The sequence below is a fragment of the Haliotis rubra genome, unplaced genomic scaffold (genome assembly GCF_003918875.1).
Source record: "Haliotis rubra isolate DU_JTF1 unplaced genomic scaffold, ASM391887v1 Scf112, whole genome shotgun sequence".
NCBI classification, from domain to species: Eukaryota; Metazoa; Mollusca; class Gastropoda; order Lepetellida; family Haliotidae; genus Haliotis; species Haliotis rubra.
This window is the reverse complement of record NW_025765026.1, coordinates 1473798-1600777: the sequence shown is the minus strand read 5'-3', so window position 1 is coordinate 1600777 and position 126980 is coordinate 1473798. Positions and strand designations below refer to the sequence as shown.

Here is a 126980-nt window from a genome sequence, read left to right as displayed (position 1 = left end):
GTCTGATTTTGCTGAAGTGGATCTCTTGTCCTTGCTTCAAAAGCAAGATACTTGTAGTGACGTCACAATGGCCGTGCGCGTGCACTTTTAACCCGAATCTAATGACTAATCTATTTATGACTGAAACACTTACATGTCAGTGTATATTCTTGCTTGCGTGAAACCAATTAGTCAGCCAATCCTCCCAATCTTGTATCAATAATGTGAAGAAGACGCTTAAAGAAAAACTGTGGCCATCGTGTTTGGGTTTAAATGATGGGTTTTGTGGACAGTAACATATTGCTATTGTGACGGTACAAGGGTTTCGTGGACAGTCAGAAAGGTCTTGATACAGCAACCTGTGGCCATCGTGTTTGGATTTAAATGATTGGTTTTGTGGACAGCAACATATTGCTATTGTGACGGTACAAGGGTTTAGTGGACAGTCAGAAAGGTTTTGATACAGCCACCTGAGGCCATCGTGTTTGGATTTAAATGATTGGTTTTGTGGACAGCAACATATTGCTATTGTGACGGTACAAGGGTTCAGTGGACAGTCAGAAAGGTTTTGATACAGCAACTACAGCAGCAAGAGCAGATACAGCTGTAAAGGAAAGGGCGGATGAGTTTTGTGATGAAATTAGCAATGAACTCGCATGTACCAGATCATTTATGAAGGTTGAAACAACTGGGTCTAATTTGTGGTGTACATTTTAAATTATTTTTCCAAAAAACAGGATTGAGTGCAATTAGTCTTTGTTTGTTTGTTTGTTTGTTGATACTCAGCATATTCCCAGTTATATGACGGCTGTCGATGCTGTTATGGGGTATGTCTAGCATAGGAAGCCATGACAAGGTCTCGATACTTCATAATAGCCGATACGTCGTTGTATAATCTACCCACTAACAGAAAACAGAACCTAAACCACAATAACCATCATCATAATAAAAAGCAAGCATGTACAAACATATCTGACCACGCTGCATCTCCAGAGTGATTGCTGTCATCTCCATGAGAGGTTGTTTGCCACGAAGGAAACTTGGTTGATCAGCTTGGAACAAAAGTGAAATACATGTAGAGTAAAAGAAAATTGATGACATGTGAATAAATGAATTTAATTTCTTTATTAAAAACAATCCACATCGAAGGGAAATCGATGCAGCCTGGTCCTGGAACCGTACCACGGGAGATTACTCCAGTTCAGTCCTCGTCTCAAACTCAAGAACACCATGCCTATCTGTAGCATTTTGGAACGACGAGGAAGCAAGCACCGCCACACTTACCACCGTCATGAATACAACATCACATCGTCTTACCAATCACCTAACACCCTTGCATAAACAGTATTTTTTATTATTTCTCATTTCCTTTCCCCACCATTAAGTACAGGCTTATTCATAAGGCTTATCATGAAATCGGTCTACTCTTGGAGAAGTTGTAATGAATTTGCAGGTTTTAGAATTATCTCTCCACCATATGGGAATTCTGTTTTTCAAACGTGTCTAATTCCAGCACATGCTGATGTGGCTTTCAAGGCTATCCTATAACACGTACACGTGGAGCTTCTGCAGGTGGTACAACTTGCTGCTCTACTGCATATATGCAATGAAGGCATACGTGCCGCATACCTTCCTGACAAGCAATATCTACTATTCCGTTGGATGTAAATAGATAATGTACTAAAATCTGTAACTGATAAACAAAAATCAGATTCATATCTGTACGAACAACGAAAATAACCAAATCTTTTATTGATAAATGAACCTGCGCTAATACCAGTAGACTTATTACTTAAGTCATAATTATCGTAATTATAACAAATAACGTATTATCGTACTGCTATTAACATTGCCATGTATCCATGATGCATAGTAGTGGATACAAGACGTCAGGAAAGTACAAATAACAAACACTATCATTTCAACAATATAGGCGAATGAATTAATCTTGTAGCTACATGAAGTTAGGTTTTAAGGTAGCCTAGATGTCGTCAACTGGAAAGGCCGGGTTCGATTCCTCACATGGTAAACTCCATCATAATGCTGGAATATTGCATCACGTGGGATTCACAGTGTAGTTGTTGTTTTTTACAGTGTAATTATAGTTAATAAAATTCATTTAATACTCTTTACACAATTAATACATTTCACACACATTTTACACATTCTCGAAATAATCTCTCGTATTGTAGGCTAGCGTTCGTATATATGTTCACAATATCTGTAATTATCAAATAGGAAGGACAACCAAGATCTGTAAACCTATCGATTCGAATACCTTCACAGATGAGACAGTGTAATGAATATGCAACACTCGGGTCGTTGCGAATCTGCGTTTGTGGGGGATGTTCATCCGGATCTCGGCACCTGATGCTATGGGTATCAATGTTGAGTCTGCTCCGGTATCTGGTTAATTCACAAATACGTGTAAGACAGTGTCACATTAACATGTATTACAGTGTCTGACACTGACACGCAGGAGTCAAGACATTAGACTAGTTTCCACGACAGGAGTTCAAGCACAAGCCGGAATAATATTGATATATTTGTTTGGCCATTTATCAATATGCTGGTCAGTAGTGGGTTTACTGTAGGATTATTCAATGCACTTAGTGAATTCTGCAGACACTACAAGCCAACAGCGAGTGTAATTTAGGCAACAGACAGGGTATGTTTACCTCGTCTGAACAGAAATATTTGAGACAGTCTCAAGAAGACATGTTTCTTAGTCGAGGGTCCCACTGACAGAGAAAATCGAAGTATCAGTCCACGATGGAACTCACAGGAAGGAATGGGCAGTCTGTGTATGCTGTAACTTGGACGCAGGAACATGACGTTTTAATGAGTGGTGAGTGAGTTTACGGGCGTCACACTTGTACATTGCTTTGTGGGGTATCGAACCGCTGGCGTAAGGAGCGAGCAGGAGGATACCTGGTTTTGAGAAGGTATATCTGAGGGCATGAGAGGGGTGGGGAAGTTTACATGAATAGCTCGCCCCTCCGGGATCAATTATCTACTTTGAAGCAAATTCTTTGTGTCCCTACTTGTAATATTGGTAACATATTTAAACAAGTGATGTTCAGCCTCCCTATCATTGTGATAATTCCACAAACTGTAAAGAAGAACAATAATACCTTAGCTCAGACATACACGTACCACTGTCACAGAACCCACTAAACAGCCAATGTTATACCTACAAAATATAACCGTGTTTTTCAACGCAATCTAGTCCCTTAATCCCCACTAACAGAGCAACAGGCTTCAATTCTAGTAACATTAGATCCTCATTTCATGTACGCATTAGCATAGTTTGTGCTTATACATCAAACTCAAAACATCACCAAACATATAGCATTACATCATAAATAGTTAATAGTTATGTCCCTTTAACTATTTTGTATTTAGAACAAATCGACAGCACAGTCATAAAGTTTCAAAGAGGTCCTATTTCTATGTAATGTCTACAATGATAATCCTGATTAACGAAATGGTTTTAAATACACAGAAAGGAAAATAACATATTAAAGAAGCACATGGAAACAAATATTTTAAATGTTTTCATATAACATTAGATGGCAAGAACAATATAGCATGATGCTAGTAAACACTACCAAAATGACATACACTATAAGAGACGTACGTGTAAGTTAACCATGAACCTCTTATCGGTGCCCGTTAAATATGTGTTACTCCCAGGATTCTTTTTTCGCAATATTCAACCAGAACCTCGTCTGCAATGAAGCGAGGAACATAATTACAAAATATTAATGTATCAGTTTTAATTTATGGTGTCCATTGCAACAAGCCAGACCCTTGAACACCGCGCCTTTGAAATCCTTCATCTGTCTATAAGCATCCCAATGCCTGATGACTACATCTAGAGTATGTTTTACCACTAAATGAGCATTTCATCTGTCCCGTTTCACACATTAAGCATTACGAGATACACATCAGTACAGCCCATACAGATAACAGGAGGAACTGTATCATGTCTCATATATTAACATTTCAAAATGCCTTAGTTTAAAAGAGGGAAAAAATTTAAAACGCATTTTGACATTTAAACGCAGGTGTCTAATTCATGAATAATTCATTAGAAGTATCTATGTCGCAAGCTGTAAGCTAAAATACAGCTCCACACCTGTACAAGGTGTCAGGTTGTATTCCTTTAACACATGTGTGCAGATATATGCATGGTGATATCATTTTAATTCCATGAAAAGTGAATGCAGAATTTGAATCAAATACAGTCAATATTTCCCTGACACGATCTTTAAGATAGCCATCTGAATTATGAAAATAACGAAAATGTAACATTGATTATACTTATGATGTTAGAATGATCAGAAAACCATTCAAATGAAGATCAATGTCCACCAAATGGAAAGCACGTGTTTTGCTTTACTGCACCCGTGCACAGTCCCTTCGAGACATTTATGATGGACCAAAAGAACATCATTAGTAGTGCCCTCTGGTTGCAGCAGGCACTGAGAGTTACATCCTACAATTATCGCCATGAGTAAAACAGAGTAAACGAGCTGCAGGAACATCACAGAGATTTTTTTCCTGTTCTTCTGTCGGTGTGTAGACAGATCGATGTTGCTCCCTCCACACAGCTGTTTTCCTGCCCCGAATATCTATAACACGACTGTCAATCAAACCTCAAACGAAATAGCACAAGGGGTAGCACCATGTTGTCGCTATGACAACGGTGGGGATTCCCAGAATACCACAATTCCACGAGTTTGTCCTGACAACTGAGATACGACCCAGCTGGTCCGGCAACAGCCCGTAGTGCTCTTTTCTGTGTGAGGACTGCGCGTGTGTTGTCCAAGTGATCCTCCACAACCAACTTCTCAAAAAGGAATGTTGTGGCAAGGTGAACGTGCCCGCCATTCAAACCTCATCAAAACTCATTTGGCAGGATACATGATTGCAGCAGCAGAATGTGCACCGTGTGCACTGTGGTCTTTCTTATTGTAAACAAGAATGTCCTAAACTTAATGGCAAGTCTGTAAGGTACAGTAATAAGACTACAACGCAGTAACAACACCCTTAGATTACAACACACTCACAGAACTATGTATTTGTATTTATCGCTTTTGATCACCAAATGAAAAGTATGAGACCCTTTATTTTGCATCTCACATGAAACGTTATATTCTTATTTTACCAATATTTTACTTATTCCAAATGGATTCTTGTAGTGAAACCTCGATATTCCGGACAGTGGTGTTACGACCAAAAGCCTGGAGTCACATTTCCGGATAACAGTTGGAAAAACAGTTACATTCCTTTTAATCTTATATACACGGACAACCATATAGAGGTGTGTTTTTTTCGATTTTCGAATTAACGAGATCCAGATGCATGGGATTTACTTTTAAGTCAACTGTATGAAATGATTCAAATTCGCTTCACTACCGTTATCGCAGAATCACAAAAGTACACATAAAATGGGCGTGCCTGTCTGAACCCGCACTTCACACATAGTTCTCTACCCAAGCTGTTGTTACGTTGTCACGTTGTGCGTGACGTAGTGTCACTGCTATGAATAGCCAGACTATACCAGAGCACATGCATGTTCACTAATTCATAAGGGCAACTAACATCTGGTGTGCTTGATATTCACGTGAGACAGCCGTATACACAATGTCATCTTATGCAGATAAGTAGTAGGCCATATGTGTTGAAATAATGTATAACTGTTTATATATATTAGTGTTTTCTCCAGGTGAAACCATTAAATATATATAAATTCCAGGCCAGATAACTGTGCTTCTTTGACAGACTCCAAATACATGTGTGCGTGTGTGTGTGTGTGTGTGTCTCTCTCTCTCTCTCTCTCTCTCTCTCTCTCTCTCTCTCTCTCTCTCTCTCTCTCTCTCTCTCTCTCTCTCTCTCTCTCTCTCTCTCTCTCTCTCTCTCTCTCTCTCTCTCTCTCTCTCTCTCTCTCTCTTCAATATTGTACCTGTTTTGTTTGGGGTTCTTGTTTGTTTTGTTTTCGTTTTGGGGTTGGGGTGGGGTTTTGGTGGGGCTTATCTATTTTAGTTATTTTTTTGGGTAATAATAATTTGATTAAATCAATACTTATAATAATGTATCCCAAGATATATTATGACTAATTCATACCAGTATTGGTTATCAAAGACTCGGTTGCGTAGATCGATGCTCATGCTGTTGATCACTGGAATGTCTGGTCCGGATTCGATTATTTACAGACCGTATAGCTGGAAAATTGCTGAGTGCGGCGTTAAACAACAAACCAACACATAACGATAATACAGTCACAACATTTATGTTCTTACAACATTAGTAACTTATATCAATGACATCATAGCGTTCTTTCATTACTGTTCATATACTTCTCTTGCTAGTCTAATCAGTTATACAAGGCATATGTACACAATGTGTTTCGTATGTACAGATACAGAATGCTATGAAGTAATAACCAGGTATAGTAATGTCTGGCCGAAGAGTGTGTTGTGGGTACGGGAATGTGTACTTTCAAAGGTATGCGGATCTAATCTTCTATATTGCTCATTACATCCCGCTAGAACAGTGTGATGAGGTGCATCCCTCCCCCTCCCGGCCCTGATGCCGTGTTGTCCCTGCCCCAGCGACTGTAAACCGTCCTGACACGTGATTACCGCCTGCACTTGTCACTACAGCTGACAATTATCCTGACAAATCGTCCGCTTAACTAACGCGGGCCAAATTATCCCAGCAAGGTCTGCAGTCGGACTCGTAACCTGTCACAAACTTTGCTAATTTATCTGGATTTTAGCAACGTATCATTTTCGGACAATACCACTGTGTGTCTGCTTCCTTCATGTACCTGTCAGACCTGGAAAGTCCTGTACTCTATTAGCTTAAGTACCTAGAAAATGTCGAAGGTTTATATATTCAAAGGTCTTTTTAAGGCCTTTAAACATTGGATATATATATTTACTAATGTATGTATGTATGTATGTATGTATGTATGCTTTGTCTGCTACCTCATATGTCATGTATGTATGCATGCATGTTTTATGCATGCATGCATGTATGCATGTATGTATGTATGTGTGTGTATGTATGTGTGTGTTTTACATGTATGTATGTATGTTTATGTATGTATGTATGTATGTATGTATGTATGTATGTATGTGTATGTGTGTATGTATGCATATGTATGTATGTATGTATGTATGTATGTGTATGTATGTATGTATGTATGTATGTATGTATATATATGTATGTATGTATGTATGTATGTGTGTGTATGTATGTATGTATGTATGTATGTGTATGTATGTATGTATGTATGTATGTATGTGTGTGTATGTTTGTATGTATGTATGTATGTATGTATGTATGTATGTATGTATGTATGTATGTATGTATGTATGTGTATGTGTTATGTATGTATGTGTATGTATGTATGTATGTATGTATGTGTGTGTATGTATGTGTGTGTGTGTGTATGTATGTGTGTGTGTATGTGGTGTGTATGTGTATGTATGTATGTATGTATGTATGTATGTATGTGTGTATGTATGTATGTATGTATGTATGTATGTGTATGTATGTGTGTGTATGTATGCATGTGTATGTATGTATGTATGTATGTATGTATGTATGTATGTATGTATGTATGTATGTATGTATGTATGTATGTATGTGTGTGTGTATGTATGTATGTATGTATGTATGTGTGTGTTTATGTATGTATGTATGTATGTGTGTTTATGTATGTATGTATGTATGTATGTATGTATGTATGTATGTATGTATGTATGTATGTATGTATGTATGTATGTATGTATGTGACTTATGTATACAAGTACATGTATGTACGTACATGTAGCATAATCCTCCAGCAAAAGACACGTTCAGTCAGAATGTTTACAAGACACGTTCAGTCATAATGTGTACAAGACACGTTCAGTCATAATGTTTACAAGACACGTTCAGTCATACTGTTTACTGAGTGATTGTATAACAGGGAGACTAGGAACAGTATTTCAGTCTGCTTCCGAAATGACGCAAAACTATAAACATGTCATTTTTTAGCAATATTCATGAGCACGATGCTGAGAAATCAGGACTTAAATATTGGGATTCGAATTCACGATCACCGGATTATCGGCTCCACGATTCACGCATTGTGATGAAAAAGTTAAAGCTTTTATAAGTATATACAAGTTTCCAACTATTAAATGTGCAGGAATACCAAACAAAGGATTTTTATTTTGTTTATATGAGTCATCCATGGAAATAGGGTTTCCAGACCTTTCCGGAAAAAACTACGTGAAATGCAATCGCCATAATATAGCAAGAATGAGAGCTGCTTCATGCTTTATAAATGCTATAATATACTGCAACTGACGTTATGTCTCAGTAAGCACCCAAGTGTGATTATATGGAATGAATGATGTACCTAGGAACCATTCAGGAAACTTGTCGTGATAAGTGTGGTGTAATATACTATTATGCCACGTAAAGAGCCATAACACATCAGATAGAAGTGCAGCTGTTTAGGTACACAGCTTCAGCTGTACGACGGTGCCAGATCGAGATGGTCTGAAAGGTGTTGTTAAAGGCAGGCGAGCTATATTGATAGATGAATGAAAGACAAAGGGTGGTGGTGTTGTCTAGTGATGAAAACGTTCGCTGGTCACACGTGTGGGTTCGATTTCCCACATGGTCTGTCTCACCGTCACTGAACCATAGTCTCGGAATATATATAATTTTGATAGTATCAATCAAACCCATTTAAATTGAAAAGGAGCCCCAGGGAGACCAGATATTAAGAAGGAAATCTAGACTTGCTTCATTTAGGGCTTTAGCATTGCAGGGAGTGCTAGACAGTAAGGGAATAATGTGGTTCGGGGACTGTGAGACAGACTTCTTCGTGAGCAGCGGCACACTTTGAACTTAGGCACTTGTCAGGAGGACACAACCTGTTTCGGCACCTGTCAGGAGGACACAACCTGTTTCGGCACTTGTGTTTCGGCACTTGTCAGGAGGACACAACCTGTTTCGGCACTTGTCAGGAGGACACAACCTGTTTCGGCGCTTGTGTTTCGGCACTTGTCAGGAGGACACAACCTGTTTCGGCACCTGTGTTTCGGGCGTATGTACGAGTAGCGGCCATACAATTTCAGAATCCCCAGTTGGGATGCGAACCACGGGAATTCTGATCCGAAGTCGGACTCTTTGTCCACATGACCAAAGAGGTTAACCCCGTCAGCAAGATGACTCCACGCCATGCTATACGTAAATGTACTCCTGTTGTAACCATCTGGTCACCACATAAGGAGAATATGTGCAGTCCATTGTTTGCTTTACCTGTGATTCCAACGTGAGTACAACATGTGAACCCCTTTCTGGTGTTCCCTGTCCCTTCCTAATTCCTCTCCATGTACTGATATGGCAGGATTAATGCAGTATAAAGGAGTGAGTGAGTGAGTGAGTTGAGTTTCACGCCGATTTTAGCAATATTCCAGCAATATCACGGCGGGGGACACCAGAAATTTGCTTCACACATTGTACCCATGTGGGGAATCGAACCCGGACCTTCGGCGTGACCAGCGACCGCTTTAACCACTAGGCTACCCCACCGCCCCGCAGTATAAAGGACCTTTCACTCACCAACCCAAAACACTCCCAACCAGCTACACCCTGCATGTAACATAAAACATCCGCCCGCAAAACACACCCTTAATTTGGCCTTCATAATTAACCTGTAATTTATATCAATCAATCGATCGATCAAGAAATTAATCAATTAATCAATCGATCATTGAACTTCACATCAATGGCAGACATGATGTCATTCATTAGACACACAACTGTGGAATACATCAGTACGAATGTGTTGAAATTGTAAATTGCATCATGTAGTTGTTGTTTAAGGAGTGGTTGAAAATTAAATGTGATTTACTCGACCAGTACTTGAATTGGTAATTACATCTTAAATTGTTTTTCAAACTCTTAAATCTATGGGGAAATAAATCTATAAATCCCCTCTGTCTATTAAGTGGGCTTTGGCGTGACTATTGACAGTGTAACTTGAATTTAATGGACAATAAAACAATTCCGAGTTAGGTTAACTGTTCCTCAGAATTTCCTCGTCTCCGAGAGAAGTGAAGGGATTTTGGACTTTGAGCAATTTCTTTAAATTCTGCAATTTATATGCAGAGATTCTGCTTGATTTGGTCCCTGATTTGAGGTTACTCAGTTAAGGTCGGTGGTTGAATTGAACAGAATGATGCTTCAAACGAATGCAGAAAAAGTACTTTTGTTTGAGCGCAGACCAAGTACTCATGATGTGATTTGTTGTCTTGCTTTCTGTTTAGATACGGATTGAGCATCATGATTGATTTTTTACAATCAAAATACGAGCCTTATTGATGAAAAGGATTGATATGACTGTGATGTTTCATAGAACATGCGTGTTCTTCTTATTCAATATTGAAGGTGCACGGAAAGAAATATAGTTCATTAGCCCTGAGGTTCACAGCGACATTTGTAACTGTCTCCATAGCCATAACAACATCCAATAAGGTTCTCTCGATTCACACTGCGGTACAAAATTTCATTCATTATACCCACCTTTCATAAAAAGCCGGGAGGCGAGAAATTGGGCGAGATTCCACGAGACTTTAGGGCTCATAGTATTTAGAAGATTTGACGGGTAACAATAAAGTGCATCGCGAGACGCATAAATCTGTGAGAATGAGGGTGCGATTGACCCCAGCCTATTGAAATTTATTGAACCTTAAAATATGATATTGAGAGCCTGTGTCCTCGAATTCGTCCTGTGGGATACGGGGTAATCGAATCCCAGCGGCGAGCTAGTCCCGGTTTTCTGTTTAACTTTGTGTGCTGAGCCAGCGGAGAATCAATAAGGACGTGGTGAGCCAATACTCGGACAGGCACCTTGCAATGCCTCCAACATGTAATTTGAGGAAATTAAATACTTTTGGTGGAAAACGTGCAATTTAAGTTTTTAATCTTTTCCTGGAGGAAGAAAGGACATGACTATTTGATTCAGTTGCGAGGGTATTTAGTGTCGAGTAGCGGCTGGCCACACTAGCAGAAGATGAAGCTCACATCAAATTGTAACACCTCAAATAATCTTCTCCTTTCTCGCTTGTTCAAATTTACGGGCCGCCTCTCTTACATTCCTGTACACAATGGCGGGAGGCTAAATGATGCAGAAGGAGCTGGAATCTTGTCACGATTGGGTAACGCCATGTCAAACCTGATGAAGTTCCCAATATGGAACATATATCTGTAAGAAGAACGAACCATCAGTACTGTTACATTCGATGAAATGTTTCGAGATGGTGCCCTCAACACATTATTTTGATCGTGAAAAATGTCGAGGTGTCTCTTTTGATATCATCTTTAGTCATGAAGTTGTCGATGTGTATTCTCTTACATAGTAGTTTTGGAGAGACCTGTGCACATTTGTGGTCAATGAATATGTTACATTTCTCGTTGTCTGCTTGATGTCATCAGTATTGGTAGTAATGAAATTCTTTCGGTCCTAAACTCGCTTTCGGCTGTTTTGAAGATTTACAAATCAATCATGAAATTATAATTGATAAAAAAAAGTCTTTTAAATTTCTACATGTCTTCGCTTTGTTCAAACATCAAACATTCTGGTCAATTAATTTTGTTTTTTCAGTAGCTAGGTTGTACGTTAATTAATTAATACTGATACCATCATAGGTAGTCCTTGGTGAAAATTCTTTTGAAAAGTATGGGATAAAAACATATAGTCAACAAAAACTCTAATGCAGTTGCGTATTGTCATCATACAGTCTTAGATTATGCCAAGCAAGAGGTTATTAAGTGAAGGCAGATTTAGGGGATTTATATTAGGTCTTGTTGTAAGGAATTCTACCCCATGGAGTGTGTCTGCGTGGCTTTCAGTTACAATATATAGTATACCTCTCTTGATTGATTACACATGAAACACGTGTACTGGTCGCCCGCAGAGAGAGGAAGCCTTGCGAGTAATATTCACACTATACTGCTTCTTACAGTTCGTTGGTATTGGCTTGAGGATCTTAGGGCTGTCTCCACGGATATCAGAGAACAAACATCAGCATGTAAAAGTGTTTTTGCAGTAGTATTAGATTTGTATAGGCATGTGTCGTTATTTTGATGTAGAAAATGTTCAAATATCGTTTAGTAAGGGGAACACTGTATGAGACAAACGCTGGAACTGGGAACAGTATGTATAAGGATACATGGACAGAGTGAGTTTAGTTTTACGCCGCCTTTAGCAACATTCCAGCAATATCACGGCTGGGGACACCAGAAATGGGCTTCACACATTGTACCCATATGGAAATCGAACCCGTGTCTTCGGCGTGACGAGTGAAAGCTTTAACCATTGGGCCCCCACAGCCCCGATACATGGAGCTCGAAATTCAGTATCCTTCATGCAGTCTGGCCCCTGAATAAATTTGCATTAAAATTGTCTATATGTTTATTAGACGCGAAATTCATTAGTTTTGGAATCATGAAGCAAAATATTACAAGTGTACATTTTATTTCATGATGTATTAAATACATACCAAATAAAGAACATTCAGGATGTACATAAATATGTCATAAGTATTGTTGTACTTCTTATATTTTAGCTATATACTACAGAGGAAGCAGTGAATGACTTGAAGTTGGACATTACTAAGAGATTACAAATATATTCAACCTCTAAAAGTCATTCCATGAAATAGATTTACTTACAAAATATTTCAATATATCTATACCCATAACAACTGTTTGAACATTACAAATGGACTTCAGTGAAAAAGAAAGAAAATAGAATTTAAATTTTTAGATTTCTTCGATTTGGTTACAGCTATTTTGGGTGTTCTATAACAGATAGCAATTTATAATGGAGTACCGCTTAGCATAATGTAAACTGTTTTCCTGGACACTAGTTTAGCATAAAGGATAAAAGCAACGTCCGCTGTGCTGTCAAGAACTGGGAAACGTGCATTAAGAATTTATGGTTCCGCGTAACGCCACTGTCTTGTGAGTTTGCACAGCACCTCCTGGCGCACCGCCACTTCATTGAGGAGTCTACAGTCATGGGAGTGGATTGAGGGGGGAGGTTATATCTTCAAAATGTGTGGATCTATCAGAGTTATTGATTGGATAAAAGCTCTCAGACAGATGTAAGAGAAATATTGATTGGTTCTGTGATATCTTTTAGTCTACACCTCCGCGCTAGTCCGCTCTCTAAGCGCCTGTGTATCTTCTCTGAGATCAGTGGAGAAATCGGTGTAGGCTTGAAGAAGTTTCAAACTCAAATATTCTCCTTTGAGAAACACCTGCAATACGTTGAAACAAAAACATAACTAGTTGTCTGGAGTCTGTTACAACACATGTAGCTAAATTTACATACCAAGATACATATATACTTGTGTGGGGGCGATTTTGTCGATTTTCCAACTAAAGTCATCATAGGCAGAGGCATATCAATCTCAATGAACTCCAGTGGGGCATAAATTACATTAAACACGTCATTCATTCTTAAATTTATATTTTGAAAAAGTTAAGGAACAACACCGAATCTCTCAACAGATATACTCATCATCCGGCTCTTAATTACCCAACTGTCTACATTAAACTTATCTTTAACTCTTTCGTTTCTTAAACTGAACTCAGTGAAGCCTTCTGTAAGATATGTTGAGTGTATGCCAAATAATAAGGTTTTACTATAACAACTATTACCTACGTCGCTTCCTGTACCGGCTCGGGTGGTTTTAACCTCGAGTCTCATATTGGCTTGAAATGATTGATTCATATATTCATGAAAAGAAGCGTCACATTAACGTAAGACTTGTTACCATGCAGCAGCTCCTCGATTCAGCAAGGATGCATGTCATATGGAAAACATTATCCTTGAAGGCTGCTTAAAAAGTCGGCCCGGCACGCGAATGAAAGCAACTTGATCCGTTTGTAGGCGATGTAAGCGGAATATTTACATGAGGTGGTGCCTCGTGTCTGCAATCAAAGTTTCATCAATGTTTGCCCCAGCTAAACCCACAACACAAAGAGGTTAGTGTGTTATACAATATGCCATGGCTGAGATTATTACTACCATATGACTTGGCCTAAAAATAACAGATATGCTCAGAAAAATATTGTCCATTAAGACCTTTAAAAGAACCGGAAGACAAAACTAGAATTTAGATATGCCGAATATGAATAAGAATAAAATGTAAAATATATGATATGCACTTTCACAAAATTTCACAGTAAGTTATATGCAGTATCATCAAAACATTCACAAATTCTATATCAGTTGCACATATGAATAGGTTCGGAATATCTATCAAATGTGTTTGTAGTTTACATGTGGGTAGGAAACCCGCACCGTATTTCAAAGACTGCGGCAGCAATCCTTCAGATCCAAGAACGAATACCAGTCCATCAGCAACGCGTAGAAAGGTCATAAACTGGGCTTATCACACTTAAATGTCCTCCTAATCTCTGATTTAGCCCGAATCAGTATTTAAGTAAAATACCACTAGGGTTTTATCTCCAGGTAATCCGCGCCTGGTCCATGGAAGGTTTGGAGCCGAGAGTTGGGCACGAGCTTCACGTGCAAGCGCTTCTTCTCAGTGTGGGACCCGTGATTGCTGTGAGAGATCACATCGTGTCCGGCCGGATCATATCTCTACTTAGGAGTTTAATTGAACGAGAGGAATGGCCAGTCGCATGAGCAGGCTAATATCACAGCTCACACTGGGCCAAGGGGGCCCCGTAGCCCCTGCCCGATCAGTGTTGAAATGGAGGGATCAAAAAGATTAACACTTGAAGAGATAGCGTATTTCTATGGACAATTAAAGATAATATCGATTTGCGATCACGTGGTACTGATTTATTATTATTGATTGACGTGAACGTGAATGGAGGCATTAGATGGAGAGATTCCATCTCACTGTATTTAAGTCAAGAATTCTCATGTTTATCCTTTCTGTTAATAAGCCTTGTTCCTAAGTAAATGTAATTTAAATATGATATGAAGAATTAAAAGGGTTTAATATATTTACATTCCTTTGATGGCTAAACTAGTTGGTAAAGCTAGTCTTATTGTTTGTTTGGGTTTTTGTTATATTTTTATTTGTTTTTTTATCTTGGTTTTTTTTGTGCTTCAACAAATCTATTCTCTTTGATCACGTTATCTTGTTTGTGATACCGATACTAAATTAGACATCGAGGTTGAAATTGATTTCCCACATTGCTTTTTTAGCTCCATACAAAACGCAAAATGATCTCTACAAAACAAATTAAAACAACGTGAGTCCAGTAATTCCTGTGAATTAAAATGAAATGCAATAATCGAAACCAACATGTGAGCGACTGATGTTATCGTTTTACGTGTCGTTGTCTGCAACACAGGACACCGCTATATCCAATGAACCATTCAACAATCGGTTCAATCCAGCCACTCAGTCCGTTTTAATGTCACTGCCAAGAAATCATATCCACGGTACACAAGATGGCGGGAAGGTAATAAAATATGTGGAGCCAACTTCTTCTATTCTCGTACCACAGAGAGAGCATGACCTATGATCATCGTCAATATGTTCATCTGTTTTACCGTTTCCATATCCGTTGCAATAGATAGAAAAAAATGAGGTTGTCGCTATTGCTCAGACCCGTTTGCAGCATTAACGACATGCGGAAAATGAGTCTGAATTGACATGCTGAAAAACGACTCGACATTTGGTTTGATGAAAATCTTTAATTAGAGCTTTCCCGGTGTCCCTTGGTAGTATGGATCGCTGTTCCTGCCACAGGTTTTTTCAGCTGATTCTAAATACTTCACGCACGTTCTGTCAGGTCCAATTGGGCTTTTTATTCAACGGCTCTAATATATTGGCTTCGTTTTAGAAGGTATCTGACGATTTAATTAGCCATTCAAATCGCATAGTCTCTTTTAATTTAGGAGCGTTACATTTGAGGTCACTGTAATTTTCATTCATTTTCGTCATTAGCATCTTAAATTCGTTGAAATCATTGTAAACCATTAGTTTAAAAACTTGATTTGGACTTTGACGACAACTATAATTATTGAGTTATATTTATGTCATTCTACAAAAATAATGCTGAATAATATGTAAGCCAGATCAGACCCTCAAAATGAAGGTAAATCCCTTTTACTTTTACAGCTAAAATTGCTGACGTGGCGTAAAAGCAATCATTTTCTCATTCACTCAATATTTTGGAACGGTTATATCGAACCCAAATGAGGGTAAGCTCTACTTACTTTACAATGTTAAAGTACGATCAGTACCAGATTGACAACCACAGCCAGATGTTGTATGTATTACACCCTATATTACGCCCCACTTTAAAAGGAAATGTTTAAATCAGTTCGAGTTAAATGTAATTATATATGGTGAGCTTATAAAGAGAAATGATTACTGCTGTTGGTTTTGAGTCCGTCCCTTGGCAGAAGCAGGATCCAATGATCGTAAAGATGAATACAATTCACTTCCCTCTGAGTACCAAGGCTTCTATATTTCAACCCACAGTCCATAAAGTGCTCTGTTTATCTCGTATGATTGCGTCTTTGTAAATCGCCAGTAGAACGTACACTGTCCTGCAAATAATTCTTTTTTGGCGGAAACAGGTTTCCATAGAAAGGTTCACGCGGTTCAAGTAGCCAGTATTCAAGATGGTGTCCTCAGTGTGCGTTTGATTGCGGATCGAGGGAGATCTTCCAGCTACAATGGTTGTTTCATGCATATGCAAGAGGGAGCCACAGCATACATTCCAGCAGCTTCGTCCGAACATCACAAGATGGCCCGATATTCCGGATGTTTCTAGTCCAGTTTGATTAATGACGGATTAATGAACCTTGTGATGGCTGAAGGAATCCTATAATGCTTGCCCTAATTGCTAGCATAGCGGAACATGGCAAGCTATTGTTTTAGACGAGACAAGTCATGAGAGGTCAATTACATTGTTGTCGACCAATCAGTTTACTGCAGTTCCCAAGCTGGTGGAGATGTGCTATGTGAGCCAAGGCAATATTGGCTACTTCATTGTCCAGAAAGGACGTTTGTTTGATCTGGGAATATATAGTCATGTGTTTTCTTGTCATTTGGATTGATGACCCCATTTGGGTCAATACCTTCCTCAGAGAAACATGGCAGTCAATACATTCATTAAAACATCTACGGTTTAGCAGCACTGTTGGTATTTCCAGTTAGGTTTCAACTATAATACCCAATACGCATCAAAGAACAACCATTTCTACAATAATTACATACGATATTAGTATCGCTAATTATCATATATAAACATATTTCACTTATACGGACATCAATATTTACCATGTCAACTGCATGATCACAGCAAGACTATTGTATAATCACGGCATGACCACGGTACGACCGTGATGGTACCACTTAATCATGATGGTATGACCATGATGGGGCCACTTAATGATCATGATATGACCATGATGGGGCCACCTAATGATGACGGTATAACCATGATGGTACCACTTAATCATGATGGTATGACCATGATGGGGCCACTTAATGACCACGGTACGACCGTGATGGTACCACTTAATCATGATGGTATGACCATGATGGGGCCACTTAATGATCATGGTATGACCATGATGGGGCCACTTAATGATGATGGTATGACCATGATGGGTACCACTTAATGACCACGGTATGACAATGATGGTACCACTTAATCATGATGGTATGACCATGATGGGGCCACTTAATGATCATGGTATGACCATGATGGGGCCACTTAATGATGATGGTATGACCATGATGGGGCCACTTAATGATGACGGTATAACCATGATGGTACCACTTAATCATGATGGTATGACCATGATGGGGCCACTTAATGATGACGGTATAACCATGATGGTACCACTTAATCATGATGGTATGACCATGATGGTACCACTTAATCATGATGGTATGACCATAATGGGGCCACTTAATGATGATGGTATGACCATGATGGTACCACTTAATGATCACGGTATGACAATGATGGTACCACTTAATGATCACGGTATGACCATGATGGGGACACTTAATGATGATGGTATGACCATGATGGGGCCACTTAATGATCACGGTATGACCATGATGGGGCCACATTAATGATCACGGTATGACCATGATGGGGTACCACATAATGATGACGGTATGACCATGATGGTACCACTTAATGATGGCGGTATGACCATGATGGGGCCACTTAATGATCATGGTATGACAATGATGGTACCACTTAATGATCACGGTATGACCATGATGGTACCACTTAATGATCACGGTATGACCATGATGGGCCACTTAATGATGACGGTATGGCCATGATGGTACCACTTAATGACCACGGTATAACCATGATGGGGCCACTTAATGATCACGGTATGACCATGATGGGGCCACTTAATGATGACGGTATAACCATGATGGTACCACTTAATGATTATGGTATAACCATAATGGTACCACTTAATGATCACGGTATGACAATGATGGTACCTGTTAATGATGACGGTATGACAATGATGGGGCCACTTAATGATGACTGTGTGACCATGATGGGGCCACTTAATGATTATGGTATGACCATGATGGGGACACTTAATTATCATGGTATGACCATGATGGTACCACTTAATGATCACGGTATGACCATGATGGTACCACTTAATGATCATGGTATGACCATGATGGGGCCACTTAATGATAACGGTATGGCCATGATGGTACCACTTAATGATCACGGTATGACCATGATGGTACCACTTAATGATCACGGTATGACCATGAAGGGCCACTTAATCATCACGGTATGACCATGATGGGGCCACTTAATGATCATGGTATGACCATGATGGTACCACTTAATCATCACTGTATGACCATGAAGGGGCCACTTAACGACCACGGTATAACCATGATGGGGACACTTAATGAGAACGGTATGACCGTGATGGTACCACTTAATGATCACGGTATGACCATGATGGGGCCACTTAATGATCACGGTATGACCGTGATGGGGCCACTTAATGATCACGGTATGACCATCATGGGGGCCACTTAATGATCACGGTATGCCCACTATATGATTGCAGTATAGGCACGGAATGACCACTATATACCCAATACCCTATTGCATGATTCTGTATATGTATTGTAAAGTGTTTACTTGGTAACATTTTGACAACATAAGTGCAACTGCGTCACATCAATACCATCCGTGATATAGATCATTATCTAATTAAGGCCTCGCACAGGGCTAAATCAATAATATCATTAGAATATAATTACCGTTTTCTTTGGATAATAACTTTGGGATCACCGTGATATAATGCCGGCATGGCCGCTGTATTGACATTAAAACGAAGGCACCACTATGGTATACCTTTCTGTTAACATTATGTTAACTCGGGATTGACCATTGTATAACGCTCATGGTATAACAGTGGCATCTACATTGTATAACGCTCATGGTATAACAGTGGCATCTACATTGTATAACTAGGGCACCAGCAAAGGTATAACTTCGCATGAGCATAATGTTGTAGCGGCATCACATATGTATAACTAGGACATCACTTTGGTTTTACCACTACACCAACATAACATGTCTTCGCCCTAACTAGGGTATTATGATGAAACTACAGCGTCCATAGGTTTGGTGTTATGATTGAAGTTCTCATATTGTTTATGACGAGTGAAGATCCAGGATCTTCGGCGGATCCAGGATTTTGGAGAAGGGGGCAATGCACATATATCATGAAGTCCAAAGGTTAGGTGAAATACTCTTCAGGGAAAATGTTTTCGGGGGAGAAAGGGGTGCGCACCTCCGCGCCCCAAACCACCCCACACTCCACTGGATCCGCCCCTGTGATCTTCAGTGATCCATGCTTGTCGTAAGAGGCGACTATCGGCGTCTTGGTTGACACATGTCATTGTATCCCAGTTGCGTAGATCAATGCTCATGCTGTTGATCACTGGATTGTCTGGTCCAGACTCGATAATTTACAGACCGCCGCCATATAGCTGGAAGATTGCTGCGTGCGGTGTTAAACTAAACTCACTCACTCACTCACTCACTCAAATTGTTAATGCCAGCGCGTCTGGTACAGCAGGACACGTTCAATCGTTTTTGATAATATCTGTAGCGATCTCTGATTTTCACTGATCCATTAATTGCATTTTCATATCACTTTACCATTTTACCCTTTATGCACCAAGGATTTAATTCGGAAGATTGTGTAGACTGATTAATCTTTGACACTAACGTGCTTACGTTAATTGTCTTTTAACCTTTTAAAAAGATGTCTTGACTAGGCATTTCTTACAATGCTTGGCTCTCATCTGTTGGATATCATTGGTCAGAAAACACAGTCCCTGTTGTCTTTGAGGCCAGAATAGACTGTCTTTAATCAGCTGGACTATAGGATGTAATGTCTTCGCTTGATATGGAGTAGGTGGAGGGGGATCACGGGATAACTTATATAACCGTAGCCTCAAAAAGGCCTGTATTTCTGATTGCCTTGTTTGTGTATAGTTCAAACAAAGGCCAAACTTAGAGGTCAGCCGGATTAATTGTCCTTGACCGAGAACACGTGTGCTTCCTTCATTCGTAATGTCACATTCGATCAAATAACATGATTATATACGTGACATAGGTTAACTGATGAAGCATTACATAAATCCTTCGATCAAATAACATTATATACGTCACATAGGTTAACCGATGAAGATAACTGCCCACAGCATGCATCAGTACCATCAACTTAAGACCTGACTCTAATACTAGGAAACATGCCCATACCCATTTGTACTGGATTCCAAAGCTCCATAAAAGAAATACAAAGACCATGATGGGGCCACTTAAAGATCACGGTATAACCATGATGGTACCACTTAATGATGATGGTATGACCATGATGGTACCACTTAATGATGATGGTATGACCATGATGGGGCCACTTAATGACCACGGTATAACCATGATGGTACCACTTAATGATGATGGTATGACCATGATGGTACCACTTAATGATGATGGTATGACCATGATGGGGCCACTTAATGACCACGGTATTACCATGATGGTACCACTTAATGATGATGGAATGACCACGGTATGACCATGATGGTACCATTTAATGATCACGGTTTGACCATGATGGTACCACTTAATGATGGCGGTATGACCATGATGGGGCCACTTAATGATCATGGTATGGATTCCAAAGCTCAATAAAAGAATTACAAAGAGAGGCATACCATTCCTGCTACGAGAAATGTTGATCAAGGTCACGACGTTCAAGGCCTCGGTAACAAAGTGCATGATAGGTATGTGGATGACATTTCAGAAGCTGACACATCAGTGACACAAATGATGTCCGATGAAACTCCCTATATTTGTACAGTATGTTCCCGTTTTTGTTTTCAGGTGAACAGAAGGCTTGCCGTTGAATATTTTTGTGTCGAGTGCTCACATTTAGCGAACACCTCGTGCTATCACCATAGTAATTCATAAACGCATGCTCAAATTATTTACCGACGGAAGTGAATATGGAAAGGGTTTTGATACAATTTATGTGATGATTGTAGGGTGTGATTTGTGTTGTACATGCATATTTGATAAAGGTTTGTTTTACTAACGATGCTGTTGTTGACAGCTCGTGATGTTACATTATTGGGGAACTCGTCACAGTGACAAATGTATGGTTCAGCAGCATAGAAGTAAAAATGACAAAAGTTTAAAAAAACAATACAGGGGTAATTTCAAAATATCGACTACTGCCCCAATAACGTTACAACTGTGATGGTTTCATTTTTTTCGTGTCATTATTATTATTGTTATACAGGTTATTGTTAACATTAAACATTATAAATTGCGGATAATACAAAGGTAACATTCGTGTGTGAGTTATTGTGTGAGTGGACATGTGTGTGTTCTTTGTATATGTGTGAGTGTAAGCCGTCACGCCGAAGACCCGGGTTCGAATCCCCACATGGGTACAATATGTGAAGCCCATTTCTTGTGTCCCCCGCCGTGATGTTGCTGGAATATTGCTAAAAGCGGCGTAAAACCAAACTCAGTCAGTCAGTGAGTGTAAGCGCATGTTTGCGTGTGCGTGTATATATTTGACTAAATGTGTATGCAGTGGGTGTGTGTGTGTGTGTATCGTTGTAGTGTGTGTGGGCTCGTGTTACCCTTATGACGCCATGTCGAAACCCGAGCATCCTTTGCATCCATTAAATTTGCCAAAACCTTTAATACTCATGGGTTCGAATCCGAGATTTGACCCATTATGTGTGTTGGTTTTTCAGCCCCATATGTATATAGGGCTCATCGTTTTCACAAATTTCAAAACGCCTTACACCTACATCGCTTAGTTCTTTCCTCCATGTTCATAATGACAATTTCTGATATAAGTGACTGTCCAATGACAAAGTGAACTAAAATGGTCTTGGCTACCTTTGTCCGGAAACAGTTTTGTAAGATCAGGATAATACCTACGTTTATGTCTTATTTCATGTACTAAAGGCATTCACCGTCTATGTTGGATTACGTAGATTATCCCAGCTAGTATATAATTCCTATGAATACGTTCAACACGCTAAGACATATTCCTATAGAATGTGTAATATAGAATGACAAACTCATATTGAATACAGGTTCCGAAATTAAATCATCCAAGGACATGAATGACAAGTGTTCCATGGCAACAGATTATGGAGCTTTTGGTGAAAACTTACGGTACAAGTCAAAACCGGATGTTTGAAGTTCGGAAATGTCCCCAAAATGTTTACCTTAAATCTGGACCATGAATAAAAGCCATAAACCTTTCCATAACCATAGGAACTCTGAGCTACACACCATTTGGGCAAAACGCTCAATATACACCTTCGTGGAAAGAACATGTTTGATTGTACCTCATTGCACACAAGAGATTGTAGCTGCATGAATATTCCTCGACATAACAGCAAAGTGGACTATTGGAGTGTTGGAGTTATCCCCCTGGTCATATAGTCTTTTGCTTACAATTTTGTCACTCTGAATCGTTATGCAAATATGGAACAAAGGTGTAGCGTAAAAATATTTTAATTAGCACTGATTTTTTTGTGATCCATTCATACAGTTTTAATCACTGTCTTGGCTTTTACGCTGAATGGAATCCGTTTCGGCAGATCTTCGAGACTGGTTGTTCTCTGGCGCTGGGAATGTATTTATTATACCAATACTGGTATTTTATCTTAATGTACAACGACAACGCCAGTTGCGAGTATATGCCTCAACATATATGGATTTGGTGAAAAATGCGAAAACAGTGAGATGAGAAAACGCATTCACTTTTCTTTCAATATTGTGAAAGTAGTATAACCAAGGTTGTCAACGCAAACAAAAGAAAATACATTGTTTTCAAAGGTTCGGGTTTCCGTCAACAACGAAGTATACTGAGTGAGTGAGTGAGTTGGGTTTTACGCCGCTTTTAGCAATATTCCAGCAATATCACGGCGGGGGACACCAGAAATGGGCTTCACACATTGTGCCCATGTTGGGAATCGAACCCGGGCGTTGGGTGTGAAGAGCAAACGGTTTAACTACGTTACTACCCCACCGCTGACTTCAGTCTGAGCACGAATGCTTAGTACATGTGGGTGTAGAAGGACGCTTTACACGAACACACATAGACTAACACTTAGTGTCGGAAAATAGCATGGACACAAGAACTTGAAAAGGAGGAGGATTCAGCCAGAACCTGATATAAATCTAGACTTGCTACAGTAAGAGCTGAGTGAAAAGGAAAATAATATGAAATCTTCCAGTTGAATTTAGATGTGATACACATAACGAGTGAAAATGTATGGATATCAAATTCTGAAATGTGAGGGGCACGATGTTTCGGAGTATATTTTTACTCCTGCATCAGAATTTACTCCAAAACGTCGTGTGCCTTACATTACAGAAGTTGATATGTATAAATGTTCACCCTGTATGAATCCGTGGGAATGAATCCGGGTTAGAATTAATATTGGTCTTCAGTAATCCATGCTTGTCTAAGAGGCGACTAACGGGATCGGGTGGTCAGGCCCGCTGACTTGGTTGATACATGTCATCGTATCTCAATTGCGTAGATCGATGCCGATGGTGTTGATCACTGGATTGTCTGGTCCAGACTCGATTATTTACAGACCGCCGCCATATAGCTGTATTTTGCTGAGTGCGGCGTTAAACAACAAACCAACCAATCACCCTTTTTGAAAATATTATGGTTTAAGGACTGTGAGACAGTCTTGGAACACACATTACGACATCTTTATATGGAGGTACTTATGGATTATTTTAAGTATAACGTGTAAATGAATCCGTCATAATAACTTCAATAATAACAATCATGTTCGTAGTTATAATATATTCAGCAAGTCATGTATCTGAATGAATGTGGGCGGTGGGGTAGCCTAATGGTTAAAGCGACAGCCCGTCACGCTAAAGACCAGGGTTCGATTCCCCTAATGGGTACAATGTGTGAAGCCCGTTTCTGGTCTCCTCCGCCGTGATATTACTTGAATATATTGCATATATTGTATTAAAGACATTTGGGGCATTATCGGCTGTGTTGTGAAGCTACTAGGTTTAAATGTCACTTTTCAAGTGTCCAGACATCAGACAGAAGACACCAAGAATATTCTTCATATACTGCACGTCTGAACATTCTGGAAAATCGAACCCAGCATTAGGCGTGACAAACAAACTTTACTAACTCGGCTCCTCTACCACTACATTGATATCACATGTTTATTAATTTTAATAATGTTTCCACTGACTGAGTACCGCCGTATCCTTTACATATTGTGAGTATTGTATGTACCACAACGAAGACATCTGTGACCACTTAATCCCATAAACCTATGAAATCAATATAGCAGTGTAACATATTATAGCTGAAATATCAGCCAACTTTGTATCTGCAGTAAACATCTCCTTATTCCTTGTAGACACATCAAAAGCGACCACGCTCGTGCCCGACATTGTAGACACAGTATGTTAACCGAACCGATTTCAATACAACATGACCCCTCTCTTCTGGAATCATGTCTGCCAGCCAAACCAGTTGACTGGAACCACCATACAACTAATTACAGCCCTTCATGAAGATGTTTTGTACTGGAGCAAGGCATTAAGAATATTCCTTATTCTGCCGGATGAAATGCCAATCCCGGACCAGGAAATCATGGACTTTTCCTATGGACCACGTCGGGTTTACGATCAATTTCTGCTGAGTCGGAACACGGTGCAGAATTTGACTATTTACGACCGGTTCCCTAGATTTCATCCGAGTAATGTTCTTACTGGTTGACTGTTTTCGTTACTTAGATTACAATTAGCCGTATTTCTTCTTTATTTTATGTGTTAGTGCATGATACAGTCGTATCACATTTACTTACAGTCATTTACATTGCATTATATCCGATACATATTTGGCAGGCGACGAGTTGGCAGAACACGAAGACAACCCCAGATGAATGGCGAAGGTCAAGAATAAACAATAAATAAGCTGATATCCGTATATATTTATGACTTTATCTCCTCCCTCATTTATTATAACAATAAAACTCCTTTTTCATTTCTCATCAAAGCTATATTTATTTTTCGTGCAAGTATATCAGTTTTGTTAGATAACACACATCCGCCTTCATGTATGTGTTTTGATATATGGAAGGTATAGTGTATGTTTGCAGCGATAAGAAGTCATTAAAATAAGTAGGACGCTCATAATGTTTAAGTGGTTCTAGAAACATAAGGTAAACCTTTAACATAAGAAGTAAGAATAATTTACTTCATGATGTAACAGGGATTAAAAGACATGGATTGTTCGTGTGGAATATGCCCGAACACATTGTGTGACTGTCAATCCGATAGACTTGCAAATTAGCGCTATTGTGGTAATGATTAAGATGTTTATTAGAGCTATATTTAGCTTTCTTGTTACACTAATGACACATTATAACCCACTTAGCTCCATGCCATGTCGTTCATTAACATTGACACGTTAAGTAATACACTCTACAACAGAACACCGTCTTGATCTTGGTTCATGTATGACATACTGACTGACTGACTGACTGAGTTTAGTTTTACGCCGCTTTTAGCAATATTCCAGCAATATCACGGCGGGGGACACCAGAAATGGGCTTAACACATTGTGCCCATGTGGGGAATCGAACCCGGATCCTCGGCGTGACGAGCCAACGTTTTTACCACTAGGCTACCCCACCGCCCCTGTATGACATACAGCATAAAAGCGACATGATTCAATTTCAGAAACGTGAACCGTGATTCGGTTTCTTTTGATTTTTAACAATCACAAATACTGCGAATATGTTATATTAAATTGACATCTGTGTTAGTCAGCTGGCGGTATTGATTTCAGCGTGCATGGCAAGGCTGACACAACTAAACTGTGTTTATAATGAACTCATTGTTGTCCCGATTCGTTAGACGGTCACACATATCAGGCTATTTACAATTGAATGTAATGAATGTATGTATTACTATTTACTCATACCAGTATCCAGGGGCGGTGTTGTAGCCTAGTGGTTAAAGCGTTCGCTCATCACACTGAAGACCCGGGTTCGATTCTCCACATGGGTACAATGTGTGAAGCCCATTTCTGGTGTCCTACGTCGTGATATTGCTGGAATATTGCTAAAAGTGGTGTAAAACTGAACATACTCACTCACTCACTCACTCACTCAATTGCGTATCCCAATTGCGTAGATCGATGCTCATGCTGCTGATCACTGGATTGTCTGGTCCAGACTCGATTATTTACAGACCGCCGCCATATAGCTGGAAGATTGCTGCGTGCGGTGTAAAACTAACCTCACGCACTCACTCACTCACTCACCAGTATCCTGATTCCACAGTTTAATCAACGTGTGTATTCAGGTGAATATTGACGGTTGTTGGTGAAAAAGAGTTTAAGGTTATATTTTACAGGCTAATAACCACTAATAACACAAGACACTGCCAATCAAAGTCAATTGAAAGTTTGTTATGTTTCACAATATCTGTATTGAGGGCATGCGCGGGGAGGGGGTCGGTTGGTTTGAGATGCTTTGTATTGCAAGCTAGAGGAATGCGTGGTAGTATGTTGCTCAGCCTTGGGTATTTGGATTGAGAAAAAATATGCACATTATTTTTTTATAAATTTTAATGTAAACTTCAGCCTTATTGGTATTCACATACCAACTAACGTCTCATTCAAGATAGTAATGACACCGGGTGTTCCCAACAATGGCATCTCCTACGCTACCGGTAGTGGGCGTTGTAATTCAATTTAACAGGATTGTGAATTATTATGCTTGTCAATTCACCTGATGGAGGGGAATGAAGCATGTAGTGGTTTCCGTATTGTCAAGAAGTTGTTCTATGTACTGCAAAGACGTTATTTGATAGTGTTGTGAATGGCTTTATTTACCTGATGAAGAAGAAAAAGATAACCCTGAAACTTTGAGCATGTACAATGAAGTCGTTTTCAACAACGTTCCTTGTGATCTAGCTTTCAAATGCCCATTTAAAGATTCTGTCTATATGATGGTATTTGTTTTGTCTTGCATTTTGTTTGGGTTTTAGTTTTTGCTGGTTTTGTATTTGTTTTGTTTTTTTGGGGGGTTTTTTTTTTGTCTTTTTGTTGTTGTTTTGTTTTGTTTTGTTTTTGTTTGTGTGTGTGTGTGTTGTTGTTGTTGGGGTGTCAATGTCAGCTTTGCTTAGGCAACGACGTTATAACTGTAAAATAGTCCTGAAAGCTAAATATTCATGCTCCCAGAATATATTTGGGTTATTCTGTAGGTAACCAATATTTATTAGTTTGTCGGATGTTCGGGTTTAATGTTCGGTACATGTGCCACTCTGTCACTTTCAATCCAGCTGTTATTTGATTTAGTTTTTTTCTATTCTAACACAAAGGCTTCGCAAACACGTGTGTCCTCACGATCTGTACTTCACGTGATTTATTGAATTCAGCGATGATCAAATAACAATTGGGGGATTTTCTCTAAAAATTGGGAATCAACAAAGGCTTGTTTCACACAGATTGTAGGGTGTTTGTATTTTCTTTATTTCATAATCAATACTGAAAATCAATTGGTCGACACAACTATGACTGTTCTTGGATAAATTTGCATAATGTTAGTAAAACATAACACGTGTAAACATCTAGCTTTATTCACTGTTATTCGGTTTAGGTTTCGTTAAGGATTAAAAACAACATGTCGGTGTAATTTAGAATGAAGTATTAAACAATATAGTTCTATCATTTCACAAATATTTCATTTACAACATGGAATAGATGATATAGTTTCAGATCTAGTGTGGGTGATCGTCGTCGTTGATATTCACGTTAACGTACCCTTCACTCATGGAAAACGTCATGTTCTTATATAGCGGATTATGATCACGAAACTGGTGGAACCAGAGCTTTATGTATGTATATAAATCTTCATTCGTTATGCAAAACATCACAAATTTCTGATGTTTATCTGAGATGAGAAGTATTCTACTATAAGTTGGAGAAACAAACTGGCGCAGCACGTGAGTCTAAATATAGACTATTCAGCTGTCGCGCATGCAGAGGATGTGGACGGCTTGCTAGTAGTGAGTATCAGCGCTACCTCCCTCTGCATTCTAGTCGTCTCCAAAAGCTCCACTTTCTCGCAAATCGATCGCGCGGAGGCCGAAACGTGAAGTATTATTTCGGCTCTTCTTGAATCTAATCTGTGTTGTGTGTAAGAGGAAACGGCGATGTCAGTCACAACGCTGGTAGCTCAAGTGTGACGCCCTCCTCCTCCTTCCCTCCTTCTTCTCTCACACCTACCTAACGCGCACTTATTATCCACAAGGGGAACCATATTTCTCGAGGAGAGCAATTTTCTCTACCTGTGTAGAAATACCTACAACTCATTCATCAACTTTTTGTGTGTGCCGAGACCTGCATTCTGACGCTGTGGCGGGTTGTGAAGGGAGCTTGGTCTATATCCGTGCTAATCCTCAAGCCTCGAAATAATCTGCCGTGACAAGACGCGTGTCGATCTGTTGCTAGAGAAACAGCGGTGCTTGGACCAAGCTGTGCGCCCTCAGATAATTGGAGTATTAAGTTTGTTTGTGTGATAACCTCTTTCTGCAGCTCAGAGCTGATACCACGCTTCAATTCGACAAAGTGCCCCCACCCCTGTATGCATTCCTATTGGAGAAAACCCATTTCGTTAATTCGACCAGGAGGTGCTTTCCGGAAAAATCGAAATTATACTTTTGGATACTGCCTGTTCCCGGCTTGTAATTGTGGCTTTGCAAACTCAGTCAGAAGTGATTAAAATGCGTTTAGCTTATTGTTATTTTCACCAAACAGGATTGTTGTGATCAGCAAGTGTCGGTCGTGCTCTATCGGCAGTGGTAGCATCTGGGGCGAGCACAATACTTCCGCTTGCCTGACTCGCGTCTGATCAGGAATCGAATGTTGTTGAGAAGTGGACACCTTCACCATGAAACTACAGAATATAGCGCTGTTGGCGCTGTCCACGGTGGCGTGTGTCGTTTGCGAGCCGCGAATAGAACCACAAGCCAAAAAATTATATTTTGATTTGATGACATACAAAAATTACAACCCGCTCATCAAACCTTCTGGCGATGCAGATGGAAAGCTGACTGTGAAGTTAGGAATGCGGCTGTCCCAGTTACTGGACGTGGTGAGTGAATTTTGATCATTAGATATATGTGTAGTTTGTCTAATTATGCAACTGCTTGATAATTTCATGCATTTATATACCATACAAGAATGTGATAACAATAATAACAATGGTATATAGACACATGTTATTGTTTATAACTGCCATGTATCAATTTTTCACTACGGAGTGTGCTAGTGGGAAGCCATGTGGTGCATTTGGTGATATCATTATTGCTTTTATTCGAGTTGAATATTACTTAAAGGGCACAATATTTTCAGAAGCTTTAATTATGTATCAGATGGTGTAAACAGCATATATCTATCTCAAGCGCCACCTGGAAGATGTATCAAAGTAAATTGATATTGAAAATGTCTTGAGACATAACTTTTCGTTATGAATGAAACGCCTGCAAAGGTTGAAGACCTGTGAGATCTATGTAGCTGTGATTGACGCTTACTTCCTTTTGTACTTAACATCGGTGATCTCTCATCCCTGTTATCCGTCATCCAAATGTCATCAGACCTTACCTACAGCTGCAGTCACGTGCCAGTTAAAGAAATACCAATTATTGACCTCTTTAATATTCTGAAATACTTATGCATATGAATATTAATATTATTCATGTGATTTAATGCGTTTGAGAATTGTGCAATGATTTTTGTAATAGCAAGGGTAGTGTTTGTCAAATCACAGTTTGAAGATATATTTTTCTGATCCAATCGTCGTATTTAATGATGTTACAGATAATTTTAGCAGACCTAATGAAAACGTTATGATATGAAGTTACCAATGTTACCAATAATTACCCTGGCACTGTTACTTCCTAATTTAATTAGAAATATCAGTGCAATCCCTGATGAGGCTAATGTTGTTAGGTGGGTTTACACTGCTTCCGCAACACATCAATACTGTCATAAAAATAAATGGTTACAGAAAGCACCGAACACATTTGAAGTGAATGATACTGAAATTGTTTCAAATCTTAGCCAGAATCGTGCATCCATAATTCTTGCACCCTTGGAGCTTTTATTTGTATTTTAAACTCTTCACTTGACGAGGTTTAAAGGGAGACCAGTTATAAACAATGAACGATCTCCCCTGAACAAATAAACTTGAGGTTTATGGAACCAGGTGCGCATGCGTTTGAGGGTATTTTGAAAACACGCTGGAGATAACTCTCAACCTTGCTATTAACCTCCCAACGTTTATTGAGTTTAACAGGGAATTGAAACGAGATTGTACGAGACTTTTACAAGAAGAAGAGAGATTGCATGTTCCATGCTGACGTGCATGGTAATTCACGTTAATGAGCACCAGGAGATGTATTTGCAATTGGAAACTTTGGAACACAAATTATCAAATAACAGGAATGATGATTAACAAGATGCAGGATGCACCAGGATGCACATGCACCATCGTGTCCCAGAAACAACTTAATAGATGTGAAACTGATTACATTAAAATTTCAGCTGATGGTGTTACCGTTATGGCATTATCTGATATATATACAAGGGTACCATAATTATGTTACGTAAAGTAGATAAGTGATAACAGGAATCTCTCTCTCTCTCTCTCTCTCTCTCTCTCTCTCTCTCTCTCTCTCTCTCTCTCTCTCTCTCTCTCTCTCTCTCTCTCTCTCTCTCTCTCTCTCTCTCTCTCTCTCTCTCTCATAACTTAATAAGCTATAGCTAAGTTTAAAAGTAATCTTGTGTCCCCAGTAGATAGATCACCGGATAGATAGATAGACAGATCACCAGATAGATAGATAGATCACCAGAGAGATAGTATGTTTCTTAAGCGTCAGTGTGTGTATGTCAGTGTAATAATTTCAACATTTATATGAAGGGTTTTGCTTCCCACACATGTTATCCTTCTGCAAAAAGCCTCCTCTGCTGGTGGGGAGGCTGTTACTCCATCCATTAGTACAAACCCGCACATCACATTCCAGGGTAATATCCCCTCATGGTGCCTGTTCCCTATTGTTCCTCAATAAATACCGTTAACCCCATAACACAAGGTACACATTCGAAAGCAATTGTCAATACAAGACCATTTCTGAGCCATAAGAGTGATATTTGTATTTGTTTTGGCCATCTTGGGTATACAACAAGAGCTGTGACAGCTGTTTTAAACACATGCACTGTTGCAGCATATTAAACAGCACAGGTAGAGCTGTTGACTGTTGCCCGTCCATTTCTCTTTCTTCTTGCTCTCCGAAGGCCCGCTGCCACAGATGGTGTTTTTCTTGAACTGTAGCTATAAATAGTTCAACCGGGCGCGTTATGTAGGCAACACACTGTCTGCTCTTTAATTACTCATCACATAAAATACATCATGTGTAATATAACGTCACTGACAGAAGCCGTGACATTTAACGTAATTGCCAATGTTCAAGGATAAAACAACATATCCCACTCGGTTTTAATAATTACGTTCCTTTAACCTTATACTTTGATTGCATAAGTCAAGACGTAGAAACATCATGCAGAAAAAGGTTTGAGATGCTGACTGTAGTGCATGCAGAGGGAACTTGAACCGCTGTAATTCCATGCAATTATTACGCTTTATTGAGACGTCTCTGCTTGATTACCTGTGCCGGTCTTTTCTTTGTCGTGGGATATGTTCTGTGATAATATTGATTACAAGGAAGTGGCATATGTCTTATCTTGTTTTCTGTATCACGCCGTACATTTGTGAAGAGTTGCCTCCCTTAGGCGTAACCGAATCCTACAGTGGGTTCGAATCTATTGTAATCATAAGGGACTTCCAGGTTTCTCATCACCAGACCTGTGGGCGTGTTTTTAAATGCATCATTTCCAGTTTTACACGTACATGACATGTAAGATTAAAATGAAAATGAAATAAAATATGTTTAACTGTATCAGTGTTTTTCCTGTAACACAGGACCTACTTGTCTACGTGATATTAAATCCACCAGTGAGATATTTCAACTTGATGAATAGGTTAAACATATTGATTTACCCCACTGGTATCACCACAATATCTCATAGGAGGACATCGACCGTAGCCACACCATGGATTCGAACCCCCGTCTTCAACGTGAAGGCTTCAACCACAAGGCTATCCAGTTCCAAACTTATGTTAGTGCTTATTTACATGTTTCATTGAAAATCTTTATCGGAAGCCATGTTCAACGGAGGGATTCCTGAGCCATCTGTGCATACGCATCTGTGCATACTAGTACATGTTGGCACCGAGATATGGGACACTTGTACACGTGGCATGACATCGGATCCCTTGTCATTACAGTGACTCAATCTGACTTAAATAATCTACCGGTACCTTTAATCAATAGTGTATGTACTAAAGAAGGTATCGGCTTAAAAATTCACTATACACTGTATACATAGTGATTGTTACACGAGCAGGTGTGTCATACGACTTATACGAAACGAATGTGAAATTTTGTATTGCCCGAGCGAGGGCGAGGGCAATACACAATTTTGCACGAGTTTCGTATAAGTCGTGTGGCACACTTGCGGGTGTAATAATTTCTTTATTATCCATTTTATTCATGAACATTTGTGCAGTAAAATACGGTAAGCAAGTGTGACCGCCCTGTTCATTGACGTCACGTTCAATTGTTTAAGTGACGTCACAGACAACGAAATAGAGAAACAATGGTTGCTAGGCAAAAGTGATATGTGCACATGTGCACATATGATATATATGACACTGATTATGTTTCACCATATGGATAATAATAATAGCAAATACCGACCTCAGCATCCGTTTGTTGAGACGTAATGTTTACGACGGTTGTTGTGATATCCTTGTAATATCGCAATATCAAATCAAACAGATCATCAATGATGAGTTCTTGTCGCTTTATATTTGTCCACCATTAGACATGGGTACACTCATTCCTTTACCACCCGTGAAGGTCCGGGTTAGAATGAACCTTCAGTAACCCATGCTTGTCGTAAGAGGCGACTAACGGGATCGGGTGGTCAGGCTCGCTGACTTGGTTGACACATGTCATCGGTTCCCAATTGCGCAGGTCGATGCTCATGTTGTTGATCACTGGATTGTCTGGTCCAGACTCGATTATTTACAGACCGCCGCCATATAGCTGGAATATTGCTGAGTGCGGCGTAAAACTAAACTCACTCACTCACTCACTCATTCCTTTACCCAAGGACAATGTCAATATTTCTTCTGTAAAGTTGCACACATATTTACTTTTCGGGGTCACATATTTCTCTTATAACAATTATAAATAATGTTCACCTTATAAAACATGTCAATTCAATATATGTCGACCTGACTGTAGATTCAATTAACGGGTAGAGCGTGTCCAACAACAAGCAGCTGTTACCGTGGCGGATATCACAGCCTGAACACATATCTGTTAGGTGGTGACACAATGGAAAATATTGACTTGGTATTAAAATATATGTCCACACAAATAAAGTGTTGATAGAGTATTATTAACGTGTGCGTTAGTTGGATCCTATTTTACCTTAACATATTTGGATTGCATGCACAATGGGATAAGCATCATAACAATTAAGGGATGTTTTGTATTTTTTTTTACCCGATATTCAACGGATGTGTTGTTTTATTTACTTAGTAACAGCTGTTAGCAATGTACATACACTCCCGGACAAAAGAAAGTACACGATGAAACCAAAATTTGACCAAAACATAAAATGTTATCCAAACGTTACCAGGCTCAGTACAAACCTTGGTCTCAAACACAAGTCTAATGTAATACCCGCATCAGATACAACATTGATAAATTACCTGTATCCTTTTTCAGACACCATCAAACAAGATGGTAGACTTTTGTTCGTTCGTAAGTTTTCTAAAAGAAATTTATTCTGCTGATAAGCATCTGACTTATTTTGTTAAATTGATGAGTTTCAATAAATACCTGAAATATTATGTTTCATTAACTGAATATATATTGTCTATATAAAATAATAACCAGTCTTTATTATCTTCAGAAACAGATTTTTTACTGTAAAAATCTAACAATTATATGAATTGATCACTGAAAATCGGTAAAGAAGTTAAATACATTTTACAAACTTTACATACATTATACAGTTACATTATTTTAGAATCATGAATGCAGCGATTTGGAGTTGTCATACAGAAAAGTGTGTTCCCACACATGGGAATAATACCAGTCGTTATGTATTGTAATACAGAAAAGTGTGTTCCCAGACATGGGAACAATAGCAGTCGTTACAAGTATATACCTTGACTATTGTTCTGTCAGGAGAATATTAAGTTTTGAACCTGCTTTGGCCTCTGGTTATGTGTAATCCCTCAATAGCCTACTGTGTCACCACCAGGGGATTAGGGCTTACAAACTCGCCCTTTACTGACAGCATTGACCTGGGTACAATAATGCGTCTGTTCTAAAAGGCCAGCACCAGTGTACGATTTCTGTTCACATTGATGGGACAAGGGGGCTTTCTCAGATGTTGTGGCCTATATAGTCGCCCAAGTCTGTTCATCTTTTGCCATACATATATACAACAATGTCTCTGTTTGTGTGTGTGTGTCTTCAATGTGCCGAATTTGGTGTTGACCAGCGCTGTCACCATGGTAACTGTGATTGCAGGAGACTTACCAAACATCGACGTTACCCGTTACAGCCGTTTGTATTCTGCTGCCATCTTAATTCGTTTCTATAGACGTCATAATTAATGCTTTTGGAAAAATGGAAGAATACATTACATGAATTAACGTCAGATTGACTGGAACCATCTCTTCATTTGTTGCACTATCACTGTGTCTCCGATAACCTGTAGATCGGAGGAGGCATCGTCTTGTATCTCAGGAGGACAAAATAAAAATACGTATGTAAATAATGTTGCATATAAAGGCTAGTATTCAGTGGTATCCAAGCTGCACGGCAAACTTACATATGCGGTCACAAGAAGAAATTTCATTTCACAATGAGTGTAGCGAAGACATCTTTGAATATTCCCTTTGTCTGGTCCCGTTTTTGTTGTTTTGATGTGTTGGGATAAAAACTGTGAATATTTTCCTTTTGCATTTCTATTTACTTCGCTCAGACTTAACAGGTATCGGAAATTCCGTTTTTCAATCTGAAGTTATAGATGAAAAATATTCATTAACGTTTTGTTGACGTCCTGTTGACTTACACAAGGCATATACATAGTGACTGTATCACTGATTCTAACACATGGAAGCAGGAGTAGGCGTCCTGTTGAATAGTGTCTTTATGTTATATTTATCAGATTCTATATGCATATCTACATGGCCAGCTAGAAGTTACTTGTATTTCCCGAATGAAAGTCAATACCTCTGAGCCAGTAACGCTATGCGACCTGTTGAATCCACAGCTATCAATATGTGCTCCTCACTCGCTTCAACTGCTTAATTCTATCGATCGCCGGTCTACCAACAAAAGGACCGCCCAGTAGATTGGAGTCCTGTCTTGTCATAGAGCATGTTCCTTCAGGAAACTGTATATTGAATTAATAAGTTCGTAAGCCCATTTGTCCATGTGTTATATTTTAATTCAGATCATCCTTAAGCCTGTGGAAATTCTACGGGTGTCGCACACAGGCGCTCAAGTCACTCATGTGTCGTACGGTTTGTTTGATAAACCGGTTATTGCTGTTTAATCAGCTTACGTTATTATATTTGGAGCGTATGAAGACATGTTTCCACTTTAAGTGTCAGTTTGGAATGTTTTTAGTCTGTTACCAGATGACTAAGAGGGATAATGTGTAACAAAAACGTGCATGTTCCTCTTTATTGATTCAGCTTTGGGCTCCAGATTGACAGATGGAGAAGTATTGCAACACCTATGGCCTTACCTCGACTGGGAAGTCTGCTAGCAATATAAACACAGATCCCGACTTAATTTATCAGATAACATGTTGCTGTGTAACATGGGTCCCAGTTTATTATACTGACCCATAGACAACCATGGTTTATACCGTTAATGCCACGTGGCTGGCCGGATCATAACTTTGGGTATAATTAAGACTCCCAGGGTGATCTTACAATTTACCTACCACTCTCCGGACAGATTCTGTGGCCACTCGACCACAGTAACAGTATATAGGATAAAATAAGACTGTATTATCCCCAAGGAAATTCATATTGCCCAGTTAATTAGCACTAAAATAGGAAAAAGGAAAAGTTGTTACTTTAAAATATTAACATGACGAAATAAGATAATAATATAACCACAGTTAAAAACATGACGACAGTTGAACATTATCACAGTGGCAACAACGAATGGTATGTAAAAGTAATGATGTATAATGTACTTTAAGTCAGGTAAAAATACTTTCCACGACTCTAGTATCCAGACTTCTGTAAACTCCAGCAACTTCACTGACAATGCTAGCACTTTAACTCTATCAATAATATGAGATATGTAAGTAAATAAGATGTTTATCCATCATTGAGAAAATAGGACGTTTCAAGTGTATGTAACGGATTCCACCGGTAGGGCAGGATATGGATACTTTTCGCGAACACCTGGTACCACCACTAATTCATATGCTATTTACCGTAACAGCTCATATACTAATAGTTGTACAACGGACTCTAATTTCAGAAGAGAGTTTTCATGATAATGACAATGAATTTGTTACTTTCATTTACAATATTACATGCATTGCTCTATTCACAGAATGACAAAACAAATCAGGAGATCCTTAAATTAATTTCCATGACAAAGTGTTTAGCTCGAGGCGAAGCTATTACAGAGAGAGCATTCTATGACATGAAAGAGTTCATTTACGCAGTCTGCCATCTGCATAGTGTAACTAGCCCGGAACTTCAAAGTAGCAACATTGCTGCAGGAAAATGCCTAGTGTGCTCCTACAATGGTGTCGCATACCAATTTGGATATTCTCATTAAGGACGGTTAGGATGACACAAAACATGTATCAGCTTTTCATATCTTTAGGTACTTTTCATAAAGAGGATAAGTCTTAGTGAGTGAATTTGGCTCCAAAGTTGCTTTGAATTGAATTTCACTGATGTCCGATGTATCATCTTCATATAGAGGGCAAGCCCGAAATGATGCAGATCTAACAAACCTGGAAGCGTCACCAGGGCGAATCATGGATTAGAAGCCACATATATGATAGTTTGCTTTATATAAGTATTTTGTATATATAATATCTGTGCGTAGACACATAAAATCTGCATTGCACTCTTGTCTATATTATGCTGTTGCCGTGAATATGACCCACTTGTTTGTAATTATTCAAAACACACCAATTTGAACTTGTTTTTCAACTGACACGAATACATGTACCGTCATTGTACAACGCATTTACATTTATGTAAATGTTTTCACTTCTTATGAATCCATAGGAAAAGAAACCCAGACATACGCAGCTATTATGTTTGTAACTTTGGCCTACTTGTTGGTCGGCAGCCATCTTGAATAGAGCGTTTGTAGGTCGGTGGTTTGAATCCCTGACCCATATCAAAAGACGTTAAACGAGTACACTTGTTGTTACCTTGCCTGGTTTTGGGATGCTGTCTTTTAACACAAGGAATGATGGGTCGGTGTCTGGGTATATCTGTGAAACTGTCGAAGGTATGTCAGTGGGCCGCCGCTTTTAGCCCTCGTAATTTCGTGCCAGAACAAGCACCTATACATACATTCACATCAAAATATAACTCCACTCATTTTAAAACGCTTTTATCTCATATCACCATATATATTTAAAATCCTACAGCAAGTTGTGGTACCCTTCCTGCAGAATCAACCCGGGGTGTACTCTACAACATGACAACGCGAGACCTCACACTGCCAGAGAGACTCGCTACTTTCTGCAACAGAACAATGTTGAAGTCCTGCCCTGGCCAGCGTGCTCACCGGATATGAACCCGATCGAGCACCTCTGGGATCATCTGGACAAGAAGATCAGAGGTCGGCAACAAGTTCCACAGAACAGGCAACAGCTAGAGCAAGCACTCAGAGAGGAATGGAACCGCATTCCCAATGACGTCATTCGACGTTTGACGACGTCAATGAGGAGACGTGTGAGGGCATGCATTGACGCAGCAGGGGGTCACACACGATACTGATGTGCACAAGATCCTGTATTCAAGGAATGCCCCTGCTACTGACTCATAAACTCAGATTGTGATAATCGATTTATGCAAAATTCCACCCCTTGCGTGTTTACTTGACAGCGGCTCACAAACTCCTTTGAATGAAATTGTTGTATATATTTAAAACATCAACAACAGAGACCAGTTTGTTTCCAATATCGCCCAAACGATATTCAAGTGAGCGGTAATAACAAAATGGTGATGAAAATTATTGTATTACACAGTTTTTTCCTGGAAGTTCCGGAGCAAATGTAAAGTAAAACGTGTCAGTGTTATTAATAAAGTCATATATTTATATCCATGTTATCTCTTTGTTTACAAGATCGAAAACCTGAATTAGGTTTTTGTACAAATATTCACGTAAATAAATTTGTGAAAGATACGGTTTGTACCAATATTCACGTAAATAGTTTTGTTAAAGATACGCATACAACTGTAGTCTACCCATCAACACAGATGAACACTGTAATCTACTTGTGAATACGTCTTTGCGTGACTACACGCGTATCTACCCTGGTGTGAAATGCAATCATTGCTTCATTTAATAAACAAGGCTCTCCTTACAAAAACGCACAGGAATATTCCTCATATTAATAACGCTATCAAATTATGTATTTATAAAATATCCAAGCAGAGCGGCCCTTGCTAATAGTCCATCCTTTCACTGATGTAGAACTTCCGATCTTACCGGAACGCTATGTGTTTCCTTTCTGTTTTGATCGACTTTTATGAGGGCAACATCTGCATCAGAATTGATTTCGACGAGTTAATATGAAATTGATCCATGTATTTATGCACGACTTCACTGCTGTTGTCAATTATGTCGTATGACTTGTTGCACAGCCATACGTACCTCGTTATAAGGATGTTTTTCTCAAAGTGAGATTGTGTTTTAAAGATGCTGTCCACATCGTATGTATTTCTTCATAATGAATTGTGTTTTGTAGATCGCTGTTATAGCTGTGATCGTATCGAAATATATAATAATTATGTCTCAGAAGGTACAAATTTCTATATTTGTGATCAAGGTGTGATTAGTTAATTGTAACTATATAACGAAAGCATTCATCCTTGTTTGAAAATGAACAAACAAGAATTTATTCAGTGGTGATGCATTTCATAGTTGTCACAGTTGTGTTATTTTGGGGCATTAAGTTTACCGTGTTTCGGCGAATGTTTTAGCCAAATACGGTTTTCATAACGTTTGTAATTTTCAATAAGATCCTATTTCCAATGTCTATATTTGCCCGTCAGTGTATAAGCCCGTTTGTTTCAAAAACTACCACCAGTGGGCGACTAATTTGGATCACTTGGACAGGGTCGGTGACGTAGATCGTCGTACCCGATGTCGTATGACGCGTTGTTTATGTTTTCAGTCACATGTTTGCATTTTCCAGACTCGATTATTTACAGGCTGATGTTATACAGCAGGAATATTGCTGGAGGCGTCTTTAAACACTCGTACTTCACTGACTCGCAGCACTTGTTAAACCTTCTCAAGGTCAAGAACAAAGTTTCAGATTCACATTGCTGACATAGAACGCTTATTCGCTTTTTACACATAAGAACATTATACTGCACAGGAATGGATGACGCTCTTTGTATCAAAACAAATTTTACCTTGAACTTTACCATATAAGAGCTTCAATGCTATCAGCTTCTGAGTCCAGACACAGTGGTTTGGATGTAATGACAGCAACGATATGCGATGCAAATAGGTCGATAAAATCTGACTTATTGTGAGCTCTCACGGGATGAAACCATTTCCTTCACTTCTACCTGATCAGGTTTCGCCCGTTTCGATACCCAAAGCTCATAGTTCACTTCATGGTTGTCGTCCAAGCATTAAACGTCCGCAAATCAGAATTGAAATGACAAAAGTTTAGGTTTAATAAAAGTAATTGTTCATTCCTCTATGTTGATTTGAAGTGATTATGTCCATATCTCTGTGGATGAAGGTCGTCCTTGGATTGAGACAGAACGTTATACATCAAACAGAGGTAACATGGCATTTTACAGGCATCGCGAATTCAGTTCTATTATACAACATGCCAAGGTCGATAATTTTAATTTCATCTGTTTCGTGAATACGTGGTTAGGTTATTGTCATTCTGTCACTTGGGTTGCAATGGCACAGTACGAATCCAGAGACGGTAGTATTAAATGCCGCATTTAATTAAATAATTTATCCACACATATGTGGCTCCCTTATATATACTGTAAATGTGAGGCACATTTGATGTATGTGAGTTAAGAAACACGTCGAACGCTATTTGCAGCTCAATTGTACGATCAATTCAGCTTCCCAAACATAGATAGGACAAACATTTTTCCAAGATCCATGACTTCGGAAGTCGACTGATGTTTGCCAACTGACGCCGCGCAAGTAGCTCAACATTTAAAGTCAAAACGAAGGAAATGTTCGATCGTGAAATAATCGTTCCCTTCTTACGCAAATGGCGCTGTTTTATTAGCACAACAGAGGGCAAAAGTAACGCTATCCCATTATGTTTGTGTAAACAAAGTGGAGCCTTTGTACTGGTCTCGTAACAAGTTGAGTCTTGGGTCTGGATGCTTGCTTTGATGGAAATGGATGAGGTGAAGAACATCTGAGGCTAGTCATTGTAAGGTCCGTGAGTTTTATTGATAGGAGATTGTGACACTGCATTTCACTTTTCGTTTCTCGATGAGCACAATTTAGCCGTGGACATTATGACCAGCCATATAACATTACATTCCGTTCTTTGCTGTCTGATCTCAAATGTTCTACCTTCCTATGGCCGCTGATTGTAATGGCCGGAAATGCTAATGTCAGTATCCCAGAACCGGAAGTTGAAATGTCACATGATGTCCTGTGTGACTTTCCCAGACAGAGTTGAAAGAACATAGATCTCCTACACCATTAACATGGTTCTGCTTTGACGTGGAATTCGTGCCAAGTTTTGACGACGTCGACTTAATCGGTTTCATTCGTAAGGTTAAGTCAAACGTGGCTCCATAGAATTGAGCCATCTGTTTCCTTTGTTGGCCGCCACACAAAGGATTGTATGTAGAATATTGATGTTCGAGGAATTATGATTATAGTACAAACATGTAGCAGAACCGGATTACTTTGATGAAAAACATTTGTGTTTGAAGTCACTATGTTGAAATAGTTAACAATGTATGTTTAATATATTCATATGAAAATTAGACACGAGTCGCATATGATGCAGATTACCTCAATGGATTAAGCATGAGCAATCACAATCCTTCTCTTGACACATATTCCACGCAAGAAACCGTGATGCTTATTTAAAGATTATTACTGTGAAAGTTGAGAGTTTTCTAAGACTCGTATCATATTTTTTTTAGGAATTCCAGACATGTAATATACCAGATGCATTTCGTCACACGATCTTTATCACAGCTAGACATTTTATGGTGCATTATAAGATAAAACGCAGCAAGATGTTCATACAGCTTTGAAACTCATTGTGTTTCTGAAATAGAATAAAACTCAACGTTTCATTACTGTTCCTCATACTATCGAGTATAACTGATGGTCAATGTAAAAGAAACTGAAGCATCAGTTTGTCCATGACGTTATTACTTAGCTATTAAGTCGTTTTCAAGGAAGAGTATCCGTAATCTGAGAGGGAGATGTGCGTGATTTCTCTTCCCTATGAACATCACACTGATGCGTTTGAGTATTAGCTCGAACTACCTGCATGTACACGAATTCCAAGCCCAGATGTTTGTTCACTTGCTCTAAAAACGCAAATATCTATCTGCTCCTCTTGCCAGTCTGGAATGCCCATTATCGGTTATTTGGGGGGCGGGTGTCATACCATCGTCTCGAGCGGAAGTTCACTTCATTTCGTCTTAATGTCTTCAGAGGGCAAGAAGGGGTAGCTTACTAATTGCACTCGTTGTACTATGTGGAATGCAAAGCCCTTTATCAGTAATCGTATAATCACAAAACAGTAGCATGACTCCTCGGTACATTATGCAAGTTATGAGACCTCTTAGGCTGGCTTCCACCTATTGTCCTTGGCAGGACACAACAACATCATTCAGGTAACATGTTGGAATTAACAGAGCCTAAGAGTAATAGTGAACAGAATGGGAATACTTTGGCTGAACCGTGCCAAATCAGTGTTTTTATAATCAGTTAGCATGCAATCACCCTGATCTGAATGATGAAGGGCATAAAAGCAATGGTTTAAATTACCAATTCCAATTTGAACAGACAGATAATCAGAACCAATTATATGTCAAAGGGTTTACTTTCAGCTGGCGTCGCTTGGACGCCATTGTAATGTTTTCGAACAGGATTATTGAGGCTGTATTGACTGAGGCTTGGTATGTACAGTGCATGATGATGTCGTTGTTTCCTCACTGGTGTCATCACTCAGTATCAGGGATTCACTTTCATTCACTGACATTTGCCTTTTACAGCCTATTGAATCCGTTTTATCATATGTTCAAAACGTGTTATTTCTTTCTAAACGTTATATACCTCATTCATTGAACACGAAGTATAAATATACACTGGTAACGAATTGAATAGAAACTTGATTTCTTTTTAAATCGCATCTTTTTTTAGAGTCAATTTACTCTTTCTTAAACTTGGTACGAAAAAGAATGCATTATTTCATTTGACAACGTTTAATTGTTCTCTAGTTTACTGAATGGTTTAGATCATGGCGTACTTGAATTTAGTGTAGCATAATTCTTGAGTGTGCGTCTTGTGAAAAGTCAAAGATGAATATTATCAGTAGTTTCTGTCACTGTTTGCTTTTTGAGAATCTTTGACCAAGATATGAATGTCACCTCGTACCATGACGTTATCACTGTGACAAGATCAGGTATAAAAAATAATATGCGATCAATACATTCTAAAATGACATAAACAGTTTCGTATGAATTTGTAAAATTTCTTCTGACGCGAACACTTTTGTACGCAATACTATTTAATAAGAGCCGTCTCATCTAAAAAGGATGCTGCATTTCGACAAGTGGTTTGTACATGTCCAACAAAATTTGGACCTTGTCTTGCACTGCCTCAACCTAATTGTAGTCGTGATTCTTCAGATAAAACACAAAATGTCTCTGTTCGGTATGGCAGTTGCCTCTACAAGAAATGTGTTTGAATTAACCGATAGCGTTTGTACATTAACCACTGAAATCGTTATCCATCTTCAGCAGGAACGGTAAAATCGCAGCATTCCATTCCCAACTGAAACTGAGGTACAAAGGCTAGATTTTCATCAATACCTAGAATGTCCAGCTTATTAATGCCTAATCTAATTGTGGCTCTCTGCACACACTGGAACAAAACGCAAACACGGCCAGGAGCCAGAGAGAAGCATATTCCATCATTGTGTCAACATGGCCAACATCCTCTGTAGCATGCCAATCAATGGCACCAACTTATGCAGGCACAGTTAGGACATTCCCAGCGTCCATGGTCCCGATCCACAATTCGAAGTTAGCGAATGACGTATCCAACACCATGGACATGTGAGCTTGTGTCCGTATGATCGCTTATCTAGGTAGCTACCCAATGGCACAATAACGTTCTCGCGCAACACTTCGACTTACGATGCTAACATTGCTTACGGCAAAATGCCATAGGATCATGTTTGGGAAATGCATGGAGGTTGTTGTATGCACAAACGTTCTGTAAAAAAGGACTGAGCTTCTGTAGTGTAATGGAGGGGAATATGGGAGTAATTCTTCATTCTTTGAAAATAACAGAGCCGAGGGCTCATGACATATATTTATGAACATAATTATCGGCTAGAAGTGGACCCTCATTAAGCGACTCACACCCGTTTAACGTTTACACAGCATGTAGCACGTACACTGAAACAACTACTCTGTATAACTTAAGTAACTCTCCATTCCTTAGAAATAATGAAGTTCTTCATCAATACGTTGACGTCACAAGTGTAGTTTAATCAAGGTTCTTTTTTTAAAAGGCAATATTTTAGAAAATAACAGTCTTACTTTTGTGATATATTTATCGAATATTGTTTACATTTTGATAAACATGCAGGCTTGTTGAGTTCTGAAATAGATTGAATCAGTTCGATGATGTCATGGATTATCCTTTCCAATTGCCATAACGATTTAATGGAACTTTCTAGATGTACTACACAATTAGAACACCACCTGGTATTGCAATCTCGTATATTAATCGTGACATAAGGCTGCAGTACACAGACAGTCTGTTCTAAGTTAGACAAAATATTAAGTTCATAGTGAGAATGTTGCTGTAGGACATGAAACGTTTAAACTCTTGAATAATTAACATTGTTTAGGTATTCACGGATGCACGTATCTCGACAAGAATAAAATAACTTCTTTGAGAGCCATTTTAGTAGTTGTAAAGATGAAGGAAAACCAAGTTCTATGGATAGTCAGCATTCTTTGCAATAAAGAAGTTGACTATCCATAGAACTTTCCTTCAAGAATATAAGAACTGGAGAAATCCTGTAGATGCCAATGAAACACACGGAGAATCTATCTGTCTGTAACGGGACTATGACAACAAGATGCTGCAATGTCCCAGAGACGAAAATCAATACATTAAATTGATCCTCCCCTTGTCTTGTCTCCTCAGTATTGTATAAGGTCAAAGTATCTCAGATGTTTCAAGGATGATGTTTGCTAAGTTTTAGAAACATCTTCCACAATATTTCTTAGTATCCGACATGTCTCGGCGATGATGCCTGCTACTACTTACGTGTTACTAAGTGTGAGACATATATTCCATAAATAGGATACAACACAAGAATAACGAAGACACCAACCCATCCCTGCCATAATCGTTTTGATTCTGGTCCTCTGGTCAAAATGTGAAATGTTTTGAAAAACGCTTGAATTGTTATGCAACCATAAACAAATACACATTAGTGGATGAGGTCATATGCGAATGTTATAATTTTTAGCAGTTTTTAGGACCATGAAGTGATATTATCAACGTTAACTATGCAATGTGTGAAACATGCAGACAAAAATGTCCAGATTTCATGGATTGTTTTGAGGCTTAATTCTGTGCAATCGATTTGATTTGAGGTCCTCAGTAAGATGATGGCTACTCTCTTGAGTCGCTAGATTTATTCATTACAGCAGTGCCAGCAGTTCTGTGGCAAACGTGAATGCTAACATGTAACACTCTGAAAGACAAAGCAATTCCGTGGGTTGCGTGTTTTTCCCTGAAAGCAGCAGTTTGTTAAATTCACCATACGCCATCAAGACCTGACCTGTCGTTCCTAATATTCCTGTGACACCGGATCGATGTCAAAGCTAACATTTACAACTGAGAGGACCCTACACGTCAGTCGCTGTTACAGGAGCAGTTGTCAGGCCTCGATCTGGCTGGAATGACGATGTCTCGGACAGATTGTGTCCGTCATGGATATGTTGTCCAAGCCAGACTGGAATGCAAAGTGGTCATTGGCTGAAGGAGATGTTACAAGTACCATTGAGGGAAACAATAAAGTATGACCATACCGCTGCGAACGCACATGTGTCCAGACAAGAAGCCAACACTTCATGTCTCAACAGTAACGTTAGACAATGGCATTCCAAGAATTCCAGAATATATATTGTGTTTTAACACGACTAGTCTGAGGAAATATTCTTGAGTTTCTGACAATTCTGAAACCTCCCGATGACTAGTTTGTTCTACGTGTTAGCTTACAAAACACAGTGGTCAGCCTTTGACGTGCATGTCTTCACTTGACACAGATGAAAAGGTTCTGTCCATAAACTTGAGTTACTCTTTGAAAAGGTACCCCATGGTTCTTTCAGTCATGACACGGCGAGTTACACTGGCTATAGAACATCAGAAACATTTAAACCCATGGCTGGCCGCCTTAATGCATCGTGAGAAGATAGCAACTGATACAGACAGGCTAACATTGAAATTCGGTCGTCGTTGTCGTTGAATATAATAGGCACTCAGGAGAATTTTTCAACCATAATAGTGGTCCTCTTCAAATACAGAACCAATTTAGACCGGTATTCATATTTCCAACTTTCCAACACGTGCGTTAAAATGCATACATTTGGAATTACTGTTTGGTAGGTTGCGAGAATTTTTCTACATGATAATAATCGACTTGAGTTAGTGAGTGAATGAATATGGCTTTACGCCGCCTTCAGTGTTATACCAGTGATATCACGACGGGATATCAGAAATGGACTCTGTACATTGTACCAAGGTAGGGAATCGAACCATGGTCGTTGATGTTACGAGGGAACCTTTTATTCTAAGCAACCCAACTGCCTCTTATAGAGGCTGCTGGTGAATCAGTGGGTGTCAAATTACAATAACGTGCTCACGATTTACATAGTAAATCTTACCGTAGCTGGAACTCTTAATAACATTAATAATTTTATATCCACACATTTGCAAACTATCGTGAACTGAGGTACTAGAGCGAGATAAATATATGATCTCTTATTAATTCTCTTTCACTGAGTTTGGTCAATCTCGCACGTTTCAAAACAGAAGAATCTGGGACTTCAAACGTTGATAACAAGCTTGTAATTAACCAGCATCCGTTGATATCACGTTTACCATCATATTACATGCTGTGTGTAGAATATGTGATATGAATTGATAAAACTACATAATAATCTGATGGTTTCAACACTGGACAGCGTGGTTCCAGTTGAAGGTATCGAAGAAAAAATGGTTAAGAACGCGTTTGCTGATTAGATGATAACGGTAAATATTTCATTCACAGACGAGCTCGGTCATTTGTCAGTGTCATCGTTTCAGGATGTCAAGAGGACTTCACAATCCATAGTGTTTAGTCCTTGAAAGTGAACTGTTTTACTAACGTTTCGTGAACATAGTGGCTGTGTGGATGTCAAATCCAAAGGTTTTATTTCGACGCTCAGTAAGTGGAATATTTATGCAAGGTAGGATTCTATAGGTTTATTTGTGTTTTACAATGTCCTTAAACGAGTTTTGTTTACCTGTCTACACATGTCTGGTTGTGTAAGCAGGGGGCGGCATCCGAACCTCTTCGTCTTGGAGATTGGGACGGGACACAGCAGCCTTTCAATAACCCAGTGTAATGACTTCACTATATCACTCCAGTGTAGACATATCGAGGTAATACTGCCGTAGACAAATAATGGTTCAGGAGAAAATTTATCTGGAAAAGCTTTCTTTTCATCCTGGAAATAACACTGTGTTTGGACAGGTGTTGCTTCTGGAATATAGATGTCCGTTGTTTTTAGGATTGATGTTTCAAGATTAACAAGGTCATGGAGGATTTGCGTAAACTAGGAACTGGACTTGTCCCAAATTCTAATGCATATGGGATGTTTGGGTTGCTTGATGATATGTGTATGTGTCTATGTGTAAAGAAACAGGTATTTTCTTTTCAAAACATTTTCGCAGCAGAAGTGTACAGAGCGCCTTTTCTTGCTTGTATATTCTCCGCAAGAGCCGACCAAAATGGGGGATTGGTAGTTACAAATGGACTGCACGTTATTTCTGGTATATCAGTATACCGCTATACGCTTTTGAAACGATACTTTTTATCTGAGAACCGGCATATTGGGTAAAAATTCTATCATAATGAAGTTTTTGATTATTTTTATGTTTTAATTTAAAATCTACACAGACTTAAATTCACAATTGATGGTTCCTTTCGTACGTAAGTGACAAAACAGTATACTTTTATACTATAAACTGTTCTAAAAGGAAATAGGCTCCCTAACTATCCAACCTACTTTTGTTATTGCTTGTCAGAACTATAACATATATTTTAGGGCCTTAGTGTGTAGAAAATAGGATCTGAATGTACATTCAGTGTCACTCACTGTCAAACACTTTAGTTTCCAACATATCGCAATACGTATGGCAATACGGGTACATGAGTCGCACTATATTACAATACAGTCTTTTTTGCCAATGCACAGGCTTAGTGACAAAGCGTCCTGATCCATTGTGTTCGTATATACAAAGGCAATTACTCTACGTACTATAGGGTAAGGGAGGCCCCAGTGATCCCATGTGAATATATACCGTTATCAGTCGTTTTCATCATCTGCATGTCACTACGCTGAAGGCCCTGGTTCGATTCCCAAAGTCGGTACAGCGTTCTGGATTCATTTCTGATGTCCAGTGGCCATGGTGTGACGTCAGAAGTGCTACAAATGACGAAAACCCAATTCAATCATTGTCTCTTTAGACGAAAGTCTGTTATTGCCGATAAGGTTGATATTGGTTCCTCCAAATAAAGCAATTAAGGAATGTACATTGTTTTCAAACCGTCAACGCCATAGCAATATACATGGTACCTTATACATCAGCCTAAATAATCTGAAACAACAGTTCCTTTGGACGTCTAAGGCTAAATAGTAATGAAAGTCATCTGAGTGGATGACTGAAAATCAGTGATGACACCAGTAGCATGTTACGCTATACATCCCCGGCTCTCTTCATGATTTTCTGTGTATGCTCAGAACATGTTCTTACGCGTACAGCGTAATTCTTGGGGCTCATAGTTCGTTGAGTTGAGAATATAGACTTACACTATAATACATCTTGTTTCCTCAATGTATTAATCATTTATTTTTCATGGCGAATCCATGGCGGAGCGTCGCCTTTGCTTTACCTTCTTCTGGAATGGGTGTTGCTTAGTCCTCTTGAGATGAATCGTTTCAGAAATACGGGGACCTGTGTACACGCGATTCAAGAACAACCGAGAGTTATTTAGTTGACAAAACAAAAATAATTTATTTCGTATTCCGGTGACAGACCTTATAAAGCGTGAGGGAGTAAGTGAGTGTAGTTTTACGCTGCCCTCAGCAATATTCCAGCTACGAGTATATGGCAGCGGTCTGTAAATAATCGAGTCTGGACCAAACAATCCAGTGATCAACAGCATGAGCATCGATCTACGCAACTGGGAACCGATGACATGTGTCACATGGGTATAATGTGTGAAGATCAATTCTGGTGTCCCCCGCCGTGATATTGCTTGAATATTGCTAAAAGTGGCGTAAAACCCAACTCACTCACTCACTTACCTGATAGCAACATAAATCCTTATGTCTTCTAGTCATAGTCGCTGTACAGGTCATCTAATCAAACCTCTCCATTCCATCTTCATCCCATGAACGTTATAGAATGACACATAATAATAATATAGTAATAACATTCATAATTATGTATTCCATCCCATCCCTCACATGAAAATACCTCGTGAAACCACGATATTGACCCAATTCAACGTTCAAACGAGATGACGTGCAGAGATTTCAGCGTTTTGCTGCAATTTTCCACATAACATTAAAGATCAAAGCATTAGGTTAGTTAGTATCCAAGTGCCTGTTCTCATTTGTACAGCTGGGCGGTTGTGTTAATTCATTCGCCAGATGTAATTGTTGTCCAAATTACATTGCGTGTACGGTGAATTACATTAGTATGGATGTTCTAGCTGAATGTCAAAGTGTCCAGATGGGCACCAATGAGATAGTTTCCTTGCTTTGTAGTTGGCTGTCTTCATTGTGTTCACAATGTTCTATTACTACATGTGGTTAATGTTTATGACGTACGCACATGGAAAAAGCAAGCTCAACTCTTTCTGGAATTTCGGGTATCCCTAACCTGCATGTATCTTTGGGAAATATATCCTTCATCTAAAAAGTTGGTACAAAAGCACTGTATGTTTCTCAAGCACTGCGGTATAAAGTTATGTTTGTTTTTTGTTGTTTTTATGTTGAACGCCGTATAGAGTTATGTAAATACACAGAGAAAACAAATGAAAGTGTCGTCAAATAACGTTTTCTTAGACAAAAGAACAAATACTAAATAGGTCATTAGATCGATTGTTCCCCACATGGATACAATTTGTGACGCCCATTTTTGGTTTTCCCGCTGTGATATTGCTGAAATATTGCTGAAAGCGGCGTAAAACCAACCATACCCACTCACTCACTCATTAGATCGATTGCAATGTTTATTCGTGTATGATTATATCATTTTGAAAACAAATAAGTTTTGCTAGAAAATTTATAGATTATACAATTTCTTAAAATGTTAATCTGTAAAGAAATATATAGTACGCAATGCTTGACCACATTTACAATAATGTTATTCCATTAATCAGTTATTTGTGAAGACTGTAAAGGGACACATACACTCTCCAGAATATACGTATACGTACAAAGATAACGCATAACGCAATAGAATGGTATTACAGAACACATTCCGAATTCATGTCGGTAATAAAACCCAAAAGTGATGTAATTACCAGCAGTCCCGCTTCCAGATCGGATTTTCTGATAATACTCACAACCGATATATCAAAAATTAGGATTTTGTTTAAAGGCATGGTGCCAAACTTTCTTTGAGGGCATTCATTATGACCGAGAAGGATTCAGCTGGCAATGTGAAAGTGTTTATGGGAAAGATGTGTAAGGGGGAAACATCCCAGATAGTGATGTCAGTCAAGTAATGTTATTCGTAACATAGTTGGTGAAAATATATACGAAGAATTCTTTTTATCTATATGGCATATAATTTAACAGTTCAGAATGTCAATAAAGCACATGTGTTAGCTTCCAAGATCTTTAAAGAAATAAAACTGCGTGTTTGTTTGGATTTGATACCTACCTCTCGAATATAAGTTTGTATTGTGAACTATCATTCATTTCACTCTTTCTTCTCTTTTGCTTACAAGCAGAATAACTAATAAATTCTTGCAAAATATGAGTGTTATAATTTCGTTAAGTATGTTGATTTGGAAAGAATTATCTATCGCCAATGATATCACATGTAAGTGGCTTAAAATAATCATATTTTGCCCCTTTAATCAGTTACTATCATCTCAATAACACAGCAGGTACCTGGTTAATCATCGTAAACCAACGGCCTGACATCACTTAAAATTTATTTTATCAAACCAAGATTACACATGTACAGATCTCCCTTGAGGGACAGACGCGCGGGGCATCACGGGACAGGTTCTCGCACCATGTTTACTGTCTGTTTATCTCATGTCATTAAAACGGCTTAAAAACCGGGCCAGATATCGGGAAGTTATATCTCCATCCACGGGGATCCGGCATGTGTAGAGTATTGCCTTCTCGCACGTAGAATCTTATCCGAGGCAGCATATGAGAAATTAACTCTGGTATATGATTTGATAAGGTGGGTTTCACTTTCTCCATTAACGCTGTTGCTAGTTAAACATGTTTGTGTTGGAATGGAATGCCATCTTCATGTCATAAATCATAGAACTGAGTCACAGTCATGTGCATGTGCTTTTGGATTTATAGATGGCGCTGGCTCATCTTCTTTGTTTATTGAGAACGGACTTACGTTAACTTCAAGCAAACGCCAAGATCTTAACCGCAAAGATATTCTCGAGTAAATAAAGAAAACGTCAGAAGTCGAAACTAACTCTAAGCTCGTGATATCTCTTTCTTTACGATTCTTTTATCTTTGTTCCTTTCAACCACAAAATTGTTTTATATTCGTTTCGTCAGATTAACCACTGGTTTATAGATTCTGCCAGTGTTTCATGTATCAGGGAACGCACTCATCCTTTGAGTCGGGTTTAATGTTATCCTGGATAAACGGTGTTGCGAGATAATTCCTATAAGTCCACCCTATGGGTCGTTCTTTTATGTGCACCTCATGGTGATTCCGGGTCCCAGTTCTTGGATGGCTGTTGTTAAAGGTTCCTAATGAGGATTGGGTGTTTCAGTGTCACCTGGCTGTTCCTGTGTCATCGTGACCTTGAACGGCTTTGATCGTTTATCATGCTGACAGCCGCTGATATGCCTGGCCGAGATTCTAGTATTCACTTGTGACAGGACTGGCATGGTTTGTGGAGGCAGAGTACTGCAGTATTCTAACCCCAAGTTAAAGTGGGTGTAGTGCGCGCGTGCACGTGTGAGTGTGTGAGCGTGCTTTTATCGATGTGTTTTTGTGTGCGTGTGTGTGCCCGTGTGTGTTCCTACTGTACGACGAAAGCGTAAAAGGGATCGAATCCAGACAATCCTGACCAGCGCAACTCTGACCACGCCATTGATGAAGTCGCATCTCACGGCCAGCCTATGTTACCAGTGACCAATTCTAACCTGGATTCCCCACGAGACTGTCAAAGGAGCCCAGAGATATACGAGTAACAATAACCACTACAGCCAACACAACCTTAGCGTCTATCCCAGTTAGTACCAACACGTTCTTGGTAATCACCACCATGTTATTACTATGCTTTAGACTTTGTTGATGCTTTCTCCCTGCATGTGGAACGTTCTGTATATTTTCATACACGTGTAGGTGTTTACCTTTAGCTAGTGAAAAGGCCTGCATAATGGATTCTGACAATGTGCCAGTTCTACAAACATAACACGATTTAAAAAGCCTAAATATACGCATGTAGTGTTGCTTTAGTTACGTATGTTGTGTGTAGTTTAGACGTTACGATGAACAACGGAATATATTACAACAGAACAGTTATTGACTCCATTCAAAACTTTGTATTTTGAAAGTGTAAAAAAAATAATTAATAAACAACCCTTATATATTTTTTAACGTTCAACATATTCAATCTAAAGAAAGGACTGATTGAATATTTCTTTCAAACATGAATGGGATGATTTGTTAATCGGGCGATCGATTCATGTGTTTGTTGTAAGAAATCTTTACAAAGTTGATGATCGTTCCAAAGCATGTTCCCAAACGCTAAGAACGCGGCAACAGAATACACGATTCGCTCCTTGCAATCCCCAATCAATTATTCTCACTGGTGCAAGTGACATGGAATTCCAACTGTTTTAATTATACCGCCTGGGTCGAAAATCAATAGCAACATAAGGGAGTGATTTCATTTAACCTTTTAATACACATAGGAAAATACTTTCCAACAAACTTCATTGGGATTTTTAACATACGTTAACGCAACACTAGGGTGCGGACGGGGTGGGTCGCTAGATGGGTTGTCAACCGAGGTATTGATTCCAAGCTGAAAGAAAATTGAAGTTTGAAGAGGTTGTCCTTGAGTCATCAAAGTTTGCGTGTACTTTTCAATGTCTTGGTGGTATGAACTTTACCGTTCTCATACTGTGGTCTTTGCCCTTCTGGTTGTTTGATCTTTACTGTTTTGATAGGAGTATCTTCATCTTACTAAACACTTCGATATTCAATCAATGCTTATAATGTGTATGCACCTCTTGAGTCACCATGTCGATAAATCATGTAATATTATGACGCACTAAATTGTCCCTTATAGATTATAGTTCATAGATCGATTATATTTTGTGTCATGTGCCAGCTTTTGACAAAGGCTGTATCTCCATTTCAAACGTTATACGTTCTGTATGTATTATTTTTGAGCTCAGTGTACACAAGGATAGACTAAAGATATTCATAAATGTAAACAAGGACATGTTGGAGATGCAATTAATTTACTCAATCTCGGCCTAAACGAGTGTGGGTCAAAACACACGCGCGTGTGTGTGTGTGTGTGTGTGTGTGTGTGTGTGTGTGTGTGTGTGTGAGGAGGAGGTTGTTTTTCTGTTTTGCTTGTTTGTTGTTATGTTTATTTTGGTAGGGTTGTTATGATGGGGTGGTAGGGGTAACGGGGTGGTGGTCTCAACTTGTGTTGTTCTGTTTTCAGCTAATCGAAACGTGGGTATATTTTTTCCCTATTATTTTGTTTCCGGGAACCTGTTTTCAGTATCGCTCCTGTAATATCCGGTGTCATCAGTTCGGGTTGACACCGAACTTTGACTAAATCACACTCGTTGTTCATAATCATGCGTGTACTTGGTGATATCCGGAGTTTTCTGCCTCATACCTAACTACAGGTTATATCGCATTCACGATGCAACAATCGCCGTCATCATGTCGGGTATGTCCATGGAACGTGTTTCAAAACAACCTGTTTTCCTAAGATATTTTCCTTCCTTCCTTCCTCCTGTTGAGATAGTTTCAGTAGATGCTATTCGGGATGCCAAGATTGAAACGCCAGAAAATGGCGAAATAGTCTCTTAACGCCAAAGATCATTGCCCTAGACGATAAAGGACGTCGCCAGTGAGATTGGATCAGCAGACTAAATGTTTATGAGAAATGCCTTTCAGAGCCAATGTACATTGGAATAATTTACAGGTGAATAAATCCTGTAGTCAAAGACAGCAGACTGATCTATGAATCGTCTTTGTGCCATGCTATTGGCTGTTGTTGGGTAAAGTAGTGAGACCACTTAAGTGTTACGGTAATAGTACTTGATCTAAGATGGGAATTACTGGAAACTAGGGGAGCGTCACCACGTTACTGATCGCCACAACAGACCTAGATAATCTGTCAGATTTAGGAGGAGTCAGTATTTACCAACACATTTTAGCACAATCAAAACAGAATGCGAAAACATAATCTCCATATTCGAGTCCATTGTACGACTATATCGTGAATAAAGGTTCATGAATCATCTCAAACAGTATTGATACCACTTGTTCACGTATCCAAGGGACCTGTGGCACCATTCACAAGTCATTTCTTAACTTAGAAAAATACAAGGAAATTGCATCCTTCATCATTTGTCACTGGTGGTTCAAATATAATCTGGAAAGGTCTTCCACGGGTCTTCCACAAAAGAAATGCCATTTTGAACACTATCTTAAAGTTGACAGAATCACTTCTCGTTTGTAATGATCATAAATAAAGTAAAACCTCAATAAAGTCCATGTCCATTAATGGGTTTTTTTAAAAGTCTTGTGAAAAATGAAGAAGTACTATTTTCTTACGTTGATATCAGCTGTGTCCATGTAGGAATGAATGAACGTAAAGCCTATGGTGTAATGAGATAAGGTGGGTTTCCGTCATACTCACGTCTCAAATACAAACTGCTGGTACACATGTAGCACTGTGGCAGACCACGATAAACGTTTTTGTTTTAGGTTAATTCAAGCCCGAGTGCAAAGTAAATTCTATGTATGTATTTCCATTATACTGACGTCAGGAACCTAAAACTAGCAGCACATGTCGACAGTCTGAGAATATATGACGGTACAGTGTTTGGGTATTATAGGAGGATATTCTAACCACGTCACAACCATTTAGTTACGGATAAACCTTAAATTACTGTTAGGAAACTGATTAAATCAAATGGAACTTAAAACACTCTCCACCAAACCAGTGAGGATTCTGTCTCAGGGTAGGGGATTGGTCTTCAGCATATATGCTTGTAAAGGTAACTAACGGCCGACTTGGTTGATGCAAACCATTGTATCCCAATTGTGTGGATCGACTCATGCTGTCAATCACTGGATTGTCTTGTCCCAACTCGTTTATTTACATACCACCAAACTAGAGCTGCAATATTGTTACGTGCGGCGTTAAAAACGGTGAAAAAGAGGCGAAGTGGGTGAATATTATTGGTGAAGTGGGTGATATTATTGGTGAAGTGGGTGATGTTAGAAGTGGGTGAATATTATTGATGTGTTATTGGTGAAGTGGGTGAATTATTGGTGAAGTGGGTGATATTATTGGTGAAGTGGGTGATATTATTGGTGAAGTGGGTGATGTTATTGGTGAAGTGGGTGATATTATTGGTGAAGTGGGTGATATTATAGGTGAAGTGGGTGATATTATTGGTGAAGTGGGTGATAAGAAGTGGGTGAATATTATTGGTAAAGTGGGTGACTATTATTGGTGAAGTGGGTGAATGTTATTTTAAACAACAGCCAGCAACCTTTCAACATTTCACGATACTCTATCGAGACAGGTAAACAGTGACTGCAACGAGATCAACGATACACAAATCGGGATACAATGACCTTTGGCACGATTTCCTGGGGGATCTATATTCACAACCGGGTTATCGCAGGACAAGTATCTTCATAAAAAAACTCAATGACATGTAATATTTTCGCTGCAAATTCCAACTTTCAGTCACGATCAAACATGGTGTTTACGATCATTCAGAGGAGTCGCTTCAGACACAAGACGTTTTCTTCTTTGCATATTTTTAACTAATATATTTAACTATTTTAATATGTAACTACAATTCATGTGTGTTTGAGTGTTAAAAAATGTCTGTAAACGTCATATTGCTAATCCATGAAACCAATTTTCGTAATGGCAAAAATATTGCACACTTTGATTGGAAGATTACTGTCATCTTGAGTTGGATAGATTCTGAACCTTTCTTTATCTTGGGCGATTTCTCATCATCTTAGCAGCTGATGCATCTTCTACAACGTTTATCTTTCAACAAAATTTCATCTATTTAACCGATGAATCGTCGGATTATAGGCGTTCTTCTCAAATGAAAATGACATGTTTCAACTAATGCTTGCAGCTGAGTGTATTTCGAATAGCTCCTTAGGAGGAAAATGAACTTGCTTCTACACATCTTCTGTTATTGGCCTGTCGTGTTTGTCACGCTCAGTAGAAGACCGATGATTCTGTACCGATAACTTCCATAGCGAGTTCCATATCGAAATATCGATTTATTCAATTCACATTATGACGTACGTCAGTTCCTCTCCCAGGTTACCAATCACGAAATACTGCATTTACCACCGAGAATGTGATGTCTGTTTCGGAATATTCATTTATCTGTCACCAGTCTCGCAAAATGACATTTAACATGTAATGTCAAGGAAACAAAGTATTGTTTATAACAATATGCAACTCGGGATCTGTTTTATTCATCAGCTGTATCTGTCCACGTTACACCAGTTCCACATGGAGCAAATTTGGTCTGTGACATTTGGATTGACATATTCCATTTTTCAACGTCAACCTAATGCAATATTTGACATAGGATTCATGTCATTAGAGAACAAAAGATTTCAAGATTCTCAGATTATCTAAGGAACGTCAACGCTCGCCAAGAGCCATTTATCTAAGATAGCACCACTAAAAGCCGTCATTATGTACAATCTTCACATGTGCTTCATCTTTTATTCAAAAGCCCCTGTTATCCCATTAGGTAATTAAATGTCGTATTTGCGAGGACTCTCTTTAGAAATGTGAAAGCACAAATGCTAAGGTATGACATTAAAAATAGACATGTGTATGACGCGGGAATTATAAAGAACGAATTGAGGTTATACCAATGATTGAAGGTCTATTTTATGCGCATTTTGAAGTAAAACGCTGGTCTCAGGAAACCAAGGCGTTTTTATCGGGTGGTGGATCACGAGGCATGTGTAAGGATCAACATTTATTCCACCGATTTGCCAATCACGTACTGGGGATATTATTTTCCCATGAATAATGGCAACAAAGTTATTAGAACATAGCATCGATCATCTTTTGGTGAGGTCACAGTAATCTAAATGTAGGTATATATTTATTACAGTCTTGATGGCACACAGGTATATACATCTTTCATCAGTCTTTCATCTGTAATCATTCGCAGAATGATATCAGCTGTGTCCATGTAGGAATGAATGAACGTAAAGCCTGTGTGTAATGAGATAAAGTGGATTTCCGTCATACTCACGTCTCCAATACAAACTGCTGGTACACATGTAGCACTGTGGCAGACCACGATAAACGTTTTTGTTTTAGGTTAATTCAAGCCCGAGTGCAAAGTAAATTCTATGTATGTATTTCCATTATACTGACGTCAGGAACCTAAAACTAGCAGCACATGTCGACAGTCTGAGAATATATGACGGTACAGTGTGTTGATTTATAGGAAGGATGTTCTAACCACGTCACAACCATTTAGTTACGGATAAACCTTAAATTACTGTTAGGAAACTGATTAAATCAAATGGATCTTAAAACACTCTCCACCAAACCAGTGAGGATTCTGTCTCAGGGTAGGTCCCGGTTCACCATGCTTGGTGTAAGAGCCGACCAATGAGGATTGGATGGTCACAATGGCATTCATTTGCTTAAAACCAACTCAGATGGCTTAATCTAGCAGACCTCAGAACAAATTTATATGTCCACAATAGGCACCCGAGGATTGGGAAATTATTTTCCCATGAATAATGGCAACAAAGTTATTAGAACATAGCATCGATCATCTTTTGGTGAGGTCACAGTAATCTAAATGTAGGTATATATTTATTACAGTCTTGATGGCACACAGGTATATACATCTTTCATCAGTCTTTCATCAGTAATCATTGGCAGAAAAGTCGCCCGAGAGTATTACGTTTCCACGCGCATTACGCTATTTTCTTTTGAAAGCCATTGTTGACGTAACAAAGGTAAGGACGTTACGTTATGTAGTCGTTGACACCACGGCATTTGTGATGTTATGTTGACTCTTGATTTTGCTGCTGTCACGACATTCATTCAGAACTCGTCACGTGACGATCCAGGTCACGCTCTCTCGGTCGACACTTATCGTCGTTTTCCAGTTGCGCAGATCGATGCTCATGCCATCAAACACTGGATTGTCTGGTCCAGACTCGCATATTTACAGACCACCGTCATACAGCTGGAATAAAGCTGAGTGCGACGTTAAACAACAAACAAATACAAAAAATTCAGAATTCATGTGATGCTCCAAAGGTATTCAATAAATTAGAAAATGTCGATTCAAAAACGCACGCACGCACGCACAGACGCACACACACATCTGCGTGAATGAGGCCCAGTCATCGAAGGCGTCTAAGGTCTAAGACCTTCATTTCTTTGGACTTTCTCTCCCACATAATGCTGTCCCTCCTTGATACACCAGGAATACAGCTCACACTCTCCTATATGTATATCTCAATATGACCAATCGCCAACGACTGATGTTGCTACAATAATAACAGTCTCATTATTCGATCGCTTCTAACTTTATGGAACCTTAACTTTACACTGAAATTATTATCAAAAGCGTTTTCATGTTTTCGGCCACTTTTTTCAAAGGTCATGGTGTACGTTTTCTGCAATGAAAATGAGTCCCCTATAAACTACGGATATACGTCTTATCTTATTTGATGTAGTAGAGTTTTTGACACCTTTAAAGCTGAACGACTGAAATATAGGTCACAAAAGTGATGTATTTCGGCATACAGTAGACACATAAAGTATGTTAGCTCTTTGACGTTAATGTCAATAAACTTGCCATGTTATTAAGAACGTAGGCAAATAGTAACTTGATTGTGTAATTATACCGCTGACGTAAATATTGCCTTGGCTGGGATTAAGTGTGACGAATAAGATGCTGCAGATACAAGCGTCTGGATGTTTACAGTTATGTCAGACGTCCTTTGGACGTTTCATATAATATCCATAATTGGCTTGTATACATGATGAAGACCAATCGTGGACGTTGACGTTTTATAACGTGTTTTTCATAATATATTTTCGTTGACTCTCAAAGTGACTTTGAGCAGTCATGTGATAAAAATGAATATGAAATTTGCCTTTGTAGTTGGTCTCACAGGCAGGATACAATCACCTTTTCGGGAACACCATGCTCCTGATTAAGTCCAGATCAGACAATGGGCGCTGCTTTCAGTAAAACAATATTCTTAGGACTAAGGAACCAGTCGTTGTTTTTAAAATTTACGTTTTCAGATATTAATTATACACAAGGAATTGAGGTCGACCTCTAGGAGCAAAGCAAGTGTGATAATCTGATACAGAATCTCTGTATATTAAAACTACAAGAATGACAGGCAGTAGGTTAACAAAGGTTGTTTTTACTCTGACCTTTCTGTTTTGACAAGAGTCCGGGATTAGAACCAGCTACAACGGAGTCTGTGTATAGCTAAGGGACATCACTCTTTGTGGTGTGAATGACTCCTTGGAGCTGTGAAAGCATTTGGAATGGACATTGACCCGGTGACCGAGGGAGTGTGGAGTCCTGCGCTAGACGAGCGGCCAATAATTATCATACCACTTGGACGGACGCCTAGGATAATGGTATCAAGGAATAACTTTCAGGACTAACTAGCACAGAATGATCACAGCGCCACTGCTATTGATAGTCTACGTTAGGATATGGGTGTTTCGATAGTCGCAGTGCTTTGATCGCTGTGTGCAAATGGGCCCGGGGGTGTAGCCTTGCCATATTCCTTACATCAATAGCTGTATTCACACCCACCTTCTACGGGATAAACGGGAAGCGAGCGTACAAAGGAAATACTACTTTTAGATGGCTAAACGAAATGCACTTTGGACTCTTGGGTCCGTTCTTCCTGTTCAACGAAGTCATCAACGACGTCTTAACTCCTGTACTTTAACACACGCTTGGGATGGTGGGGTAACTTGGCTAGGTGTAACGGGACCGTGGTCATTAAACCAGACATAATGAGGTAGTTACGTGTCCCATACAGAAGATGCTGCTCCATTACGAATGAAAACCAACATCCTCAAGACGTATCAACTGTCATTAAGGTATCATATGCTCACATGCACCATGTAATTGACAGCAATTTCAACCCTTATTTTTGTAATCCAAAGCCATTATTACCTTCTTCTACACAAGCAAGAAAATACATTCACTGTTTTACGGCATATTTAACGCCATTACTGTTCCTTTGCTTCCTATTAGTGCTGTCCGTTTTACAGACTTCCTCCAAAACACACCTCAGTGAGACAGTCCCACAGCAGCCAGTGCTGCGTACATCAAAGCAGACATGACACACGCCAACTGACTCTGGAATAACAACGATGTTACGTTAGCGTAAACTCCTTCAGTGTCGGCCACGCCATCATTAAGACCTACTTCAGACACGGTCTGTCCCATCTGACTGGCTCCTGCCTCTGTCCCTCTCAGGGTGCAGGTAATTACTGGGAAGAACCTGATTTTGATTGCATGGATAAAGCTGACACCTCCATCAGTAATAGACGTAGCTGGACGCCACAGCCATTCTTGTAGATTTAATATACAGATATTTTGTATCAGATCCACACATGCTTTGTGCCATGAGTCGACCTAAGTCCCTTATGTATAGGGAATGCAGACTGGTGTTTATTTGGCACATCGGTGCTGTCTGGGTATTAAACAAATACCACGTGGTTTCATAGTATCATTTAATAGCAATATTCAACACAAACTAATATATCAAAAAAAGAATTCAACATTTCTGGTCCAGGATCCGTGTTCTACCGAACCTGGTGTTTGCATTGTCCTGACATTTAACCATGGATGTGGTCCATGTTTGTTGAAGGTTTATATACTGTGCGATTTAATCGTAATATAATGAATGTCTGAGAACGTGAAATCTTAAAAGCAATGAACTGTACTGTTTCCTTAATCGTACGAAAACAATTTCTACTAAAAGCAGAGCCGATTGTACGATCCCAAGCATGGCTCTTTAATTTTCAAAAGTGATTACACCAGGTGTTCCCAGAAAAGGTCACTGTATCCTGCCTGTGGTACCCATTGCAAAAGCAAATTTCAAATTTATTTTAATCACGAGTGCTAAAAGTAAATTTGGGAGTCAACGAAAATATGTTATTATATAAAAACACATTATGAAACATCTGCCTCCGCGACTGGTCTTCAGCATGTATATAAGCCAACTGTTATAATATCATATGAAACGTCCAAAGGACATCTGACATAACTGTTAACATACAGACGCGTATCTACAGCGTCTTATTCGTCACACTTAATCCCAGCCAAGGCAATATTTACGTCAGCGGTATAATTACACAATCAAGTTTCTATTTGCCTACGTTCTTAATAACATGACAATTTTCTTGCTTCCGTAACAAATATTCTGCTATGACGTTGAGGGAACCGATCCGATTCGGCCTTCGCAAGTAAGGCTGTTGCGCTTGTTGCTGGTTCGATGAAATCTCAATGTTGTGCCCTTAGGGCCCTCTAATGTTCCGTAAATAATTCCTCTACACATTTCCTTATTTGATTCGCAATTCTTGCTGTGAGAGGAGATGCCTTGACTTGAACATTAATCGATCAGTTGGAACCATCCTGGGGGTAGTTTGGGTGACTGTATGCTCATATGCTGGAATTTGAACAGGATTCCACTTAATATGCACGTTTGTATATTCTCATATTTACTTATCAGTTATCAATGGTGATATTCACCTGTTGGAGATTTATTCAGTATTAGAGACCACTGTTGTATCGAGAAAAGCTTGGTGCCTGAATAAATGGTGTTAATTCTAATACAGGCATTAAACTAAATAATATATTATTGGAATTGTGATTGCATTGCATTATTTCTGGGAATTATATCCAAAACGTTAACGCAGAAAACACGTCACCTAACGTATGTGGCACGGACTCTGTTTACAGAAACATCTCGAGGTTTCATCTCATTATGTTTCCACGTTATGGCAAATAGATTTTAGTGTGTCATTCTAAAGGCGAATTTACATGATGTAGTTCGGAAGTTTCTAGATGAAAAGATCTGCTGATCCATATACCACGTTCTTCTTGAGAATTGTCACATGAGGTTACACATAACCTTATTTACTTCACACCAAAAAATAGTTTCCCAAGTAACTCAGCTTTATTTATCTTCTCTCAAAAGAGTTCTTAGACACCTCCGAGCCCTCTCCACAGATACTATCGTCCTAACTACATTCTATCGTTACATAAATCGATGGCCGCTAACTGTCTACCGATACTCTGGGGTAGTGTTTGATTTTATCAGCACGATAATACCAACCTTGTGGAAAATGTAATCGCAGCTTCGCACTGCTAGAATGATTCGTCACTGCGTGAATATATTTCTCTGCCGACTGAAAGATTTTCATGTGATATTTTACCAGATGAAATCAAAATAGAGTTTGAATTGGACAGCCTGCCACAACAGTGACTATGGTTAGGCAGTTACGGGATAAATAGACCGGCTCTTTTGAACTAGCTCTGGATGTTTAATTGTTCCTCTCAAGAAAATAACATGGCGTTTGGTGGTATTGACCATCCTGGCCTCGCCGAAAAGTCAAGTTCTTTGAGATTAAACTGTTATTTCTTGATGAGTTTTCATATAAAAGAGGTTTTCCCGACGGGAAATTAGTAGGGTGACCTGAGAACCCCGCTGTGTGATGCGTTAGATTATTAGACTAGCACCCATTGAAATCTCCGGGATGGTTTATTTGAGCAGATAAATGATGTTGATTACTAGGCGTATGTTGCCGAGACTGAATCGAACCTCTAAGCACAAAAGAGTTCCAATTTTGAGCCCTGAGCGATCGGTAGCCATGTTTACTTGGGTCTTCCCTAGTGCCTCTTCATCAATGGAGGCACATCATCCACTTCAGGTAGCGGGAGCTGTCAGAATGAAGAAAATAGCATTATTTTATTTTAAATAAGCACTTGAAAGTATTAGATAACACAGTATCACAGTGTAAGGAGCTGCTCTGATACACTGGTTTGTGATCAGACTGCGAGTGCATCTCCCACACCACCAGACACAAGTCCTACAGGAATATCTTTACTTTGTTTATGCTCGTGTTCGTCCTTCTACTCGTAATACTTCAGGGTTGAAGTTCGGACCACACCACATTTGAACACGAACACCAGTTCTATGTTGATCCTGTCTGACAAATGCCTCAAGGAGCGTACCCTCCTGTGCAAACACACTTCTTGTCTGCAACTTTGTTCGGATCTGGTCGTGGAGGTATTCAAACGAAAGCACAAGTCTGGTAGAGATAAGTTACCGTTTCAAACAAACTCTTTTTGCGATACGGCAGATCTTTTTTTTTCTTTTTGGGCGTTTGATTTCGTGCTTTTCTGTGACAGCTGTTGGCACATCCTTGCACCTGGCGTCGTTTTCTTAAATCTTGATCCAGACGAAACCAGTTCACCTCTCATTTAGACGTTTTTAATACCTAATGAAAAAATGTACTGGTGTTGAAATATGAAATATACACATGTCAAAAAGTATCGCAACAGTCCATATTTTTCATAGTATCCATATGTTACCAGTAATCAGAGCAAAGGAATAATCCAAACTTCAAACGAACGTACTATCTGGATAAACTGACTCTCAAATAATAAGAAAAAATGCAAATGATAATGCAATAAGAACGAAAAACCGTAGTTTATTAATAGAAGCAAACATTGCAAAGAACCTGACTCAGTTTGAAGTGCTGATAACCATGGTCGTATGACGTTAACAAGAGCAATCACTTTCAAGATTCTGGCATACAAGCGTCACTAAATCCTCAAGTAAAAATAAGCGAGCAGGATGTCACTATCTGGTGTAACCTGTGTCAACTGCATTAACATCCCTCACCCTAATCCTCACTGTCTGTATCAGACGTTAAATTTGACGTTGGGATATTACGTTCTAGTTTGGATGGAAGGCTTGTTCTAATACATCAAGATTGTGTACTGGAGGATCTCTCTGGTGTATTATGCGATCCATAATGCCCCAAACATACTCTATGAGATCTGGACTCCAGGCAGGCCAAGGTAGAGTTACCACCTCTTGGTGTAAGAAATCGACAACGGCACGTGCACAACGTGGCCTAGTATTGTTTTGCACGAAGGCTGGCCTTGTGTTAAGAGGATGGTCATCTAAATTACCTCCAGTTCCAGTGACGTCGAGCTTGACTCCAAGTTGGTCATGCCGCTTTGTGCTCTGAGGACAACGATGGGCGTGTGATGGGCCGACTGACTATACCCGGCCGATTATAGGCAATTTCGGTGCCTTCAAACTCGTGTAATTTGTTGCAGTAAACATGATAATAGTTGTGCACAAAAACTGAATTTTTGTACAGTATGAAATACACATATGGTTCTAGTATAATTTTAGTTTTAAAAAAATTCTGAAAATTAATTAATAAATAAATTAATAAATGCAATGGTTTATATTAAAATACGTTACGGTTAGATTTCAAGTCATGACTATGACGCCAGCCAGCATGTGTGGAGATATAACTGTTTTAAAGGAGAAACCATTATGGCTGATCAGACGAACCATGGACAACCAGATCTCTTCATAGCATCTCGCCTAGTCGTAGACATAGCCATGAGCATTAATCAGAGGAACAGACTCATATTCCAGAGATATAATTGACTAAACAAATACTCCCATAAAGGCCGTTGAGCTAAGTGCCAAGTAATAACCGGCTAAGCGAATATCCCCGTGACAAATGGCTCATAACTTTGGCTCTGCTCATAACGGGTACCAAGAGATAGAGATCCGAACATGGCCTTCTCAACCTTGTCTGTATGGGGCTCCAGTGGCGTAGATTACCGGTTTATTTGTAACTCTCCAATATTTGGTTTCCGGAAATGTATTGGTTTCATCAGCGAGTGTTAAATGTTGTAGAAATGTTTACATAGTGATTGATTTGCATCGTCGGGGTAATTGAAATGTTGAATAAATGATATCAATTTGATATGATGGTATTTATATGAGCATTTTTCGTTTGTGTTTGACAAATAGTCACGGAACAAAGATTTATGTGCACGAATCGTCCATTGTTCAAATACGTGAACATTTGCCTTCTTGTAATGATTTCACACAGCATGAGCACGAGCTCTCTGATGCTTTGAAATGAAGGTTGTTTTGCTTCTTGTAATGATGTCACACAACACTCATAGCTGTACATGTGTAAATGCAGCTTGTTGTTTCTTCTTATAATTACTTCACACACTAAAGCAACAAAGAGTGAACATGGATATGAGTTAGTGAGTGAGTTGGGTTTTACGCCGCTCTTAGAAATATTCCAGCAATATCACGACGGGAGACACCACAAATGGGCATCACTGATTGTACCCATGTGGGGAATCGAACCCGGGCCTTCTTCGTGACGAGCGAACGCTTTAACCACTAGGCTACCCACCGCCCTGAACGTGGATATGAGGTATAACTTCCTTGTTGTAGTGGTAGCACACACCATTCATACGATGTGCAGCTGGAAAATAGGCTCGTTTGACGTCTTGTATTGGCATATATTGTACTTGTGTAAATGAGGGTTTACTTCTTGTAGCGATTTCGCATACCACTCATACACTGTATACCTGTTAGTGTGGTATGTCTTGCCAGTAGTGATTACACACACAATCACACATTATAAACGTGTATAGTTCTGGTCTGTTCTACTTCTTGTAATGATTCCTGATACATTTGTATATTGTAAAAATGTTATACTAGAGTCAAGTATGATTTTTCAGCTTGACATCATGATGGAGCCATTCAAGGCGTGTACATGTGTAAAATGAACTTTTTTTAAATCGATAACAATTTGCTGCTTCATTAGCCTTATGGGTATTTCAGCGCACTGATGTAATCATTTGCATGTTATGAATATCACTGATAATTAATTCTTTTGATAATTGATGCACATATCTGAACATAGAAATGTCACAGATTGCATCACCGAATATATCGACTGATTGGTCAGTAAGAGGTATGTTATCCTCGTTAACTCAAATGCATCGTCGCGCAGGAATATATGAATAAAAACACAGCACTTCTTTCATGTGCATGCCAAAAATCAGACAAGTGCCAAACTCCTGCTAGTAGTAGTACCAAATGTTGACACAGCCAGTATGCTATATATGTTTGTGTGTTCGACATTGAGACCAATATTAGAATATGTGTAAATACATCAACATCAAGCTATAATATTTTGCCACACTTATGTTTAGGGGAATCCATTTTCATTTCTTCGACCTACCGTACATTATTTTTTGCATTATGACTGAAACCCTCTTGACTGTAAAGAGTCACGAGTATCGAGATCTGTTACTGCCTCTATGTATGTCAGCAACTCTTAGACCATTAACCCTTAGTTTGGCACTCACTTCTTCACAGTATTTGTCAGATAAGGGTTTTGTTTGTTTACAAATGTTTGTAGCTTGGGACGAACGGCTGTTGGCAAGGATAATAATTCTGACGCCAACATGGCTGCACAGCGTTTACCGATCCTAGAAGACGTGCATGGATCTAAAGGTCATCAGACATTTCCCAGTTTCAAACCTAATGGATTGCTTTTAGCATCAGTGGTTTAGGAGGGTCTAGGTGGCCAGTAGACAGTGTATCAAGCCACGTGGTCATGAAATTTTGGGAACTACACCAACTGTGTGTCCTTCCTTGGTCCTCTTTGTACTTGTGCATGTGTCAGAATGTCTGCTCGCATTGGTAAAATCAGAACAAGGAATTTGATTATCAACTTCGGAGATATCAGTGGTATCGTTCAGTGATGGTCAAATAGCCAATTTCCTTGCACTGAGCTAGAAATAGTAGACACCAGTGAAGTGGATCAATGTGTGTCATATTTGATCTTGATAATCGCTCTCATTATGGGAAGGTTCAGCTCAGTGTTGTTAGATGGGGACCAGTTTGTGACCAGCTAGATGGTATGATAAACAGATACCAGTATGTAAATCAAAAACATCACCAATGGTTTCAAGAACGTCTAGGCTGTCAAATCGTTTCGAACATAAAATACCAGTTTCTAACAGTACAATTCTACGTGTTCAGGACAGACTCTGCTTTCAGCCTTTCCAAGGGGAGTATCAATCAATGAAAATAGCTAGGTGTGACTGTCACACCCATACTGTTGAGATTAATGGAATCCCACATAGTACTCGTCACATGAAGAACAAACTGATGGCGTCCATCACATAAATAGATCAGTACTTGGCATCGGAATGACTGGGAGGTTCGAAGACAATGATGGATACACTACTGGAGATATTCACAGAAAACCATAAGAACAGTTTATATATATTTGTGGGAAATCACAAACAATAGTAATCCTTAAAATTAAAATATACAACTTCGGAACTCCATTAGCATTTGTTATGATGTATATCTTTTTCAAGCTGGAATGGATCCGTAGGTGTCAGCTCCTACGACGTATTTTATGCAATACAAGAACTGGACATGTGTGCAATATCGAGGGACATATAGTGAGTGAGTGAGTTTAGTTTTACGCCACACTCAGCAATATTCCAGCTATATGGCGGCAGTCTGTAAATGATCGAGTCTGGACCAGACAATCCAGTGACCAACAGCATGATCATCGATCTGCGCAATTGGGAACCGATGACATGTGTCAACCAAGTCAGCGAGCCTGACCACCCAATCCCGTTAGTCGCCTCTTACGACAACATGGGTTACTGAAGATCAATATTCTAACCCGGACTTTCACGGGTCGGACATATAGTGACCCAAACAACCATGATAACCCTGCTCTAGCATACACCTTGTGTTTGCCCTCGAGGAAGCACATTAAGAACTGATAGATTTCCTTCCGCATTGTTGGAAAGATGAGACAGTAGAAATACTGCCATGAACAGCCGTGTCCTTATCTGCTGGCTGCCGTTTCCTTCACTGTTTTATTTTGAACCATCTCAGTCTTCTCAGACTAGTGATGTATATCTCCAGTTGTTCCTGCAGCCAGAAGAAACTTAAACCCACGGCATTTCTCTTTCTCGACCTCAAAGCCTATAAAGTACCAAATTTGTATGTGAAGGATTCTGTTGAAGCATAAACCTTCATGCAACAGACAGTCTTAAGCCTTATAAGAACAGGTACATCGCTGTCCGTGTCGGGTCGATGAAAGGCGATATGACGGTCACTGGGTCCAGCAAGGGAGCCCAGAGGTCTGGCTTTAGGTCCACCTTGTAATCAGGGGTTCTTGTCCCGCCTTTAATGCTGACGAGGCTAACGAGCAGCGTGCCAGTGTTGCACCGGCTTCTATTTCCTTCCCAACGTCTTGACAGGGAGGGGAAATTAACGGGCGAAATATTCTACGAGTTATTGGCACATGCAATGTTCTCACAAGGAACTCCGTATTAAACCAATAACATAAATTAGAGAGAGTGTTCGCCGGTGTCGGGCGTGAGGCATGTACACAAAAACTAATTAATTACAACACTTGCCCCTGTGTAATTCCGTCTTACCCCTTCAACCAGACTCAGCCGTTACGGACTCGGCAGCCCACTAAATCAAACGCCAACTTCCAATCCTCCGCAGAACGGCTAACCAAATTGTGGCTGTCAGTTGCGTATGGGATCTCTCGAGGGATGCTTGAAGGCTGCACGTGCAAGAAGTGCACTTATGTAGCAAAAAGTGACTGGCAAACATATTTTGATTTTTATATAATCACACTGTGTTGATAAAAACGAGCTTGCTTCGTATGGTGTCGTTAAATAAGGACAGAGATGTAAATTGAATTATGGCACTTGAAATGAGCTCGGATTGAATTAGGTGCGGAGTTGAGGGCCAATTAATCCCGCACAGACAGCTAGCCCGAGGTTAATTGTTTCTGGTCTCTGATTCGCAGAAAATCAAAGGATACATTTCCTTAATCAATATAGATTTTGGTGTAAAACGATATTGGTGTTATTTATTACTCTTTACCGAATTCTTGTCCACCTGTGTCTGTGGGGGGAATATTTACAGTACTGCTACATCATGCATGTGCCTGTCATTTGCATGATAGGGGAACAAGGCTTTATTTATCATCTGAACTCGAGGAACAATGTACATCAGAGATATCTACTCATATGATACATCCAAGTGAACGTAGTCTAAGATAACAATGATGTGCGTCAGAACGATTAGCCATTCCTTCCCTCTTGGTAGCACCTTTGTTCCAGAGGTGGAGAACACAAGAAATTGTTCTAGAGAATATTTATCTAACTTTACATATATCTCAGGACTCTGACAATATGATTTGAAGCTAACCTGCTGCAAATTAAACCAAACTTTGAACTTACAAAAGGTTTGAAAACGGTTACCAGACTGGAAGCGGTCGTCGACACACACGTTAAACACCATAGAACATACTCGTATCAAATACGTCACCGTGGAATAACAACTTCTTGATTGTAATATGTTAGACAACATCAAATAAGGCAGTATACTGTCTTTCCAGCATCCGTTTAGTCTGAACGCGGCCTTGAACATTATCAAGTCGGATATACCATGAATACACCAAACCAGATATGTGGCCCTTTCGAGATAGACAGATGATTCGAGATACCAAAGGTCGAAACATGACTAGATCAAAGGTAAACATGCACGTCCACGTGTTGACGCCATGGCTGGAGGTTGCACAACGTGCTTCGGGGTGCGTGGTTATCGTGAACACAGAGATGGGAAAGCCAATATGAACTGATACAGCGAAATTGAAAGCCCATAGAATTTGCTCAGCTGGAAATGTCACGAAGTCCTCTGCAAGAACAGGGACCCTTTTGCCTGACTTACGTAGGAAATAAACGCATGTTCAGAGCAATCAAATAGCAACCTGACGCCATGTACGCCTGAATGGCGTCAAATATAGATGACCCTTAAATACAGTGTGCGACGACGGGTACCTTTCAGTCGCAGACGTTGTTGCTGCCGCATTTAGACAGCCACAGATGCTCCGCGGTGTTTCGTCTATAATTAAATTATCTTATTTAAAGATACAATTTGTAAGACAACTTTAGCCAGAATTTCATGTGACGCAATTTCCTTTTTGGTACGACTAGTAATATTGAATAAAATCAATATGGTGACAGGGTTTTAGTCTGTATTAATATTTTGCGAGTGGACGACATGTTCAGCTAATGTGTGCTTCACTTAAACATCTTCCTGTTATTGGGATTTCCACATGAGATCAGAGAGTAGGGCGGTCGTTCTGAACCGGGTGACCAAGTATTAAAAATGTGTCAGTACAGTTGTACTCTTGGATTGGATTGATGAAGATGACGATGACGATTAATGAGAGTTAAGTTGTCAGGTCAAGAAATAGATATGTTTGAAGCAATTTGATTTTCGGGTGAAGTTACAAATCTATATATTTAAATATTTCAGGTAAAGGTGCCATCTTTTCGGTTATTTTGGTGTTTTGTGTAGTGAGTTTGAACGATATTTCTCCAAATAATGTATACGTGCTTTAATCGTGACTGAGTCACTCTGTTTTAAAACGTTTCTTTTTTTTCTTTCAGGATGAGAAGAAACAAGTGATATCGCTAAGCGTCTGGCTGCACCACGTAAGTCTTGTACTATGTCAGTGAATGAGAGCAGTTGTCAGACTAATAGCACCGCAACCTATAACACGCATATCACTGTATTTAAGGAAATCGTTTTAAATATGAGAGGTAGGATGGTCAAGTGGTTCGCTCGTCACGCCGAAGACCCGGATTCGGTCCCCCACGTGTGCACAATGTGTGAAGCCAAGCTCAAGTGTCCCCCCGCCGTAAAACCATACTCACTAAATCACTCTAAATAAGATCGGGGTAGGGATGGAAGGGTGGTGCGTCATAGAATGCCTGAATTCTGAAGCGCCCAATTTGCACTGCACTCTCCCTTGGGCGTGATACAAGGCTATGGTTGAGGGTTTCATGTTGCAAGTGATTGTAATGTTTTGTTTTGTGAGCTACATAGTCTCTTTGTTTCACCATATATTATTTCATCAGAGTGCGAAAAGTCATCAACAATCGAATCACATAGATGTTCCCCCTTCCAGACAACTAACATTATGCTGGTTGGTTGTGATGTGACTGAAATATTGTTTGAAACAGATCAAAACCAATCTCTCACTCACTCACTCACTGACTCGCTCACTCACTCACTCACTCACTCACTCACTCACATGACACGAGATTAAATAGTAAATTAAACTTAACCTCAAAGCGATCGTACCGCTAAGGTGATCGTAACTCCCAAACTTAGACTTACGACTGTCGTAGCGCTACGATCGCTTTGAGGAACGGTGCCCAGTACTGAAATTTAAAATACAATATAATAGTTTTGTTCTTGGGTGAATAGTGATATATCTAAGTGTGTTTCAACTTCATCTTCTTTCTGTGAAGTTCTGTACAGCAGTGATATACTTTAAAACCAACCCTGAAAACAGAACCCTGGGAATGTGTCACGCAGGTGTCTATCAAATATACCTCTTTGGACGATCATTTGAAATACTCCAGAAGATACAACTATGACCAATTTTGACGTACGGACCCTGGCCGCCCTAAACAAAACTGATGACAATCAATCATCCAGTGGATCGAGATAGGTATAACGCTGATCAGCCAATCATTGTTACTTAGTTGCATGACTTACAAGATCCTGAGGTATTCAGCTTCACATCATCTTTCTGGGTTTGTTAGCACGATATATACTCATGCCAATAATGGTTTTCACCCCCCTCCCCATCCAAACCCCACACACACCTCACACACCCACCCCACACCCCCTCTCCAATTAAAAACATTGAAGGGGGTGACAACCATTATTGGCAAGAGTATAGTTAGTTTCGACGACTTGCATCACTTCAAAGTTTAAGAGCCAATAATCCGTACTATACTACCCATCAAAAGTTTAGACTCACTAGTGTAAATGTAGCCACATGCTTCAGTCAACTGTTCTAAACTAGATTTTGCAAAATATTCCATAGTGTTTAAAGGTACTGTTTACACATGAACTAATGTATTGTAAAACAAATTCGTCATGTTGAAAAGATTATTGTCATGAGTTCCATAAATGATGAAACTCAGTGAAAATTGGCGAATTCTTAACAAAACGTTACTCCAAAACGCAGCTGTTCACATGCACGATATTTGCACATGCTTTCAGCAATTTGATGCATGATCCTCGTGCAATTCATCTGCATAAGGTTTGCAGTTGGTTCCCCTAAGTTAGTGGAGAAATTCATCTTCGATGTAACCACTTATATATACGTAACATATAGTGAGTGCTTTAAGTGAGTCTAAACTTTTGATGGGTAGTTTATAACGCAATATACTGATCCAAGCGGTGCTAAACCAAGCTTTCGGATTGAAAACGATACATTTGGAATGATTAGCATGAAAACGATACAATTGTGTTCAGGCGCATATGCATCCAAAGAAGTCAGCTGTTCAAATGCGAGAAAGGAAAATGAAGGACAATATTTAAACGTGTATTAAGTTCAACCCAGAGCCTTTACGTTTTCAAAATTTGATCTACTGCCAATAGGTTATAACGTATTCCAGTCTATAAATCTAAGGATAAAACTGGAATTCGTTTCAGTTTGAAAGCGTCTTTTGATTCATGTGAATAATTGACTGTTTGGGGAGAACGAATATATTATCATTATTCATCCTGAATGTGAAACTCGCCATTGTGTTAATAAGCAATGTTGGTGCTTAAAAACAGATAGCATCAGTGTTGAGATGACAGAAAAGCTTTGCTGGAAGCTCTAAAGACTAGTCACAAACACAAACACGTGCCGTACGTGCAGCACCCCCACATTAAGAATAATCAGGACCGGGAACAGACCATACACTGTTATCAGTTTTGTGTTGTTCGTGTTAACAATATGGCATTCGAGTAAGGTGGAAGTAATGTCAAATAATAACACATCATTTGACAGTGTTTAAAATACCAACGGTCTGAAATTGCCACTTTGTAACCCGAATGCTTCTTGAAAGCAAATTTAGAGGGTGATATCAAGATTTGGCTTGGCACGCAATGGTTTATATATTCTTGCTGACATACAAAATGATAAAATTGACATGTTTGTACTGCTCTATCGGCTGCCTTTCATTGTTTCAGCTCCTGTTATCTTCTAATTCCAGTAATAGTTGCTGAACATTGTGTAATTTCGCCAAAAATCTATACACTAATTCGTTTCTCTGTGAATTAATAGTCGTATTTCCTGGGGGGAAGCGGCAATCGGGCACTGTAGAACTAAGTGACCGGCCTTTTTAAGTACAAGCATGAAGTACAAGTGCGTACTGGGGTGCTTCTGGACAATATTGACAAGTGTGTGTCGATGCATGAGTGTGGCTGATGACTCTCGCCCAAACGTTTAATGTGCTTCTCAAAACTCAGTTAGGAAACTTTTGTTTCTGTATCTCTCCCCATGAAGAGAAGAGATGAGAGGTTGTAATACATTAAGGTGTGGACAGTAGACATGAAGACCAAGAACATACTCCCATCAACAATATACATCCTGGTGAGAGACAACGTAATGTGGATCGGATGGTTACAATGGATGGCCTTCGTCTGTGTCTTTGTATCCTTACGACGTAGATAACGCCTGTTGGCCCGGCCCAGGGTAGATTTCTTAAAAGGCTGTATCAAGCTAAAATTGCTGACTAAGTGGAACGCTGCATTAATTATGAAAGTATTGCCGTTTTCGTTAAGGGACAATGGGGTAGCCTAGAGGTTACAGCGGTCTCTCATCACGCCGAAGACCCGGGTTCTATTCCTCACATGGGTACAAAGTATGAGCCCCATTTTTGGTTTCCCCGCCGTGATATTATCGAAATACAAGCCGCGTAAAACCATAATCACACATTCAAGTCTTCATCAGGTATATTTTATATTTCCAAAGTGAGGTTTCCTTACGATCTACGCGTTACGAAATCTGTCACTGAGGCATTGAGAGGAAAGTACTGCAATATGCCCGACAGAGACGAAACAATAAAGACCATCCAACCAGAAACTATATGTACAAGGGGTAGTATGGATAATAATCTCTATAATATACACACACAACGTTTCCTTGCTACTTCATGGCCTTTTATCAGCTTTATACATCCTCGTCATGGTACCAAAAGTATTACAGATGACTGAATGATCTGGTGTAAGGTAAATTATTTGTTTTAGTGGTTTGTTATAATGTCTTCTTTAAGTATTCCGTTTAGTATTGCGTTATATAAGCTTCCTGTTCCCATCCACTGGTTTCAACCTTCTACAGGTTTCCGTAATCAAATAGGTGTTTCCATAATCAAATAGGTGTTTCCATAATCAAATAGGTGTAGATGTGAAAGGGACTGTTTGGAAAGAATTAAATTGATATTGGTGTTAGGTTCCGAAATATTATATTTCTCACTTTGAAAGGCTTCCAATCATATATCAGCGCGTTGGTCTGTCATCGGAGGAGATCCAAAGATGATGCTGCCAACGGGAACAGGCATGGTGCCTGATAGACCAAAGTTCAAGTCAGAATTAATCTTGGATTCGAACAAACCAAAAGCGGTTAATGGCAAATGATGGAAGTCAGCGCAGAAGCGTTGGGCAGACTCGGGGCGGTATATACAGCTATAAACGCGTTGTACAGCCACCAAGGTCAGTCCCAGACCAAGCAAACAAAATTTGGTTCGTCAGCAATAGGACTCCCTCTCCTTTCCTAACTCTAGGTTCATATGGCAATGTGACAATCAGCATCCATGATTGCAGTGCTGGGGTCAACTTCCCGACAGAATTAGGAAAATTGGTGTCATTGGAAACCCTTGATCGCAGGCAGGAATTGGAAGAATAGCGGCATTTGATTGAGCCCAGGGAACAGGGTTTGTCTTCAAGACATTTCTATTCATTAAATGAACTCATTTTGGCAATTTTGCGCCACACGTCGCCTGTCGACCCTAGTCAATCAGTGTTCGCCATATCAATGTCCGCCATCTTTGTTCTGCAACGGAGGGTAAATACCAACTTCCTTCTGTTCTCCAAGACCGTAGTGGACAGGCGCAGAGTGTGTATCCCCATGTCAGAAAGATGTCCACGGTGTTTGGAAAACACACAAAGGATAAAATGTACAGGAAATAACTGCACAAGATTACACATTCACAGCTTTTACGTTTTGAATATTTCCGATCGTGATCATCTGAAGTTGAACTATAAATTGCCTCTTGTTTAGCTTGTTCAGCAAGCTGTCCCAAGCTTTAGAATCAAAATGAATGAATTAAGACAATTGACACAGAAGAATACTTTTATGTCATACTTAACCTGTTTCACCGTGGTGTCAAAGGTTTTTCAAAATTTCGAAAAGATTTAATACATCTGACAGATTACTCTGATTCTGAGTGTGCTGTATTTTCGTGTGTGCGTTGCGCATTCTCTATTATTATGCGCACCCCTAATTTGACGTACAGGGTTTCACTGTTTCCTGTTTTGATATATGTGTACGCAGTCAAGTCCTATACCGTATAGCTTTATAACCTTTACCCGTACCGTAAAGAAATGGTTCATTGTACACTAGAACTTACCTCTGGTAAAGTGTAAAATCAGAATATAACATGGTCTTCCTAAAAAAAGAAAACACGGGCATCATTTTCATAGATACACTATACAAGTAAAGCTGTTGCCATTTATTATTTTGAACTAGTCTGACAACTTGTCTTCAAAGACTTATTTCAAACCAATGGTTCCTAGTGTGTATGTGAAATCGATAGGGTAGTTATCTTTCATCACCTGCGGACAAGTGCATATACCTTTAACATAAATAAAGTACCTGCACTGTCCTCAAGCTGCATAAATTATATTTGATGTAATTAAGGTAACATATTCTGTACAACTAACTTAAATGCTTCATTGGCATAAAGGATGTACTGGCGGACTAGTCGTTCGTTGTGTAGAGTTGTGCCCCTTGGTATATCAGAAACCTTTTGTCGTGGGTTCGAATCTAGTTTGGCATTATATTTCTAGGTTTGTTATCACGATGCCCATGGTTTAGTTTCGACGACTTGCATCACTTCAGGTTTTTTGAGCCAACAATCCGTGACATAAAGCAATATACTCATCCAAGCGGTGCTAAATCAGACTTACTGATGTTACTGTATAACCGGCTGTATGTTTGTCATGAGTGAGTGAGTGAGTTGGGTTTTACGCCGCTTTTAGCAATATGACGGCGGGGGACACCAGACATCGGCTTCACACATTGTACCCATGTGGGGAATCGAACCCGGGCCTTCGGCGTGACCAGCGAACGCTTTAACCACTAAGCTACCCCACCGCCCCTGTTCGTCATGAAAACAATAAACTTACGTCTAGACGTATATACATGGAAAGAGTCTAGACGTATATACATGGAAAGAGTCTAGACGTATATACATGTACATGGAAAGAGTCTAGACGTATATACATGTAAAGGGTCTGGACGTATATACATGTAAAGAGGCTAGACGTATATACATGTAAAGGGTCTGGACGTACATACATGGAAAGAGTCTAGACGTATATACATGGAAAGAGTCTAGACGTTTATACATGTAAAGGGTCTGCACGTATATACATGTAAAGAGTCTAGACGTATATACATGTAAAGAAATGTTCTGTTCAAATGCGAGAAAGCAAATTGAAGGACAATATTTTAAACGTGTATTAAATGCAACCCATCCCGCATCCCTCGACCAATCCATGGATAACAATCCTCATCTTTCTTATGGTTTTGGTTTTTTAAATAAAATCTCAGCCAATTAAATAGACAGCCATGCTACAAGAACAGGAAATAAAATACACAAATTGGTTTATATTTCTAAGTCATGACATTAATTAGGTCTCTATGGGCAAGTTGATATAACGATAATGCTTTCATTAACCCAATGGGATTGGTTTTATATGATCGCGCCGAACCGAGTTAGAGAGACAGACGGCCTTTGTCATATTACCTGAACTGTCACCGCTGTCACCGTCGTGCCATCGTTGTCTGAGCAAACGATGCTGTCTGTCAGGTGCTTGTCGTTTTGACTGAATGGACCCCAGGGAGAAGACAACAGCGCTGTCAATAATCTGTTTCTCATATTTTATGCGTGACATAAGGGGCAGTGATTCAGCAGCGTAGTTGCGCTCAGAAACCTTATGTCTTCTGTTCCAACCCCGGTGCGCCTTCTTTATGTTTCTACGTTTGGCAGCTCGTTTCACCCAAGTGGTATTAACGTATAAATACAAAACTAGTTCAATAATCATGTACAAATTGCTGCTAAAATCAGCCCGTTATGTCACAAACATTAATCACTACCAGTGATGATACGAGATATAGGAGAAAGGGTGAACATGGCCTGTCCCAGTGGTGGCATCAGTTACAAACACATGCAAGGGCAAGTCAATTGCTTCCCTGAAAAACACACTTCGGTATAGATTCTTATACGGTTGTCAAGCAAGAGTGACAGCGGTATAAGAATAGGTACCGAAACGTCGCATCATATATAATAAAAAAGTTGTTATCCACAAAGTATCTTACTTTCTGATATGTTGACTTGTTTTAAACAAGATCAAACAAATCTTTAGGTGTGCATATTCTTTTAAGTGTTCGTAGAAAAAGCATCCTCGAGTGTACCAACTCAGTTGGTGATATTGTAAAACGAGGACATCTAATGGCTGGAGTGACTGGAATGTTTATCGACGTGAAGACATCACTTTCCTCCCAGATCAAGTTGACACGCCATGATGTAACGGGCATACTATTCAGTGATATACATGGGCTAAGGTCGACGTTGCAAACAAACTCAATCTTTCACCTTGCGACAACGTTTCGTACCCAATATTACAAGACGACAAAACTCAATATTCACTCAAAAGTATGAATTTTCCCTAGACACGATGGACGTTCTATAATCAGAATCTACCATTGTCAAATTGGCTTATTTATCCTGAAAGCAATGAGCAAAAGATTCCTGGTAAATCTACCTCTGGTATATGTTGGTACAACTAGACATGTGATGTAAGCTTCATCTCTAGAGCTCGTTTCAACATGAGTATCCAGAGAACCAGAGGACGTTTCCTGTCTGTAACCGTAATGTTTGGTATGTTGAAGGAATGGACGGATCTCCGGCTGCAGTGGGACCCGGATGATTATGGCGGAGTTAAGAAGTTGCACATCCCGTCCAACCAGCTCTGGAGACCCGATATCGTACTCTACAACAAGTAAGTGGTTCATATATTCAATAAACAACGTGAATTCACTTATAGCGACTGGTTTTTCTGGTTAGTGAAGCTGACAAATGACACCAGGATGCCATGAATACCTGGCGTCATCACGTGGCTATGAAGTGATATACATGTCAGTTACTGTGAATATTTCTTTGCCTTGTCAAATCCAAAACCCGCTGACATATCAGCATACATACATTTTGCGTCGATTTAAGATGCTAAAATCTATATTGTTTCAAAATTATTTATGTTGATTAATGTGAAACAGTTAAATTACGAATCGTTAAAAGGAAGTCTCACTTTCTAAATGCAAGTTTGTAGAATGTGTAATTTACCTGACTGTCATGTTGTCTTACATTAATGTCAGTTGTCTTATTTAGCGCTGTCTTGTTTAGACGAATTTGATCAACTAAATATTCTGTCGCATAAGTTGATGTAATTCTAAAAACATTCCCAGCACAATAATATGACCACTCACACTATGGATGACTCAATATGAATTTAGAACCCTTGGACATCGAGGTTATGAATGGACGTAGGGCAGGGTTAGTGGTTAAAGCATTCGCTCGTCACACCGAAGGCTCCGGGTTCGATTCCCCATTCGAGTACTACGTGCAAAGCCTATTTCTGGTTCTGATATTGTTGGAATATTCTAAAGGGACGTTACCAGATTTATTTTTCAGTGTGTAATGCTTCATGTCTGTGTATTGCAGCGCCGACGGAGAATTTGTGATAACATTACAGACGAAAGCTACGGTTAATTATAACGGCAAGATAGTATGGGAGCCGCCCTCAATCTACAAAAGCTACTGCCCCATCGACGTCGAGTTCTTCCCATTTGATATGCAACACTGCTTCCTTAAATTCGGTTCCTGGACCTACAATGGTGACGAGGTAGATCTCCAACATATGTGCGATGGAGTGGAGACCCAAAACGAAGGTCTCGTCATCACCCGCGGCATCGACATCAGAGACTACTACCACAACGTCGAGTGGGACATCATCAACGTTACGGCAAGACGCAAGGAGAAGTTCTACGCTTGCTGCCCGGAACCGTTCCCTGATATTACGTTTAACATCACGCTACGGAGACGTACCCTCTTCTACACGCTCAACCTGATCATGCCCTGCATCTCCATCTCATGCCTCACAGTACTCGTGTTTTACCTTCCCTCGGATTCCGGAGAAAAGATCACGTTGTCTATTTCGATATTGCTGGCGTTGACTGTGTTCTTTCTGCTGCTGTCTGATATAAACCCTCCTACATCGCTTGTGATTCCATTGATAGGGAAATATTTACTGTTCATTATGATCGTAGTGACTATGTCTATATTTCTGACGGTTTACACTCTGCATATCAACTTTAAAACGCCGACAACGCATAAAATGTCTCCGTGGGTTAGGAGAGTGTTCACGGAGATATTGCCTAAAATATTGTTAATTAAACGACCATCTTTCGATAAGGCGCCGAAGGTGGCCGTGAGAACTTGCAACGGGATAGAAATGAGAGAAACAGCGGCAGCGGCGGCGGCCGCAGCAAGGTCACGTGACTGGCACATGTACGAGAATGTCCGACATGGATGCCGGTCTGAGGAAATGGAAGAAGAAAGCAACTTTACCCCGGATGTGAAAGAGGCACTTAAAGGGGTCAAATTCATAGCTGACCATATGAAAAACGAAGACGAAGAAATGGCAGTAAGTACAAACCGTAATTGTGCAGGTGTTCATTTTATCAACCATCAGTTGTCTGGTGCATACTTCATTATTAAAAAAAACAGACTCAACACATAGTACTAATATTGCCAGGCTCTTTCGCATGTTCCGTTCGCCTAAATATCAAATAAATTCATGCAATTCACTTTTATCATATTTTCTTTAGCAGAATATTTGTCTGGAACTCGCTGTCCTCTGCTTTCAGGACCCTGAATTCCGAATAAATCAAACATCTTTATTTGACAGAAATGGCTTTCGATTTTTAGTTGTAGATCAAAATTGCCTTGCCATGTCTGGATTAAACTGTGCATGCAGCACCGGGTTTCAATACTGTTTTAATGTTAACATAGGCTGATTGTGTCACCATGGACGTATCTTTGATCAAACATTCATTTGTATTCCTTATTTTTGGTGCCTCTTAAGTAGAGAATTATCCCGCGGCCGAACGAAAAAAATGTTAATTAAAGAAGATATCTTTTCACATGTCACAATGATGTATGAAGATGTATTGGACAAAAAGAGCTGTATTGTGCTGATTCAGTCAATGAAAAACTTAGATACATGTTCTGACCGATGTTGAAAGAAGATGACATGGGAAGAAATCATTGAATAAACTGGTCTAGTTTCATTCTGGCCCTCGTTAAGTAAATCCGAACAAAATGTGACAAATGATCAATTAAGCCGGGCCAACAAATTAGGTTCAAACAGTGTGTTTCGGATTTCTTCCACAAAAAATCGAATGCCGATCTCGTTTCCTCGTTCCCTTAATTTTCCTTTTGGCCTTTTTAGCCAGGCGCGTTCCCGGTGTATGGCAGTAGTAATCTGGGAGTTAGGCCTCGATTCATCAATGCCAGCCTCTCAGAAGCCCCCCTTCCTCCTCCTGTGCAGAGCTGCTCGGTCGATAAGAGTCCGGAACATGGCGCATTAAAACACATTCGATTTGCCGTAGACGAGTTTTATTCTGGCGAAAGTTTTCACTCCAGTTCCGAGACATTATGCTCATACAAGCACTTGAGACTGTTTCTGTAAATCCACAGATTCATGTTTCGATGTTACTGTATTCTCTTTTCATCGTACATGGGGACCTCCTCACCAACAGGAAGCTGTTTCTCTGACGTCCGCGCTTTTCATTTGACAAACCCGATTAGACTATTAATATCCTAATCATTGGATAATTTAGTGAGGACATCACCTTGTGGACTTCTTTCACGCCATATAGTTTAACACGCGAGGCATTTCTGTCCATGTTTAGCGTAAACTGCCATAAAATATATTTAATCGTAAAGACAACGGGCGAATGTTCCCATGTTGCAGCACCTACCTAGACACGCTGATGAAACAAACGATTTCCCAAAAGTAGCTCAATAATATTCATCTCCGTTCATTTTATATAGAAATATCTCATAAGTAACGATGGTTTTTACAAAGTTTTTTGTGAAAATATTACTTGAAAAGACCTTGTGGCTGCCGATAAGCTTCGGCCAGCATATGCTTCTCTGTAAGCGTTCAGTGATTCATCTATTTTTCCTTGCAATTTCATTTCAATGTCCACTCAATATAAAAGGTCTCCAGTGGGGAAAAAGACACACGAACTGTAGTGAATGTTAGATTTGGCACTTTTCGAACTTAAAATTGAAAGTTGAAATTGAAAACGTCGAAGCTTGGCCATGCCTTGATCCAAGTCCTGTCACTTAGCGACGCTGAACATCTTCGGATGGCACCGATATGTCAGGGAGACACGACGAACTCCAATTTACGTTTGTCGTGCTCAGAAAAATCAGCGAAGCGCGTGATAGCCTGCCAATCAGGCAGATTGCTCCATTGACATTTGTTAACATTGGTTAAGTCTCGTGCCAGGACCCCGTGACTAATGGTGAGTGAACCCCACACTGCGTACCGGAAGTAGGACTGATGTGAATAGTGACTGCTGTTCAGCTGGTATTGGTATTCAATTAAAGCAACAGGCAGGCTAAATCAGGCCATTTCTTTCCACTCCTCTGGCGCCCTTCATTCTATATGCGTGTGATTTAGTCCTGCGATTGATGAAGTCTGGTGAATGTAGTTGTTATTCAAAGATTCCTCCGTTTTATACTCCTCGAATGGCGTAATTAAGATCTGATGTGAGGTGTAGACGCACGCGACGGAGAGCGTCAAAAGGGGAGATCACTCAGACTGCATAAATGTCATGACCTCATTATGATGACGCTGGTGTTGAGCATGCTGTTGTTGATCCTGATGCTCCGAGGTTGACGCGCCACGTCCACCAGTTGTAGAGACTGCATGTAAGATGCCAGAGGAGCTCATGCCTGGAATATATATCTGTTGTTTAGGAATCGAGTTTTCTCCAGCTTCCATCTAGGTTAATGCCCATACACAACATTTGCATCTGAACATTCAGACCGCTTCTGTGGTCCAGTGGATCGAGTGTCTGCCCAGAGAGCGGGATGTTAGTGGTTCGATCCTCTATCGCGCATTTTGGGGATAACACAAGGACTGGTCGGTTTGGAGTTGGATATAACTTTTAAATTGACATGGTATCTCAGTAGGTTAACCCCAGTGAAGGTCCGGGTTAGAATGAACCTTCAGTAACCCATGCTTGTCGTAAGAGGCGACTAACGGGATCAGGTGGTCAGGCCCGCTGGCATGGTTGACATATGTCATCGGTTCCAAATTGTGCAGATCGATGCTCATGCTGTTAATCACTGGATTGTCTGGTCCAGACTCGATTATTTACAGACCGCCGCCATATAGCTTGAATATTGCTGAGTGTGGCGTAAAGCTAAATTCACTCAGTCACTCAGTAGGTTAACACTATAAAGTCGGTGTTACCAGTACGAACACACAGACACGAACACACGCACGTACGTACGCCGGTATTTAAGGACAATAATCTTGATCGCTACGTTAAACCCCAATTCACGACACCGTCAGACAGAAGTATTAGCCCACGAGGCCGGGGGCAGTCCATTCATCTAACACTGTACTGGAACAGAACATCACGAGGCATCTCAATTAACTTCGTCTCCTTCTTCTTCTTCTTTCTCTTCTTCTTCTTCGCTTTGAAGAAGCTCATCCCTGAGGCACGCCAGACACCAATGATTCTGGGTTCGAATCCCTTTCTGTCTTGTCAGCATCAAACCCTTGCTAGTGGGTTTCACAGAAGTGGTAAACGTCTTAAATCTGTATCACTCCGGGCTTTCATCCCTCATTTAGCAGACATGACGTAACACTGTTAAACGAGTCATTCAAACACCTCACTCACACTTGCATTCATGGGTTGATGAGGGAACCTCATGAGTTTACTCCGTGAGATACTGATGGTTATACAAATGAAGCGCGGTATTACTTACCGAAATTGACATGAAATATGATTATCGGATATGCATTCAAATTATATTATGTTTTTATGCAAAACAACGCCAGTATTGGTTGTATTTCCCCCACCCTCAAGGGTTGTTAAAAAGGCCCATCGACAACATCAAACGGTAGCACATCTATGTGTGGAGCCCCATCTCGGTTTTATTAAGACTCAGATTCCTGTGATTTGATACGAAATAGCTGATCATGTATATTGGTTTATCGTGTTGCCGCTGCCATGGCGGTGATTGGTTTTGTTTACGTGGCGGGGGAGACTTTTGTTCCCACCTCGAGGCGGACCTCCGGCGCCGAGCTGGAATCTGATTTATAGAATATGGTTCTAAGTGGCACCACCCATGGTAGCAAATACTGATATTATTGCGTTGTTGGAAAAGCGTTTCTGATATTTTTAGTCAAGTTCTTCGAAGCATTCTAATGATTTCTTTTTTTAAAGAAAAAACTGTTGGAGTTTCAAAGTGATGACTGGGTTTTAGTTTAGTTTAGATTCTATTCAGTTGACCTTTAAAGAATATCTATTGTCCAATGTGCACCTGAAGTAGTCATGGTAACTCTCTTTTATGAATACCTTCTCCTTTGCTGCTGACATAATGTCTCATATCGCATACCTGCACTAGAGATGTATGTCTCATTGTTGCCTAGTGTGAGTGTACTATATATGTATGCCTGACGTCATCTAGTGGTGAGTGTTCCAGATCTGTATGTCTCATATGTGTATGTACCAGATATCACATTGTCAATGTGTTGTACAAGATGTAACCTTATTGTCTTTGTGTTACTATAAAGATAAGAATGTCCAGTCTATGTGTGACTGTACTAGATACATCGTCTAGATGACTGTACTAGATACTCTCTCACATCGTCTATGTGTGACTGTACTAGATATGCGTCTCTCACATTGTGTATGTGTGACTGTACTAGATATGCGTCTCTCATTGTGTATGTGTGACTGTACTAGATATGCGTGTCTCACATTGTCTATGTGTGACTGTACTAGATATGCGTGTCTCTCATCGTCTATGTGTGACTGTACTAGATATGCGTGTCTCTCATCGTCTATGTGTGACTGTACTAGATATGCGTCTCTCTCATCGTCTATATGTGACTGTACTAGATATGCGTCTCTCTTGTCATTGTCTATGTTTTCGTCTGCTCATCGTCTATACTGTACTAGATATGCGTACTCACAGATATGCGTCTCTCACATTGTCTATGTGTGACTGTACTAGATATGCGCGTCTATGTGTGACTGTCTCTATGTGTGACTGTACTAGATATCTCTCACATTGTCTATGTGTGACTGTATGCGTCTCAGATATGCGTGCGTCTGTGACTGTACTGTACTAGATATGCGTCTCTCACATCGTCTATGTGTGACTGTACTAGATATGCGTCTCTCACATTGTCTATGTGTGACTGTACTAGATATGCGTCTCTAGATATGCGTCTCTCATTGTCTATGTGTGACTGTACTAGATATGCGTCTCTCACATCGTCTATGTGTGACTGTACTAGATATGCGTCTCATTGTCTATGTGTCTGTACATCGTCTATGTCTATGTGACTGTACTAGATATGACTGTACTAGCATGTGTGACTGTACTAGATATGCGTCTCTCACATTGTCTATGTGTGACTGTACTAGATATGCGTCTCTCACATTGTCTATGTGTGATACTAGATATGCGTCTCTCACATTGTCTATGTGTGACTATCACATCGTCTATGTGTGACTGTACTAGATATGCGTCTCTCACATTGTCTATGTGTGACTGTACTAGATATGCGTCGTCACATTGTCTCTGTACATGCGTCTCTCATCGTCTATATGTGACTGTACTAGATATATGTCGTCTGTCTAGATATGCGTCTCTCTCATGTGTGACTGTACTAGATATGCGTCTCTCACATTGTCTATGTGTGACTGTACTAGATATGCGTCTCTCACATTGTCTATGTGTGACTGTACTAGATATGCGTCTCTCACATTGTCTATGTGTGACTGTACTAGATATGCGTCTCTCACATCGTCTATGTGTGACTGTACTAGATATGCGTCATTGTCTCACTAGATATGCGTCTCTCACATTGTCTATGTGTGACTGTACTAGATATGCGTCTCTCACATCGTCTATGTGTGACTGTACTAGATATGCGTCTCTCACATCGTCTATGTGTGACTGTACTAGATATGCGTCTCTCACATCGTCTATGTGTGACTGTACTAGATATGCGTCTCTCACATCGTCTATGTCTGTACTAGATATGTCTCTCACATCGTCTAGATATGCGTCTACATTGTCTATGACTGTACTAGATATGCGTCTCTCACATCGTCTATGTGTGACTGTTCTAGATATGCGTCTCACATTGTCTATATGTGACTGTACTAGATATGCGTCTCAGATATGCGTGTTTATACGTTTATTTGTGAATGTACCAAGTATGTGAGAGAGAGAAAAACGGTGTGAAGGACTGGAGGTAAACTCATTAGCGCAGCACGCAAAGGCCACGTGTTGAATTCCCCGAATAGTTACTGTACGTCACATACCAAGCAAGAAACTGTGTAATACCACATGATTTCAAGGTGTGTTTTGAAGATGATTGGTCTGTATGATGTTATTATATAAGAGTCAAATGACCAACCATACGGTATTCATGGAGGGGTGGTCAAATGACCAACCATACGGTATTCATGGAGGGGTGGGTGTGTCTCTCTATGCCATAGAATGACGGTGGTGTTTGGGGGGCCAGGGAGCACATATTATGTGAGCAAATCCGAAAAATATGCTGTATTGGTCTGCCCTCCAGCTTCCCATAGATAAAAATGGAATGAAGCATAACATACCACGAAGATATTGTAAAACTACAAATACATATCTAATTGAATGAAAAAAGTAAGGAACTCGTCTTCACATTTGAAAAACATCGACAATGTGTTATTTCTTTGAGTTGTCTTTACCTGATAAATGTTTGTATTTGATAGTTTAAGCCGAATGATATCTCATTATTTCCGGGTTAGAATATTGATCTTCAGTAACCCATGCTTGTCGTAAGAGGCAACTAACGGGATCGGGTGGTCAGGCTCGCGGACTTGGTTGACATATGTCATCGGTTCCCAATTGAGCAGATCGATGCTCATGCTGTTGATCACTGGATTGTCTGGTCCAGACTCGATTATTTACAGACCAGCGCCATATAGCTGGAATATTGCTGTATGCGGCGTAAAACTAAACTCACTCATTATTTCGTTAGTGTTCAGAGATCAATCATAAACCAATTAAACTTCGTATATAACGAACTCGCATATAACCAAGTGACAGGTATCACGAACTATTTGGGGGGCGGTGGGGTAACCTAGTGGTTAAAGCGTCCGCTCGTCACGCCGAAGACCCGGGTTCGAATCCCCACATGGGCACAATGTGTGAAGCCCATTTCTGGTGTCCCCCGCCGTGATATTGCTGGAATATTGCTAAAAGCGGCGTAAAACCATACTCACTCACGAACTATTTAGGGCCCAAGGCACCTACTATCTATTTTTATCGCAATGCACAAACTAACGAAGCAACTAATTAATGTCAGTGGTCCCTTTGAGTTGTATAACTATAGGCTACTGTACTTGCAGACCAATGTGATTTCAGTATATGTGTTTATACATGTGGGGTGATATATGACTTAGACAACTATTATGTTTAAATTCTAAATCATTGGAAGTAACACTTTAATTACCTGTGTTTAACTAAATAAATCCGATCCGTGTTATAGCAAACAGGCCCGAGACGGTTAATAGCCGTACATCCAGGTATATCGCTCACTGGCATACGATACATACAGCCGGGAAAAACATCACGTGATGGCGGCCATATTGAATGTCAGGTTTTTTTCTACCTGATAGTATCACAATCGTTGAACATCTCCCAATAGCCAGCTCACTGGATACACTCATGATAATAAACCTTTGAACGAAGGAAAAGAGGTGCTTTTTATCCACATATCCATATGTTATCGCCATAATCTTCCGGTTGCTATGGTAACTAAGACCTGTACCACGTGGTCGAGGGTAATAACGAGAACAAAGTCCGACTGTATAAATCCCCCAGTTAGAGGATCCGGGACCTTATACATGAACTCTGTCGAATATATTCCCCTCCTCGTGTGCTATTAGCATGCCTGTGTAGACAATCCGTTTCGCAAGACCATGGTCTCTAACACCGAGATGAGTTGCAAGTCTGAAATAGCATGAAATATGCAGACAGCTCCAAAGCATAGATGTTGTCTTTTGTACTTGAATAACTATCCATTTCTGCATAATTCTAAATATAACATCAGGTTAAGTGTTTCAGTAAATGTTAACTTATCTTTATCTTAAGGAAAACAAAGTTGAGTAAATCTGTTTAATGTGAACTTGACCCGTACCTTTATTTATTGTCAGAGAGGCACATTGTTTCATTAGGGGTTTATTAAAAAAATTCCTTATGTAATTGAAGACCTTATGAACGTACCTAAAAGAATGGAGAAATAAACATTGGTGTCCAAAACCGCGCCTAAAATGGAAGAATCTTTGCTCTTGACGATGATTTCAGTTAAATGTTCTTTGTAGTACATACGCCACTGTTGTGATGTTATAAAATAACTGGTTAACAAAAAACAATAACACTGCCTTTAAATCAAGTTCAACTATCATGTGCAGTTTGAAATGGTATTGTAATGAAACACCGATTCTTCAATCAGATACAGTTCAATGTTTTGCAGCATTTCATGTCGCTTGGAGAAGATATGTGGCGTATTTCCTATATTTCTTGTAAACTTAACCTTTTTACACCAAGCTCCTCCTGATTAGTGTTTCGTGCCCGTGTTTATAGGGCAACAGTTGACGTTAAGTTCACCATTTGAGCGCCGACAGCAGTTTCACGATCTCATCACTACCCAATAAAGAAAGCCGTGGAATGTTGAATATTTTCTTGTAGTCGAGATGGTTGAAGATACCTTCGACGTTGATGCCAAAAAAATCACCAAATGCATTATATCCTGAGTGGTTGATTGGGAACTAGTGGCATTAACGTAAATCAAGGGTTATATGTTAGTTGAAGTTAATTCAACCTAGCGTAGTTCTTTCATTGCAATCGTTGATCCAATTTCGGTTCGGTGTATCTTAAACAGTTGCTTATATGCACACCTTACCTGTCGTAAGAGAATCTTAAATTAGATGTATATTTTATATATTGTACTTGGATGGGGTACGATGGAAACAAAGTATTTGTTAATACCTGTACGTCAGCAACTCACGCTTGCCGGAAGTGGCGATTGACGGGGTCAGGTGGTCAGGCTCGCTGACATGTTTGACACAAGTCGCAATCCCATTTGCGTTGATCGATGCTGATGCAGTTGATCACTGGATTGTCTGGATCAGATGGCCGTCATATAGCTGGAATATTGTTAAGAGCTTCCTTAAACAACAAACGGGGCGGTGGGGTAGTCTAGTGGTTAAAGCGTTGGCTCGTCACTCCGAAGACCTGGGTTCGAATCCCCACATGGGTACAATGAGTGAAGCCCATTTCTGGTGTCCCCCGCCGTGATATTGCTGGAATATTGCTAAAAGCGGCGTAAAACCAAACTCAGTCAGTCAGTCAGCTTAAACAACAAACAAAAACAAAATATGAACTGTACTTGGGTGGGATCCGCTGGTGCAAGGCAGTTTGATTACAGCTTCTACTCGGATTGGGTCCAGCGGACACATGGTGGTTTGTTTATGAATAAGTACAAACTGCACCGCATGGTCCGAAACATGATTTCAGGGGTGGAAATAACCCATTGCCCGACGTCCGAGTCCAGTGTTTTTTGTCTGTTGGGCAAGCTAATTTGTATATCATGCTGTACCGGCGTCCAGTTGACATTCCAATGTTAATCATATTCTATATTTAAAAAATCACCAAGAAAACCGGTATAGCGGAAAAATTATCAGGGCAAGTGATTTTACATGTGTCACTCAACCGGAGTACAATAGCAATTTTAAAAATTATTTCCACCCCTGGACTTGATTGGGATTGAGTGGTCAGTGTTTTGTTGTGAATGCTATACCAGTTCCCAACTTTTACCCGGAAGTAATGAATGAGTACTGCTATGTAAAGTATTTGAATCACGGATTTTCAAATACAAGTTTGCTGTCAGACTTTTACAGTGATACAAACTTCAAGCACTTGTATGGGGTGCAGGGTGTTGTTGTATCCGCCGTTGCCCAGTAACAACCTAACCCGTTTTCGGTATTATGGGCCCTCAGTGTCCCATCACACAATGTGCCCTCAGTCTCCCATCACACAAGGTGCCCTCAGTCTCGTATCACACAATGTGCTCTCAGTCTCCCATCACACAATGTGCCCTCAGTCTCCCCTTACACAAGGTGCCCTCAGTGTCCCATCACACAATGTGCTCTCAGTCTCCCATCACACAATGTGCCCACAGTCTCCCATCACACAAACTGCCCTCAGTCTCCCATCACACAAGGTGCCCTCAGTCCCGTATCACACAAGGTGTCCCCAGTCTCCCATCACACAATGTGCCCTCAGTCTCCCATCACACAAGGTGCTCTCAGTCTCCCATCACACAATGTGCCCTCAGTCTCCCCTGACACAAGGTGCCCTCAGTGTCCCATCACACAATGTGCTCTCAGTCTCCCATCACACAATGTGCCCTCAGTGTCCCATCACACAAGGTTCCCACAGTCTCGTATCACACAAGGTGCCCTCAGTCTCGTATCACACAAGGTTCCCTCAGTGTCCAATCACTCAAGGTTCCCACAGTCTCGTATCACACAAGGTGCCCTCAGTCTCGTATCACACAAGGTGCCCTCAGTCTCCCATCACACAAGGTGCCCTCAGTCTCCCATCACACAAGGTGCCCTCAGTGCCCCATCACACAATGTGCCCTCAGTCTCGTATCACACAAGGTGCCCTTTGTCTCCCCTTACACAAGTTTCCTTCAGTCCCGTATCACACAAGGTGTCCCCAGTCTCCCCTTACACAAGGTGCCCTCAGTGTCCCATCACTCAAGGTTCCCACAGTCTCGTATCACACAAGGTGCCCTCAGTCTCGTATCACACAAGGTGCCCTCAGTCTCGTATCACACAAGGTGCCCCCAGTCTCGTATCACACAAGGTGCCCTCAGTCTCGTATCACACAAGGTGTCCTCAGTCTCGTATCACACAAGGTGCCTTCAGTCTCCCATCACACAAGGTTCCTTCAGTCTCCCATCACACAAGGTGTCCCCAGTCTCCCCTTACACAAGGTGCCCTCAGTGTCCCATCACACAAGGTTCCCACAGTCTCGTACCACACAAGGTATCACACAAGGTGCCCTCAGTCTCCCATCACACAATGTGCCCTCAGTCTCCCATCACACAAGGTGCTCTCAGTCTCCTGTTACACAAGGTTTCCACAGTCTCCTATCATACAAGGTGCCCCCGGTCTCCCATCACAACAAGGTGCTCTCAGTCTCCTCTTACACAAGGTGCATTGCTTCTTAAATCCATCATTTTTGTACTGTTTGTGTTATTAAATCCTGTGGAAACCTAAACCCGAGGCGATTATATAAGCGTGATGTATATATATGAAAGAAACTGTGATATGGCAAAAATACGCTTCTCCATAAACAGTGCGTGTGCGTTAAATCCTTACATTGTACTCATGGGATGAGTGTCGTGACGAGTATACAACCCACGAGTATATTTACAATGAGTGCACCATGTGCTATGTGATACTGATAACACACGCTACGAAATACCCCTTCTTCTCTGACCCGTGATGTCTGGGACAGCACGTCTCCACGTAAACGTATTTACTTGCGATCAGATGTATTATGCGTGCCTCATCCCTTCCCTCCTCTAAACATACGCCCACAATTTTCCTACGTATATGAGTAGCACGAACGCCAACATACTTTGTTCAGATTGATATTCCGCACTTCGGATATCTTATATACGCCTTTCCAATTCCACTCTGCAACAAACAGACTAATCCACCACTTCACTACCCGTGTTGTATTGTCACTTTTGAAATCTGATTTGACGTCAAACTACGTGTCTTCGAAAATGTCTTCAAAACCCTCTCACCACATATTCCATCCCAGTTTTACTGTACGAAGTGTCCTCCCATTTCCCGTCCTATCACACAAGGTGTTCGAAGTCTCCCATCATCCAAATTGCTCTCAATATCCTATCATACAAGGTGCCCTGAGAAATCCATCACACGAAGTGCGCTCAAACTCAGAAGGTGCATTCGTCTCCCCTCGCACATGGTGCCCAATAGGGTCCGTAAGTAGGTCGCGGCACTTTGCGAGACCTTAGTGCTTCCGGTGACAAACAAAGTTTCATACCTTTTCGAATGGTCTCATGGTTGGTTGTCAGTAAGAATCCGATAAGCTTTGCAGGAATAACAAATTTCCGATCTAACCATCCCCAAATTAGCCAACTATTACGACTGTCAACAGCAGCGGCCGCCAAACATGGCTGTACACTTGGTCCGGTCTAGTAAAGTCATATTTGGCGGTCGCGAAATTTGGAACCAGAACTGGTTCTTGAATACACGCTTGCTACCGGAAATAAGCTGGGCTCCGTCTTGCATATCGCAAGATGGAGCGCGCGAACGGAGCCGGGAACCAGCTTAGTGCCTGAAGTAGCGCCTCGCTATCACACAGGGTTTTCACAAGCTCGTATCACACAATATGCCTTTTGTGTCCCCTTACACAAGGAACCTCTCTGTCTCCCCTCACACAACATATGCCTAGTCTCTCAACATAGAAGGTATACCCAGCCCCTCATCCCAGCTACCTTCCAACTAAAGAAGTGCCTCCATTAGCAAACCTGTATTGATAACACGCGATCGTGTACGTGGTGGCTCCAATGTTCCATCACGCAAGATGTCTCCAATCTTCAAACAGTTTTTCCAAGTCCCAGTTTTCCCAAGTCTTCTGTCAAACCGCATGCTGCCAATCTCACGGATCACTTCCATTAGTCCATCACATTGCTCACACACAAACTGCTGGAGACTTCTGGTGTAATGACTTCCTTTGTCTTGTGAATGATTACCACAACTGATTAACACTGCAGTCAACATGCACACAATACGCAACAAAATGTCTGTGAGATTTCCACGCTACATTTCCTGCAATTAGAATGCACATCATGGCTACAGAACTGTGAAACTCAGTTGCATGCTCTTAGCTGAAAACACTAATTGGATTCAATTAGGAATACTTTACAATCTTATGATTACACTGGAAAAATCGCTGACCTTCGATTGTATTACATGCTATGATCAAATTCATTCTTTGACGTGATTGCTTTGAGACAGGAACCAGTTCATGCATTAAATCTCAATAATTCATTTGCTTTCGCAGAGGCGTTATCTTTAAAGATTTAAATATTCAGTTTTTCTGTCTATTATTATTGATAAATATACATGTATTATTCCTATATTTTTCTGGATAAATATGCATAACGTCTAACGTTCTTTGTTTTGTTTTTTCAGGAAATCCGAGATTGGAAGTACATCGCCATGGTAATGGACCGCTTCTTTTTATATATATTCACTACTGCAACTTTCAGCGGCACTCTCAGCATCTTCCTGTATGCGCCATCGCTGTATGATGGACGAGAACAAATGGAAAGAGAAGACCCCAACGCAACTTGCGTATACTAGTTGTCTCCCTTGTGCATAACTCTTTTTGTCAGTGTGGGTCAAATCGTGATTGGTGTTGAAGCTTAATTATGCACATGCAAGTCCGAGAATCATTCTGCGAGGCCGGTTCCAAACCAGTACAGAGACGCTTTGCATTCATTTAATGTTTCCAATATTTTTCTACATAAGAACCATTGTAGTTTCATACAAAAATACCGGCAGCATCCAAGAATTGGATTAGACAGCATTTCAACAAACAACAAAGGGAGATTACTCTTGTGAAAGGGAGATAAGTGTTCACACTGCCAGGAATAAGTCTTCTGTCTGTATTATCCTGGGTTAATATGAAAAGCATTTAATTATTTCATGTCTTTTTCTTTTTGTGCATAATATCATAAAAGCATTTAAGTTGATTGCATCGTGATTTATGTATTTATCTTGGTAATTGCTAATTTTGTTGATCAGTTTGGGGTTTTTTCATGTGTACAGATTTGAAATATTAATTATTGCACCGTTTGAATTCATATGTTGAATTGTCCATAGTTTATCATTGACTGTCATTCCTTTTGTAAAAAGACGTATGATAATTATTTGAGTGTCCCATTATGACACACGTTTCCTCTGCTTAATTCACCGTGTGAACTGCTGGTGTTAACTGAATTCAGTGTGTCATTGTATATATACGCGCCGAACTACTTTTTGGTAATGGTTATACAGTAAGGCAACGGCCTCACTTTCATAATAAAGCCATAGATAAAAAAGATACTCTTTGTTTGAAATTATTTATATTATGTGTACTTGCATTTGCCGAACAAGATTATACTTGCTACATTGTCATTTTCCAGATATGATATACACCATTTTATGTAATTCTAAACTATCGGGCGGCGGGTAGTCTGGTGGTTATTGCTTTCGCTCGTCACGCTGAAATATACTGACGTACTTAAGAAAGTACACACCTGGTGTTTTGGGACTATTCCCATTAAAACCATAAATGTTTTGCTAGCAATGTTGTAATTGGGTACTATATCTGTGGTGTTTTGGAAACACTTGCACAATGTTTGTGACAATGCAGAATCAAAACACTTTTTAAATATTAATGCTGTTTTAAAGAAAATATTTTACCAAAGAATCAGGTGTGTACTTTTCTTTTCAGTTTATTCTCCACATGGGTACAGTGTCTGGGGCCGATTTCTGTTGTCCCATTTTGTGCGTAGTAAAACCATCCTCACTCACCCACTCACTCACACATAACAGAACTGTTTTCCTTGTTTAAAATACGTATAGATGATGAATGTAACAGACAGCAGTGTTCTTTTTATGGTGTGACCGCCTCCGTGGTGTAGTGGTTAGAGCGTCCGCCCGGAGAGCGGAAGGTCGTGGGTTCGATCCCCGACCGCGTCATACCAAAAGACGTTAAAATATGGTACTTGTTGGTCCCTGCCTGGCGCTCGGCATTAATGGGTACATCAAGGACTGATCTGCTCGGAGTTAGTAGAATGTGTCTAAGTGGGGTATTCATGCTTCACTGCGCCATGGTATCTCAGTGGGCTAGCACTATAAAACCAGCTTCAGTCTGGACTAGTACAAGCAGCCGCACATACACATACACACGCATGCACGTCGTCATATGAGCGAAATATTCTCAAGCACGACGTTAAACCCCATTTCACCTCACCTCACCTTTTTATGGTGTAAACTGATACTGCAGAAACGCACGTGGTGTTATGAACTAAAACCATAATCTATTACTCCACGATGACCTACTGAGATCACCATAAGGCATAATGCCCATGTCACAGGAACATCATCATATGTATAGTATCATGCATTTACACAACACCTGGTAACGTCATTTCATAGTGATTCATAAACATGCCTAGGCCAATGATATACTGAGAGAAACAAACAAATGAACACAGGAAAATCCATGCGTTCCTTTAATATTTTACAGTTTTCATCACCAGCTTTGAATACGGCTGTGGGAGGAAATCTGAGAAATAAATAAAGGAGCACTGAAGTGGTGTTTCCTTATTTGTTTCCCTCAGTCTATAATCGGAGTCATACGAGAGGCTCAGATTTTAGTAGTGCTGTCTTGTTATAATGTGAATGGATTGGTCGTACATTATCAAGACTAAAGTCACATCCGTCGACACATGCATCCCACGGGTGTTCGTACTGTTCAACTGAACGATTCAGAAACGACCTGGGTACCATACCAGGCACGGTTTGGACCATATTATAACTGATGCTGTGTGTGAAATTCTCAGGGTATACGACCATGGTATAAACATTAATATAATAATGTAACTTTTTTTTTTTTTTCAATATTTTTATTCATTTCAGATAGGTATACAAAGACAGGGAGTACACAACTCCATGTTAGGGCTGGATACATTTTGGCAACAAAGAGTTACAAATTTTCAAAGTAAGAAAATATAGTTACTAGTATACAAAGTCAGGGAGTGCACAACTCCAGCAGCAAACTTCATGGGTTACAGGCATGTTCTAGCTAGTTATACATCAGCAACAAAGATTTAGCAATTTCGAAGTGTGGAAACATAGGTACACAAAGTCAGGGTGTGCACCACTCCAGCAACAGACTCCATGGGTTACAGGCATGTTCTAGCTAGTTATACATCAGCAACAAAGGTTTACTACTTTCGAAGTATGAAAACATAGGTACACAAAGTCAGGGAGTGCATCACTCCAGCAACAGACTCTCTGGGTTACGGGCATGTAAGAGCTGATTATACATCAGCAACAAGGAGTTCAAATTTTCAAAGTGTGATAATATAGGTATACAAAATCAGGGAGTACACTATTCCAGTTGCAAACTCCATAGGTAAGGCACTTGGAGCTGGTTATACATCAGCAACAACAAGTTACAAATTTTCAGAGTGTGAAAGTATAGGTACATAAGTCGGGGAGTACATGACTGCAGCGACAAGCTCATGGGTTACCTGCATGTTGAGTAATTAATATTCTTATCATTGTTCTTCTTCTTCTTATTATTATTATTATTCTTATTATTATAGGATATTTATAAGATGTTAAAACCTGGTTATCGCTGACAACAGAGTTACTAATTTCAAAGTTTGCAAGGATGGGTATAGAAAGACAAAGTGCAAACCTCCAGCAACAAACTCATGGGTCGTAGGCATGTTGGAGCTGATTATTTATTGGCCCAGAGACTTGCAGATTTTCAAAGTTCGAAATATAGCTATGAGGCCATTTTTGTGAAATTTGTTAAGCCTGTTGTTTTTCTTTTCGACAAATACAATATTCTGTATTATTTTCAGAAATCCTGACATTTGCAGCCGTCTGTTGTTTATACTTGAGATATATATGAATCGTTTCCCAGCGAGAATAATGTTGTTAATAAAATCATAGCCAGTGTTAAGTCCCAACAGGATTGTGAAATCTGAGAGTACAATATCAATGCTAAAAGCGTTTTTAATAAAAAGCCTTAGTTCACTCCAGAACATCTGTACATGTTCACACGATACAAAAACATGGATAATATCCTCTGGTTCTGATTTGCAAAATGTACAAATATTTTTGTCAATCATTTTCATCTTTAATAATGTAACTTTGCCAGGTCTGTCATGGCCAGTTGTGGGCCACAATTCCCGGCACCATTTTGCTGCTTCGTACTTCCTTAAGTCACCTCTTGCAACCACCGCTGATTGCTGGGGATATATTCCAAACCTGAATACCAACGAGTGATACCAAAGGTCAAATGTTATATTGGACTTTGACCTTTACTGGTTAATTATCAGTAAGTGTTATGAAGCCTTTAAATACACTGAAATCGAATACAATCATTGACCCTGCCTATCTACCTATCTTCAGGTTTCGCTTTAAAGGTTCCTACAGATTTTCTTACGTTTAATTCTATATCATTCGAATATATTTAAAAGAATGTGTCCATACAATATATAACACTCATTGAACGCATGGTATATTATTATTCCCAGACCGGAGTGCATTTCTATTGCGTTACCAGCTCCCTGGGAGTTATACAGCCCAATTTGCAAGGCTCTTCAGCTGGAAGGTTGGCATTCAAATTGCCATGACAACACACAGGGTACACAATCACTATGGATGATCAGGCACAAGCCTACAAAGAGGCACACAGTTAGTTGCTGACACATGTTTCTAAAACATCAACCCTAAAAGCCTTCACTAGTCTAGAGCGGTTATCCATCCTCCTCGCTCCGGCGCCAAAATTGCTTGCTTTTTTTTATTTGTAACCTTTATTTGACTTGTAACATTTGGGTTATGGACAGTACCTCACGCCTGAAAGTCACACCATGTCTTATCACAGTAACTACAGTCAATGTGGGGACACCGGGTGTTGGCAGTAACTATAGTCAATGTGGGGACACCGGGTGTTGGCAGTAACTATAGTAAATGTGGGGATACCGGGTGTTGGCAGTAACTATAGTCAATGTGGGGACACCGGGTATTGGCAGTAACTATAGTCAATGTGGGGACACCGGGTGTTGGCATAATGGAGGTTGCCCTCACCCCTCACCTAGTATAGCATGTCTATATATACTGAGTCAAAAAAGAAACTTCACAAAATGTAATTTGAAAAATAATGAATAATTTTTCTCTGATGATACATCTATGTATCCGAAATGGGATCCCTATCTTTCGACTCTAGACAAACGTTAGCAAAACCCACTCAAACCCATCCATTCGTCGTGCAAATGACGTTAGTGCCAAATCAGGTTTTGCACGTGCAGTCGATCACGTCATCTTCGCATCGAAGTTTTCTTCATATGCACGTGTTTGCATTGGCATCAAGAATTGAAAAAACACTTTTAAACCACAGTTCTAACGGTACTTGAAATGCCACGATTGTCAAATGTGCAACGTGAACGTGCCGTTGGCATGTTGCAAGCGGGAAGATCAGTTATTGACGTCGCAAGAGCAATGGGATGCAGCCGTCGTACTGTGTATGACTTGCGAGGTCGTCTACAACAAACTGGCACCACTTCTGATCGCCCAAGGTCGGGTCGTCCACGTGTGACGTCCCGAGCAGAAGACCGTCAAATCGTCCTACGTCACCTACGTGACAGATTTCTGCCGGCTACACGAACCAGGGCTGAGATGTTTAGAGGTCGACTGTCCTCACAGACCATTCGAAATCGGTTGCGGGCTGCCAATCTCCATTCTCGACGTCCATATCGTGGGCCAATATTGACGCCGTTTCATCAACGTCAACGTCTGCTGTGGGCCCAACGTCACCTCCGATGGACCCAGAGAGACTGGAATCGAGTCGTCTTTAGCGATGAATCTAGGTTTACCCTCAGATTCGCGGACGGCAGGCATAGAGTCTGGAGACGACGTCGTGAACGGTATGCCCAAGGAAGTCCAAGGAAGTCGACAGATTCGGGGGCGGAAGTTGCATGGTGTGGGGTGCTTTCTGTGGGAATAACCGTTCCCGACTTCTGGTCATCAGTGGAAACCTCACAGCTGCTGCTTACCGCGACCAGGTGCTCACCCCTGAACTCGTTCCTTTCATGGCGGCTCATGCCCAGGTCTACAGTTCCAGCATGATAATGCTCGGCCGCTTACCGCGATGTTGACACGAAATTTCCTTCAAAACACTGGAATCAACGTCATGGACTGGCCATCGAGGTCCCCTGACCTTAATCCAATAGAGCACGTTTGGGATGCACTTGGGAGAAGGCTTCGTGGTCTAAGGAACCAACCTCAGAATTTGCAGGAACTTGGGCGCTGCCTTGCAAGAGCAATGACGCAGAATCCCCAACCACGTGTTCACAAGCATCAGGCAGTCGATGAGGAGACGGTGTTTGGCAGTGGTGAATGCGAGGGGCGGCCATACACGATATTGAACTGAGAAATTTCGCATTTTTATTCTTGTGACTTGACATTCTGTATACCCATGTTTTGGAACGGCGGTGTAGCCTAATGGAACTGATTATGGCACTGTCAGTGTATCGAGTACATCACACAGATCTCAGCAATGAAATAATCACAATTTAACCATCTTACCATCTCTTGTTCTTTTATAGTGCCCTGAAGAAAGAATGTGAAGTTTCTTTTTTGACTCAGTATATGTTGTAGTACCAATAATGTGTCGTGGCCTAACCTATCTGTTTTTTGCCAATTAAGGGGCGGTAGGGTAGCCGCAGACCCGCTTTCGATTCCCCACATATGTACAATGTGTGAAATCCATTTCTGGTGTCCCCTCGCCGTGATATTGCTGGAATATTGCTAATAGCACCGTAAAAACTTACTCACTCACTGTTTGTCAAATTAGAACGGATGTACGGATGTACGTACCAATGGATCAGAATACGTCAGCTTCATACCAGGCGAAAACTGATGATTAGTTTGGCGAAAACTGATTCAGACATCCGGCAAATCATGGCATTTCTACGTGGCATTTTGAGTAATAAATACAAACAGCACATCCCTGTCCATATCCATAATTTGTGCAAAAAGCAGAGTCGGTTGTACGATTCCAGCTATAAAGGAGTAAGTGTTTATCAAGCACTATCAAATAGTTAAGTAACTAGGTGTTCGCCAAAAGGTCATCTCATCCTGCCACACCGGTGCCACAACAAAGCGCGGATCACATATCTATGGAGAATTTAAATATAAAATCAGTTTTTTCCCGACCCCCATAGAACGAGTCCTACGTTACACCTATTCTGACGAGCTATTTAAGGACTTGACAAATAACTGCCTGGGGAGAACCGTTAGGAGCTGTAACGTAGTGGGCAAGACCAGACGAGGATGGTAAGATTCAGGCCACCTGAGTGCCAGCGTTAGTGGCTCCAGAGACTGGCAACAACAGAGCACAGTAACAATCTTCAAAGCTGCAGCAACAGTAGGTGTTTGTGTTTCACAAGATTGGGTGTAATTAAGGTTACTAGCGGCATTAGCACCAGAATTAACTCCCCTTGGCAACGCTCCAGCTGTCTGTCAAGATGCATTTAACAGACGCCTACCTCATTCAGAGTTTTGAGTTTAACTGGGACGTGGTGGGGCCACATTAACGGGTTTTGTTGGGGTAAAGTGTGTATGCAGTGTGCATGCTTTTCTTACTTGAAAATCACAACGCGTAAGCCCATTTTCGCAAAGTATATAAACAGGCAAAAGAAAGTATACACTTGAACGTTTGACCAAACAATTGCAAACGCGTCTGCACTTCTAACATGAAAACCACAATATCATATGTAAGCAAATATCAGCAAGGTACATAAACGTGTCGGGCAAAGAAAGTGTAAACTTAAAACTTATATTTGATCAAATAATTACAGTTTGAAACGACTCTCTCGGAAGAAAACAGTCGCCAAAACACAACAAAGATAAAGATTTCAGGAAAGAATTTGTTCACCCGTAGGTCCCCAGCAACGCATGTTAGTCTGTCATACAGACTCTGAAACAAATATATCCAAGAAAGTTCAGACAAGTCTAGAATATGTGGCAAGTTTACATTTCATCAGTTTCGGAAAATGAAGAAAGCCTTTGGGCTCCTTTTAATTATATTTTAATATTTTTATGAACATTTTTTGTTTCTGTAAAATATGTTCATTTCAGAGACTAGTTGTTGGTCTACACACATGTCTTCAGGTCGACTTACAGGAGAGACTGGTGGAATAACTTATATATTTTGATATTTCCATCACCCAAAAATATATACTCATGCCAATAATGGTTGTCACCCCCCCTTCCCACCCCAACCCCCCACACACCCCACACCCCACACCCCACCCCTCTCCAATAAAAAATTGAAGGGGTGACAACCATTATTGGCATGAGTTTATGTTCTTTCAAAATTTAAACTAAAAGTTTTCTGCCTCTGGACATTTAATTATTCAAAATGATTTGATGGTGCAGTGTGACATATGTGCACAAATTACTGTTTTAAGTCAACGAAAGAATATGTATGACAACAACTGCCTGAACGTGGTATTCTGAAATAAGACATTCATGAATGCACCAGCATCACACACGCCTCAGTTATTCTTTGTATAACCTTTCTGTCACTCCGACATCAGCAATGGAAAGCACAAGATCTGTTTAAACGGATTCAGAAGATGGCGATACAACATGATTTGATCAGCAAATTCAAGGGCAAGGAAATGTGAGCTCCAAGAAGAAAAGGCATTGCTTTTATGTTAATATTCCTTTTAGCAGACTTTGGCGTGGAGATGAAATCAGACGTTATGCAACTCTGACCTATTTATCGGATATCACTGACTGTTTGCGCTTCTTTGGTAATAGAAATTGACAGGTTTACTGCCATACTTGTTATCAACCACACCGGCCTGTCGATATGAATATCTTTGGCCTTACTCTATTTGCACGAAAAAGCTGCAAATGAACTACTTGTCTGACAAGGCGGGAAAACTAATCTCATCACAAAAACGAATATCTATTACAGAGGATATCCAAGCTTCAGTTTTGTTTGAAATGGTTTTTTCTAGTTTCTAATTAATCTAAATCCTTCACATCAATTCAGAAAAGGCACGGTGTAACCTGAGTTCATGGTTATGAAAGTGCTACATAACTAGTAATGAAACTTAATAATAACTTTATTGATAATTTGTGTTTGTTATTTTATATTCTAGTTATGCTATTATTTTCTTATCTAAACGTAACAATATTAGCCATTCTTTTTTTTATTTATACAGATATAAAAATGGGCTCTAATTTGTTATCAAACCTTCAGAAATGACGCACATATATATTAAGGCTAGTTGGATTCTGGTAGAAACCGTTCTGTGCTGTATGTTATTATGTCTTTATCTAATGAAGTACCTTTTAACATACTTGTACATTTATAAGAGACTGAGTGGTGCATTCAGCACCGATATCGCAGTATCCACAATAATATGGGGGCGATGGGGTAGCCTAGTGGTTAAGCCGTTCGCTCGTCACGCCGAAGTCCCGGGTTCGATTCACCACATTTGCACAATGTGTGAAGCCCATTTCTGGTGTCCCCTCTGTGATATTACTAGAATATTGCTAAAAGCGGGGTATATCTAAACTCACTCACTCGGTCACAATAACATGTATTAAAATGATAGTCAAAATGGGTATCTACATGTCAAGAAAGACATTGATGAGAGAGAATCAGAGAATCATTTGGACTAAAAGCAGTAACTGATGTCAACCACGGTGAAAAGCACACTATTTACATGAAGCTGGCGGAAATAACATTATGTTATATGAGAACAGATCTGTGAGATGTTGTGTTGAATTCTTCTGACAAATATGTTGCTTATATGTTTGATGTAGACATACTCTCCATCAAAGAAGTAATACCTCCTTGGTTCCAGTTCGACACGAACGTTTCTACCTACAGATCAGAACGTCACACAATATGGATCCAAAAGCATACACTGCTTAACAAGGATTGCCGACAAGGTCACGGTGTGCAATGTCCCTTTCATCCCACGCAGACATGTTGAAGATCGCGAGACTTTGCGAGACTCAGGGCGCCACAGCTGGCAGTAGTGATGGACGAACTGTTTGCTTTCCACTCCCGTCTTCTGGCGTGTTTTCTAAAGTACTTCATGTCAATAGGCGGGTCAACTCTGAGAAATATCAGCCAACATGGCCGAAGAATATCACTGTCAGTGGTCAAGGAATTGGTTCTTGTTGGTCTTTTGAAATTTGTGCCCTGGACCTCCAGCAGTCAACATGGGAATTTTCTTAGTAAACAATTTTGGTTCCAAGTTAGAAAGGGATATGGAGGCAAAACGTTCCAATCTTGATAGGTAGGAATAATTGGTGATCATCGTTATTTACTCTCCCCTGTCCCAACTGTGATATCAATGACGTGATGGGAAATCAGGACATAATTACACTGATCAGCGGAGAGAAACCAGTGGAATACTATCTTCCTGGAGACAGCTGGTCTTTTTTTTCAAAACAAAAACAAAACTGTTCGCCGTGTTATGGATGTTATTAATGTGTCACCAATTTAATCACGGTTATTTGTGAGATTAAGATACAACGATTTTATGTTTGGTAACTTTTCAAGAAGCAGTTCTAAGGTTTTATGAATCGAACTTTGTAGGTTTGACAATCATGATAATTGGAAGCATACGCCGGAAATAGAAGAAGCATGCATGCAATTTGTGTAAGGGTGTTTTCTGATTAGGAAATATCACATCAGAGACATGTATAACGCAGCATGAGTTATTGTGCAGCCATCCCCGACTAATACACCCATACATCAATAGTGACACAGATATGAGCATGTCAGCATCAACAAGGGCATTGACACAAAACTCTCTCACTGATGTGTGAGCACAAATACATTTGATGTACATAAACAATAAAACGATTAAACTCTTTCCATAATCTTGAGAAAACTGTGCGTAAGGCAAAATCCATTGCGGAGGCTTTTGAAAGTGTTTACAGTTCTATTTTCATAATCATGAGAATACACTGCGTAAGGCAAAATCCATTGTGGAGGCTTTTGAAAATGTTTACAATTCTATTTTCATAATCATGAGAATACACTGCGTAAGGCGTAATCCATTGCAGGGGCTTTTGAAAATGTTTACAATTCCATTCTCATAATCATGAGAATACACTGCGTAAGGCATAATCCATTGCAGGGGCTTTTGAAAATGTTTACAATTCTATTCTCATGATCATGAGAATACACTGCGTAAGGCAAAATCCATTGCAGGGGCTTTTGAAAATGTTTACAATTCTATTCTCATGATCATGAGAATACACTGCGTAAGGCAAAATCCATTGCAGGGGCTTTTTGAAAATGTTTACAATTCTATTCTCATGATCATGAGAATACACTGCGTAAGGCAGAATCCATTGCAGAGGTTTTGAAAATGTTTACAATTCTATTCTCATAATCATGAGAATACACTGCGTAAGGCAGAATCCATTGCAGGGGCTTTTGAAAATGTTTACAATTCTATTCTCATGATCATGAGAATACACTGCGTAAGGCAAAATCCATTGCAGAGGCTTTTGAAAATGTTTACAATTCTATTCTCATGATCATGAAAATACGTACTCTGCGTAAGGCAGAATCCATTGCAGAGGCTTTTGAGAATGTTCATCCAATAACATAACCCATCAATTCTTAACAAAATTATTATGTTCCGTGTACAATCGGAACATCATCCGGAAGTCATGGGGTAGTGATCATAGACGATATATCAGGTTCCCGGTGCTAGTCGCGACTCGGATGCTGATGTAGAGTGCAGTTGTCGAAGACTATGATGACGGATACACGTGAAACCTTTGCAGCTTCTCTTATCTGGTGCCCTTTGTTCAGCGTCTCTGAAATTCAACATAAACACCACGCTCAATGAACATATCTGTCTGGAATCAGGTAAATTCTCACGTCCTGTGTATGCAAGAGCAACTTTGATGGATCCGGGGGAAAATGTTTTCGAAGGAGGGAGCCTCTTAAGTTGTTGTGATTTACCTTAACTTATTTTGTTAATATAAGACTTTCAGATAAGATCTGTGTTAAAATAATGTGTCCGTATTATTTCAGCCTGCGAGCGAAGTTTTATCCTCTGTGGGCAAAATATAAGCAAATTCTTGGAGTTTTTGAGAATCCTCATGGGATTAATTCTTCTTATCTACAATACATATGTGAATATGGTGAAAGACCTCCATTGATTGTATTTGGAACTTAATACATTTGCTGAACCAAGTGATATTGCTTTCTTTGAGCCAAAAGGTTTATGGTGGTAACATACTGCTAGCACTCCAGAATGTTGATGTATGCCTCGTACCAAGTTCTTTAATCGAAGAACGTTGTGATGTACACATATAAAGGCTCTGTTATTTGAGGACTTGTCAGTGGGAACAGCAACAAACCATTATTGTTGGATAGCCAGACTTTTAAAACCCATTTAAAACATTTAAAACGCCACTGAGGTAAACCCAAAATCTGTACGACTGGCACATTTATGTACGGGCATATCGGAAATTACATTCAAGTATATGCCCAGGTATAGATGTGAATATCTAGGCATTTCTGTGTATATCCAGGCATATCAGGGTACATCTATATCCATCCAGGTATACCCAAGTATATCAGGGTATATTTATTGTGCACTGAAAATATCCCATTCACCTGTTGGTCATAGGTGTAATTGCCGGTGTGACAGTCAGTGTAACACATGCAACCATCTGGTGGTACATTTTGTAACAGTGTCACACAACAAGATATAAGTCCCTAACTTGACAAGGGCAGATCAACAAATGCAGCCACTTGGATGGAAGTACGTCAAAACTGTCACATAACGGGTAGGGGTCTTTATCTTGACTAGTGAGTGAGTGAGTTTTACGCCGCACTCAGCAACATTCCAGTTATATGGCGGCGGTCTGTAAATAATCGAGTCTGGACCAGACAATCCAGTGATCAACAGCATGGGCATCGATCTGCGCAATTGGGAACCGATGACATGTGTCAACCAAGTCAGCGAGTCTGACCACCCGATCCTGTTAGTCGAGTCTTACGTGAGTGAGTGAGTGAGTGAGTAAGTTTTGTTTTACGCCGCACTCAGCAATATTCCAGTTATATTGCGGCGATCTGTAAATAATCCAGTCTGGAACCAGACAATCCAGTGATCAACAGCATGGCCATCGATCTGCGCAATTGGGAACCGATGACATGTGTCAACCAAGCCAACGAGCCTGACCACCCGATCCCGTTGGTCGCCTCTTACGACAAGCATGAGTTACTGAAGGTTCATTCTAACCCGGACCTTCACGGGTTCGAGTCTTACGACAAGCATGGGTTAGTGAAGATCAATTCTAACCTGGATCTTCACGGGTCGGTATTTTGACTAGACCATGGGCACACTGTCACATGCACTCACTTGGATGGGCGTTTGTCAACAGTCACCCAACGGGCAGAAGTTGGTATCTAAAGTACTTTAGACTAGACCGTGGACACACTGCCACATAGCAGACACCGTTTCTGTGATGATGTTCCTAACTTATCTGAGCTTTTTAGAACAGTTTCGAAACACATGAATATAGCATTATTATTTAAAGGAAATAATACTATTCGACAAGATATACCCCTTATATGTGTTATTTAACTGATTTTTTTGTGATTTTCAACATCACTTTTATAACATGAAATTCTAACATATTGTATAACAAAATACGTATGCCGTGCTGCGTAAAGCAATACTCACTCACTCACTTTTACTATTTTTATATTACGAGTAACAAGTAGATTGCGAAAATATGCACGAAAATCACCACAATCTACATGGCAATATGTTCATTACCTTTGTTGCATTTCAGTCTGAATGTAATAACGAAAAAACCAGAACCCCGTTTCCATAGCCACAAGAAATCTCTTAAAGAGTCAACTGCACGATTGCCACTCTATGTCCAAAGTTATGTTCTGACATCATTATTCTGACATGTCGGCACGTCCCTGTCTGGCAGCCGAGTGAAGAGGTAGGGTTGAGCAGAGCCACCTTCTCTACCACCACTATCCGTCCCTCCACGTGTTGACTGAGCTCCACGGGGCGCTCTCTGTCACGCACGATGTGGAGACAAGCGGACGGGTCTGTCTGATGAGACAGAATCTAAATTAGATCAGGAAACAACAATGAAATACAAGAATGGATTTGCTCTTTTATTGTCTGGAATGAAGACAGGCCCAAAGATTATTAACCCGTGCAGTACACAGTGTGTAGCGTTGTGTTTCGCGTAACACGGACATATCTGACTTTGTACGAAATTTGCGCCGAGCATCCCACCACATTGCCCATTTTGTGCTGTATTGTTACTTAACCCCTACTTTCAAGACATGCAGTATTGTTACTTAACCCCTACTTTCAAGACATGCAGTATTGTTACCGACCCCTATTTTAGAGACATGCGGTATTGTTACCTAACCCCTACTTTCAAGACATGCAGTATTGCATTTCAATATATTATCCTAGTTGATAAGTAGTCACGAGTCCACAAGCGGGACAGGGGTCAAACGACCATGTCACAAGTTCAATAACGGGTATTTCCACCATCGGCATTGAGAACAGCAGTGCATCGACGACGCATAGAGCCTATCAAACGTGCAAGGAAGGCTTGTGGGATGTCACGCCTGATTCTCTCAAGTTCTGTTGCAAGGTCAAGGACGTTATCTGGCGGATGAGGAAGACGGCGTAGACGTCGATCCATCTCGTCCCAAACATGCTCTATCGGGGAGAGATCCGGTGAATTTGCAGGCCAAGGCAGTAAGTCAACGTTGTGGTGTTGCAAGAAATCCATAGCAACCATTGCCGTATGAGGGCGGGCATTGTCCTGTTGGAATGTTAACCCAGGGCCATGACGTTGCAGAAAAGGAATTGCCACAGGTCGAAGAATCTGATCCCTGTAGCCCACACCAGTTAAGTTGACCTGAACAATCGCCAAAGGAGTTCTTTGGCGTGCTGTTATTCCACCCCAAATCATCACGGAACCACCACCAAAGCGATTCCTCTCCAAGACACAGGCCTGTGCATAACGTTCTCTCCATGCGTCTATAGGCACGTTGGCGTCCATCACTATGGGAAATGTTAAACCTGGACTCATCTGTAAAAACAAGATTTCTCCGCCAAAACAAGGGTCTGCGGACATGATTTCGGCACCACATTCGGCGAGCTTGTCGATGACGTTGTGTCAGGATAGGCCGTATGACGTAAACGTTGTCGAACTGTGTTGGGGTGGATACGGCGAAGTCCTGGGATGGTTCGGGCAGTCATCACTGCAGTCTGAAACCTGTGGCGACGATGGGTCACCCTTATCCATCTGTCCTGTCTTGGCGTTGTTACACGTGGACGTCCAGAACGTGGCCGATCGATGACGTCATTTGTGTCCGGTAGCGTCTCGCCAGTGCAGAAATGGTGTTCCGGTGGCAGTGGAAATGTGCAGCCACTTGTCGGTGAAGACATTCCCACGGACCATCCCAATGGCCTCATGACGTTGTGCAGACGTGAACCCTGGCATGCTATGCGTTTCAATAGCCGTTTAATTTTTGAACGATCGCAAGGGCAGGGGTTGAGCTTTCCAAAGTGACAGTATTGTGTGGCATTCTTTGCTCTGTTTCTCCTTCCCGGAATGCACGTGTAACAACGTATTGTACGTCTCAAGGACGAAGCCACTGACGTCACGGAACGTGGCACGTGCATGCATGTTGGATACATGTCACTAATCTCTGAGTTTGAATCCTTATGTGTCTACACAGGTTTGATAAATGTAGATTTTAAATTTTTGTATGCACAGTTTCTTTATGTGCCTACCCTATATATATGACCCGTGAAGGTCCGGGTTAGAATATTGATCTTCAGTAACCCATGCTTGTCGTAAAAGGCGACTAACGGGATCGGGTGGTCAGGCTCGCTGACTTGGTTGACACATGTCATCGGTTCCCAATTGCGCAGATCGATGGCTCATGCTGTTGATCACTGGATTGTCTGGTCCAGACTCGATTATTTACAGACTGCCGCCATGTAGCTGGAATATTGCTGAGTGCGGCGTAAAACTTAACTCATTCACTCACTCACTCACTTACTTTCTAGATATGTAATATTGTTACCTGACCTCAAGACAAGCCGTATTCGCCTGAAAACTAAGCACTGGAACATGTTTTACAAGTCAACAAAGTAATGAATTCATCGCAAGTCTACCATAAGGCGCATTGAACAGGAGCATTAGGAGTTCTTGAATGCTGTTATCTCCATTAATCAACATCTTGAGCAGGAGTTTTATGATGTCGTTGTGATGTTGTTGTTTTCAAAAAATCTTCGTTGAAAGAGACTTTGGACATTTATGATATTTGGACACCAATGACCAGAGCTGCTGCACTGTTTCTCGACATAAAAAGAAAGATGCTGTTGGGAAGTTGAAGTGATCCCTCTTGACATGCACTCTTGAAGAGAATTTTCTGTCACACTGAATCTTTATATCAAGGTCTTAAATATCAAACTGATGAGGTGGTTCGCTGGTCTTCCCTATTTCTGGCTCGAGTGGATAAATCAGTAGAACGAAGTAGGCTATTTGACCGTTACTAAACGATATCAAATCACTGATACACTTAAAGCTGAAATCGTGGCCAACGTCCCTTGTTTTAGTTTTGCCAATCCGAGCAGATATTCCGATTCATTTGCATTAAGAAACAGAATCTATTTCTGATGAATCCCCATGGGGATGCCTACTTCTTGCCTGCATGTCTTTACCTGACATTTTACATAGATATTGCCAAATGAGGAATTCCAGCATGTTTTGAATTGTTTTGAATGAAAATTTCATATTTGCTTTCATTGATGTCAAATTGTCCAGAAACTGAAGACAAAATTGTGACTTTAATCTGTTGTGACTATAATCTTAGTAACATATGTTCATTGGACGAAGGTATACAATATTTCTTTACGCTGGTAGGTAGGTTGGTTGGTTGGTTGGTTGGTTGGTTGGTTGGTTGGTTGTTTAACGCCTCACTCAGCAATATTCCAGCTATTTGTTGGCGGTCTGTAAATTCTTCAAGGGTCTGATGTGGAATAGTGTTGAAAAATCAAACCGTTTGACAAAAAGGATTTTGGTTTTTTTCAAAATTTCTAGCAAACACTTTAACTTTGACCCTTTGGGAATCCACATAGTGTTAATTACACTTGCTTCAAATACTTAATTTGAATATGAAGAAAGTCCTACTTTGATCGTATTAAGCATTATGGTAGGCCTTTGAGGCAAGGATTTGGTGGAACATTTGCTGGACCCAGGAATTTACGAATTTCTTTGTACGATTTTTAGTGTGTTTCTTTCTATATTAAGTTTTTACTTTAGTATTGAGACAGTATCTCTTTTCAACAACATTTGGTTCAAGACTTATTTAACCACAGGTTGTTGTTTTTAATTTGAACATTTAGGATTCAATTAAAACGGCTAACCTCCTTCCCAATAGAAATTATTCATGAATTAATGGGGATATTCACATGATTTATATATTGATAAATACATGGAATATATTTCAGCTGGCGCGAGAACAATACATTCAATTATTGACAATACAATACGACATTTATTGTGGGTGATTGTCTGAACAATCGCCATTTGCTAAAGTTAGATGATGTATATGCCACGAGTCTCTTTCAACTGAGTTTAAGTCCAATCGATATCTACAAACAGTACGATCATATAATATACCCTATCGGTCAGATTCTCATTACAACGTTCCATTCAGTTTGACGACAGGATCCACATGGGAGGCATACAGCAGTCTCGGGGGATCTCGCACCTAACACGTCTCCACATGCAACCAGACATTCCGAAGAGGTCGGAAATTGCCGGAGGGCTCCGAGATAAGCCAGTGAAACTCCGTCTCCTTTCGACAAAGGGGTTTAGAAAGCAATGGAAGTGGCAGACATCTATTTATTTCACAAAAGCGGCACAACAATCACACTGTAGCCGGGGGGACATTCTTTGTGAGACCCTACTTGATGCTGAAGGATGCAGTGTGGCTTGGGGTATTTGAGAGGGGCGGAACAGTATTTCTACACCTGTCTCAAGGGGACCGGTGATTACACAGATAGAGACATCTGATAGGGGCACACTCCATCAAAGAGGGAATTCCAAATATAGACAGACAGAACTATTTGTTAGGTCATTAATTGTGAGAAATAACCGCGCACGTTATAAAATTATCGTTACTGTTTTAACAAACCTAACAATTCACATATCACAATTATTTTGACGTTATTATTTTGTAGCGATTTAACAACTTTATTTGATACTTGATACACAACAATAGTCACATGCAAAAACATTAACTGTGGTTTAACAGCAATTTGCTAACACTTTGACTTTATATTCTTCCTTCACAAAATATATTCTAGCTTCCGACTATCTAACATGTTCACCTATTATTCTTGTACCAAAATATATTTCCTGGTTCTTCCAAAACACGTACACTCTGACTTTATATTCAATCACAGAATACATTCGAGCTTCCAACTGGGACAAATGTTGACCTTATATTACCAAAATATATTCAATGGTTCTTCTAAATATATATGTTACAGGGAATGTGTGAAACCAGGGATTTCACGTAATCCCTAAAAGATTCAGTGATTTCGTGAAATCCCCCAGGGATTTCATTTATTCCTTACAATTTCAAGGGATTTCATGAAATTACTGATTTTCATGGTGTTCCATTACACACATTCCCTGTTAGGATATCAGTGAATGTGTGAAATTAATGTTTGTAGCTTAAAACTTTACTGTTGAGTCTCATTTCATCCCTTAGTTCTTAGGAGTTGAAAACTTTACTATTTACTGATGACACTAAGTCAAGCTAAGAGAGGGAAATCGCCGGGTTTCGATAATATTCCAGCTGATGTTTTGACAAATGACATCTGTATAGATTATCTTCATAAACATGTTATGAGACTGGTCATGTACCCTCCAGCTGGGCCCAGGGGATCATTAACCCTTACCCCTAAGTCTGGAGCTGACAACCCGAGAGACCCAATGTCTTATCGCGGCATCACACTTGCTAGAGCATCTTATTGTTATGATTAAGAATTTGTCGTTGGATGTTGATATAAGGATATCAACGTTGTGTATCAATATTCCTTTTGTAGTTTCAAAAGTTACAGAGGTTGTTTTTAGCGATTTCGCTTAGAATCGAAACTGAAAGAATTTGCTTTGACTGTAAAGATTTTATTGAAGATGAGTGTCATGTTTTATTGCATTGTCCTTTGTATGCTGATGAGAGATTGCAACTCAACATTTTACTGTGAAATAGCATTTAAAATTTAGCGAGGTTTAAAAAAATTGTTTTCTTTATTGAAAATAGACGTTTAAGTATAAACAGATTAGGCCATTGGGAAGGAAAAGGTATTTTTCAAAGCACATATTTCATGTTTGTCCTCAGCGTCTTGTCTCTACGAATGATGTGACAGTGGACAAAGAACTGTACCTAGTAGCTTGTATCATAACAGTCTATCTTGTCCAAACAAATGAAATTTATCAGCATATACTCTGTACTCGCATTATAAATTTGGTGTTCTCTATTTCAATAAAGGCTTACAGGGATTTCATGAAATCCCTGAGCTAATATTCAGTAATTTCATGAAATCCCTGGAAATTTTAGGGAATACATGAAATCCCTGGGGGTAACAGGGATTTCATGAAATCACTGACTCTTTTAGGGATTACGTGAAATCCCTGGTTTCACACATTCCCTGTAACATATATATATATATATATATATATATATATATTCCTCAGTGTTAAAGAGGTATTTTTGTGTAAAAAATAGTGAAAATCAAGACGTGGGTTGAGATTTGAACTTGTGGTTGTTTTTCAAACGGTTGTTGTGGAATACTACAGAGCATAACGAGGTATTTCCTATCTAATGCTGACGTGATAAACTGTTCTACTATGTTAAATGAACGACACATCCAGTAGTTCCATTACAGTGCCTAATACACCACTACAACGCTAACTGACCAAACCTGGCCATCCCCTACCGCAGATGACCACCCATCATGGCGGCTTGCAACAAATTACACTTGTTCCCAGGAGAGCCTAATTGAATTCCAGCGCCAGACTCTCTCATTACCTCCCCTTGCCGCTCTCCCAGGAAGGACACCTTGTTAACATGTGTTCTCCGCACGGGAACGTTGAGATATACACGAGTTCAGATTGATTGATTTGATTAACGCGCCAATTCGAAGTTTTCCCTCACCATTGAAATTATTGTCTTGGGGATTGATGTCAGGTCATGTGACCAATCAAACAAAGCTGACCCCTTCACGACTGTTTCGTATCGTGTCTGGAATTAGGTATCTTCTTCATAAAGGATGTAAATATCTATCTCGACCACAGCCTGTTCTTTGTGATCAGTAGGCAGTCAATATATACCCACGGGATTGAAAAATGTATGCTTCCAAATCTATGTTGCGCACGGTATGTCCGCGGGATGTCATTATACTGGACTATATAGACGGTCATCTCGTCTCTCGGTCACGTAACCTTGTGTACAATGGTACCTTGCTGACCGGAATCTCTTCAAACGGTTATCAAATCTAACTATTTTGACTGATTTTGAAAGTTTCTGGAAGGTCAGGTCACAGTGATGTCAAAGAATGACCACTAGACGCTCAGAAGTTAAATCGTTCAGATCAAAGTTTATACCAGTTAAAGTGATTTCACGAAGGCCATATGTGTATGATATTCTTCAGATGATAGTATATTCTGCTAAATATTGATTGATTGATTGTTGTTTAACGCCGCAATCAGTAATATTCCAGCTATATCGAGAATGGACGAGACAATCCAGTGATCAAAATCATGAGCATCGATCTATGTGTCGACAAAGTCAGCGAGCCTGACCACCCGATCCTTTTACTCGCCTCTTACGACAAGCATGGGTTACTGAAAACCAATTCTAACCCGGATCTTCACGGGTCTGTTCTGCTAAATAAATCTCAGAGAAAATAGTTATCCGTATGTCTGTACTGAAGATGAAAACTTTCAGGCATAATGAGACCAGTTCCTTACATTAACGGATTTCGGTCTCTTCAATTATAGGGATGCATTTGAAAGAATTCCCCATTTCTACAAAATTAAACATCTTCAGTTTGTGATTACATAATAACAGCATCTAACTCGCATCCATTTTCGGGCCATTTTAAGAATGTGGCATTATTTCTTTAGTGGGAAGTTCACTAATATCCCGCTACTTTGTCCGTGTAATTTGCAACATGTTTCAACTTGGAAATAACACCTCATTCAGATACCAACATCATATAATCACCTGTCCGCGGTTGTGGTGTGTATTTACATGTAAAACTGTCAAGCCACTGATGCTGATGAGAAAATCAATTTCTGATGAGGAAGCTTCGTTATTTAACATTGTGCTGAGACTCTTGGCTGTAAGCTGACGATGAAGAAAGAAGCCCTTTTATTGAACATCTCTTTCTGGTCCTAATTTCTCAGAAACAAAGACATCGACCCTCCCGTTAGACGAGACACGGGTTACCGATCGTGGAATCAAAAATTGCGAAGATAATGACTTATGGCTGTCATGCGTTCTCATTACACACTTGAACCGAGATTTGAAAGCAAAAATCGGTAGCAGATGACAGGCATAATAATAATATGATCCACTATCACATCTAGACTGACAAGCTAAATTTATAAACGATTCCATATGATATTGAAATGACAATGTAAATTACTCAGTATTTCAATACGATGTGATGGATAGCTGCAGGAAATTATTATCCATGAATTACAAAGTTGGATTGGCAATGCACGGCAATAACCGCGTCGGCTTCCCTTGAACCTCGGATTTATGCTTTCACTTATGAAGACGAGCCCGGACGCTGGAGCGCCAGTTATCTTGACAAATGATTTCTTTGCCCCGTTGTCTCGCTCATATTATCTGATATATATTAAATTGTTCATCGAGGGTTGGATTTTGTGAATTCGAACATTCTTCTTGAACTGACACAGTAGCAGCTCTAATCAGCGCGTGCTAGTTCAATCCCCAGTTATGTCATCCATGTCCCCCAACTGGAGACGTTGCTGTATGGAGCTTCGGGCAATATTCTCCTTTACCCTAAACATAATGCAATAACGAGTGTCTGATCTTTTCAGGCTCGGAAGCAATAACTATGTCTGGACCCTCGTGTTTGAAATATATCATAAATTTGAAGAAGGTTTTGGGCTTTCGGCACGTTCTTTCTAAAATTTGACAAATGTATCCAGACGTTATTTTACTTATTGATTAACAGTATATAAGCATTTTGAAGTTGAATACTGACACTGAAGGGAACAAATTCGAACATTCAACTTCTTTCACAGTCATAGACATGGTACGCCTTTGACCCCCATCTTGAAGTTTTTAATCGACAGTTGTGGATACTTATTATGAATACAAGACTTGTTTGCACTGATGTAAACTTGCGTTCCACAGAAGAATCTCTGGATAAAGGTTTCCACCAATTGATATTCTGTGGGTGATTCTTGAGGGAAAAATAATTTGTCCCCATGCAGAAAAGAAATTATTTGCCCTCAGAATGATGCACATGAAAATGTCAGTTGATATGACTGAACCAGAATAATTGAGTCAGTGAGTGAGTTGGCTTTTACGCCGCTTTTAGCAATATTCCAGCAACACCACGACGGGTACACCAGAAATTAGCTTCACATATTGAACCTATGTGGGGAATCGAACCCGGGTTTTTAGTGAGACGAGTGAAAGCTTTAACCACTAGCTTAAAGGGTAACCCCCCACCCCCACCCCTATACGTACAGAGAAGACATATATCATGTTATTGTTAATGTGGTTTTGGGGGTTTCTTATTAATGTTATTCTAAAGGGGCGGGGGTATTCTTTCTCTAACCAAAGTCCTAGCCAAAGTGATAAAAAACATTTTTCGTCTTTTCTCAATGGGCTTTCCTCAGCATCAAAAGTCCCCCGGGCTAAAACCGACTGATCCTTTAACTTGACGTTTAACCAAACTAACACATTACACGTAACACGCTATATGTGGCAATATGTTATCTGACCAAAACAGGCAATCCTGGAAGTTGGGCTTGTTACCTCAGTAATCACATGAGCGGCAGCTGAATGCAGTAGCGTGACTATATTGGTTATCTCGAATGTGCGCCATTTAACTGCTACAACTCCAGCGCTGCTAGCCATCAGGCTTAGGTGATACATTGTCTGGACAAGAAGTCAGGACTTATGTGAAATGCAATACCGGAATGGTTGAAATAATACCAGGGTCCCGCCCGTTACTTTACTATCAGTGGCACTATAAACAGCAAGGTGATGGCCTAAGTAGTAGCATGGCGTACACCTCAAGATAGCTGCTGAACCAGTTTACTAGGCAGTACAATGGACACAGTAGACTAATATATAGTCTCTGAAATGAACATAGTTTACAGAAGAAACTTTCCATAAATTATAATTATAAAATATAATGAAAAAAGAGCCCAGAGGCTTGCTTCATTTTCCTGATACTGTGGCAGTCTAGACCTGGCACATATTCTAGTCTTGCATGAGGATTCTGGGACACATTTGTTTCAGGGTCTTTATTTCAGAGTATGTACACGGCTATTGTGCAATTCTATAACTGAGAAATATTTCACTCAAATAAATATTCTTTGATAAATTTAATGTCGAATTCTAATTCTTCTAACACGTTTTCTGGCGATTATATGGACATGATGAAAGGACAATATTTAACGAGTTCAGAAATTCAGAAACGTATTGTGATTGCCCTAGCGAACACCCGCTGACATGATCACTATTACATTATAACTTGTTCGCGGTCTCGAGGGGGACATGGGCTGATGTACCCTCGTTGTTTGTTTATGTTCCCTGAGCCCGAGTTCGGAAATTCAGAAACGCATTGTGATTGCCCTAGCGAACACCCGGTGACATGTTCACTATTACATTATAAGTTGTCTTGAAGTTTTTAATCGACAGTTGTGGATACTTATTATGAATACAAGACTTGTTTGCACTGATGTAAACTTGCGTTCCACAGAAGAATCTCTGGATAAAGGTTTCCACCAATTGATATTCTGTGGGTGATTCTTGAGGAAAAATAATTTGTCCCCATGCAGAAAAGAAATTATTTGCCCTCAGAATGATGCACATGAAAATGTCAGTTGATATGACTGAACCAGAATAATTGAGTCAGTGAGTGAGTTGGCGTTTACGCCGCTTTTAGCAATATTCCAGCAACACCACGACGGGTACACCAGAAATTAGCTTCACATATTGAACCTATGTGGGGAATCGAACCCGGGTTTTTAGTGAGACGAGTGAAAGCTTTAACCACTAGCTTAAAGGGTCTCTCTCTCTCTCTCCTCTCTCCCCACTCTCTCTACGTACAGAGAAGACATATATCATGTTATTGTTAATGTGGTTTTGGGGGTTTCTTATTAATGTTATTCTAAAGGGGCGGGGTATTCTTTCTCTAACCAAAGTCCTAGCCAAAGTGATAAAAACATTTTCGTCTTTTCTCAATGGGCTTTCCTCAGCATCAAAAGTCCCCGGGCTAAAACCGACTGATCCTTTAACTTGACGTTTAACCAAACTAACACATTACACGTAACACGCTATATGTGGCAATATGTTATCTGACCAAAACAGGCAATCCTGGAAGTTGGGCTTGTTACCTCAGTAATCACATGAGCGGCAGCTGAATGCAGTAGCGTGACTATATTGGTTATCTCGAATGTGCGCCATTTAACTGCTACAACTCCAGCGCTGCTAGCCATCAGGCTTAGGTGATACATTGTCTGGACAAGAAGTCAGGACTTATGTGAAATGCAATACCGGAATGGTTGAAATAATACCAGGGTCCCGCCCGTTACTTTACCATCAGTGGCACTATAAACAGCAAGGTGATGGCCTAAGTAGTAGCATGGCGTACACCTCAAGATAGCTGCTGAACCAGTTTACTAGGCAGTACAATGGACACAGTAGACTAATATATAGTCTCTGAAATGAACATAGTTTACAGAAGAAACTTTCCATAAATTATAATTATAAAATATAATGAAAAAAGAGCCCAGAGGCTTGCTTCATTTTCCTGATACTGTGGCAGTCTAGACCTGGCACATATTCTAGTCTTGCATGAGGATTCTGGGACACATTTGTTTCAGGGTCTTTATTTCAGAGTATGTACACGGCTATTGTGCAATTCTATAACTGAGAAATATTTCACTCAAATAAATATTCTTTGATAAATTTAATGTCGAATTCTAATTCTTCTAACACGTTTTCTGGCGATTATATGGACATGATGAAAGGACAATATTTAACGAGTTCAGATATTCAGAAACGCATTGTGATTGCCCTAGCGAACACCCGCTGACATGATCACTATTACATTATAACTTGTTCGCGGTCTCGAGGGGGACATGGGCTGATGTACCCTCGTTGTTTGTTTATGTTCCCTGAGCCCGAGTTCGGAAATTCAGAAACGCATTGTGATTGCCCTAGCGAACACCCGCTGACATGTTCACTATTATATTATAAGTTGTTCACGGTCACGAGGGGGACATGGGCTGATGTACTCTCGATGTTTCTTTAAAGTAACATCGAAGGTACATCAACCCATGGGCCTCGAGGGACCAGTGAACAACGTATTTATCTTACCGAACACCTCAATGGTAATTTTGAAGTGTTTGAAGCACGGGTATCGGATCATAAAATGGAGTACAATGCGACAAGACGACAAGAAAAAACAAATTTAGAGTTATCTCCTTCCATCGATTTGCATTCGCAAAACATCGGTAATTTCCGTACATCATACGTGATTCAGTGTCATTGGAGATAAAGAAATACTACTACGAAGTACCAAATGAGTTAGGCATTCCCAGCGGGGTACATAGAAAATAATACACGCGTGTCAGCGGGGTACATAGAAAATAATAGAAGAGCGCTTAGCCAATCAGAAAACGACATTTAAGTGATTTATACTCACATGCTGCTGATATAATCGGAATCATACAATCAGGGATTTCTTATAGATGTGGAGAGGGGTTTGCAGCTTTCATTTATTAGAATCGTACTTTAAAGGGGTTTATTGTTTATTGCCAACACATTCTTCATGGTAGAGCATGTCACCATGTAGTCACTGGGTACCCGGTAGAATGAGACAGTAACGACTGCTTACTTTCCGGCGCCTAACAACTCCGTTCGTACACTCCCGGGGGAGATGACAATGAAATGTGAGTGCATAGTGATCCTCTTAACCTGGGTAATAAAAATGTCCCTCAGAGATGTGATGTCAGTGCATTAGTAACAGTCAGTTATTAGGAGTGATGGAATATGAGGGATTTTTTTCAGCCTCTGAACAGCGAGTCAAGGGTTTAAAAGCTTGTAGCAAAGCTGGAAATCGATCTCAGGAAATCAGGCATTGACCAGTGGACTAACGTATCAGCCACATATTTGTCTGTCTTTACATGTGCAGAACATCATCTAAAATATCATGGTGGGTACAACGTAGGTCAGTTTATAGTGCTAAAATTGCAGTCACTGTTATAAACTGCAAATATGCATTGAAATATGGATTTGAATATTAAACATTCCACGCGTTATAAAACTTTAATCAGCTCGAAAACACATGTGAGCTTTAGGTCCCCTAAACAATCATTATATTGGTGTCAAATATATCGACATCGAATAAGCATTTGTTTGTTTTATTTTTTATGAAACATGGATGTATAGTGTCTTTATTTTGCCTGTCAGTTTATATGGTAAATAGCAAGGGTACGTTTTAGGATTTTAAATGTCGGAAAACTTTGATGTAAATGTTTATTGTGTCTTCTCAGCTATGTATGAAGTTGGTTTTAGACAGAACCTGCCTGACGTATTGTCAGTTGCCAGTAAAAGTTAAACAGGCAAACATCGTAGTTATTTACTTCGTCACGTATGTTATATTGTAATAATTGCGACCATTGTTTTTAAAAACTTGCAAAATGCCAGTGTGTCAAATTATCATTCCTAAACCAAACAGTAAACTAGCGTCAACAACAGTGTGACTGATTCACTCCAAATGAACCTATGGTGTTATCGACCTTGACGTACATGCGTATCATCGATACGTTTAAATTCGATTTGAAACACTTAGAGAAAGAAAACCTCCTGATATAACATCATTCCCACTGACGTTTAATGGGAATACAGATGATACCCATCGATACTGAAAGCAATAAGACACTGTATTACAACAGCTGTTTAATTTTGTTACTCTTTTCAGTATTTACAAGGACAACGCATGCTCAGCCTTTTCGCAAACACCTGGTGTCATCAATGATTTTCTGTGATATAGGTTTATCCATAACATTTTCAAAATTTTGTACGCACTATCATTAGTTTAATCGAATAATCGAGATGCGTTATTCGCTGCAGGTAACATTAGATTTTGTACTTGAATTCCTGCCTGTATTACCGTGAAGATCCGGGTCAGAATTGGTCTTCAGTAACCCATGCTTGTTGTAAGAGGCGACTAACGGGATCGAGTGGTCTGGGCCCCGTTTCACAAAGCTCTCGTAAGCCTAAGATCTCGTAGGAATCGTACCTCCTATACTGTAGCATAGACTTACGACAGTCGTAGCATTACGATAGCTTTGTGAAACGGGGCCCAGGCTCCCTGACTTGGTTGACTCATGTCATCGTACCCCAATTGATGTTGGGATCACTGGATTGTCTGGTCCTGACTCGACTATATACAGTCAGCTGACATATAGATGGAGCGTTGCTGAGTGCGGCGTTGAACAACAAACCAACCTGCCTGTATTTACGGACATCACAATGGCTTCTATTTCTATAGAGGAACTCGTTTCTATTCATTTGCTGCTTTACTGGACTCTTTTACTCCAAGTGGACTTTCATTTTGTGGTATGTATTACAGCAAATACGACGCACGCATACATTATTGTTCTCAATAGGCACTTTACGTACCCAGAGCATACTATCTCATACCTCTTCGTGGTAACCCAATATAAAAGAGAGCAAAGTTTGGACAATTTATTACCTTGTTTTCATTTTTGGGATGATAGGGAGACATAATGGCGGCGAGGTTTGAGGCGTTACATGCAATCTCCGGACCACGATTTTCATAAGACCCTACTTGAAACGAATCCCTAGAAAGCGAATATCATTAATATCCTAAACAATGGAGCATCTGTTTGGAAACGAGCCCGGCTGTCGATATGGGGCCATCTATATGTAAATACAAAAATAACGATTGTTGAATCCCGCTGTTAAAGGACGGTATCTTGGTAACCCTAGACGAATAAATCATATTCGACCCAGGATGTGTTCCCCGACCTGTGCAGTTTTGTCTTGATTTGCAAGGGGAAGCACAGCTCTGACACATGTCGACTTCTTGTGATTGGCAACGGGCGTTCCATGGATGAGATTCATGGTAAAATCAATGGATTCTGTCAAGCGAGTTGGGTCTATATTGGTATGTCTTGGATTACCCCTAAAACCATGGCAATAATGTCTCCGTGTCAAGACAATGTAGGGTGATGTTTATACTGGTAAAAAGAAGGTAATTTTGTGAAACATTACGCGACTTACGGCCGAATGACTTAGGTGATGCGTTCTTGTACAAAGTTGGGGAACTTCAGATGATTGCTGTAGGTTTGGTGACTGGGCTGACTCGCAAGTCAGAAGGGTCACCAGCAAGTAGTTGTTTCGCAACCATAATTATGGTTTGCAAGACATTCACAAATAATATTATTATGGTTAGTGAGTGAGTTTAGTTTTACGCCACTTTTACCAATATGCCATCAATACCACGGCTTTGAATGAGTGAGTGAGAGAGTGCAATATCTAGTTTAGAAGAGTTGACTTAAGTAAGTGGCTACATTTACACTAGTGAGTCTAAGCTTTTGATGGGGAGTATATTTCTTTCAAATAGTGAGTGAGTTTAGTTTTACGCCGCTTTTAGCAATATTCCAGCAATATCACGGCAGGGGACACCAGAAATGGGCTTCACACATTGTACCCATGTGGGGAATCGAACCAGGGCCTTCGGCGTGACGAGCGAGCGCTTTAACCACTGTGCTACCCCACTGCCCCCATACTGGGAGAAAAGGAATCATATGTGACAACTGACATATTGAATCAAGAATTGGACATAACTCATGCCTTCAAATTACACCAAACAATTGTCCCATCATCGCAAAAACTACACCATTAACGGTCTCGCTAAAAGTATTATGTATTAACATTCTGTTAATTAATCTTCGCTATAACATATACAATGTAATTCATATATACATATACTACCATATGCAATGATATATGCGCAAATGTCAAAACGGCTTCAACGATATCTAAGTGACTGAGTTTGGTTTTACGCCGCTTTTAGCAATATTCCAGCAACATCACGGCGGGGGACACCAGAAATGGGCTTCACACAAAACAAATAAAATGAATGTACCCATGTGGGGATTCGAACCCGGGTCTTCGGCGTGACGAGCCAACGCTTTAGCCACTAGGCTACCCCACCGCCCCATTCAACGATATCAGCTTCGACTCCAAGAGAACCTTCAGCAGCCTCTACAACCTATAACACTATGATACAAGCTTCTCCCCAAACATTGCTCACAGCATCCGTTCCATTGTATACCCATTTAGTGCCAAATGAAATTATACAAAATACGCGCCATCGCCAACTACCCTCGACATCCATGTCCAACGACCAAAACACAATACATATGTTCATTTAAACATTATAGCCATAACCCACCAAACACTGCGCGTAATGTTATTGCCACTACAATGTCGGCTTAACCACTAAAACACATCAACCCGATTGATACTTCAATTCCTAAACAGCCTTGCCTTTCACATCTCAAAACTCAGAGACCGCTGTGTCGTAGTGGATACAGTGTCCGCCCTGAGAGCAAACCAAAAGACGTTAAAAATCTTGTTGTTGCCGTGCCTGGGGCGTGATATCAAGGGGATATAAGAAGGAGTGGTGGGCGAGGACTCGCGTCCTGGTACCTCATTAGGCCAGCACTACAAAACCGGAAGTCCGGAATACCACAAACACACACGAGTATGCAGGCCGCTATATAAGTGCAATAATCCTGAACGGGACGTTAAACACCATCACGCCTCACCTCGCCCTAACTCAGATGAGTTCAATCAACACCTAAAAATTCCATCCAGCTGAGAAAGACATCACCAACAACCTGACAAAAATCATTTCCAGATTAACATAACGGGGACCCAACACAAACCCCTTATTATTGGTTGCACAACCCATCACCATCTGGTTCTAACAATCCATGGCGTCAATATTACCGAATGTAATCTGAGATTAATAAAGACAGTGACGACAGGTGCACATAGAAACTAGAGATTTCTCATTTTATAAAATTCAACTTGACATGTTGTTGTTAAAGACAGATTGTTGAAAGGATTAGACAAATGGAAGCCGCCCTCAGTGGTGCACTGGCATGCCCAAAGACAGATTTCAATGCAAATTTGACACTAAACATTACGACATAATCACCACAAGGGTTTTTGAATGGTGACGAGCTTTCAGATTACTTAATAATCATTTCGATGTCACTTCACGTCTTAGTTTGGCATATTTCTGCTATTGTTCATCGGGGGGTTTACGAGACGGAATGGTAATTGTGTTTATTTTTTCATTGATCCACGACATTGCACAATAACTACCGGTGACAACCACACAGAGGTTCAGTGTTTCAGGCGGGTTGTATCGTGTTTTAGAAGTGCGGCTGCTTGTTTACTGATTGCGTAGTGTTCATTTGAATACCGTCAGTGATTCATTCTCGTAGTTTGATTATAAATGTAGTGATAGTTTGTTGTAGAAGTAGCTGTCGAGTATGTTTCTTTCAATACGCATTAGCACAAAGTGGCATGATACATGATGATACGATGAATTTCTTCATACATTGTTGTTCTGCTTCAAATAAAGAACGACCGCCTCCGTGGTGTAGTGGTTAGAGCGTCCGCCCGGAGGGCGGAAGGTCGCGGGTTCGATCCCCGACCGCGTCATACCAAAAGACGTTAAAATATGGTACTTGTTGGTCCCTGTCTGGCGCTCGGCATTAATGGGTACAACAAGGACTGGTTGGCTCGGAGTCAGTATAATGTGTCTGAGTGGGGTATTCACGCTTCACTGCAGCATGGTGTCTCAGTGGGCTAGCACTTTAAAACCAGCTTCAGTCTGGGCTAGTACAAGCAGCCGCACATACACATACACACGCATGCACGTCGTCATATGAGCGAAACATTCTCAGGCACGACGTTAAAACCTTATTTCACCTCACCTCAAATAAAGAACATTTCCCATAAATAATTTCTACGTTCAAATGTCTAAACAAGAGTATGGTCAAACAACATCATGCATTAGTTGTACGTATCTGCAAAACCTGCACAGAGATTATAGCGTACTGGAGGGTTGGTCGGCTTGGGTATCTGACACATTAATTATAACCAGTTATCTGCTTGTTCCGCCCTCTAATCGAAGAGCGGACTGTCCGATCCCGAAACGTCACGAACGATCAGAACTGTCATGTTTGCAAACAAACAAGAGAGATAACTCTTTCACAATTTCTGGCGCAATCTGACCAATGCAAACACTCTGTGTGTGGTCATTTGCTGCCACGGACAATCACAGCACATATACTCACATCCATCTCAACTAGCCATAACACAAAAACGTCGTTATCCATTCGGCCTTTACAGAGCTGTATAGTTGCTGACAGCCTTGACCGATATGTATCACAAAACACTATTAACTACCATTTATACGTCCCCTGTTTTACTGATATTCATTACACTCACGATTTATGGATAAACCCCAAGGGTAAAGATAAAATCTATTAAATAATGACCTATAACGTCAAATAGCAAAGCAATATTTAACATGTTTCCTAATTAATGCTTTATTCTTTTGATATACCTTAATTATTTTGTATATATTTTGATGAGATACGTAGACTGTAATTTTTCAGTTTTCAAGAATATGTGATCACTAGACTACGAAAATGACAAAATGACCAAAACAAAAGGAATCGTCTCATCAGATCTCTTTAACTATCACAGGTACGACGGATAAGTTGTACATACGCTTATTTTGAAATCCGTTATAGTTCATTTAGAAAGTCTGATTCTTTTTTGACGTGTAGAAAGCCCAACAAAGCTTGTAAATGTTTGTAAATTATAACAAACTATCGTTAAAAGAACGTATACCTAAACTGTGATGAAAAAAGATGAAACATACAAAAATGGTTATTCGAGTGTGATGTATTTCTCATACTTGTGTTTCCGACTTTAGGTTTAGACTTTTGTGGCCTAGACATACTTTGATAACGTTTGTAATTGTTGGGTCAAACTCCTATTTACGTGGCAGTAAACATATTCTGTAGACAGATTTTACTTGTCTTTTTTAATCCGTTTAAAAATAATGAAGATTCCATAACAGTTCGATTCAAACCATTGTAGTTCAGCTGTGTTCATTTAGTGAGTGAGTGAGTGAGTGAGTTTGGTTTTACGCCGCTTTTAGCAATATTCCAGCAACATCACGGCGGGGGACACCAGAAATGGGCTTCACACATTGTACCCAAGTGGGGAATCGAACCCGGGCCTTCGGCGTGACGAGCCAACGCTTTACCCAACTAGGCTAGTTCATTTAGTACTGCTTGGGATTAGGAGTGATTGCTTGAAAAATAGTCTGTTAACTTCAGTCTACAAAAATAGGTTGCAATACTTTTCTTATCACGAATTTAACGTCAAATTAAAGTTTTTTTCTAATTTAAGTTTGAGTAAAATAATCAGTTCCTGATGCAAAAAAACAGAGTGAGCAAATACCGAGGCAATGTCTGTTGCCAGACATGAGATCATCTCCACCACAGACAATTCAAATTCGGCCTCGCTAAATACAAGTCTCTGAAAACGGTGACTCTAAAGACAGGGGTAACGGATCGAAATGCCCCTTCAACCATTGAGATGTGCCCAAGAGGTTGATAAAAAGAACTCTATGTACTTTTTGCGTTCAATAGTAGGAATTTAATCCGTCAAAATCCGTGAGACCAAACACTGCAAAGTGGGGAGCACAGAAGACGTATTCTTGATCCTAGTTTTAGGTTCCCGATCGTTTGTCAGCTGTCGACAAGACCAAAGTTTCCGACAAAAGTAGATCTATTGGAATCCTGCAAATCGAAGGGGTTTTGGTATGCTATGGTCTGAGCCCACTGGGGGAAATGCGGAATGGTAAAGTCCTGTAGTGGAATCGAGTGACTATGCCTTAGCTACTTCCCCTGGGTGCTTTAACGTGTAACGGGACAGAACGGGTTGCGTTAA

At 40.1% G+C, this 126980-nt stretch overlaps 1 protein-coding gene across 1 annotated transcript; it reads left to right on the top strand.

Moving 5' to 3' along the window:
* Positions 1 to 28660: 28660 nt before the first annotated feature.
* Positions 28661 to 94873, top strand: LOC124289704 (acetylcholine receptor subunit alpha-L1-like). The gene is made up of 5 exons (XM_046726336.1): positions 28661 to 29774; positions 71661 to 71705; positions 79235 to 79344; positions 80064 to 81045; positions 93959 to 94873. The coding sequence occupies exons 1-5, from the start codon at positions 29571 to 29573 to the stop codon at positions 94127 to 94129; spliced, it is 1512 nt and encodes a 503-aa protein (XP_046582292.1). The 5' UTR covers positions 28661 to 29570; the 3' UTR covers positions 94130 to 94873.
* Positions 94874 to 126980: the final 32107 nt, after the last annotated feature.

Bases quoted from the DNA above. Each gene is read 5' to 3' on its own strand.
- LOC124289704 (XM_046726336.1), top strand. From the start codon at position 29,571: ATGAAACTACAGAATATAGCGCTGTTGGCGCTGTCCACGGTGGCGTGT. The intron at 71,706-79,234 runs GTAAGTCTTGTA...GGTATGTTGAAG, and splicing joins TAAGCGTCTGGCTGCACCAC to GAATGGACGGATCTCCGGCT. The intron at 81,046-93,958 runs GTAAGTACAAAC...TTGTTTTTTCAG, and splicing joins ACGAAGACGAAGAAATGGCA to GAAATCCGAGATTGGAAGTA.